The 144,179-nt window shown below is 31.2% G+C and overlaps 15 protein-coding genes across 17 annotated transcripts; 5 read left to right on the forward strand and 10 right to left on the reverse strand.

Annotated features, from left to right (window-relative positions):
* Positions 1–13,129: 13,129 nt before the first annotated feature.
* LOC125839186 (transcription factor bHLH120-like) lies at positions 13,130–15,732 on the reverse strand. The gene is made up of 3 exons (XM_049518158.1): positions 15,340–15,732; positions 14,213–14,554; positions 13,130–13,229 (listed from the first exon to the last, which is right to left on the reverse strand). The coding sequence occupies exons 1-3, from the start codon at positions 15,730–15,732 to the stop codon at positions 13,167–13,169; spliced, it is 798 nt and encodes a 265-aa protein (XP_049374115.1). The 3' UTR covers positions 13,130–13,166.
* Positions 15,733–23,109: 7,377 nt separating this feature from the next.
* LOC125839184 (protein trichome birefringence-like 41) lies at positions 23,110–26,507 on the reverse strand. Its single transcript, XM_049518156.1, has 5 exons — positions 26,137–26,507; positions 25,222–25,393; positions 24,595–24,770; positions 24,068–24,226; positions 23,110–23,476 (listed from the first exon to the last, which is right to left on the reverse strand). The coding sequence occupies exons 1-5, from the start codon at positions 26,433–26,435 to the stop codon at positions 23,131–23,133; spliced, it is 1,152 nt and encodes a 383-aa protein (XP_049374113.1). The 5' UTR covers positions 26,436–26,507; the 3' UTR covers positions 23,110–23,130.
* A 2,185-nt stretch (positions 26,508–28,692) lies between these two features.
* LOC125839185 (protein trichome birefringence-like 41) lies at positions 28,693–33,030 on the reverse strand. The gene is made up of 5 exons (XM_049518157.1): positions 32,680–33,030; positions 31,309–31,480; positions 29,813–29,988; positions 29,546–29,704; positions 28,693–29,010 (listed from the first exon to the last, which is right to left on the reverse strand). Exons 1-5 carry the CDS (start codon positions 32,970–32,972, stop codon positions 28,716–28,718), a joined length of 1,095 nt encoding a protein of 364 aa, XP_049374114.1. The 5' UTR covers positions 32,973–33,030; the 3' UTR covers positions 28,693–28,715.
* A 3,559-nt stretch (positions 33,031–36,589) lies between these two features.
* On the forward strand, positions 36,590–38,799 carry LOC125839226 (seipin-2-like). Its single transcript, XM_049518195.1, has 2 exons — positions 36,590–37,495; positions 38,314–38,799. Exons 1-2 carry the CDS (start codon positions 36,590–36,592, stop codon positions 38,797–38,799), a joined length of 1,392 nt encoding a protein of 463 aa, XP_049374152.1.
* Positions 38,800–53,678: 14,879 nt separating this feature from the next.
* LOC125839227 (NAC domain-containing protein 1-like) lies at positions 53,679–54,712 on the forward strand. The gene is made up of 2 exons (XM_049518196.1): positions 53,679–54,125; positions 54,545–54,712. Exons 1-2 carry the CDS (start codon positions 53,679–53,681, stop codon positions 54,710–54,712), a joined length of 615 nt encoding a protein of 204 aa, XP_049374153.1.
* A 486-nt stretch (positions 54,713–55,198) lies between these two features.
* On the reverse strand, positions 55,199–61,986 carry LOC125839183 (uncharacterized). 2 transcript variants are annotated; one of them, XM_049518154.1, is made up of 8 exons: positions 61,894–61,986; positions 60,953–61,648; positions 59,000–59,239; positions 58,404–58,493; positions 56,379–56,528; positions 56,143–56,267; positions 55,651–55,780; positions 55,199–55,492 (listed from the first exon to the last, which is right to left on the reverse strand). In XM_049518154.1, exons 2-8 carry the CDS (start codon positions 61,637–61,639, stop codon positions 55,367–55,369), a joined length of 1,548 nt encoding a protein of 515 aa, XP_049374111.1. In that variant the 5' UTR covers positions 61,640–61,648; positions 61,894–61,986; the 3' UTR covers positions 55,199–55,366. The 2 variants fall into 2 exon arrangements, with proteins under 2 accessions (XP_049374111.1, XP_049374112.1); XM_049518155.1 differs by lacking the exon at positions 61,894–61,986 and having other exon boundaries at positions 60,953–61,715.
* Positions 61,987–65,651: 3,665 nt separating this feature from the next.
* On the reverse strand, positions 65,652–69,419 carry LOC125839233 (BES1/BZR1 homolog protein 4-like). Its single transcript, XM_049518202.1, has 3 exons — positions 68,953–69,419; positions 66,125–66,852; positions 65,652–65,974 (listed from the first exon to the last, which is right to left on the reverse strand). The coding sequence occupies exons 1-3, from the start codon at positions 69,166–69,168 to the stop codon at positions 65,971–65,973; spliced, it is 948 nt and encodes a 315-aa protein (XP_049374159.1). The 5' UTR covers positions 69,169–69,419; the 3' UTR covers positions 65,652–65,970.
* A 9,357-nt stretch (positions 69,420–78,776) lies between these two features.
* LOC125839234 (gamma-glutamyl hydrolase 2-like) lies at positions 78,777–83,289 on the forward strand. Its single transcript, XM_049518203.1, has 9 exons — positions 78,777–79,177; positions 79,563–79,649; positions 80,099–80,283; positions 80,909–80,969; positions 81,782–81,871; positions 81,985–82,047; positions 82,236–82,324; positions 82,754–82,846; positions 82,940–83,289. The coding sequence occupies exons 1-9, from the start codon at positions 78,830–78,832 to the stop codon at positions 82,995–82,997; spliced, it is 1,074 nt and encodes a 357-aa protein (XP_049374160.1). The 5' UTR covers positions 78,777–78,829; the 3' UTR covers positions 82,998–83,289.
* A 648-nt stretch (positions 83,290–83,937) lies between these two features.
* LOC125839235 (gamma-glutamyl hydrolase 1-like) lies at positions 83,938–87,384 on the forward strand. The gene is made up of 10 exons (XM_049518204.1): positions 83,938–84,240; positions 84,698–84,784; positions 84,977–85,066; positions 85,751–85,845; positions 85,968–86,028; positions 86,211–86,300; positions 86,496–86,558; positions 86,730–86,818; positions 87,041–87,127; positions 87,218–87,384. The coding sequence occupies exons 1-10, from the start codon at positions 83,950–83,952 to the stop codon at positions 87,270–87,272; spliced, it is 1,008 nt and encodes a 335-aa protein (XP_049374161.1). The 5' UTR covers positions 83,938–83,949; the 3' UTR covers positions 87,273–87,384.
* A 153-nt stretch (positions 87,385–87,537) lies between these two features.
* On the reverse strand, positions 87,538–89,596 carry LOC125839236 (uncharacterized). The gene is made up of 4 exons (XM_049518205.1): positions 89,425–89,596; positions 89,217–89,342; positions 88,320–88,439; positions 87,538–87,812 (listed from the first exon to the last, which is right to left on the reverse strand). The coding sequence occupies exons 1-4, from the start codon at positions 89,459–89,461 to the stop codon at positions 87,748–87,750; spliced, it is 348 nt and encodes a 115-aa protein (XP_049374162.1). The 5' UTR covers positions 89,462–89,596; the 3' UTR covers positions 87,538–87,747.
* A 904-nt stretch (positions 89,597–90,500) lies between these two features.
* On the reverse strand, positions 90,501–94,623 carry LOC125839277 (uncharacterized). Of its 2 annotated transcripts, none has more exons than XM_049518255.1 (7): positions 94,278–94,623; positions 93,919–93,987; positions 93,626–93,793; positions 93,337–93,507; positions 92,948–93,157; positions 92,059–92,135; positions 90,501–91,607 (listed from the first exon to the last, which is right to left on the reverse strand). In XM_049518255.1, the coding sequence occupies exons 1-7, from the start codon at positions 94,360–94,362 to the stop codon at positions 90,948–90,950; spliced, it is 1,440 nt and encodes a 479-aa protein (XP_049374212.1). In that variant the 5' UTR covers positions 94,363–94,623; the 3' UTR covers positions 90,501–90,947. The 2 variants fall into 2 exon arrangements, with proteins under 2 accessions (XP_049374212.1, XP_049374211.1); XM_049518254.1 differs by having other exon boundaries at positions 90,501–91,613; positions 94,278–94,600.
* Positions 94,624–101,365: 6,742 nt separating this feature from the next.
* Positions 101,366–106,115, forward strand: LOC125839280 (protein GRAVITROPIC IN THE LIGHT 1-like). Its single transcript, XM_049518257.1, has 2 exons — positions 101,366–101,508; positions 104,278–106,115. The coding sequence occupies exon 2, from the start codon at positions 104,278–104,280 to the stop codon at positions 105,643–105,645; it is 1,368 nt and encodes a 455-aa protein (XP_049374214.1). The 5' UTR covers positions 101,366–101,508; the 3' UTR covers positions 105,646–106,115.
* A 3,504-nt stretch (positions 106,116–109,619) lies between these two features.
* Positions 109,620–110,666, reverse strand: LOC125839228 (uncharacterized). The gene has a single exon (XM_049518197.1). The coding sequence runs from the start codon at positions 110,664–110,666 to the stop codon at positions 109,620–109,622; it is 1,047 nt and encodes a 348-aa protein (XP_049374154.1).
* Positions 110,667–126,754: 16,088 nt separating this feature from the next.
* Positions 126,755–128,084, reverse strand: LOC125839230 (uncharacterized). The gene is made up of 2 exons (XM_049518198.1): positions 127,865–128,084; positions 126,755–126,897 (listed from the first exon to the last, which is right to left on the reverse strand). Exons 1-2 carry the CDS (start codon positions 128,082–128,084, stop codon positions 126,755–126,757), a joined length of 363 nt encoding a protein of 120 aa, XP_049374155.1.
* Positions 128,085–138,718: 10,634 nt separating this feature from the next.
* Positions 138,719–139,590, reverse strand: LOC125839231 (uncharacterized). The gene is made up of 2 exons (XM_049518199.1): positions 138,877–139,590; positions 138,719–138,823 (listed from the first exon to the last, which is right to left on the reverse strand). Exons 1-2 carry the CDS (start codon positions 139,588–139,590, stop codon positions 138,719–138,721), a joined length of 819 nt encoding a protein of 272 aa, XP_049374156.1.
* Between the last annotated feature and the right edge of the window lie 4,589 nt (positions 139,591–144,179).

Raw genomic sequence — 144,179 nt, forward strand, 5'->3', positions numbered from 1 at the left:
AAGAGAAATAATAAGTATTCTTCGTGTTCAATTTACGTACATTGATGAAAAAAATATTTTAATAATAGAATAATTTAAATTTTAAGACTAAGTAGATTAAAATTTAATTAATTACAATACATTTTACTCTATTTACTTAATATTGCTATTTTTTTAATTTCAAATAAGAAGTTAAGAATCGAATCACATGAAAATCAATACATTAATTAGAGAAGTACCTATCATGAAAAGCACAAAAAATATCACAAGTAACACCTTTAGTTATGGGACCCATTTTAATTCAACTTATATTACATTAACACCTTTACTTTTTGCACTAAAATAAATATAAAAAGAAACAAACATGCTTTAAAATGTATAAAATGAAAATAAAATATTTTAATTTGGGAGCGTAAAAATAAAAATTAATAAATAAAAATAGATAAATGAAATGAAATTAAAGTAAACTTAAAGTCTCACTAAATTTTAAAATAAATAGTTTTAAAATTTGGCAAATCAAACATTGAAGAGAAAAATTTGGGTCTATGTCTTGAAGACTAAAGACCAAGTGTTAGGTGTCTTCAAGCAGTTTCAGTTGAAAGAGAAACTGGAAAGAAACTGAAATGTATTCGTACTGATAATGGTGATGAATATTGTGGACCATTTAACGAATACTGCAAGCATCAAGGTATTAGACACCAGAAGACTCCTTAGCTTAATGGTTTGGCTGAGAGGATGAACAAGACCTTGATGGAAAGAGTTAGATGTTTGCTTTCTGAAGCAAAGTTGCCGAACTCATTTTGGGGTGAGGCTTTATTGACCGCTGCACATGTTATTAATATATCTCCTGTTGTTGCCTTGCAAAGTGATGTACCAAATAGTGTTTGGTATGGAAATGATGTTTCCTATGACCATTTGAGAGTATTTGGTTACAAAGTTTTTGTACATGTGCCGAAAGATGAGAGGTCAAAGATAGATGCCAAGACAAGGCAGTGCATGTTCATTGGATATGACCTTGATGAATTTGGTTACAGGCTATATCATCCAACTGAGAAGAAACTCGTGAGAAGCCATGATATTATTTTCATGGAGAATTAAACAATTGAAGATATTGACAAAGCGGAAAACTAGAATCTTCAAGTTTTGATGGCATAGTTCATCTAGATGAAATTCCTCACATAAGTATGCATAATGTTGTTGGGTTTGATGATCATTGTGACGCCCATAATCATGTATCGAATCAACATGTTGATGTTGATAATAACAATGATGTTGTTATTGATGATCCTCCTGCTCATGAAGTTGTGGACCTACTTAGGAGGTCCACAAGACAGCGGGTTCCTTCCTCTCGTTATTCACCCAATGAGTATGTGTTACTTACTGACGGGGGAGAACCTGAATGTTATGAGGAGGCCATTGAAAATTAGCACAAGGATAAATGGATTGAAGCCATATATGCAAGATGAGATGAAGTCTCTACATGAGAACCACACTTATGAGTTGGTAAAATTGCCCAAGGGCATGAGAGTTTTGAAGAACAAGTGGGTGTTCAAAGTTAAAGTTGAAGATCACAACTTGAAGCCCAGGTACAAAGCTAGATTGGTTGTTAAGGGATTTGGTCAAAAGAAGGGTATTGACTTTGATGAAATATTTTCTCCTATTGTGAAAATGTCCTCGATTGTTCAATTCTAGGTTTGGTTGCTAGTCTTAATTTAGAGATTAAGCAGAAGGATGTGAAGACAACTTTCCTTCATAGTGACCTAGAAGAAGAGATTTATATGGAACAATCTGAGGACTTCAAAGTATATGATAAAGAAAATTTTGTGTGCAAACTCAGAAAGAGTCTATATGGCCTAAAGCAAGCTCCTAGACAACGGTACAAGAAATTTTCCTTATTCTTAACGAAATAAAATAGTTAGTTTAATTATATAATAATTAATTAAATTACAAACTAATTGACTCAAAGTTATAACTATAATTAAAACTAAATTAAAATAATAATATTATCAACTAAAATAAAGTAAAACCTTTCGAAATGATTTTCAAATATTTATAAAATATATTAATAATATAACAATGACATTATGATGTTAATGATCCATGTGCGCCGCTTGATGCTGAAAAATGTCGTTGTGGTTTGTAGGTGAGATAATTTCTATTTTTTAAAGCTTTGTCTTGAAGTCTTGATATGCCAAAGGGCTACAAGTTATTTAGCTGTCTTTCATGTATTCTGCCTAACATGGAGGCTGCTCCTAATTTCCATGGATAATTTCGTTATGATGCTGCAACTTCAACAGTTATGACCACTGGCTAGCATCTGTGTCTGAAAGAATTGTAAGGAGGACACTGTTGTGCCGCTATATCTAATCAAGGTTTCTGGGAGAGGCAACTTGATCGACAATTTGACATGTCTCAATAGGTTCTCGTGTATCCAACATTTGCTTGATTATAGAAACTCTAAGTTATGCTTATTGGTACAAGTGGGAGTATCTATTAATACCAAAAGAAAAAGAACTTTCATCAATTGACACAGTGAAATGACATTCACACACATATATATATATATATATAAGCAAATATATCGAGAACCCTTGGTTGTGAATTAACTATTTGTGGTTGGGACGGTATTGATAAATGACCTCAGACACCAACTAAACTGTTATACTCCCAGATAACTTGTGTCTGGCACCAACTAAGCTATTATATGACATCTTCTTCTCTATCTATACAGTCACAATCTGATTTTGGGAACAATTGGAGTAGGCCATACTATGGAGGACATTTCTATGATGGGTACGGGTATGCATTCCCACCACCACACGATCCAGGGATGTATGATGCCGCCTATGAGGCTTATCCAGTGTATGGCACTCACTGGCAACAAGTAAGCTGAAAGTCTGCTGCCAAGTTTCTCTGCTTAAATGGTGAATGTGCTTAATCTATGTGATTCAAGTTGGGAATTTTGACTGGATGCGTTAGTCTCCAAGGGATTCTATTGAACATTTATTTAGAAATGAACTTTTAGACATGAAACTTCTTGGGGTTATGTATGAGCTACATATATATTCTTTGGAGGAGGCAAGGTAAATACTAAATCTAATGGCTTCGTTTTCTTTTCCTCTCTTTACACTTGCTTTTCATTTTTTCAGTTATTCATCGTTACTTTCTCGAATTTGTTTGGTGGTCACTTGGGAACTCTATTACGCTGTAACGGTTTTGGTTTATGCTTGTATCTCGAGCAATTAGAGTTGTTCATTGTTTGACTTCATTTCAGGAAGTACTTCCTCGGGCTCTACATCGATTGGTTTGTAATCCTAAACTATGTTTCTGGTAGGAATTTGTGGTTTCCTGGGAGAATGAACTCTAGATAATTTTCTTGTTGTAATAATTCCGTCTTAAACCTTTGAGGAAGTAAAAACAGAAAATGAATTGGTAGATGAGAAAAAAAATGAAGGGGAAGCTAACGTTGCTTTAATTTTTTTAAGAAATTGAAAGGGAAGCTCTCTCTTTATTTAGTTTCGAAATGAACTTTAAAGTTGGTTGAGCATTTGTTCGATAAGAAATTGTGGTCTGGGCATTGACGTTGATCCTTTCTTTGGAGAATAGAATCTCTTTTTATGTTAAAAGTTCCTATGGGTTGGTGGTGTGTACCTTATCTTGTTTTATTTTCTACTTCGTCCTATTTGATTTTGCTTACCATATTTTTATTTTCTACTTCGTCATCTTTGATTTTGCTTACCATGTTTAATTATAAAGGTAGTGTGACTTTTGATTTATTTGTAGGTTGTGCTTGCGACTTGGCTATTCTCCAAGATAAAATAACCTTCAGTTCTTCTCCTTCAACTTTCAAGAACACTTAGGAACGACCTCTTTCAATGCAATTGCTGTCATCGGCGAGCAACACAAATATAACATTTAATTGATACATAGTTACGCAAGGCTGCAATGTCTCCAACTCCGCCATTTGGACTCAGAAGGACGATTCAATATTGCAGCCCTTACAATATCGATTCAATGCACAAGGTAAGTAGTCTAATCCATTGTCTGTTACATGCTATTTTTAGCATCGTAATTTTACAGCTAATATAATGGTAATTTAGATATTTTGTTCACCTTTAAACATATAGAAACATCTAGGCAACTATGGTCTATCGTGTTCCTTTCTCTTCTACATCTTTCTTGCCCGAGTAGTTCCTCTATGACGGCACTTCAGATTTACTCAGCTTTTCCTTATTTCTACTTTTCGTGCAAAAAATAATAATAATTGATCTTTTCTGAACTCCTTTGCTCTTATCAGTAAAGTGTCTGTTGTTACCTAATTTTAGATTTTAATATCCATTTGATCCGCTGCTTGTTGATGTTTTTTTTTTTCAGGATAATTACTATTTGTTAGATTATATAATGCCCAGTTACCAATAATGGGTTGGCATTTTTTTGTACCTTCATTGTTAGTTTACTGCTTGTATAATTTCTTAAATGCAGTCTTCTATCCTAGCAGTTCACTTGGTTCATGCCACGATGATCAATATGAAAGGACAGTTTTGTTGATGCATTCCTCTTGACTATGAAGAAAAAAATAATTCTTCTTTTTAACAGGAAAATTTGCTGACATATATTTTTTTTTCCGATCTCCTCCCTCAAGCTTTTCACAATCGCTACTATGAGATTTTTCATTTTCTTTCTCTGTCTTCTCTTATTTCTTTACGTATTTGAGTTCTTTTAGCAATTTCCGATTTCATGACTGAATTTCTTTTTGTCATTGTCCTATAGTGACATTCTTATCCTGGAAAAGTAAGTAGAGGAACACATTAGATCGATTGAATTTTTTTTTATCACAATATCCTGGCAAATCAGATTCTTGAGAAAAAAGTATAAATCATTCATACCAAGTAAAAACTATTTGGAAATGTATGGACATTAGTGGCTATATCATTAAGAAGTTCTCTATCTCTTAGGGTATTAAGAAGTCTCTATCTCTTAAGGGTCATTTGGTTAGGAACAAGTTATTATGAGATTAATATATATCTTATATCTCACACCAAACTACTACTAATTTCAGCTGGTGGTTATCTTTTAATTGTATGTGGAGTTATAGATTTATCACTAATTCTTGTTGTATGAGAAAATAATTGGTTTACTTATCTGGTCTTATTTGTATGCTTAGTGTTGACAAAAATTGAGATTTTTTGTCATAACAGATGGAATCAATTATGGAGTATGAGACAATTCCTTTGATGAACACACAGATTAATATTTGCCTATTTAAACCGTCTGTTATTACAAATATTGCAACATGTACTGCTGCTAATTAATCTTAGCATTTTATTAAAAATTTGATGATTGCCTAAATTTTTTCTTTAAATGATCTAATTTCTTGAGGATAGATGTTCTAATTAAACATATTCTTGTTCTTGACAATATCATTTGATAGAAGAATGTTCAGTGTGTGCACCCTATAGGATGATAATCACATGTGCGGGTTGGAGAAAATATCAAATATGTTACTTTATATTAGCTGAACAGTAACCAAATCAAATTGAAATAATATGTATGTAGCTTCTATTTTACAACTCTTTGATATTTATTTTTTTGCTTTCCTCACAGTTCATCCAAAGCTGATTGTTATAACTCTTGGTCATAGAGAATAATTTCATATGTACTTGTAATGGTTTGGAAGATGCACAAACATTAACACGATTTTGGGTTGGGACAAATGAGAGTCATGCTTACATTAAATCAATTGATTTGTCATCTGATAGAAAAGAAAAACGACGTATGGATGGGAATTAAGAACAACATACTATGATACATTCTTTTCGGAAATTGGGGACAATTGAATGCAAAATAGGAACTTTCAATCATGGAGAGCTCAATAAGATCGAGCCCAGGATGATCGATATTTCAAGGAAGATTGAAGAAGATGATTTCATTCATGGAGAGCTCAATTTATTTATTTCGCATATTTACATGAAAATGTCATGTTATGTCAATGTCGACATATGCATTTGATCAAGTATAGTTTCTATTTTACTATGTTTTTTTTTTTGGGGAAAATTAGCTAAATACACAATTTATTTTATCATATTCATTAAAATTTTCTACTATTTTAAAAAATTACACAAATTCTTACTTTACGCGATGTATCGGTCGGATACATCACTTTATGCGATTTATTGGGCGTTGAGTGATGTATTTAAAATTGAGACGCAATATGTCAGGATATTTAGGGATGTAGCTGAAATCGAAGCACAATGTATCAGGACGTTGAAGGATGTATTCGAACTCGGGATGCGATGTATCGAGATATTTTTGGACGAACTTGGATTCCATCGAATTTAAGAATTTTTTATAATTTGAAAAAGAGTAAGATAAGATGTAGTTAACTTCTAACACTATGATTTGTGCAAAATTTTCAAAGAATTTACATCAAATTAAGTACGTTGGGCCGTGCTATCCATCTAGTATGTATATATATTACTCCTATATAGAAATGGGAGTTGATGAGAGTAACACATCACAAACGAATAGTACCAAAACCAGTCTATATGGTACTATAAATTGGTTATTTCTCCCCTCCACAGAAACACGTGGGAACTCCATCGCTCTTCGGGGAAAAATCTGGCAACACGCACGTGTGCTACAAAGTGTACCAAAATAGCTCCGGCCTTTGCTTCACAATTTTACGTAAAAAATGGAAAGTTGGCAAATTCGGTCCCTCGGTGAAATCGCGGCAAGTTCTCTGCTACTAGAATCGGCCACACTTTCTCTCCCCAGAGAAAATCAGTCAAATATTGCAAGCGACGGAAATGGTCTTCGAGTCCCCCATCCTAAATCATTCTAATTTTGACCAATTCCATTTGAAGGTGGAAGTTAGTTTCTGAATTTATCTGAAAATAGTATCTTTATTCTTATTTTTCTTAGAGATCACTGATTTAGACATCTTTATCCATATGAATTTGAGTCTCTTTTTTTCCAATAATATAAAGTCTTTCTTTGATGGATGGTACATAATTGTTCTTTGTCTTTCTTCATGTTTCCTTGTTAATTATGTACAGAAATTTGTTTGTTTGTTCAAACGCCTCTTATGAAACAAAAAGGCACAAGAAAGAATTAAATAAATTTCCTAAACCTTTTTCTTGCATCTAAATTTGTATGAATTTGTATTGAAGTAAACTAGAAAAGTTAAACGGTTTTCTAATCAATATTATCCTATTTTTTATTTGTATAATGTATATTATCATTTTTCGATTGCAGATACCACATGAAGAAAACTAAGAAGTCCAAATGGACAACCATAAAGATGGGTGTTAAGTAAGAAATTCTTTGTTAGAATTTGGAACTGTTTACTCATGCTTCCAAACTGTTTGAATGGTTTATTGTTCTTTCAATAATTGCAGATGCCAGAAAAATGTGTTCCTCTGCCACTACACTGAGCAAATCACCCCATCGTCTTTAGTACTGTGTATACTTCGTGAAATGGTTCAGCCAGTCGTATTCGATGAAAGTCGTATGTACGGCTTGAAAGGAGATCTTTCATATCTTTCGAGATCCAGGGCTACCTCTACCCAACTCTTACCACAGGCTAGATTCGATAAATATCAGAGTGAATCCGATTCTTCGATTCAATTACAACCGCGCGCATGGATGTAGAAAAGTGTGTGAATGGCATACACAAGATAGCTAAGAGAAGGATTTAGGACTGACTGAAAGAACCCATACCTTGAACTGGGGAAAGGAGATAAGAACCCAGTAAATTGTGAAGTACGTGAATCGACTCCCTCTTCGAGTCCAGTTATTCTATTTGTACAGATAGGGTGGAGGGGAACATTTAATTCTTTTTATCTATTAGCTTTCAGTTCTTATCTTTGGTGTATGGTAGAACAATCTGATAGCTCGCAAGGCTCATAACCTTGAGGTCACGGAAACTGCAGTTACTTTTCTATCATCATTTTGTAGTCATATTCCTTTGTACATAACATATTTGATGAAAGTTATGTTCAAATTGTTAGAAGAATGATCCATTAATTCTTAGTAAATATGTTATCAAATTCTGTAACATCCTAAATCAATGGATTACAAGTGCCGCTGAAAGAAACAAAAGGAAAATGACCTCTTCAACTACGATTGACAAAAAAAGGTATGTAGTAGTGACAAAATATGCAACTTCAGGCAAGATTTTGAAAGTAGGATCACCGACACAACTTGGTTAGCCAAATTTCTGTTTACAAAGATTGCTTTTCATGTGTGTTCTTCCCACAATATCCATAATAACCTTTAATGTAGTCATATCCTCAGCTATTCTTTGATTAGTATTATGTAAACTTAAAATTTATTGTCATTTGTGGAAATTGGATTGCTTGAATAGAAAATAACTTCAAAGCTATCTGAGTCCTGAGGTGTAGGATGATAAAATTTGAAGAAGTTTAAAGAAAGGAAAAAAAAAAACCTCGAAGTTATTTTTTATTTCCCTAGGACTCTTGATAAGATAAAGGAATTCCCCTAATGAGAATGGATAGATTGACTCATCGAATAAAAGAACAAAGCTCTTCTTATTTCTAAATATACAATAGAGTTTTATCACAATTTGCACATGCTTATAGTTTGGTCTATGCTCATTTGATGTAGATTTTCAATTGATAAGGTTGCCAAGTAATTTTCCAATTTGTTTCAACTTTATGATTATGATGATATTACTGGAAGCTTGGCTTGAAGCCTTGAACTATTCTTAGACCATATAAGAAGATATATATATATATATATATATATATGAATGGTTAAACACTCATTTGTTCCCTCTTTATCTTTTTTATGTTTCACTTTGGTAAATTTGGTGAGATCAATAATAGATGTCACTAACTCTTTTACTTTTATTTCAAAAAAGACATTTGTTTTAGTTTAGATCTTTTTATTCAATGAGTACAAAACTAATACTAAATGTCAATACCAAGACATCATTTCACAAGTCTGCACCACGACTCTACACTGCTATGAACTTACCTATGTTTTCAACGAGAATATATATATATATATATTTTCCATGGTATATGATCCATGCACTTATGAAGAGGTATTTTACCTCCCAGAGTGTGTGAAAAGTTTCAAACATGGCTTTCATAAGCTAAGTTTTAAGATAATTGTTTTTCTTGAAAAACAAGCTAAGTTTAGGGGGAAAATTACCGAAGGAAAATGAAGAAAATTACTAGAATACACATGTAGAGAAAATGTTTTTTGGAATGTGGTTGATGGAGAAAGTGGTGGCTACAAGAGAGGAGGAGAAAAGAGAGTAAGAAGAATAGGAAAAAAGGAGAACTGAAAGAGAAAAAAGAGATCTTTTTGTGCTAAATATTGTATGCTTGGATCTCTATTGCTTCGTAAGAAATTTTTGCCAATTAGCCATAGCTGAATTTATATTTTCAACTGTTCAGTTCAATTCCTCTGAATATGAAAATGATATATAGTTTCCTAATTATCTCCTTTTTCTCCTACTTTATGCTTGCCATCTGCAGGAAGCAACCCACTTTGCTTGGAATTTTTCACTACTGGAAAGAAAGTATATTCACTATTAGCTGGCATTTGTTCTATTTTTAGGGATTCTTTATTTTATTTTCCTTGGTTTTCGCTGCTTGAAGATGTTATATGTCTTCATTGAGATTTCACATTGACTGATGAGCATAGCGGGAGCAATATTTTCTTATTTGGATGAGAGATGGAAGAGGGGTATAGTGAGAATGCCCCATTCTCTATTGAGGATTTGATGCAGAACGACCCTGTAATGAAAAAGACGCGTATCGTTTGAGTTTAGTTTTCATTTGTTGTTGGTCATTACACTTGCTGGTTTTTAAAGTATTTTTTCAGTTTCATATAAACCGTTGTATGCGGCAGTTACTTGCACAGCTGCAGCTCTGTCACGAGAGTGTATTTTGCACCAAAAAATTATGGGGTCTGCTTTGTTGATTGACAAATATGGAATGCTAAATATCACCGAGTCTAGGTTCGCAAATTACTTCAATCATGTAAAAGAGCATTCTCTGTCAAGTCAAGTTGTCACATTTCGGTAAAGAGCTTCAGAACTTCTACTAAGTGCTCCAGATCATGGAATACATACTGATCTTTGAAGTGCAGGTCGCCTCATGGCTGAAATGTTAGTAGGCAAGTCTATTCTACCTTGTGGTACTAAAGCTTTGACATTTTCTTACCATTTAGTGAACTTAAGTTTGTCCGCAATGATATATGCTCAGATCATTGACATTTAAAATCCCTAATAATGTAAAATATCCATCCATGAATTTGACTTACATTGCAGGAAAAGCTAGATGGACTATGACTGAAAATATTTATTAATGAGAGGTACGTAATATGTATTCTTATATTCATTTTTTGTATAGGCTGTATCATATGTTTCAAGTATTGAGTTTGCTACTATGTTTAAACACTTGTTGATTGTAAATAATAGCGCTCTCTACTTTTTGTGTATTTGATGTGTCCTAATTCGAAAGAGAGAGTTAATATACATACATACATATATATATATGGCCTAAAACACCTTCACCATGTCTTTCATTGTAGGTGTTATGTCCCTTTTGAATTGAAGTTCAAGAAGTGCTTATCATGGACATCATAAGAATCTATATGATCAAGACCAATGTACTGCAGAAATGCTCCAACAGTGACATTCTATGGACTGCTTCAATTGGATGGCGCCTCATCACAGTCCATACGTATTGGCGATTTTAGACAAATAATTGTTTTAGACTGAAAAAGATTTTCATTAAACCATAGAGATATTTAGTTTCTATACTCAAGTTTGTATATGACAAATAACTTTTGTGTATGCTGTTGAAAATAACTGTGTAAAAATAATTATGAGCACGGGTCATGTCCATGTAGTATATATATATATATATATATATTAGACAAAAGTGCTCGTGTTAGCACGGGCCTAATATCTATTATTTCTTTGTTTCAATTTATGTGATATAAATAAAAATAAATGGTTAATTGTTGTAAATTATAGTACTTTTTACGTAATTTTGAAATAATATATGTTACTTTCCTTGTCCCAATATATGTAGCACAAATAGAATTTCAAGAGTCAATATTTTGTTAATAATTGAGATTTATAATACTTTGTATGTAGTTTTCAAATTAAAATAATACATGTTACTTCTTTTGTCTCATTTTATATGACATGGATCGATTAATTTTATGAATTAATCAATTTTTTTTTATAAACAATCAATTTTTTATATGAATTTTACGTTGTCAATTAGCATGATTTGTAGTATTTTTTAACGCAATTTTTAGATATATAAGAAAATTAAAAAATAAGACAAACAAATTAAAATAGAGAAAAAAAGTAGGGAAATGTATATGTAAGTGTGGAACCACACAGGTGAAGCAGGCATGTCGATCGCCACCTGTGTGGTTATCCACACTTTCATATATATATATATATATATTCTTCGATTCATATTCTATGATATTTTTAATTTGGACATACGTCTCAGGTAATTTATAAATTCTATTCTTTAATTATGTAAAAATTCATTTATATATAAGAATAAATTTCAAAGAAAAAAATTAATATCATTATAATTATGTGAAAAATATTTTTTAAAATAACTAAAATAAAGCCATAAATATCATATAATATGAATAATAAGTGATGTCCCTACCCTTGTTTAGGTTTCTGTCCCTTTGTGGACAATTTATTTTTATTTTTTGTCTGAACATGGTACTTCATCTGTTTCAATTTATGTGACTTATTTTTTTTAATCAGTCTAAAAAAAATGATACATTTTTATATTAAGTAACAATTTAACTATAAAATGTCTATTTTACCCTTAATGAAATGATTTACAGCCACACAAATTTCTATCATTCATTTTGGACCACAAGTTTTAAAAGTCTTCATTTTTTTCTTTAACTCCGTGTCGAGTCAAACTACCTCACATAAAATGGGACGGAGGGAGTATTAGGTTTTTGAAAAAAAAAGGTTCGATCTTTCTATGATTATTTTATACTCACTTTGTTCAACAATAGTTGTCCATTATTGATTTGACACAACCGCTTAAGAAACAATAAAGGGAAAAGGGTCTGATATACCCTTCAATTTTGTCGTTTGGAGCTGATATGTCCCTCGTTATGAAAGTGACTCATATATACCCTTACCGTTATACAAACGGCTCACATATACCCCTACCGTTACAAAATGAGCTCACATATACCCTTAATTTAACAGAAGTGAAAAAATAGTTTTAAATCTATGTTTTTGACTTTTAAATTTAAAAAAAAATCATGTAGGGGTATATATGATCCTTCTAGCGAATTTCAAGGTATATTTTAATTTTTTTTATACAAAAAATTATTTTTTGACGTCTTTGATTATCATTTTTTGAGTTTCTTATTCTTATTTTATTTTTTTCTTTCATTCGTTAGTGTAAAGAGAAAATTTTAAAACTAATTTTTTTGTGGCTATATTATAATTTAAAACTATTTTTTTTCAACTATATTGTTATTTAGTTTTTGTATTGAAAAAAAATTGGGTCATCTATAATAAAGTTTACAAGGAAATTAGTGAAACATAAATAAATTTGACCATCAAAATAATAAATTTAAATTATTCGTTGAAACAAAAAAGTCAAAAAAATTATGTGTGAGGAGGACTAAATATACCCATATGGGATTATATATTTTTTAAAATAATAATAATTAAAATATTAAATTAAAATTAATTTTTTCACTTCCATTAGAGGAAAAGGGTATATGTGAGCCATTTGTATAGCAATAGGGGCATATATCTTTCATAATGAGGGGTATATCAGCTCTAAATGATAAAGTTGAGGGGTATATCAGGCCCTTTGACTTTATTAAGTTTAATGTTTTGATAAAAAAAATTAGTATTTAATAGCAAGGATAAAATAGACACAAAAATTAAATTATCTCCTGATTTTCTAAATCAAACAAATATTGTTGGATAACTATTTTTAATATAGTGTACAACTATTATTGGATGAAGGAAGTAACAAGGGACATTGATTAAAACCAAAAAGAGAAACACGAAGGGTGTATTCGATATGAAGATAAATATTTATAAATGATTAAATAGATTTTTTTAATAACGAACAATAACTTAAATGTACATCAAACGAAAAGGATCTAAGCTTAGAAATTCCAAAATATTATGCCTAAAACAAACCCATCAACTTGGATCGTAGTAATGCAAGATCAATATCTCCTCTTGTGTTCACCTACACATAAATAATTTCCAAATATATTAAGATTTCAACACACACATAAAGTCAATCCTAGGATATATTCCATTCTCCTTAATAATATTTCCTCCGATTCAATTTGTTCGCATTATTTTAATTTTACATGGAGTTTTAAAACCGAAAAGATTTTTTAATTTTATAATTTTAAACTAAAGATATGTAAATTAATGTACCAAAATGCATTTTAATTTTATGTTCTTAAACATGTCAACATTGAAATTTAGAATTAAAAGATTGTCAAAAAAGAAGAAAAATAGTAAAAAAAATAAAATATGCTATTTTTTTAATTAGTAATTGAGTTTACCTACTCCATCTCAATTTAGTACTTAAAAGGTAGGACAAACAAATTAAAATGGTTAGTAATTGATTTTAACTGCCCCTCATCTCAATTTAAACTTTTTTATGGAATTCTCCGTATTTTGACTTATAAGACATTTTTGATTGATTTTCAATTTGAAAATCTTAACTGATGAACCAATTTTCTACTAAACACTAGTCAGAAATTAGCGATTTCTTGATAATATTAAGGGATAAGGGTCTGAAAATATCTCAACTTTGGTCGGATTCTGTTGCGACTATTACCTCCTTAGACTATTTAATACCGTATTTTTTACCCCCTGAACTATTTAATAGTGTATTTTAAAGGTATATATGTGCCCACGTGGACACATTACTATTTATAATTTTACATTATTTTTTATGTCCACGTGGGCAAATATATATGTTTAAAATACGGTGTTAAATAGTCTAGGGAGGTAATAGGTCCTCATGAAAGTTTAGTATCGCAACAACAAATTCCACCGAAGTTGGGGTATTTTTCAGACCCTCATCCCTAATATTAACCTCTTTATATATGTGAGAGATGTTATTGGGGTTTCATTACTTTGTTTCTCTTTCGAAAGGAAAAAAAAATGTACACATAGTTGAAAATTGAGTATAGAGAAGATTAAGTAACTAACCTTAGTTTGAATAATGTGAATAAGCCTTTGATTAATTGTGGAGGAAACACAACTAATAACAATAAGTTCTTCTTTCATAAGAACTTTAAGCACTTTTGAAATAGAAAGCCCTCCTTTTATTGAAATTTCCACTCCTTCATTGCATGATTTCACTATTATTTTATCTTCATCATCATCATTTAATTTCATAGAGGAAGAATTTGGTGCCAATTGAGAGCTACAATTAATATTTTTCATTTCTTTCAGTTTTTCTCTTTTACTTTCCAAGTCTTCTATGTCCTTCTTCAAGTCTTTTACATAATCCACTATCTCTTCTAGATGATCAGATATAGATCTCTTTCCCTGGATTATCATTAGAAGAAAATATAATTAGAACTGAACATTTGAAACATGGATAATATAATTATGCATGGGGTTCAATATCGCGTAAACAACAAATTGGGATGGATCAGCTAACTAGCTATGATACTATGAGAAGATATTGATCTTGAGTCTAACTCAATCTCAAAAAATTAGTTTCAGAAAAGAATTGCCTAAAGTCATATAATTAGAACTGGACGTTTGAAATATGAACAATATAACATAGGGGGCCCAATATCGGATAAACAACAAATTAGGATGGATCAGCTGACTAGCTATGATACTGTGAGAAGATATTGACTTTGAGTCTGACTCAATCCAAAAAAATTAGCTTGAGATGAGAATTGCCTAAAATCATATAAGAAAACAAATTACTGACCATACAGTTGGACTCTAACAGTTTCTGACTTGGAACATAAAGATATAACATATTTAACAGTTAACACGAAAGAGATCTTAATCCATTTGGCGCGTATGGTATGACTGAAAATCATCTTTTAGAAAAATATTTTTCATAAAGAATTGATAAAAAAAAATGAATTTAGACCTAAATCGACTTCAAAAACTAGCTGCAATTAAAGGTGTGTATTGCCAACTAGTCAACCCTCTCACATCCCATGTGAGACTCAACAATATTTGATTGTCAAAGAATATTTTCATTCACCAATCAATACAAAAAAAACTTTTTAATTTGGAATTTTTTTTTAATAAAAATATTTTTCTTCGTGTCAAACACTCTAAATGTAAATAAAATGTGTTGTACTTACCATGAGATATTTGGAAGGAATGAGAAGGCGTAAACGTTGATAAAGCTTAGCCATATCGCACCTTCTTTGCCTTTCAACATCTCTTCGCATAACTTTCTTCTCCACCACCATCTCTTTCTCTTTAGGCGGATCTTGAACTTGATCATCAATAATATTAATATTGGTGATTAAAATTGGTTTTTTTTTACTCACATGATTGGTGACAATTGATTTCTTTTTAGGTACATGATGAGTACTTGTAAAAACAAGATTAGAGTTTTGTTTTTGTAATGAAAATGATGAATCTTGATTAATTTGAAGAGTAGTCGGAGGCAGAAGAAGAGGAGGAGGAGTAGAGGAAAGAAAGTTGAATAGTTGATCTAATTGGCCAAAGTCAAATTCGGAATCATCCATTATTTTTTTGTTTTAGCCCAAGATGATTCTGTTTTTTTTTTAAAATTTAGAATACAATGAATTATTCGAGATTTTATAAGAATCTCATAACTATTTAAGCTCTCAATGTCAATGAAAGAAACTTTTTAAATTAAATATAAAACATAGTAATCAGACAATAAAATTATTGAAGATAAAAAGCACAAGTTAAACCGCAAGTGAAATAAGCTAAATTAATTAATCTCACATGATCAATGTGCCATAATTCACTTACTTTTTTCACTTAGATAAATAATAATGGGAATCTAGGCATATCCCAATGATGTTTTTGTCCATATATATTATCCTACTTTTTTATTTGTTAATTTTCAGTCCCTCAACTTATTTGATCTTTCATGTTTAACTTTTAGTTTGTCAGATTTTTGTAAATTTCATCTAAAATTTAGTCCCTTCGGATAATTTAACTTGACTAATATACTAAAACTTTATTTTTCATTTTATTTGTCTTGTTTAGATATCCATTTTTTCAATTCTACCTTTATAATAATTATTAAATAATTATATTTTATAAATTATTAGTAGTTAGATTCAGATAATTTAGTAAAATAAATAATTAACTAATACACTCTTATTCTTATAAAATGAAACATGTTTATGTAGAAAATCGTAAGGTTATAATGTAAAATTTTGTTAGAATTGAACTTATTTGTATATTACTTAATTGTATTGAATTTTACGTCAAGACAATATATCTCAAAAATATAACAACACAACACACAATGATAAATTCTAAAATAAATTCTAATCAAGAGAATCTTATATAAAGAAGTATTAGGTGAAATACGATCATAACACATGTTTGTACCAAATAACTTCAAATTAATGTCACTATAAATCTCACTAGCTAAACTAAATTGAGATGTTTCAACTTTGCAAATTCAAGAAATATCTAATCATTTTGGTCCAATAGATTTACCATTTAATGAATTTGCAACTTAGCTAAATAGAATCAACTATTTTCTAACAGCTTAAATTTTTGTCTTTAATTTTATAATTTAAATGTCTTATTTAATAGATCAATATTTATATTATTTTATATATTATATAGGAATATACGCTCATATCTAGAGAAAATTTAGGGCACTAATTAAATTTTGGATTACTTCTAAGTAGAAGCAAAATCTATTGATCAGGCCACTTGATTTTCTCCAATTTAAAGAGAGCAAAATCATAGAAACTTGAGAAAGACTCCTTCACAATTAATTATTTAATTTGCACAAGTGTCAATTATATTATGCATGTGTGTCCAAGTAAATTTAAACTTTTATTACCCTCCACCACTCCACATTAATTAATTATACGTCCTTTTAAACTTTTTAAGAACCCCTTACAAAAATACTTTGATACGATGATATCATTAATCGAAAGAGTGCCTCTTCAAGTCTTTGTTAGACAAGATATGCCATATAGCTTCATATTACTGAAGATATTAGATATGATACTAAATAAAAAGATATGAAGATTGAGGATTATGGTAGAAAGGGCGTAGATAGCCGAGTATAAATACTTTTTATGTGGGAATATATGGGAGAGATTTCTCTTCTCCGCTTTTCAGTATAAAATACTACTTATTTAGTAACCGCATATTCTATTATTTTTCAATGTATATAACTATTTGTTGCTTTCTTACTTTATCTCTTACTCTTTTACTATAAAGTCTATCAAAAATAACCTCTACATAATCTCACAAAAATAAAAAGATAAGATCAGCATAGATACCTTATGAAATTATTATGTATCATGACCAGTTATAAATCAAGGACAATTTTCTTCCTGTCACGTAAATGGTTTGATTCAAAAGGGGAGAATATAAAGATTTAAAGTTTTGAGGCGTTGACAATAAAATAAGATAAAAATCAATAGCTCACATACTCAGACAAATAAAATAGAGTAAAAAATACAAGGCTTTAAGTCATCTACAATTCATTAAAGTTATTTGCATATTTCATTTAGACATTTTATGTAGGGCTAGTATCTATTGGACACCTAAATTGTTTAAAACGTATGTCTATTAAACACAAAATGTTGATTTGACAGAAAGAGTGTTCTCCACTTTCCTTTCGCGCGTGATGCAATCTGATATCATATTTTATGTTAATTTTCAATAAAAATAATATTTTATTTTTTAGAAAAAGGCCCCCCACCCCTCTTTCAGACGTCTTCTTCACCCTGCATCTTGTATCTATTTCTTCTTTTTTTTTAAATCAACTAATTGGATCTGAAAAGAAAAAGAAAAAATTTCAGGAGTCAATTCCCTAAATGGTCACCCAAGTTTAGGGAATTGCTTTGAAATATCATTTATGTATCATTTAGGATCAAAATATCACTCAACTATCACTATTTTTCTCCAAATATACTTTACACTTCAAAAGCCTCACTCTCTCCCATTGGCATGACATGTAATTAAAGTCATTTTTTTAATAATAGGCTTAATAATTTATCAAACTTATTTAACTAAAATAATGATCTTATTATTTTCTAAAAAAAAATATAAAAATAAAATAAAATATATATATATATATATATATATATTAGTTTATTAAGAAGAAATTGTCATACTTAATAATCTTTTATCATAATTAATTTTTTTAATTTTTTTATGTTGTGAAGAATAATTTTGAGAAGCCACTCGTGGCACACTGACTAGAAATCATCTGCGAGAAGGTCTTCTGGCTCGAGTATTTCTTCTTTGTAATATTTGGAAAATTTAAAACTTACCATAATGTCATCAATTTTGAATAATTATGAGAAAATATATTCAAAAAATATTGATATATAAATCACTTATGAATGTCAACTTACATCAATGAATCATATATTATATAATGGATCAATAATATTGAAGGTCTATTAACTATTAAAAAATAATTAATTGGGTGCTTTGAAATCCATATATCTTACAATATCTTTCTTTGAAAAGAAAATAGAAAGTGCATAATATTTATATTAGAAAATAAAATTTTGATCTTTATTTATCAACATATTAATCTCATATAATATGTATATTATTGAATTAAAATAGGCAATTCAATTAATTATTACTTGTATTTCATGAATTTGGGATGATATAAGAATATATATTGGTGTTTAATTGTATGAGAAGTTAAAATATAATATAATATAGAATAAAAGAAAAAAAAATTAAATTAAAAAAAGTTAAATAATAATTTTCTCTTTCTTACCAACTTTTTTGTCAACCTTACAAATTTATTTGAATATTTTTATGAAAAAAATTGCTTAAATTTTTTGAATAATTTACTTAGGAATTTTAAAAATTACCAAGTAATAATTGTACAAAGAAATTTTTTCATTGAATTTTGTTTGGTAAAAATATATAAAGGAATTAGACTTTTTTTTTTTTTTTAATAATCTTCATAAATTCTCATGTAATTTATATATTTGTTTTGTAGAGACATAAGTTTGATGAATTAAATAGGTCTATTATTTTTTTAAATGATGATTTAATGACATGAAATATCAACTAGAATAGAAGAAGACTTTTGAGCCATTTAGTATTTGTTTTTGGATAAAAAATATGATATTATTCTCTTTCTATTTTTTTCAAAAAATATAATAAAATGGTACGCATGAATTTCAAAGTACTCGATTAATATTATTGTAACCGTTAATTGACCTTTAATATTATTGATTCATTATACAATTTATGATTAATTGATGTAAGTTAGCATTCATGAGTGATTTGTATATCAATATTTTTTTTTGAATGTACATATTTATAAATATTCAAAATTGATGATATTATAGTACGTTGTAAAAACCTATTCTTTATAACATAAAAAAATAAAAAAGTTTAATTATGATAAAAGATTCTTAAGTATGAAAATTTATTCTTAATAAACTAATATTCTTTTAAAAAAATAATACGATCATTATTTTAGTTAAATGAGTTTGAGAATTAAATTAGTCTATTATTTTAAAAAAATTCTTAATGACATGTCATGCCAATTAGGAGAGAGTGAGGCTTTTGAAGTGTCAAGTATATTTGGAGGAAAATAGTGATAGTTGAGTGATATTTTAGTCCTAAATGAAACATAAATGATATTTCAAAGCAATTCCCTCAACTTGGGTGGCCATTTAGGGAATTGACTCGAATTTCAGACATTCGACCAAAAACTTTAGCCGACGTAAACTCCATTTCCGGGCATCTCTAAACAAATATCACCATTCAAATTAAAATGTAAGTCTATTTAATTTACATATAAAAGTTAATATCCGAAAATTCGACAAAATTAATTTGGGTCTTCTTGATTTCTTTTTGCACTCGATTTTCAAAAATGATTATCTGTCAACAAACTGCGTTTCTTCATCACTCTAATATGAATCTCTCTCTATATCTTTCTCTCACGTTGTAGGTATGAAATAATTTTTAAAAAAAGAAAAAACTAAATCTGTAAATAAGTTGTTAGAGATGTAGAGTTTTGTCACTTTTGTGGTTTAGGAAAAGGAATGGTGCAACGAAGAAGATGAAGAAGAAAAGAGGGTGGAGTAGCGTGGGGTAGGGGGCTGGGTGTATTTGAAATAAATTTTTATTTTTTAATTTAAAAATTATTTTTCTATAATTTTTGGGGCCCATTTGTCACATGTCATTTTTTCATTATTTATTTTGTCATGTCAGCGAGAGTGTATTTCACACACTTCACATTTTTTTATTGATTATCGAAAAATGTCTAATAGGAATAAGTTTTGTATAGATAAAAGTGTTCAATAGGTAAGTAATAATTAAGCCAAAATACAATAACTTATTACTCTATGGTAATTGGACCACATGTATGTGTAGCCATTTATGGAAAGACAAAAGTAATAATTAAAACCAAATAGTAATCAACCATGAGGCAAAATGCTCTACGGACAACAACTGACCTACATAACGTAATTCTACGAGTAGAGTTTGAGGAGAGGTAAAATGGAAGGATAAGATACGGGAATATTAGGTAAAACTACTACATAAGGTGAAAAGAAGACTGGTTCTCACCAGTGGCGTAGCCAAAAATTTCACGAAGGGTGTCCAGGAATTAGAAGAGGCTTAAAAAGCTGCTGCTAGTGAGATTTGAATTCACAAACGCTTAAAGATTTGACTCTTTCAAGGCACCTTAAATCACTAGGCTACAATACCTTGTTGTATTAAGGGTGTCCAAAATACGTTATTTAACCACTTTATATATTTTTTTACTTATATATACGGTATAATTTTCTGACAAAGAATGTCCAATTGGACACCCTAAAGACTATGTAGCTATGCCCCTGATTCTGCCCTCTTCTCTATTACGTACTATCCTTCTACTATAATCTTCGAATTCTATATCCTCCCTATTGGCAAGTATAGACAATGTAATTCAATTTTATGGACAAAAGTTATAGTATTAAATATCAATCTGTACTAATTAAATACGATAGCCTTGTCATCAGTAGATTTCCGAATCTAATAACGGGATTTAATTATGGCGTCTAATAATTAAGTTCGCATAAGGATATCATTTTTATTTTTGACGAGAATAAAAAATAAATTCCTTCTGGACCCCATTAAATAATTCTAGATATTAAATGTCATCCTTAAACAGGTTATACTTAAATCTTTAATTTCTTTAATATTTTAATCCAAATAAGGAAATATAAATCAAATAAATGTCAAAAGAAAAGTAAAATAATTTTCTGAATTTACTTGATAATGCGTTGAGTAAACAACAAATATTTTCTTAAGAAACATGCAAAAATAACAAACAATACATGTAAAATGGAGCGGAAAAAAAAATACTATAACTTCCTTTATCCCAATATATATGGCAACATAATTAATTGCATTTAGATCTCAAATGTTCATTTAATTTTTGTATTTATAAAATAAATATTAAAGAAGTGGTATATTGTCAATTTGATTAAGAAGATGTCATATCAAGGCACATTGGTGAGATCATAAACCAATTATGAATATACTAATTCATAGCTTTGGTTAGCCTTTAGGTAATAGGAATTATTAGCACATACATAAAATATCAAATCAAATACATAATTAAAATGTTTGGTTGGAACATCGTACATGATACCTAATCCCTTTAGAAATACATATTAAAATAAATATTTACTTTAAATACAAATATATTTTGAACATTATTTTTATTTTGTTTTCCTAGGATGGTGACTGATGTAACATAACATAAAATTACACTTCCACTTTTGGAGTTTTGTCTGTATTATTACTAACGTGGTAATCCAAATCCAAGAGTCGGAAATATCATAAATAAAAAATATTTGAAAATCATATATGCTTTTATTTATCTAATTAATAATATAATGATATGCTAATCTAATTAAGGTCTATGAGGCTATGAGGCTATGCTAATCGTTCATCTAATTATCATAATTTACTCTTAAAAAAGAAGCCTAATGTATGCTTCCATTAATTAGTTTAGTCGAATTGTCGTAAGTGGCAACATAAATGATTACCAACTAATTACATATAATTCTTATGCTAATCATTCTATAGAGGTAATAATTAACCACTTCATTGTAAAAAAAAAATTACTCTCTTTGATCCAAATATTTTTTATTATTATTATTTTAGTTTTTTTTGGAGCGTGGCATAATTTTTAAGATGGTAATGAATTAAAAAGAAGTTGCAATTTCGGAAGAAAATAATCAATACGTACTTCCTTGAATTTGGAGAAAATTATTTATTTTGGACCATAAATTTTTTTTACAAATTTATTTATTTTGGATGAAAGGGAGTATCAGACATGCCGGGTGTATATTAGTGTCTAGTGAAATATATCACTCAGAAAATTTGTATATAAATAATTACTAGGTAGACAACAAACATTTCATTTAAAACTACCTTGTTCTAAATCAAGAAGTTTATGTACGTACAAATATATATTAAATATTCATTGATTTGTGTAAATATTGTTAAGAACATTTCCATTATTATTTTTACCACTCCACTTGAGTTTCTGTCTCTTTTAACCTCTATCAGACTTTTCTCTTAATTGCTGATTGAAGAAAATATTAGTTTATATCACTTCAAATAGCGAGTAGGATCCTTTTTATCTTATTAATCAGTTAAGTGCGATGCAAACGAGCAAAAAATACGGTGCGCTAATTAGATGTAACCTTTTTCGCGCAATTGTTATTCTCTTGCTTCTTTCTTTCAAGTCGAAGCTTGCTAGACACTAAAGTATTGTGTAAAAGTAAAATAAGACTTGTGTTAAGCAAATAAAATAATCAAACCCAAAAAAAAATAATCTTAAGAATTAAAAATGTATGGCAGCTAGCTATAATCATAATAATTTCAAATAAAACAAAAAAAGAGTATTGGAATATATATTATACACCTTTATATTTTTATCATATAGTATTTGATGATTTGGTTTGTTGATCAAGAAGAAGAGCATAAAAGAGTTGATTCCAAGTATCAGGCACACCAGCAAGACACCAATGACTACAATCATTACCCTTTTTGATCTTTGTGCCATTATTATTATTCATACCATAAATTGAAGGGTGTCCATCTTTTCTTAGTTGAGAAAGTAATGTAATGTCAAGTAATGTCACTGGTTTTGACATATTGCCAATAATTTCTTTCACAATTGTTGTTGCTGCCATTGGTCCACCAGGATACACTGACCCACTAATCGGTTGTGTCTCTCCATTGCAATTGCTACTTGGCTTGCTAGCATTCCATTCTTTCCCACTGATTTAATAAATTTGAATGAGTTAAAATGAGCTGAATTAATAAAATATTTTTCATATCATAATCAAAGTAAGTTAGGTTGTGATGAGTAAAGTCAATATGAGTTAAATAATTAATTGGTCATGACCTAATATGTTCAAGTCTTATTAAATCTTTTTAAAAAAAGTAATGTATAAATCAAATATACAATAATTATAAATTTATAATGGTAGGATCAAAAAGGAAAGTGAGGAATATGCTCTCAGTTCCTACGTATTTATATGTTATCTTTACTAAAAATATATAGTCCTTAATATTTGTCATTACATAAAATCAATGCATAAATGACATTATTCTTTCTCTTTTAATTACCCTTGAGTTATTAGCTTTGAAAATATATATTTGATCAACATAGAAAAATTAAGTAGATCATTAATATTCATTGGTCAAATTAATTAATTAAAAATAGATTATTTCATGTTTATTGATTGAAAATCTGAATTCCAATAAAAACATTAAATAAGGGTAGAATAATAAATTTATTTAATTTTTTAATACACATAAAATTTAAAATATTGACATATAAATAGGAACGGAGGAAGTACATGTTACCTGTAATGTGTAGGAGAGATGCCTTGAAAGAATACTCTAGTTTTGGTAGGATCAATATTTGATTCGACCCAATTGGACCAAGTTTTAAGTCCCTCTTTAAAGGCCACTAAACGATCCATGTCTTTATATATTTGATCTCCTTTTTGTATAAAATCCCATCTGAAATAAATACATAATTTCATCAATTTAATATGTAAAAAAAAAAATGTTTTGGAGTAAATTAGAGACACACTTGGTTAGTGAAGAAAATATGTACAGAAAAGAGAAAACAAATGATATATATATTTCAAAACCTTGCACAAGAATTTAGAGGTACTTGAATTTGAACCTAAAAGGGTCAACTTCGTAATTTTATCATTTTCATTACTACTATTTATACATATTTAATGAAATTCTTTAACACACAGATGAACCCATTGCTAATACATTAGATACGCCCATGGGTGGAACAAAATAGATTGAGTGAATAAATAGACGTGTCATTAACACGCTAAAATTTAAAGATTTTTTAATTAAGAAAAGCTTACGATTGTTGGCTTCCCTTGTGGAGCCACCAATGCCATGTATTGAAAATGAGCATGTCGAATCCTTTCCAAGCGTCGCCGTTTTGGATTGAATCAAGCTTTAGAACTCTCCCTATTTTCTCTTTAACCAAATCTACCAAAAATGCATTCCGTGATAAAATTAAAGAAACATTATGGTCCTGCCACAAATTCACAAATATAATTATAATTATGAACAAATTATTATATGTACATTTTGTATTTGCAAAAACTCAAATATACAATTGAACTTAATAATTAAAATGTGGCTTACGTATAATTAGCTAGGAATTACCGATAAATTCTTGAGCTAATTTTATTTTTTCTTTTAATAAGAGCTGGGATATATATATTCAAGATCAAATATTAATGAAATGGCTCACAGATACTACTCGTAAACATGATGAGAGGAGAGAAGAGTGTTGGTAAGTAGCAAAAAAATTTAGATAATGTCAAGTGACACTAGTTAGACAAGGTGAAATTTCGTTAATGGATAATGACACTTATGGTCCAAATTGGTAACGGTTGGGATATATTCCAAATCAACTATTGACTAATAATATATGCATATTAAATTTGATGACATATTTAAGCAGTTTCGTTAAACTCTACCTGAAAAACAAAATTGGAGACATCTCCTTTTCTTTGGAGTGTGTAATTGAGCTTGGGAAAGGCTGCATGCAACATACATGTGAGTGATTGCCATTGGTTAAGGCTCAATGAATCCCCTATGAACATTATCTTCTTCCCCTTCACCCTCTTCAAAAACTCCAATCCTTCAAATCTGTCCTCAAGAATAAATAAATAAATAAATAAGTAGGATTTTTAATTTAGTCACAAACGAAACTAGAGTTTTTTTAAAAAAAAAAAAAAAAGCCATCACCAATAGAGTGTGAGCCTACGGGTGTGGGGGTCGGGCTAGGTTAGACCCCTACCATGTGATTTATAAATAGAAATAGCTTCAAAAGATTAGAAGGGACACAGACCTTGCCTCTAACAAGCAAAAGAGACTGATTAAACAATCTAAAGGAAAGAAAGTAGCCTATGCAAATTCCTTTCCGGGACTACAACAATTAATTAACTGACAAAAAAGTTACATTTCTCAAATCTTCTTCTAATCGTATGGAGTTGCCATTAATCAAGTTGAAATAATCCTCTTGCCTCCCTACTAGAGTTTTCGCTATAGATTTGACAAAACTCCAATAATTTTTGGTAAAATCCTATATTTGTATAATCAAAAGCATAGTCAGAATATTTTGTTTGTAGATTTAATTTCATGATCCACAAATTCTTTGTTTACTAAGTTCTGGATATAAAATATGTACATATTGAATGAATTTCGTAACACAAATATAGGGTTTGAGTCAAAATTACTGAATTCTGTCGAATCTATAATTATCACTCATGTAGCATATATAACCCCGATACTTTATTCAGGATGTATAAACTCAAAATTCAGGACTGACCGGTTAGTGCAAATAAACCACAATGAGTACTTAATTGCTGATACTAGCTATATAAACTTACTTGGGCAATTCACATGCATTAGGCTTCCATTTGTACTTGAGATAGAGTTTATCAGGTCTTCCATTTCCTTGGCAATTGAATTGTCCTTCAATAAAAGAACAAATGGATGAATTGTAGAATGGATATGAATTATCATAAATCCAATTGCCCTGAAATAAATCGCATGATGAGTTGTTTGATTTTGATCTTCTTGAGTGACTTAAATGTTTCAATAGTACTACAGCACTAGTTGACTCATAATTTAGGCACAAAATAACATAAATTAAACAAATAAAATTGAAATATTGTCTAGTTTCCATCAAGGAAATAAGAAGGAAGAAGAAAAATTAAATTTGAAAAAAGGGAAAAGTTTTTAAAAAATTGAAGGATTAGTTTTGGATCAATATTGGTGATATATATATATTGATAGGACAAGATTTTTTTGGTAGAATTTATAATTATTTTCACTTTATGTAGTGACCTTAGGTAAAGCAGAAATGTTCTTATTATTATTGCTTGATATTTACGATTTGTTTGTAGGAAGTTTCAGCAATTTATAAAATTGATACTTCGAAGCAAAGTTATATATATAGTTTCTTTATTCACATTTGGTTATCAAGTGATATTACATGGCCCTTTATACTTATTTATAATGTCCTTATTCAAGAGGGTGAGTGAGATTGCCTTCTTAATAGGACAGCCATTAGGTTACTAGTTACTACGGATCATGATCCCTATTTGCGCTTTCCATCATTATATGGTGTGGCTAGTTGTGAAATATGCATAACCAACGAGTACTACCCTTTTGCTGATTACGTCCTGTTAGGTGATGATATCCTAATCACCGATAGAGAGGTGGTGCGGCAGTAAAGGATTTTGCTGGATAGGCTTGGTGTTACAATCTCTTAACAAAATTGATAATATCCGAGAACGGAACCCTCGAGTTTGCTAAGAGATTTTGGACCAAGGACATGCTTATTTGCCAATAGTTCTTTTGTTTTAGTTTATGTGATCTTATTTTCTTTTTTAGTATATTTTAAAAAGAATAATTTTAAAAAAAAATTAAAAATAATTTAGCTTAAACATTTCATTTTATCCTTATTAACAAGTTTGTTTAGGCACACAAATAGTCTAAAATGTTTAATATTAAACCACACAAATATTATGACAAACAATATGTGTAAGGACCATAACTTTTAAAAATGTGTCTTTCAGTTTTGAACTCGGTATATAATCAAAGAAGTTGGATAGCTAATATTTCACCTTGTTTGCGTGTATTTATTACAATATTCAACCTTCTCATCCCTTTACCCTATACAAGAACAACATAATACCAATATAATCTTAGAAAAATGGAGTTTGAGAAAGGATAGAAATACACAAATTTTATTACCTCTATTTCGGAGCTAGAGAGATTATTTCTGAAAGAATTCTCGATCATCCCTTACCCTATGTATACTAAAAAGAACAGTGAATGAGATAATGTGCCAAAAAATGAGAAATTCTATGGGGTTGATGATCTTGGACTATTATCCATATGACTTCTAGTCCATTTCCAAAGGTTGCCTCATTAGGAAATTGCCTTAGCAATCATCTTTTTCTTATTAGTACAACTATTTCCTTTCCTATTTTTATAATATATATATACTATATGATATTCATGGTGCAATAAAAGAATGATTGACTTGCACTTAATTCCCCCATTTCAATTTACGTATTTTAGTTCTTAAAAACTAATTTTTGTAATTCATATGATATTTAAGGTGCAACAAATAAAAGAACAATTGTCTTGCAATTAACTTCCTTTGCTTCAATTTACGTGTTTTACTTCTGTTTAAAATCTAATCATTTATAGTTACAAAGTTTTATATTCCAGCGTTTAAGTTGGAAATTTTACACAAATCTCATCGTGTTAAGAACTGATTACATCTTATTCTTATTCTTTTTCAAATTACAAAAATATCTTAAATTTGGTGGAATCCGGATACATTCCAAAACATTCCGATATATCGAGTTTCGATTTCGGTTACATCACTCAACATCCTCATACATCTCGTATGTCTCGATACATGGTGATGTATCCGAGAATAGAAGAGAGAATTGTGTAATTTTTTCAAATGGTAGGAAAATTTAGAAAATATGATAAAAGAAGTTGGATAGTTAAGTAAAATAATGATTATTTCTTTTCGTTTTCGATAGTTTCATATAATCGTTCAAGTGTTTGAAGAATTACATCATCTAACAAGGTACAAAATATATAGGGATAAGGGTCTGAAAAATATCCAATTTTGTCGGATTTGTTGTTGCGATACTAAACTTTCATGACCTATTACCTCCCTAGACTATTTAATACCGTATTTTAAACATATATATTTTTCCACGTGGACATAAAAAATAATGCAAAATTATAAATAGTAATGTGTCCACGTGGGCACATATATACCTTTAAAATATACTATTAAATAGTTCAGGGGGGTAAAAAATATGATATTAAATAGTCTAGGGAGGTAATAGATCCTTATGAAAGTTTAGTATCGCAACAGCAAATCCAACCAAAGTTGGGGTATTTTTCAGACTCTTATTCCAAATATATATGACAATCAAATAACAAGATTATATAATAATTCATTCCAAGTATCAGGAACTCCTGCTAGGCACCAATGACTACAATCCATTCCTTTTCTTCCATTCATTCCATAAATTGAAGGATGTCCATCTTTACGTAATAACGAAAGATTGGTCACATCAAGCAATGTCACTTCCTTTTTAATTGTTCGTAATACATTTTTTTGCACTGTCAATGATGGTGGTAGACCTGCCGGATACGTCGATCCGTTTAGCGGTAGCGTCTGCCCCGAGCACGATTTTATGCCTGGTTGACCCCATTCGGTACCACTGTTATATAACACGAAAGAAAAAAAGAGAGACGAATTTAAAATTTGAATGCCATAGATGGCTTGCATGAGGTTTCAAAGTACTCTGCCTGAATAAGATTCATGAAGTAGAAGTATTGAAATTCGAATTAATAAATGTTCAAACTTCAGTAAAAAATTCTTGAAATTTTTCCATGTTTTGACTAACATTGTTTTTTTTTTCTACAAAATTTCATTTATCCATTAAAAAGTAGCTAAACATCGAATATTTTTGAAATACTGACTAAAGCTTGATTACCTATCTAAAAAATAGTAATTTGCCATTTTTTTCCTATCATTAGCAAATTAAATTGGTGTGTGTTTGTCCCCTTGGGTGTGGCCTAGTGGTCAATAAAGTGGTTGAAAATCTTGAGGTCTCAGTTTCAAAACTCACATGTTGTTGGTGGGAGGTGGCTGATATCCCGTGGGATTAGTCGAGGTATACAAAAGCTAATCCAAATACCACAATCATGGAAAAGAAGATTAAAAAAATTGGTGTGTGTTCTAATTACTCTTACTTGTAATGTGATGGTGAAATTCCTTGAAAAAAGACCAATTGTTTTGAAGGAATAATGTTGGTGTCGATCCACTTAGCCCATGTAAGCAACGCTTTCTCAAAAGCAACCATACGATTCATATCTTTGTAATATTTGCCTCCTACTTTAATATAATCCCATCTACAAAGATTATAAAAAACAAAAAATTGTGAAATCTTGGCAAACTTATTAATAATAATTATAAGCGAATTACTACTACTTATTATGTGAAAAGTTATGTGTACTAACGGTTGAGAAATTCCTCTACGATTCCACCAATGCCAAGTGTTGAAAATGAGCATGTCAATTCCTTTCCATAATTTACCACCTTCAATTGAGTCTAATTTTAATATTCTTCCCTTTTTTTCCATCACAACATCCACTAAATATACACTCCGGTCTAACATCACTTGAACTCCAAAATCCTGAAAAAAGGTGGACTTTTATAAATTTTAGGTTTTGATGTTAACTTAGAGGAAGAATAGAAAGAAAAGAAGTTAAAAAAAACCATGAAAAGGGTGAGCTTGTATAGTATGTGATAGGTTAATTATTAATGTCTCATGTTATCAATTATTTTTTGTATTTTTATCCGGTCTTTGGAATCTATATTTTAAAGACCGACTAATCTGAATTTGTATTTGTCACACCCCAAACCTTGGTGGGGTGGATCGACACTTTATGCCTTAACTTGACAGAGCAGATCATATATCCCTACATGAATTGAATACCATGACATAAATTAAACATGAAACATAGAGAAATTGTGAGGCATAAAGCATAGCTTTCATAAAGAAACTTCTTAGCATAAAAAAATCACACTCCTGGAATAAAACACTTCCTTATTGCTATCAAAGCAGTTATTTTTCGAATCTTAAATTCAAGATTTCTTATTAAAGATGGAGATTATCATAGAAATTTGCATATAATTATTTTATGGGAAATATGCAAAAAGCTAAAACAAATTAATTTTTTTTAAAAAGGAAAGAGTGTCTTCTCTCTAACAGTTTCATTCAATTATTGATACGTTCGTCGTTGAGGTCTTGAATTCGAATATCACCGATAATATTGACAAAATACTTTGACGTATAATTGTCGAGGAAACATAAATGAAATCCGTTGAGATAGTAACAGTTCTAACTTCTAACAAATAATTTAATCCATGAGTGGCTATAACACTAGGCATGTGGTTCATAAATAACAAACTGATAATTTTTTATATATATAAAAATGTAACAATTAGATAAGATATATACGTGAACCAATTGTTCATATGTCACTATAGGAAGACAACCTATATGGGTTACTTAAGTTCATTTTCAGTCAATTTCACATTTGAGGACCCCCCACACTTAAGATAGAGCTAATTGTATGTTTGTATTTAGATAAGATTCACAGTAATTAGTCATGTCTAGACACTGTTGATTAATGAATATTTGATAGTCCAGCCAAATCCTTCACTATCACAAGTGGATTTGTTATTATAAATGTATAGGGACAAATAAGGTGTTAAGTGGACGAATTGGATTAAATTTAGGAAGGACGGAGTTAATAAATTAAGGAAAAACTGCAGTCTAATGTCTTTGGATGATTTTGTTTATAATATGTACCCAGTATATACTAAATATACATAATATATTTTTGATATACATATCTATACATAACATGTACGATCATTTTTTTATTTTTTTTTCTTATTATATGGTGCAAGTGAATATTTAGGGAAAAAAATGAAAAAGGGAATTTACCAAAAAGGTGAAAATAGAGACATCACCAACTCTTGTTGTATTATAATTGGCCTTAGGCTGTGATGTGTAAAGAAGGCATACAAGTGACAGCCACTGATTTCTGCTAAGAGAATCTCCCACAAACATTATGCTTTTTCCTTTGAATTTCTTTAAAAATGCTCCTCCATCAAATCTGTATATAATGTATATAAATATATAGTAATATATATAAAGACAAAAAAGTAACCATCTTTTTGAAGAATCCACTAAGAGTTGTCATCATTTCTTTAGTTAAGTTAGAAATACATGAACTTTTTAACTACCTCTTATAGTGATATTAGATCGTCAACTTTATGTGTTTGGCGAGTGTAGACTTAGCCCAATAAGACACTTAATAAGATGTATAACTTATAGCTAAGTCGTCTATTGAGATACATGTAGAGTATCAATATCAGATTCATTTGAACATGATACTCGATATATAAAACTCTTTGGGAGCGAAAAGAGAAAAGTGAATTAACCAATTACTACAAGGTAAAAGGCAAAGATATTGCATAGTGGTCTTTCAAAATATGATTAACCCGGCCACTTTTCTGGACTAGTCAGGTTTCACTATATTATTAACTCTTTGAAAAATTAATTCTACAGCTCACATGACCTCCATCTTCTTCTCTCTTTAATAAAATAAAAGATTCTCTTTAAACATTTTTTTTTAAGGAAGATTATGAAAACTTATAAGTCTGGGACCAAATTATGACGTTTGATCGATTTTAACTTATAAACACTCACTATAAGAAAAGGGTGAATTACATGGGGATTTTTCTGGGGATTAGTATGAAAATTTGCAGGAAAATAAGTTTCTTGTGAATTTTCATACTAATTCCTAGGAAAATCCCTATATAATTCACACTTTGCTTGTAGTGACTTTATATTTATCATATACTTCGATAAGTTAATTTGACCAACTTAAAAACTTAGCCAAACACATGCTCTTATAAAGTTACTTTCTAAGTCTATCATATTATTAGACTTAATATGGAGGTTCACATATTGCAACACAAAATTATTTATAGTATATAATATCATTATATATAACGTAAATTTACACTAAAATAATTTTAACACATGGAGTAACAAGCATTAGAGATAGAGGGCAATAAAGACTCCTATTATTTTAATTTTTAAGTGTATTACTTTGATTGGACACAGAATTTAAGTAATAAAATGAGATTTTTGAATTTTATGATCTTAAATTACAAATGTATTGTATATTCATTTTTGTGGTCTTAAACTTGTTGGAATTGAGAAACTTACGAAGCATAGAAAGAAACACTATTTGGAACAGATTAAGAAGGAAAGTAAGACAGTTAAATTGAGACAGAAAGCGAGTACCTTGTTAAGGAACAACCATGAGGCTTCCATCTATATTTAAGGTAATCTTTATCTGGACGACCATTCCTCTGGCAATTGAATTCATGTTCAATAAAAGGACAATGAGTTGAATTATAAAGAGGATAATTATTAGTTTCATCCTCGATCCAACTTCCTCTGAATAAATTGCAGTTTTTCTTGTGCGATTGCGCCGCAGTTGTGTGGCGCAGAAGAAGAACTAAAAGACTTATGAGACTACAAATTAATAGTGTGAAAAATGTCCAGCCGCTCCGCAAGCCTATCGCTCTCATCATTATAGCTTTGAAGATTTCAAACTATTTTAGAGAGAAAAACAGAAGAAACAGAAGTTAAAAAGAAATTAAAATAAAAAAGAGGCTACTATTTATATACATTATCCGTGGTATTTTAAAAAAATATGGTGAAATTATTATTTTATTCTTATTAATTGACAGGTTTCAAATATAGAGACTCACTATATTTTTCAAAGATATTAACCCAATATTAATAAATTGAGGATGTAATAGGAAAAAAAATAATCTTCCTTTCTTAATTTATCAAAAATAACAAGTAAAAATAGAAATCAAATTAGAAAATATTTGAAGAGATCAGAAGCACACATACTTGATTTTGAAGAGCACAAGGATCAAAAGAAATTAATTCAATATTTGAGGGACTAAAGTACATATATCTCAAAAGTTTCTATTTTTAGGGAATGTCATCAATTGGGGACCATACTTTAGGAATAAGATGTTTTGGTTTATTTTAATATAAAATATATATTTGGTCAATTATCTAGTGATTGGTATTTATAGAATTAATAATAAGGTACGTCTCCATTATAAAGGAAAGAAATGAGAATTTATATAATCGATTACATTTAGAAAAAGTTTAATCTTAAATTTAATCTCCTATTAACTATACATATATTATGTTGTGTTCAAAGGGGTGATAAAAAACCTCTGTTTCTTCTGTTCACACTCTTTGGACTATAAAATGATTATATCTTTTTGTAAACATGGTACTTTTGAATCCCTAAGACACAGAAAAATGCAAAGAGTGATAAATATTTTTGCCTACGGATAATTATATCAAATCAAATAATTTAATCTCAATGATTAAAACTTTAAAATAAAACTAACATATTAGCACACATCTTTTATTTGTTGGTTTTGTGTAAACACCCATTTTGATTAAATTTTGGTACCCTTAAACTAATCTTTTACCATCTTTGAGACAATAATTTACTAGGAATCGCCATGGGCCAGTTTAGTGGATAAGGCCCATGGTCATGATATTGGGCCTTTTCTGGACTAACTTTTCTAATGGACCCTAAGTTCAGTTAATTTAACAAGTTGAGAAAAAATAATCAAATTCTAATTTATTCAGATTTTTTCCTATTTTTCTTTCTAACAAAGCCGACTTCAAACACGAAATCTCTGACTAAAGAAGAAATTGACATTCCATTCCTTTTACCAATTATTTACATGGCAATGGTTTTTCTGTGACACAACATAAACCATTCTTTTTTGCTTTTATTTTTATATTTTTATCATTAATTATATTGTGTAATATTTTGAATAAAATTTAATGTTAGGTACGGTACATATTCTTGTTCCAGTTGTTGAGGTGGTAATGGATTCCCATGCAGCCATAAAATACAAAAAAGAAGATTGAGATGCGGAGTCACAATTTCTCTGGATATGCGTGCCCATTCCATAAAATGTCTTGACATAATTTGGCCTATATTAAAAATTACAAGTGTTAATACTATTAAATTGAAATGTTTTCATTTGACACTCATATGACCGGAGAGCTCAGTGTACTAAGCATTAATGTTTGCGTGAGATTCAAGTGAGGGTCACATATTTATGGGGTGGGATATAGATATATAACATATATCTTGATGTAAGTATTAGTGAGTTATTCCACGACTCAAACTCATGATTTGTAGATCACATAGAGAAAACTTTATTTTGCTTCAAAGCTCGTCTTCTTAAATTATAACTAGTGTGTAGTATATTTGCAATACACTTAGATTATAAATGTGGCAATTCGTGTGAGATATATTCGAGTTGATTTGTAAAATATAATGTCGTATAGGACACATATTATAATATGTTATAGAAGATATGTGTGTCTACAGTCTACTTGTTCAATTTTATACAAATTTAAGTGTCTAATTGTACATATCTAAAATTAAAGAATATAAATGTCACATTTATATATTATTTTCAAAATCTTATGACGAGATTACTAACTCATTTTTTTTTTCCAATTTAGTTAGTCAATTTTAGCTTTTTAATGTAAGTGATCTGTGTTCTTGTTTCTTTAATTTTTATTTGTTTTTTCCATTTAATTTTGGAATCTTAGATGGAATTAGTTAATCAAGGATATTGATATGTGTGACACACTGCAGCATCAGTTATCCTGAAGCAAAAGTTGAGCTGAGAATCACAGAAATCAGATGACAATTCAACCAATTACTCCTTTTGTCCTGTTTAAATGATCGTTTTTATTCATTTCATATCGGTTAAAAAAACAATAAATACTAAGTCTTTCATTTTTACTTGTTTATTTTAAACTCTGAATGTATTTTAAGAATAAATACTAATATTACTACAATATCTATAATAATTTATGTATAGTCTTAGGCAGAAAAACAATTTGATGATAATAAGTAATTAATGTTAGGATAAAATAAGTGGATTTTTTTATATATGTTAAAACTTAAAAGTGGCAAGAAAATATGAATGAAAGAAGTACTAGATATAGTTTATTAAGTTAACCTTATCTAATAAAAGTAAATTGGCTTATTCTTCTTAAATACTGTGCATTCTTCTTTAATACTTCTTACGTTTCATATTAAGTGATCACTTTTCATTTTACATGGTGCTTAAGAAATTATAAATAAGAAGATAATTTTACTAATTCATCCCTAATTTTTTTTTTCCAAAATTTTATAAATAAATGTGTATACTTAAAAAAAATCAATTGGAAGAGTAATATAAGAAAAAATTAATTATGACAACTATTTATAATATACTGATCAGCTAATGATGAGGAGGGAGTACTATTAAGGAGGTAGCTGGAAACAACAACCAGCTTTAATCCTGAATTTCTAAAATGGTACGCCATCCGTTTAAAAAAAAATGATCTCCTTTCCTTTTTAGTCTGTTTAAAAAAGAATGATCTCTTTCTTTTTTTGGTAATATTTTAATTTCAGCTTTCCACGTGACATGTTTAAAGCCACAAGATTGAAGGGTAATTTAGTACATTTGACATAACTTTAATTTAGGATCACAAAATTCAAAAATCTTCTTTATTTTCTAAAACTCTGTGTCAAATCAAACTAGGTCACTCTTTTTAAAACGGAGGGAGTAATTATTTTGGGATAATATTTTGAGATGAAACTATAGTTAAAACTTAAAATGGGATGGAGGAAGTAATATATACTCACTTTGTTTCAAAAAAGAATGACTCAATTTTTAGTTTGTTTTAAAAAAAAGACCCCTTTCCTTTTTTGGCAACACTTTAATTTCAACTTTTCACGTGTCATGTTTAAGGCCACAAGATTAAAGAGTAGTTTGGTACATTTGACATAACTTTAATTTAGAACCACAAGATTAAAAAGTTTTTTTTTTCTTAAACTCCATTCCAAGTCAAACTAGGTCATTCTTTTTTAAACGGATGGAGTATTTTTTTTTACTGTGCTATTGGCTAATGCAATGAGCAAATAATCTACCAATGTGAACCCTCCAATTGTTTAGCATTCCAAGAAAAAAAAATTCCTTATAAAATAGGCCTCTTGCTTTCATTAACTATTTTCACAGGGAAGTCCTCTTTGTCACCTATCTTCTTCTTCCTTTTTCCCACTATCCAATTCTTGAATTAATCTTTTTCAATCACATCCATGGATGAACAACCAATAATTGTTGAAAATGTTGTTGGCAGACATGATAGTGGTAAATTTCTTGAATATGATTGCAAAAAATCACCAAATTATGTCACAAATTTGGTGAAATATTCTTTGTTACTTGGAGCTGAAAAAGTCTTATTGGGCCGAAAAACTCAAGAAGCATTTTCAAGCTCTAGCTTAAGTTCATGGACCGATGAGGTGACCGCTTGCGAAAAAAGGAGAAGCAAAGGAAAATCAGTCCTTCTCGATGACAAATTAGCATGTGGAACGTCTAGGAACTTTGGTATCGAGACAAGTAAAGAGCATTTTAATTCGTTCGATTTCACTTCATTTTTAGCAATAACAATGCTCAAACTTTTCGGAATTCAAATGAATATCCTAGTAAAACTTTTCACATTTCCAATTTTCTTGATGAACTTTTGGATAATGGTATTGACATTACCATTTAACACACTAACCTATGCCAAAAACAATTTTAAAAAGCAACTAATTAATCTTGGTACAAAATCTTGGTCAAAAATGATGTCTTTTGTATTCAACCAAATTAAGGCCCAAAAATCTTTGTTAAAGTTGTCAGTAAGGTTTTGTTGGGCTTTGTTTTGGGCTGCTTATGTTTGTTTTCTGCTAGTTGGGCTTTTGGTAATGGGCTTTGTAGTAAGTGGGCTTACTTTGAGACGTTTATTGGAAGAACCAATTGAGACTACAAAGGCCTTGAATTTTGATTATACAAAAACAAGCCCAGTTGCTTTTGCACCTTTTGCATCTAATGGGCTTTCTAATCCATTGATTTCAAAGCCCAAAATTGAAGACAGGCCCATACCATATAATCACAAGTTGCAGCTTACTGTTTCATTAGCCATGCCAGAATCTGAGTACAACAGGAAGCTTGGGATTTTCCAGGTATTTTTTTAAGTTAATTAATTTTGGGATATTTTCGAGTTAATCTCACGTATGGTCATTGATCTTTATCAACTAATAGTAAAGTCCCGAAATGTATCAACTATAATAGTAAAAGTCTCAAAATGAATCGTACCTACCCATGTTGTTTAGACTCAAGTACGAGTACCTGATTCACTGTGTGGATCTAAAGGCAGGATTCTTAATCACATAACCTTTAGGATTCGTGGTTATGGACTGATACATCTACTAGGATACGATCAATTATCTCTTTGCGAATGTCCAAAAGTTTATAGCGACATTAGATCCAATAATAATTAACTAATGATGATAAAGACTTTAGTGTCCCTTATTTATTGTCGCTACACGTAGTTTTATTGTAGTGACCATAACAATAGAATTACTAGATTTTACTTACTATAATGACAGGACTAGAGACCTACATTTTTAAGTAACTTTTTTTTTTTTGGTTAAAGAAAAGGATATTTATATATATATATATATTAACAACTCCATTTCAATGAATAAAGTTTTTGTGATTTTAATATTACAATGGATAACCTTTAATAACTTTAATGAGACAAAATGAAATCATGATTGCACTATTATAACGAGTACGTAATGTACAATAACTAAATAAATACTTGTTTGATATTATAGAAGAAACTAATATCTCCATAATTAAATCATGTCATAATTAATATCAGCATAACTCTAACCAGCTATCAAACGACCCTAAAGTTTACTAAAAATTCATGAAACTAATCCTTATTTTTGCATAATTAGATCTTTTTTGTACTAATAACTTCTGTACTTAAAAGGTAAGGGTGGACTGTTTATCATCAAATGGCAAAGTAACAGCAACTTCAAGCTATCCAAGCATGTTGAAATTCAAATCACAACCAATTCGATTAGTCGAAACAGCAATCAAATCAATTCCACTTGTTACTGGATTTCAATCAGAAGTACAAAATCTTAAACTTGTTATAAATGATTTCACAGAAGGTTTTGAGCCAACAGCATGTTTTAAAGTTGTTATTGAAAAAAGAGCAGAGTATCAACCAGAAGGTGCTGGTATACCAGAAATTTATTCAGCAACATTACATGTGGAAACAGAGTTGCCACAAATTAAAAAAATCATATGGATTTGGAGAAGAACTGTTTTTGTGTGGATTGGGATTTTCGCCTTTCTGAGTCAACTGAGTTTTTCTTTGATATTTTGTCGAACCTTGATTTTACCTGGAAGAAGGATTATGAGTGTTCTTGGAAATAAAAAAAATGTCCAAAAGAACAAAATTTCATGGTAGGACATTGATCTTAGTATAAGATACAATAATTTATTGTTCAAGAATGCATTTAGTATCATTGTTGACTCTCTTTGTAGTATTTCTTGTTGTCAAGTTTGAATGAATAAATGGAAGTGTTATATTTTATGGATGTGTTTGGTATGAAACATTTCTCTAAAAGTTTTGTCGGTTTTTAGTTTTATTTTTATTTTTCGGTAAGTAAACAAATAATATTATTTCAAAGCATTTGTATATATCTTATAATCTCAAAAGGTTAGTCAATTTTTATGAAAGTCGAAATTTTGTTTTACATTAATAAAATCATTTAATTTAAGGCGTTAGAATTAATTAGATTACTCAATTAAATTTATACTAAAAAAATTTGACAAAGAAAATAAATATTTATTTTATCTCAGGTTAACATAGGCCAACAAATAAACAAAACTGAAAGAAAATTCATTAAGATATTTTCACGGACAAGCTTGATGTGTGAAACAAATATTATGATATTACGAGCAAGACTTATGAAATAATATTATCTTTGTGAATAATTCATAAAGAATAATTAGCTTATGATATTACAAAAAAATAATGATCATAATTTTGAGATTTTTATACTTGATATTCAGATAGCAATGGAGATAAAGAGCACGCGAGAGTTTATTCAAATCCCGTTTTGAATTTCTTTTGTGAATATACAATACCACTTTTTTCATGCAATATCATACTGAAACTAAGACATGTTTGATATGATCACTTCCAATTTTACATGAAATAGAGCATTTGTTGGGCACTAATTTTCAACTAAATCGTTTTTACAAAATCAACAAGAATATATGAAAGTGGCTTTGACTTGACAAAAAATAATGTTTATATCAAAAAAGGGACGATTCAATAAAATGAATGAGCTCAAGTTAAGGTTTTTAAAATGAAATCTTACGCTTATTTAATAATTTTTTATTTATATTTTATACTCCTAACTTCTTAAAATGATAGTTAATTACAATTTGATAATTAATTATTTTTTTTCAATTGATAGACGTATAACATTTTTTGTATATTTAAAATACATGAATGAACATATATAAATTGATGTACACTGCATTACACCACAAATGTTTAGGTAACTTGTTATTGATATAATTTTGAAAACATTTTCAGCTAAGTCAGTTATTACACAAATTTATCAAAATTATCCTAGAAGTATTTAAAAATTGAAATAAGATATTCACCTAATTGAATATTCCAAATAGAGTATCATTTTTTATTTGTGTAATTACAAAAATAGGTCTAAATCAATATTATAGTAGTGATTGTTACGCTTTAGAAAATATTCAACGTTAAAACATGTCATTTTACATTTAATTATTTGATAATCTAATTAATTTGAGTTTGAAATGTCTAAGATAACACCTCAAAGAATTGAAGACAATTTTAAACCAATGTAGTGATTAATTTTAAATTGAAATAAATTAGACAAATTAAGAAGTACAAAGTAACAACACATTTAATTGTCTACAATTTTTAATTATTAATAAAATCAATTACGCTTTTAGAAAATAGTAAATTTTGAAAATATGTGTATAAGAATTGCTAAAAAGGTTGACAACAAGCTATTAAGGAAGTTTCAATTAGTATTAAAAATATATATATTAAAGTGCAGATACCCTGTGCTATATCAATTTAGTTCCAGTCTTTCCAGCAAGCGATTACAGAGTTGCATCCCTACTCACCTAGTCTATACATATCACTCTCTCCAGAAGGTTGATCGCCTATCCTAGATCTACTACTCTAATGAGCAATGGCTTTAGGGTTGAACCGCCCAATATTCAAACTGCTTTAAATAATGCACTAGTATACGTGCCCGCACGTTACACGGTTAGTTGATATATATATAATGTAACCTTAGTACAAAATATTACCTAATACCTGTCAAACAGTGAAATATGATGGGGAAAAAAATGTAACAGATGAAAATATCTTATTTAAACAACGTACAAAAATAATAGCAGGCAAACAATTAATTAGAAAGAAAAGAGGGTGAAGAAATAATTATTGCAAAAAATCAGTATTACAGAGATACTCTTGCAATAAACTTCTTATTAATGTCATCACTACTATAGTGTAATAATTGAAAGTCTAAAATATCAAAATATATTATGGGTAAAGTTTATATAAACATCTTAAATTTCAAATTGACCAATAAAATTAATATATAAAAGCACAATGATTAACTAATATGTTAGTATATGTGTCCACGCGATGCGCGGATAATATTAAAACTATTAATGAAACGTACTCACCTTCATTCCAATAATCAAATCTATATGAATAGATCGACAACAAATCATGTAAGTATCAAATAATTTTTTTGTTTCACGTTTTTATTTTCATTAAATTGTTCACGATTTTAAAATTAAATTGTCATATTTATTTTTATTGATTTATTAATAATTTGCACGATTGAAATAAAAATAATTGAGCGTACATGCAACCTCCTTAAATAAGAATCAATTGAAATTCAATTTTATCTTCAATTCAAATTTTAGAAGATCAATATGTAACTTCCAATTCAAATTCAAAAATTAAAAAAATAACACTTAACACTAATTTAATTAACTAATTTTAAGCAAATATTATCCTATCTAAATAGTTTTTAAAATAAAATTTATTTTTTATAGTTTCAATTTACAACTATAAAAATTATTTCAAACAAAATATTTTTGTTTAGTTAAATTTACCCATACACGTAAATTAATTTTAATAAACATAAATTAGGAACTTTAACCTAAATTTAAATACCAATTGAACTAATAAATCACATAAAATGGATCATTTTAATATTTACTTTAAAAATGAATAGAAAAGGGCTAGATTATAATAGAAAATAGCATATGAACGAACTAATTATCATAGTAGTAATTTATATACTTAAAATATTGAAAGATGACATACATGATTCACTGGTATGAAATTATTCATAATTCATCCATTTCTCTATCATCAGTTTCTTTTTCTTCCTCGTCGCATTGGAGAGGTGGTGATCCCTTCAAATTTCAATCATAAAAAATAATTGTAGACCAAACAATTTAGATAGAGGGCATATATAAACATACAATAAATTAATATATTAACTCTTTCTTTTATGATCTTAGTGAGTACAATTATATTTTTGTTTGGATGTTATTTTTTCTTAACACATGTCTGAAATCCTATTTTTGAAGAGATGATTTTAAGAAGGTATGAATGATGAAGTTAAGAATTGTATTTTTTTTCAAAGACGTTCTTATAAAATTTAGATTATTATTAAAGATAAGGTTAGTTATTTTTTGAATTTTAAATTTTAAATTAATTTGTTAGGTAGTTGATTTTGTGCATTTTTCAAGGATCCTCGTTTTATCTTCCTCTTTTTTTTCTTTTTTTTTGGATTGACAGTTGTTTTCTTTCTACTTTTTAAGCTATTTTTATTAATAAGTATATACTATTAGAAATTGGTTATTTTTAAGTTTATTGTATTTTTTTTGTTATTTTTTTCATTTGAATATTTTACTCTAAATATTTGGATTTTGAGTGAGAAAGTAGTACGTAGTGGAGTCATATTAATGTCTAGTTTTGGTTTGTTTTTCAATTGCTTCTTTATTATTTTTAAAATAATTAATAAACTTCAATCAATAGAGATAAGTATTCTAATTATGATAAAAATCAGAGTCCAAAATAACATAAACTTTAGCCACATGCACAATTAGTTATCTTTTAAAAAATAAAAAAATAAAAAAGAGTTATATTGACTATGGTAACTATCTTTAAAAATATTATGTTAAATAGTATATGTAGTTTTTTTTTATAAAAAAAAACGTTTTTAAATTTAACTGATTTGTAATTTGTAATTTAATTTTTTAGTTTTTAATTTTTTTAATTTTCATTTTTTAATTAAATAATTGAAAATTTTTGTGGTTCTGACATGTGGTACTTTTACTTCTCCTATTATATATAAATATATATATAGAAGATTATTAAAGATGAATTTTTCATAAATAATGAAGGTCTGATTATTATTATTAAATCACACGTCAGGACTCCTATTAACAATTAAGCATCATAAATATTTGATACTCCATAAAATACGCATGCCAATTAAATTTAAACCTTGCAAAAATATTTTTAAAATAATTAAAACGTAATTATAGAAGATTAAAAAAATAAAATCTATGCATATCAGAAGGATATAAGGATATATTATATGACTTAAACATCACTAATGACCACACTTTTATTTTTGCAATCAACTATAAAATCCAAAATAATAGATGATGACTTAAAATAATGTTATACATAAGCGAAAAAAATACATAAATCATCTAAAGAACTGAACAAAATTTGAATAAAATTTGAAGGAAAACACCTGAAAATAAGACTGACAGCGGAATGGATACATCAGGGTATAGTAATTTCGGTAGGCTTTTGGAGAAGAAGTGGGTGGGGTTGGTTTAGAAAAAGTGGGATAGTTTATTTATAGGATAATTGTAATGCAGTAAGAAGTCATTCATTATAAGAAGTTAATAAACCGTTGATAAGAAGTTGTCATCAATTTGAAATTCAAAAATCATCAATCAGATAAGGATTAGGATCAATTCAACTTAAAAAATAAAAAAATAAAAAAAATGTAGTTTTGTATATTTTAAATATTTTCAAATTTTTTTGGGGAATTTTACATTGAAAATTGATACTGGAAAAATAATTTTATGTGTGACTGTCATTTGAAACATTTCTGAAAAAATATTAATATTATTATTATTATTATTAGTTAATTTTGTAAGTTTTATTATTATTTTTAGATTTTATAATTATTTTAAATTTGAAATTATTTCTTTAAATTATCCACTAATTGAATTGTTCCTTAAAATTATCCACTGACTAACATGGAACAGTTTTTTTTTTTTAAAAATAATTTAAAATTAATAATCACACTCATGTTTTGCAATGTTTATTTTTTGTTTTTCAGTTTTAGATAGTTAAAAATTTTAGTTATTATCTTATATAAATTTTGAAAATTATAAAATGATTATATCACGTTGATTTTAAGTAATTCTTTAATAAATAAATTTAATATTTTAATTTCGAATTTAAGATAATTACAAATAGTTGGTTTTATTATTTAATCCTATTACATGTAATTAATAATTTTCATTATTTAAAAATCCTATTTTTTGTGGTGCTGACATGTGTCGTTCTAACTCTAATTATTTATATGTGTCTATATTTATTTATTTAATTATTAAGTATTTAAAATTATTTAAAATACTGAAAATTTGTGGTGTTGACATGTGTCATTTTTTCTTCTCCTTTTATATATAGATAGATTATTTAAGTCAAAAGCTCCTATACTTTGTGCCCAAAATTATTACTCTACAAGATCCACACACCACACTCCAAGAAAAAATATCTTATCCTCGCTAATCGCTTATGTATTCAATTTTTCTATTTGTAGATTATATTCATATTAATTTAGATCTAGAATTACTAAGTATTTAATATATGTAAATGCATGGGTATACCGTATACCTCATAAAATATTCCAACTATGGGTAAAGCCAATGTAGGTTAAGAAAATATTGACTAACGAATAAGATGATTTTGTTTGGTACGTACACATATTCCATCTTATTCTTATATTTTATGAAGGATATATAGACTAAAATTAAAATATTAGTAATCCCAACAAGATCTTTTATTAACTAAAAGTTATCCTGAAACAATGACAATGAAAATTGAGCTGAGAATCACATATGCCAATGTAATTAATTACTGCTTAGGTCTTATTTTAATTGTCGTTTTAATTATTTTAAATCTAGTAAAAATATAATAAATATACAATATAATTTGTTAAGTTAATCTATTTTTTTTCAACAACATATTGCTCTATTTTCGCTTAAATATTGTGCATTCTTCTTTAATACTAACAATAGCCAACTTCAAGCTTGAATTCCTAAAGTAATAATTATTTTAGGATATTCTTTTTTAAGATAAAGCAACTAGGAAAATGGAACATTTCAATTGCAAAAAATCAAACCAAATTAATTATGTCACAAATTTGGTGTATATTTTGCTTGATGGGGCTGAAAAGGTTTTAATTACATTTTTGGGATTCTCCTAGTCCTTTTCAAATTATAACACAAACACAAAATTAAGTTACCTAAACCAAACAAGTCTAAAAATAATTCATATTTCCTAATCCAAACACATAAAAAATTATCAAATACATCCAAGCTTACGTCAAATATTCTAAAAAAAACAAAACATTATCCCTTCCGAACTGTCTTTCAGCATACTCTACCAAATGATTTATGGATTTGATTAATAATTTTTCTTTGATATTTTGTCGGACTCTGATTTTTAGCAAAGAGAAGGATTATTATTGTTTTTGAAAATATAAAAAGTGGCCAAAAGAATAAAATATCATATGATAAAAAAATCAGAATTTATGTTGAAAAAATGTATTTTTAGAATCTTAATTTTTTTAGGATTATTGTTGTTGCATCTCCTTATATTACTGAAATGGCCGAGAATAGGAAGGAAATGCAATTACCATTGGCAATTCTAATTTCTAGCTCTTGCATTCCCGGTTATCTTAATTAGTTCATGTGACTTGTCGTTTAGTTGGAAACAAGTTATCCCAGGATTACTTATCCTAAGGTTAGCTATTCTGAGATAACTTATCCCACCATGTATATGAGATAACTTATCCATCACTATGATGTAAACTCTGAATCTCGATAATTGAAGTAGACCTTGTCAATCTTGGTCGGATACCCTCTTTGGACACACGTGTCTACAGAATAAAGCCAAAACTCATACTTCGAGAGCTTGACATACAACTTAATCTCTTCCCTCAGTCTCTGAAACACAATCCTCAAGTGTCAATCATGATCTTCCTCGGTTCTGGTGTCATCAATGAAGACTATCACAAAAGAATACTTGTGTCATCAATGAGTATGTAGCAACTCCCTTGTTTCAGGATACATTGTTGAGGATGTTGAGTGAGTGTGTTGGAAAACTATTCTCAAGGTGGTGGTGCGTCGGATACACCAGACGAGAGTAGGGGCTCAAACCCCAGAAAAGAAGAAAACAAACACACTTCTAATTCGCCCCTTCGTTCTTATTTATAATAAGAAGAAATGCATACTAGAAAGGAAAAACATTATTCCTTGTTAAACTCAACTACTAATTCTTTCCTATTTAGACGTCAACTTACAAAAAATGAAAACATACCAAATTCCCCGTTTTGGAAAACTCTGGTGGCGGTTTTAAAGAGACTTCTTATGCTTAACTTTTTGGGTAAGTCTTTGTAAGACTAAAACTTCAATTTCCCTTTGATCAATTGCGGACAAGTAACATCACGTTCATTTTTGAAGCATGACAAATTGTACCAGAGCCAGTTTCTCCATCACCACTTGACCCAAAAAAACAAACAAACAAACAAACACACTTCTAATTCGTCCCTTCCTAAAATAAATAGTATTGACTATCGTTCTTATTTATAATTAGGAAAATACCTACTAGAAACGAAAAACATTATCCTGGTTAAATTCAAATAATATTAAAAAAGCACTACTATATATATAAGATTCACAAACGAATGTTTATATTAAAAAAGGGACGACTCAATAAAATGAAAGAGCTAAAGTCAAAATTTTACAATGAAATCTTTTGCCTATTTAATAATTTTTTATTTATATTTTATACTCCTAGCTTCTTAAAATGATAGTTAATTATAATTTGATGATTTTTTTTAATTGATAAACGTATAACATTTTGTATATTTTATAATACATGAATAAACATATATAAATTGATGTACACTGCATTACACCACAAATGTTTAGGTAACTTGTTATTGATTATAGTTTTGAAAACATTTTCAACTAAGTCAGTTATTACACAAAATATCAAAATTATCCTCGAAGTATTTAAAAATTGAAATAAGATTTCACCTAATTGAATATGTCAAATAAAGTATTATTTTTTATTTGTATAATCACAAAAATAGGTCTAAATCAATGTTATAGTAGTGATGGTTATGCTTTAGAAAATATTCAACGTTAAAACATGTCATTGTACATTTAATTATTCGATAATCTAATTAATTTGATATTGAAATGTCTAAGATGACACCTCAAAGAATTGAAGACAATTTTACAAAATCAATGTTAAAACGTAATTAATTTCAAATTGAAATAAATTAAACAAATTAAGAAGTAGAAAGTAACAACAAATTTAATTGTCTACAACTTTTGTGTACAACTTTTAATTATTAATAAAATCAATTACTCTTTTAGAAAACAGTAAATTTTGAAATATATATTTTTTTTTCTAGCTCCTGCATGGGGGCATTTTAACCCTGAGGGGTAGCTCAGCTGGTAAAGGCCTGGGACAAAGTCCTTCAGGTCGCCGGTTCGAGCCCCAGCAGGGCCACTGGAGGCATTACAAACCGGCCGCGTCTCCAGGGCCCCGTGGAACTAACCGTGGTGGACCCACCTTGAAACAACGGGACCCGGTGGGTACAGCTAGTCGGGTTCGCAAAGCGATGCCCGGAAACCACGGTTTAAAAAAAAAAAAAAAAAACAGTAAATTTTTAAAATATGTGTATAAGAATTACTAAAAAAGTTGACAACTAACTATTAAGGAAATTTCAATTAGTATTTAAAATATATATACTAAAGTGCAAATACCTTGTACTCTATCAATCTAGTCCCAGTCTTTCCAGCAAGCGACTACAGAGTTGCATTCCTATTCACCTAATCTATGCATATCACTCTCTCCAGGAGATTGTCCGCCTATCTAGATCTACTACTCTAATGAGCAATGATTTTAGGTTTGAGCTGCCGAATATTCAAATTGATTTAAATAATGCATTATTTAAGTCAAAAGCTCCTACTTTGTCCCCAAAATTATTACTCTACAAGATCCACACACCACACTCCAAGAAAAAATAGAAAAAATATGTTATCCTCGCTCATCGTTAATGTATTCAAATTTTTTATTTGTAGATTATAATCATATTAATTTAGATCTAGACTAAGTATTTAATATACGTAAATGCATGGTTATACCTCATAAAATATTCCAAATATGGGTAAAGCCAATGTAGGTTAAGGGAATATTAACTATTGATGCGGATCAGGTTTATGGATCTATGCGGAGCGGAGTGAGGCAGATTGAAAATAAAAAAAATTGTTATGCGACGAGGGAGAATAATATTTTTTTTTAGATTAAGCTCAACCCTCTCGGCCCCTGCTGCCACCCCGCACCGTCCCATTACCACCCCTACGGTTGAATAAGATGATTTTGTCTGGTACGTACACATTCCATCTTAATCTTATATTTTATGAAGGATATACAGACTAAAATTAAAATATTAGTAATCCCAAAACATTTTGGATTAACTAAAACTTATCCCGAAACAATGACAATGAAAATTGAGCGGAGAATCACATATGACAATGCAACCAATTACTGCTTAGTCCTATTTTAATTATCGTTTTAGGTTATTTTAAATCTATTAAAAATATAATAAATATAAAGTGTACTTTATTAAGTTAATCTAAATTTTTTTCAATAACATATTGCTCTATTTTCGCTTAAATATTGTGCATTCTTCTTTAATACTAACAATAGCCAACTTCAAGCTTGAATTCCTAAAGTAATTATTATTTTAGGATCTTTTTTAAGATAAAGCAACTAGGAAATTAAAACATAGAGAGTATTATATTTTATTGTGCTATTGGCTGGTTATTTTTTTTTTATTTCAATTGCAAAAAGCACAAAAAATCACACCAAATTGTGTCACAAATTTGGTGTATATTTTACTTGATGGGGTTGAAAAGATTTTAATTTTTGGGATTCTCCTAGTCCTCTTCAAATTATAACATAAACACAAATACCTAAACCAAACAAGTCTAAAAATAATTAATTTTTCCTAATCCTAACACATCAAAAATTACCAAATACATCCAAGCTTACGTCAAGTATATATATAAAAAACATTATCCCTTCCTGAACTGTCTTTCAACATACTCTACCAAATGATTTATGGATTTGGATAAGATTTTTTTTTTTTTGATATTTTATCGGACTTAGCAGGGAGAGGGATTATAATTGTTTTTGAAATAATAAAAAAGTCCCAAAAGAATAAAATATGATGATAAAATTCAGAATTCATATGTTCAAAGAAATGTATTTTTAGAATCTTTATTTTATTATGATTATTGTTGTTGCATCTCCTTATGTAAACGTTCTTATATAAGGAGTTTGTATATTATGGATAATGATTGAATGCAATAACATTATCCAAAAATGTGTGCATACGTTCTTTTTTGTGACGCTAATCTTTACTTTGTGGTCCAAATATGAGGAACCCATTTTTTTAGTAATAAATAATAGAATTATTATAAGTTTCATTTAAAAAATTATATGATATTTTTTAATTTATTTTGCCTTACTTTTTTTGTTTGTTTTGAAACATTAAAGAATATTTCTTTGTTTTTTATTATATTTTAAATTTGACTTTCCACGTGATATCTTTAAGATCACAAGATTAAAAGATATTTTGGTATATATACATATACATATATATAATTTAGTTTAAGATGATAAGTTTGTACTATTTATAGAAATCTTTTTTCATATAAAAGAGAGAAATAACTTCCATAAAAATAAGAAGAATAGACTTTGAGAGCTCTGGCTAGTTGCCGTCTAATATTATATCTCCGGTATAATTATAAAATTTAGGGATATTTACAAAGAATTTTAATTTCCTCTAAAAATTATATTAGTGGTAATTAAGCAAAGATTATTTTTGATGTAAAAATCCGACATGTATCTATTTATATTTTTAAAGAATTCGAACATTATAGCTCGTGAGTACTATTCATTCATTTTACACAATGTGTTGTTAGTCAAAGGTTTCAGTTACTTAACGAAATCATTCTTTTGCTCAAATAGGTTGATAGAAAATATACAAGTTAATTATGGGCAAAATACATTATTATAATGTGCATAATGTTTGATATCTATAACACTTACCTCTTCAAATACCAAATATCACAGAACTCGAAATAAAATTGCATTAGAGGATTGCAACGTTAATAATGAAGTTTGTTAATAGATGTAGGCACTGTACCATTAATACTGAAGTCTGTTACAAGATACTACGTCTTCATCTTCTTAATTAGTACTGTATCATATGAACATTCTGCATTCTCTTTTACTTGGAAGATTTGTGAACTTTACTTTTAGTTGACAACAAAATTCATTCTGGATTCAGTAAGTAGTAGCAAGGAGAATATATTTCAACTAAAACTTTATTATTTCTTGGGTATTTCTCACAAAATATAGCTAAAGACTTAACAAATTAGCTTCAAGTTTCCCCCTTTAATTTAGATCAGATTTTATCTTTGAAAATATATTTGCTTCCAAAAACATGATATTTGGGAGTCAAAACTCAAGTATATTAGTCATTTTAGGAGGTTCTAATCTCAAATACAATAACAATATAACATAACAATAACAGAAGCAAAGTATTACTGAAATCCTCGAGAATAGGAAGGAAATGCAATTATCATAGGCAATTCTAGCTCTTGCACTCCTGATTGTCTTGATAAATTCATGTCCACATACTAATATGTATGTATTTTTTGCTTTTCTTTGTGTAACTTAAAAGAAGGGAACAATTACAGGGAAATAGATTACACATAAAAAAAAGGCACAAAATACTTGCACAATCATGAACAAAGTTAGCTCGATAAGTTTTTCTTGAATTCACCCCATTTTTCCCTCGCTTACAAGTACAAGTTTGACCCTTGGATAATCTACCTATGCACACAGCTTGAACGTGAGGATATTAATATTCAAAAGATTTGAACTGAAATCTGCACACTTACCTCAACATCAGAATATAACATTCCACCTAACCTAATAGACTACAACAACGGCAGCCAACAAAACCTCTTGTTCGGAAGTCTAATGAATGTATTGAAAGCTCACACTTTGTCGAGTCAATCTGGTTAATAGGGATGCAATAGTGGAGAAACTCTAATGACCTGCTAGCCCCACAAAACGGTAACTGAAGTAGGTCTCATCTAGTCTCTAACTGCCTCAATCTTGGTTGGATCCACTCGAATATCCTCTTTGGATACCAGAGTGTCCAAGAAATGCTATAAAATCAAGTCAAAATTCGCACTTTGAGAACATGACATACAACTTCTCTCCCCTCAGTCTCTAGAGCACAATCTCAAGTGTGTATCATAGTCCTCCTCAGTCCTGGTGTCATCAATGAAGACTTATCACAAATGAATACTTGTGCCATCCTCTCAGTCTCTAGAGCACAATCTCAAGTGTGTATCATAGTCCTCCTCAGTCCTGGTGTCATCAATGACTTATCACAAATGAATACTTGTGCCATCAATGAGTATGTAGCAACTCTCTTGTTTCAGGACGCTGAGTGTGTTGGAAAACTTTTCTCAAGGTAGTGGTGTGGCGGCTACACCACATGGTTCTCAAACAAGAGTAGGGGCTCAAATCCCATAGCAGCGTCAGGCTCGAATTATTCAGCCACCAGCGGATCCCCGCATCATCGTTCGAAGTACATATTGCTCCTGAGATAGTCCCAACAACGGACGATCTCCACACCGATAGGCGATAGTCCGTCCATATTTTCTCTTGAATTCACTAGTAAGTCGTCTTCACAGCTTCTCAATTGCCCGCCGCTTGACCAAAAAAAAAAAAAACAACACACTTTTAATTCGTTTCTAAAATAAATAGTACTTATTGACTATCTTCTTATTTATAATAGGAAATACATAGTAGAATTTTAACTACAAATTCTTTCCTATTTAAACGTCAACTTACAAAAAATTGAAAACATACCAAATTCTACACAAATTTGGTTTTTTTCTTTTAACACTTTAATTGAAGGGCTTTTCCTACCATAATTACTATATTCGATTTTCCTATTTCCTCTACAATTATAATATTTACCTTTTCCCATTCCTACCCCAACACGGATTCCCAGATTCCCAAGATTTATAGACTTAACTTAAAAAATTAATAAAATCCCAACAACATTTTGGATAGACTATAAGTTATCCTGAAATATGCAGTCTAATAAGCTAGAAAATGACTTCCTTCTTTTGTTTCAAATGCTATTTAAATTATGAAATCTTGCACCCTTTTATTCTTACGCAATCAACTGGTTGTCTTTCTGTCCAAAAACTATAGTAATACTAATTAAAACTAATCGACATAAAAAGTGCCTTTAGTATCAAAATTCAAAAGCACGTAGAGTAGCCAGGCCATCAAGGTCAAGTTTGACACAAGTATGGAATCTCTGGATTCTAGATAGTTTTGAGTTTTGGGTCTTTTCCCCTTTCTACGTGGATAAATAAAAATCCAAGGTTTTGGATCCCTTCCTACGTGGTTTTTACTGTTCACACACACCGAAAAGGTATTTCACGTTAAATTTGATGTCTCGTTTGTTGATTTATTTTGCTTGCTCTTGTTGATTTGTTTGCTTCCCCAAACAGTATTTTTCTTGCATTAGTTTATCTTCTCTTGATTCAAATAGAAAGCAAAGTTTGGACTTGAGTTTTCTTCCGCTATTACCTATAGTACACATTGTCTTTTCCAAGCAGATAACAGCTCCAGTGTAAGGGGTAATTAATTTCAAGCATTGACTACTGACATTGCTCGTTAGCTCGTGAATATCCATTCATTTTACACAACGTACTTGAATTTCACTCTATGTTCGCTTAAGCGTTTGCGATGATCGATCTAACTTCGCGGAAGCGAGACTTGAGAGGGTTTTGACCTGCAATTTCGAGGTTTTACACCATTTTTTCCCCGTTTTGGAAAACCTTTGGTGGCAGTTTTAAAGATATTCTTATGCTAAACTTTTTGGATAAGTCTTTGTAAGTTTCCTTTTGATCAATTGCGGACAAGTAACATCACGTCCATTATTTTTGAAGCATGACAAATTTTCAGAGCCAGATTAATTCATATCAATCGTCCGTTCATATTTTCTCTTTAATTCACTAGTAAGATTTCTTTTCGCAAAAATGATCTTCTCAGTTTCTCCATTGCCGACCCAAAAACAAACTTCTAATTTGTCCCTTCCTAAAATAAATAGTTTTGACTATCGTTCTTATTTATAATTAGGAAAATACCTACTAGAAACTAAAAACATTATTCCTAGTTAAATTGAACAACAAATTCTTTTCTATTTGACATAATGCATAAACATGACCCTTAACTTAAACCTTTAACTTTTGGTGTGCACAAGTAGACACTTACACTTGTATAAAATTGAGCAAATGGACACATTTGTCCTATATGGTACCCTACATGGCAATTTTATGTCCTACATGGTGTCCTACGTGTATTGTGTCATGTAGGACACTTGTGTCTACTTGTTCAATTTTATACAAGTTTAAGTGCCTACTTGTGCACATTCAAAGTTGGAGGCCGGTCATAGTTATCAACTGACATTAACTTAAGGGTCATGTTTATGCATTATGTCTTCTTATTTTAACATGAACTTAAAAAATGAAAAACATACAAAATTCTACCCAAATTTGTTTTTTTTTTCCACCGCTTTGAATAGAAGGGCTTTCCTACAATAAATATAATTACTTTATTCGATTTCCCTATTCCTCTAAAATTATAGTATAATACCAACACAATATTAACTTACCTAATTAAACAAAACAAAGGTTTAAATATATTTTTCTATTCCTAATCCAATACAAATTACCAGATTCCTCTATCTTACGTAAAAAGTCTATATATATACAGACAAACCTCGTACTTATACGGTTATACCAAACATTTTGCTCATACCTCATACCATGGCATACGACGAACGAAAAATTAGTTCGTATTCAGTGTATACAGAGGGATTTCGATTCCATCCAACAGATAGAGAATTGATGAAATACCTCTTACATTACGTAATAAATAAACCGTTGCCTACATTAGTTCCAATTGAACAAGAAGATCTTTATTCAAAAGATCCATGGGTATTTTTTGATGGTAGAAAAGAGAAGACGATGTATTTTTTTACGGAGTTGAAGAAAAAAAAGAAAGAAAATACGAGATATGTTCGAAGTGTTGGAAGTGGTTCATGGAAATCACAAGACAAAGGCAAAGCTGTAATTAGTGAACGAGGTTCGATATTGGGATACAAAAGAAGTTTAAGGTATCAATGGAAAGCGTCAGAACACGATGGACAATGGCTCATGAAAGAATATTCAATATCGGATGAAGTTAAAAAACAATTACGTAAACGAGTACGTGTAAGTTCACCATAATTCATAATTCTTGAGGTTTTTTATTTCAAAAAAAAAATATTGGTATTATCATTCGATATTCGATACCGGAGATAGGGGCTCAAGCAAGTTTATCCGGAACCCCTATGTTGGTATGTATAGATTTTCTATTTCTTTGTCCGCGTCTTTAGTTTTTAATATGTTGATAATTCGGGTTTGATCTCGAGAAATGTGTCACCCGTCAATGAATAGTGTGTGATCCAAATTTAATTGGACCTGTGAATAAATTTAGCTAGGTCGCTTCTCTTATGTATGGATCGGTTTTTTTATTGGCCTTTTAGATTTTGTTTGTTCTACTTGAAATAAAGTTTTCTAGTAGATATAGTTTTTTTTTTTTGGTTCATTTTTGGTGCATAGTATATTAATTCCAATTTTTTTTTTTGCAGGACTATAACAAAGAAAATTACGTACTTTGCCGAGTGAAAAGAAAGAAAGGGGAAGACGATCCAATTGAACAAAAAGAGACAATTGAAACTGAAGAGCTCAATTCTATTATTGATGATCCTCTTAATGGCGTATTAAAGCCTATAGCAACATTGAATCTGACTCTCTAAGCTTGTAACATCATTGAATCGGACTCTCTACGATTCTTAGATGGACTACTCTCCACCATTTTAGATAGCTTTTAGTATTAGTTTTCAATAAATATATCAATTCATTGTAACATTGTAAATGAATACTAATTCATTCCCATTGTTTATAGTGGAGATACATCATTTATAATAAAGATACACCGTTTTTTATTTTTTTGTTTGAACATTCAATGTAACTGAAACTGAAACACGTTTTATATAGTCACTTCCTCTCTGCCGGCCAAGCTCTTTCGAAAAGCATATATTATTTAGCCGATGGTTTATCCAGAATAAGATGGGATGGAATTGGAAAAGGAGTCGTCCAAAAACCAGTCAATTTGGAAAAAAAGGGATACATAATTTACCACAGCTTCCCTCCTGCACAACATCGGTATGACGAGCTCAAGACTTCTAAGAGAGGAAATGGATACAAAAATTAGAAGATCAGCCCCAAAAATACGCTTATATTTGTGATTAAAGAGCTAACTTCCCCCTTTCTACCATTAAAGCAAAATAACCCCAGTAAAGAGACCAGTAGATGAACTATACATGTGACAGTCCTTTGTCATACATAGGCTATTTACAGATGATTGCAGTACTATGTGGTTTTTGGGTAGGGGAAATTTCTTAAGTGTATTAAAACTCGATGCCACTGTTCAACTGAATGGAGAAGGAAGGCCTGCCAGTGTTGCCAAGAGGGGTTTCCACCTTAACAACCACCCCTGAGCTCCCAACATTTCCATTCCACTTTGACCGCCCAAGCTGCATTTGCACGAGAAAAAGGTATATATCATAATAAAGTACAAAAAGAAAGAAGCAGGAACATGGGTGGAGGGGCAAATAAAAACAATAAGAGTTAGTGCCCGGCAAAGTGGAACTCCCAAGAAAAAAAGGGAGGGAGAAGTTCAGGAATGACTTACAGCTAACGATGCAAACGCAGAAGAGTGTGTTGCAAGTGCACAGCCACAGATGATATTTAATCCCTCCTTTAGAGAATGTGTGATGTCTGCCTGCAAACCGGGACTGCTCCCACCAACTGTCGGGCATACACTAATAGTGTATGAGAAAAGAAAATGATTAGAAGGCGACTGATAAACTTGTTACAACATTAAAGAAGGAAGAGATGAACGATACTTATCAAGCTATAAGTGACTGTACATGTAAGCAGAATGCAAGTGCAACGAACATAATTACCACATCACAGAGAAAACCAGGAAAAGGCTATGACAATTGAAGATTTCAGCCTCACATGAAAATATAGAAAACTTCTAACCAAAAAACTCCACAATTGTGGCGCAAACCTCTCCATATTTGCTAATGCCACTGCACCATCAGATGTTGATGGCAACACCATAAAACAGCAGAAAGCAGAAAAATTCAGTGTTAAATAAATATGAAGCAGCTAGTATTACCTTATTTGAATGGTTGGCCTATACATGAGGCCAGATCTCTTCCAAGCCAATGCCTGGGTAACCCCAAAACTAAATGATTTGTCGGGCCAATGCATCATCGGTGTAATGCATGTTCCCCATTTATTCTGCATATAATAAGTGAAAATATTGTTCTTAAATAAAACACCAGATAAAGTGGGAACAGGTACAGAAATCATCGAATGTCAAATACTTCCTCACATTAAACATCACCTCACCTTGCAAGAGAAACTGAACTTGAGATCCCCCGGGTATTGACCCTGGGCTTGAAGCAAACCTCCACATAGAGGTAAAAAGGCACTGGTGGACAATCCCTCCCCAGATACGTACGTTATTTGACCATTTGGAAACTGCAAGTCCATAAACGACTGCAAAATAAAGAGGTTCAATAAGTTGCTAAGAAAGAAAATACATTTTGAGTAATTAAGCTTACAAATCCAGAAAAACAACAGTGTAGAAAAGCATCTGAGATCAAATCCTTGTGAACCAAGTCTGCTACCTAAGTGGAAAATGGTCACACACCCAACTAAGTTTCAAAACTGGAAAGAAACGATTACCAGGTTGTCCACAAAAAGCATCTAGATTCTCTGCACGAGAGAAGTTATCGTGCTCCCTTAAAATACTGTTCTTGCTTGTGTATAAACTTAGCATGATCACCAACAAACAAGTTAATGAAGATGAATACTTCAACACCACATCCTGAATAAAGTATTAGGTTTGCACGTCACCTCTAATCACTGGGTCTCTATTCTAGCATGTGCTAAATGTAAAGCAGCGTTGGGAATTTCACTCTAGGAAATTACTGAGGCGAAGAAAGTATCATGAGACAAATAACTGTTTTCTCCAGGCCTTCAAAAATTTAGGACATCATATATGGCTGAGAGATCTATCAAAAACAGCCTCTCTACCCCCACAATGTAGGGGTAAGGTCTGCGTACACAGTAACCTCCCAGACTCCAATTGTTTTTGTTGTTGAAATGTGGCTGAGGGTATGTAGTTAGTGATAAAAAATTTAGATCAAATCAAGGCAACTCAATAGATGTGTTGAAGGATTCACAAATGGACATATAAATTGCGCTGCTGCATTTCTGAATTGATTGATGAACACCAATCTTCTTCCTTCTCCTATAATGAGCAATCTATACTATAAGGGCTCGTTTGGTGTGAGGGATTAAAAATAACAGTGATGGGACAAGGAAATAGTGATGGGATTAAAAAAATTATGTTGTTTGGTTGCCATGTTTGGGATAACTTATCCCACCATTTATATCATAGTGGTGGGATAAGTTATCCCATATACATGGTGGATAAGTTATCCCAGGATAGCTAACCCAGGATAACTTATCTCGGCTAACTTGTTTCCAACCAAATGACCCCTAATAGTATAATGGCATAAGAGATGCAAAAAGAAGTTCTCAACTAGTTACGGCCTAGACCTGGAGACATTGGAGAAGTGGAATGTCTAGGCGAATTGCATACTTATTATAGAGAACCATATATTGCCGCAGGTTCTCTACTTTGTATATATCAGTGGTATACCAGGACTTCCTGCCTATCAATGAACTATTACTTTATTGGTAAGAAAAGCACCCTCAGGTCTGAAGAATGTGGAGTATGACTATTTAGTAAATAAAAATCTAATGCAATAATACGGTTTTTCAACAGCACCTGCCGGATTCTTTTTTTTTTTTTTTTTTTGGGGGGGATTCAAGCAGCAAAACTCGCGCACAACAAACAAATCAATTACATAGGTAAGAAGAGAGAGCACACCATCTCATTACCTTCACCAGAGCCCGCAAACATGACAAAACAAATAAGAGGTACAACCTCATCCAACAAAATCATGGGTCACTAGACTGTGAACAATACAGACATAACAGGAGAGTGCCGCAATAATCATCACCTCAACAATATGTGAACTAGAAACTAAGGCAAAAATTTCAATGATGCACAAATAGGGAAGAGTGACTGAGAGCACGCTGACTAAACCAAAGCTTCAGACCCAGGTTAAGAACTAAGCTTTTCAGGTCTTTCTGGAAAAATTAAAGACTTAATAGAGCGTGGCAGCCAGGGGAATGTTACCAGCTATGTCCTCAGCTAGCATACAGTCACAGAAAGTAACTCTCCAATAAAGAGAAGTGTCATGCGCAAACATGATAAAAAAATTAAGAACGGGAGCAACCAAAACTCCACAAAACTAGCAGAAATACGAGTAGTGTACATGAATATAGAACTCCACTTACACAGGCCAAAGGATTAAGACAGATCATCGACATAAGAAGCCACCTTCGATGTTTCGACCACACAGCTGGACAAAGCGAATGCATCCCACGCTGTCCATTGATCAAAAGAGACAAGTAAATTAACGTAATTATTATACACACAACAAATGTAAAAAATGAGTCATTTTGGTATGCAAGGTTTCTGAAATCATTCAGTCAATAAAGTAATAATTTCTTGACTAAATTTGGTACACAGGAACAATCTCAATCAAGCAGGCTTGGTATTAAAAATGAGTTCATGGCATCTCATCTCCAGCAGAGAAGATAAACCATGTGAAAATTAGAGATATTATATTCACATCGGTACCCTGCTTCAAGACTGCCAATCACTTGAGACAAATCTGATTCAACAATTACACGTACCACAAGCTAAACTATCATGAATAGAGAGACTAGAGTCTGTACATCAGAACATACTACAATGCAACCAGTACCAGTATGCTCCCCCACCCCCCCCCCCACCCCCACACACACCCAAACCAGTGCCCAGAAGGCCAAAAGTACTGGAAGACTTTTCAATACAAGCAAACAATGTCCTAAAGTTACAGTTTGCATACCTTCCTGTCATAGCCATACCAAAGAAGGTGTTGCTTAGACAAGTGAACTGGCAGAAGTAGTGTTGAATCACGGACAAAAAGTACTGGTCCAAGTTGAACAAGGAACAGGGAAGAATTTTCATTTCCTGATGTGGAACTACCCTGTGATGCCTCTACTCTCCATAAATCTCCTCTAGCAGCCACAGAACTTTCTACATTCCTGGTCCTACTTTCATATGTTGACGAAAAATTGATTGTACCCTGCATTCGGAGATCAAGAAAGTAAGATCTCAAAACAAACTCACAACAGAGGAACATAAATCACGACTTATTTCCCACCTCTAGTCAACCCACACAAGTTTAGAACAGGTACACTCCCACAACTGTAACCACAGCCCCAATTTATTAAATGGGAATTGGCAGGGATCAAGAGAAACGTTTACTTTACACATGCATGATACATGAAATGACATGAACACGCAGTCACTTGGTGATATATTTGTTATTTTTTCCATCTACAGAAGCAAATTGACATTTAAATGTGGAACATCCTAGCCAAGATCTAAAAACAAGGAGCACTCAGCATATCAGAATATAATTGGAAGGTAGTTGCTAGTTTAGCTTTGGATCAGCTGTGGCTGAATGCCAACAATGATGAATACTTTACTGAAAAACTGGTAACAATAAGAAACACACAAAGAAGCTCTAATGCTACACGTGTCCCGCATAATATAAAAAAAACAAGGAAAATCTAGGGCTGTCACCGGCTAAAAATGAAGTACTCATTTCTCATATGTGAAACCAGTTTTTTCCATACTACAGTTATCTACATACTGCTCTAGTTTTTTCCAAGGACCGAGAAATCTGTCTGGAGCCAGCTTTTTGGGCCAACCACAGCCTTTGAAACAGCGGGACAATGGCTTGCCCCTTCACCCTTCCCCAATTAAATACCAGAGTTAGTTCGCTTGGCGTAGGGCTCGGACCTATGACCAAAGACACAAGACCCTCACGCTTTTTCAATTGAGCTTAAACACCAGGGACACTACACAATTTAGGATTTGAATTTTAGTTTTATTTGATTTAGATAACTTCATCATTCTTGTTTCCTAGTCAAATCAGCATTTATTTATATCACTTTTTTTTCCTTTTAAATGTTTCTTGATTTACAAGGATTCCTTGTTTGATTCGGATTAGAGTTCTTTTGCCACCTATTGTAAACAGAATGCTTGGTAACTATTCAACTTGTTATTCTCCAAAATATGTTGCCTTCAGCTTCACATTTTTCTAAAGGAACTTTCAGGGTTTGGCTTTAGGTCCCCTCAAAGGATTTTCCCTCGGTTTTCCTCTGAGAAGCTAGGAGAACACTTCAACAGATCTCCTGCCCACATATTCACTAATAGAACTTAACCCACACATTTGAAGGGGACCACTATCACTACTTATTATAGGGTTAACACCCTATGATGGAAAGAAAGCTAACTATGCATCGGAAAGCAAGCCTTTGACATCACTATAGGTCAATTCCTACACCTCTACCACTACCTTGAGTCCTTGATCAATTAGTGCGGCATTCTAAACCAGTAGACTGTAGGCGCATGTCATATTTGCTAATGCTTACAGACGGAGAACAAGCTTTGGAAATATCCATATATCACATCATTGCAGCTTAAGTATCTTCCAAGTGCAAAATCTAAATTATACTTACTAAGGCGTGAATCCAACAACAAACTTACGGAAATCTTCATTTTATAAAACTGCACCTTAAGTATTCTATAAAACAAGCATCAACCAAATGTTTGTAACATGCTAAGCAAGGAATCATATCCGCGACTGAAAACATATAAGTTCCTCCTCCATCCCTGTACTGTTGTTTGGTCATCTTTTCTTGTGTCAAAAATATGAGTGAAAATATTAAGAAATTATAGATGTGACTTGACAAGAACATAATCCTTTCAATTTTCACTAAAATTTTACCTGTGATCTGCCGAAGTGTTTAAATGCCTTCAAATTAACACCAAGAAACTCCTCTTCACTTGGTTTATCTTCAGCTGAATCCTTTTCAGCATACCCATATCCCCTAAATCTTTCTGCCAACAACCCCAAATCCTCCTGCAGGGTAACACTCAGATCAGCTCTTTGGCTATCTGTCCCAGCCATCAAAGACAATCCTAAATTTTCATCTTGCCGAAAAGGCACCGGCAACTTCCTGAAAAACTGGTGAACCATTCCATTCAAGCAAGCCCCAAAGTCTGCTCCAGCCTGCCCTATCCTGTGTCCAATTTCAAAAATTGATGAAACCCCTGGAATTGCAGAGCTATCCACAGCTATCCCAAAATCCCTCGGAATAAAACTTTGACCCGGCAACTCTACATCAAAAAGCTTAGAAGCTTGCCCTATTCTGTTCCCCATATCAAAAATTGCTGAAACCCCTGCAATAGCAGATTTATCCACAGCTATACCAAAATCTCTCGGAATAAAACTTTCAGCTAACAACTCTACATCAAAAGGCCTGGAATTTTGAGAATAAGGCCATGGAAACGACGGAGGAGTAATATGAGACTGAATCAAACCAGTAACTCCTTGAGCAAGCTTATCCGCTAAATCCTGCCCATGTCTTTGCACCTCTTCCCATGCTTCAAATGATCTCTCCACAGACATCATTTTCCAAAACTTCACCAAAATCACCCCTAAATTCCTTTACAATATTGAAAATATCCCTTAAATTCCAATCTAAAACAAAACAGCATCAAACCATACTACTACAACAAGCATCGATTACAACTTAAACAATCTCGCTGATTATCACCAAATCCATAACTTAGATTCCATACGTAATAGTCTATCTCAAGTTTAACAAACTAAAATCCAAGTTCATAATCACATAAACTATCAAATAGAAGTTTCCAGAAATATACCAGGATCAGAGAAGCTTCTCAACAGCTCAAATTGAACCGTTTCCGACGGCGCCGGTGCTCAAAAACAGTGAATTACCTTATCAGAATCCACAAAACAGAGTAATTACTCCTTCAAAAACCTCTAATTGAAGTTGTTAGGGATTGTAAGAAACCATGAAAAAGTATGAAATAGATTTTATTTTCTTCTATTTGAAGAGAGAAAAAAGACAAAAGGAAGTGGGGAAGATTTTTGTGTGTTTTGATGGGAAATATAGGGTGCGTAATGCGCACAGCCTTTCTCAGTTAACGCTACGTAAGCAGCGATAACTTCTGGTGGTTCTGAAGATAAAAATTTGTTTTCAAATTGGGCCGAATGGGGCCCATTGTGTCAACATCAAGGCCTTCTATAATTTTTTATTGGGCCCGTAAGGCATCTCCAACCCAATCCTCTATTTTACTTTTTAAATATAGAGTTTTCTATTTTTTCAGACAACCAACTCTAATCCAAATTTCTATTTTACTCTGTAAAAAAAAAAAAAATCTCTCTCCTCAATATTATATTATTATTTCTATTTCATTCTTATTTTCTTATTTCATAATATAAATTATTTTTATTTTTTTCCCAAATAATTACTTTATATAATTTTTAATGTGATATGAAATTATATTTTATTCGAAATTTTAAATAACATAAATTGCAAGAAAATATAATATAATACATAAATTAGGGAACAAATTCAAATAAAAGTGACATACAATTACATAAAAACTCAATTTTCAAAATTATTACGTTGCTCCCATAAATGATCTACTAATGCATTACGGAGTTCAAAATGAGCATTTTTGTCCTTAATTTTTTTATGTCTAGCTAAAAATTGTTCAAATTGGAGATTTTTCATCTACCGCCATTTCTATAGTTGGAGTTGGAGTTGGATCCTCTACGGCATCTTGAATTGGTGCATTGAGATCACATTCATCCTCAATTATCATGTTGTGCAGTATAATACATGTAGTCATTATATCATATAGCACTTCCTTTCTCCAAAAACGTGACGGTCCTACAATAATTACAAAACGTGATTGCAAAAAGTTTGAGGACAAGGCTCTACTTTGCAATCATCGAAGTCAAAGACAAAACTAAAATTTTAATGAAAAATTTAGAAACTATTGGTGATCCAAATGTTCGTGATTACCTGCAACAAGAACAACAACGAATACTTGAAAAAAGAAATCGACAATCACAACCGCAGTCACAACCACAATCGCAACAATTCTCGGAATCATATCCTAATTTTTTTCCGAATAGTGTTAAATCTGGAAACGACCTACCGGATTTCTAAATTATTGTTGTGATGAATTAATTATTATGTCATGTATTGTATTTTATCTTGTATTTAAATTATAATGTTATGTATTATATTGTATTGTTATCTTGTATTTAAATTATTATGTTATGTATTGTATTGTTATCTTGTATTTAATTATCATATCATGTATTGTATTTTTAAATTAATTTTTTTCATCTTGCCATTTTAATTTTGCGTATTCTTTATAAAGAAAATTAATAATAAAATAAAATTTTATTATTCACGAAAATTAGAAACAAAAAAATACTATTAATTTGAAATTAAAATAGTATATATTAAATAATATTTTTTAAAAATATTATATTACATTTTAAAAAAAATTATGAATATTAGATATTTAATTAATGGAATTATATGTAAAATAATATGTTAATTAGAAAGTAATAGAAATAATAATAATAAAATAATGAAAAAGTGAAACAGAGAGTGTGAATAGTAGTTCTCCAAATTTGGAGAACTACTATTCAACTCTCTAAATTTGAAGAATAGAGGGTGATTTGGAGGTGGATTGGAGTACCCATTCTCTATTTTACTCTCCAAATATAGAGAATGGAGAGTAAAATAGAGATGGGCTGGAGATGGTCTAAGTCAAAATCTGTAGATTGGTGATTTTAATCCTTTATAAATAGGAAAAATTACTTAAATACACAACACTTCTTTACCTATTCTCAATATTTCCCTACTATTTTACTAAAATACAAAAATCCCTTATTTTTCCCCAATTCAACTTAACCGGATACTTTATTAGTTTAAGTATCCGCCCGTTATTAATTAAAGTATCCGCGCTGCTATATTATGCATCCGCCCATTAATTAAATATTTGTGCTGCTAACAATTTAATAATTTAAGTATCCGTCCGTTATTAATTAAAGTATCTGTGCTGCTATATTAAATATCCACACTGCTATATTATGTATCCGAAAAACACTAAAAAAAAGGATTTTTGATAATTAATGAAAGAGTAGGAAAAGGAAGTAATTTCTTTCTTATACTATGTCATTTGCTTAATTTTTACTAAATAGATACGGCATGTGTTAATTATTAATTTTCTTTGGAGGAAAAACATATTTTTTTTCGTGGAAACAAAAAAGTATTAAGTGTTTATACTAAATAAATAAATATTAATATATGCGTATATGGGTTGTTAGTGCCTTTTATTGAATCACTTAATTATAGTGTATTTATATCATATGATGCTGACACTTGATGTGAGTAAGTACTTATCCGGAGAAATAGTGATAATAGTAGTTAATTTTATACGGCTTGAGATGAAGGGTCAATAAATTGATAATAACTCAAATTAAAATTTATCATTTAGTTTATAATGAACTGTATAACTCTAAATTTATTTTTTAAAAGGATTTAAAACTAAGATTTAATTTAAGCAATTTTGAAGTGTTTGGTAAAGTTAAAAAGTGCTTATAAGCACTTATTTTAAAGCCCAAATAACAAAAATAAGTCAAAAGTCATAAATCAGAAATCCTAACTTATGATTTTTGGCTTATAACTTTATAAGTCATAAGCCAAAAGTCAATCCAAACAAGCCCTTAGTGCCCATTTGGATTGACTTATTTTAGGTGTTTTTAAGCCAAAATAATTTTTAAGCAGTTTTGAAGTGTTTGGATAAAGTTAAAAAGTGCTTATAAGCACTTATTTTAAAACCAAAATAACAAAAATAAGCCAAAAGTTATACGTTAGAAATCCTAACTTATGGCTTTTGGCTTATAAATCATAAGCCCAAAATCAATCTAAACAGGCCAAAGTTTATTTTGTGCATGAAGTTTATAGCACGTTTTGAATTTGGATTTGAATTTCTTGAGAAAAATCTTCAAAATTTGCAAACTTCAGAAAGATATTTTGAAGACCAAAAAGTGGGGCCTCCGTGTTTTCCCGATATGCTATCATTGACCACAGATCATATTTATTTTTCCCACAATAATCCCAAAAATGCACAGTTTTTACTTCAACATGATTTTTTCGATCAGGAATGCATTAAATATTTACCTAAAGTGGAACTCAGGTTAGTCTCAAGACGTTGGTCTCTAACTTAAAAGGTAAATGATTGAACTCGAAGAGTTTCTAATCGTACTAATTAATAAATTGTACATCCAACAATTAAAACAACTATGGATCAATGACAAATTCAGAGCTCATAAACTTTATATCTCGACTCTGACTCCGCTTCTCCCTCTAATTCTATCATCACAAAAATTGAACATATCAATACACCATCTTTGACCTGAGTGAAGGTTGCTCTCTTTGAATATCTTAAATACTACCAAATAGTTTTGGACCCATTCTTACAGTGTTTCTACTTTCTTGTAATTGGTGTAGTCAAGCAGACATCAAAGGTAAGGTTTCTCAACTTCCTCTTCATAGATTTTTTCTAATCTGTTCAAGTATAACAAAATATAGTTTTAAAGATAGACATAACCAACTTCTTGCAGTAGTTATATGCCTTTTTTGCTCAAGTTCAAACTAACATTCAAATAATGTGGAGTAATTGAATTCTGCAACTTACATTTTGGTACAAATTTTTAAAGTTCACATTACTGTTCTTCCATTATATAGCAACTGAATTGGAAGATGGGAAGGGGTGGATGCTATAATAACAACATGAACTCCAGTGAAAAAGCCTAAAAACTTTTGGTTCATTTTAACACAACCCCGTTGGCTATCGCACCTTGACATCAGTAGGAGCCAATTCTGCTTGCTTGCACACTTCCAAGTTTTATCTGCAAATTGTATTGTATATAAGAAACAAATCAAAGAGTAAGATAGATAAAATGAACAAAAGGATTTGATTAACATATGGTGGTGTAAGTAGTTAATGTTTTGTAAACGGTCATATGTAGTTATCTTTTAGGCGACCTGAATGAATATACCTTGTCTTTGAACTCCCAAGAGTAAGCTCAAGATCATCTGGAACACAATCCTCATGGATCCTTTCTCCTTCCCACGGCTTCACCATCCCTGCAATGTTGCTTCCGAATGCAAACTCATCAGAGATCATCACTTCAGCCATGGGAACATCAGCATTATGATCCAATCCTGCAGCAATAGCAGGTGAACATGTACCACTCTGCCCAGGAGTGCACATTCGAGATCCACCACGCGATAGACCGTCCATTTTGAACCCAAACGGATTTGGCGAAACAAGACTATATGTTGGAGAAGGTGGTCCACTTATTCCAGCAAAACATTCTGCATTAATGAAGTTCTGACGACCAGGGCTAGCTGGTGTAGATGATGGAAGGTAAGGGTATCGAAATCCTGCCCAGCCAGCATCTGTTTTAATCCGAGGGGTTCGGGCAGTTGGTGAGCTAAAAGGAGGGGTAACTGGAGCACTAATGGAGCCAGTATGGATGTGAAAGCTAGGGAGTTTGGAGGAGGAAGCTGATGAGGATCCAGAAGACAGGTTTTTAAGCCACGGGATGAGGGATTTTCCGTCCATGTTCAGGTTTGCTGCGTATGAGGACGAAGCTGGACTAGGAAAGGAAGAGGAAGCAGGGCTTGGGTTGTTGGAAGTGAAAGGGCTTGGCTGGTAAGATGAACATGGACTTAATGATGTTGAACCACCCAAAAAGTCCAATCTCTCCACTGGTTTACATCCCTGCAAATGTTCAATAAAGATTTCAAGAAAACTTATGAGGTGTTGCAATAGCCATTTTCATACTATATATGCACTAACATCTTTGTTATGAAAAAGGGAACAATTCAACTTTGTCCATTCAAATTGTCCTGCCAATCTCAGATTTCTTGTGAATAACAGCCTTATAGTAATATATTTCTGCTGCTTTAAAGTTCTTCATATTAATGCAGGTACTTTTGCTCTAAAACAATTATTATATGATGCAAGACAACATCCTTGAGTTCAGACTCTTTTAACAAAATAAGGACCCCAATTATATTCTTCTAGATCAGTTCAACCAAATGGTAGGAGTTAAAGATAACATCTCGCATCGTACCTTGAGACTTGAGAGAAGATAAATAATAATGTCTCCGTTTCAATTTGTTTGCTACTGTTTCAAAACAAAGATGTTTTTTTCTTTTTTGGCAACTCTTTAATTTCAAATTTTAATGTGACATGTTAAAACCAAGGAATTAAAAGATATTCTATACATTCTACATATTAACAAGATTCAAAAAAAAAATCTTTACTTTCTTAAACTTTGTGCGAAATCAAATCTAGACAATCAAATTTGAAACGGGGGGGGGGGTATATAATACTACTGACTTGATATCCTTAGTGCTGGTTACTGCTTGGTAGGCTACAGACTGTCTCAAAGATAGATACAAAATCATTACTAACATGAAATGAAATTGTCTAAACCACCAAAGGTAAATACTCCTCCATCTTTAATCAAGGGTAGCAAATTCGAATCCTGAAAAACGAGTTGTCTATAGTAGGAAGTGTTTCACCCAAAAATGGGACTTCCAAAGGAATTCAGATTAGTCAAACCCCAAATAAAATACCAGACATAATCACCCGAAGATTTTTTCTCCTTTTTTGCGTTTACATGTCAAGTCTACCTTCCTCACACAAAAGAATCATTTTTATCTAAAACTCCCCATAATGAGTTCAATATCAGGTGAATATTTGGCAAGTAAATTAATTAGCCCCCTACCTAGGTCTCATTTTAGTTGATGCATTTCACTGATTACAAGGAAAGGCACATGTAATAAGACAAGGCACCTAAGCAATAGTAAAAGAAACAGTATAGGCAAAGCCCCTATAAAGAAATGTTGAACACCCCTTAGATCACTCCCTAAATAATGTATCTATCTAATAAAGAACCTTTCATCAAAACAGCAAGAAGCTGAAAAAAGTGCTTTTTTTTCAACATTTAAGCAAGGTGAAAAACTCAACCCCCCACCTTCTCACTCAAAAGTTATCAAAAAAATGCTAATTTGGCCCACAAGAAAAGCAGAAAAGAAGAAACATAAGCCATTACAATTCTCCTACATTGTTAAAGACCCACCCCTAATTCAAGGCAGACATGTGAATACCAAAAGGTCTAGTGAAATTATTGCAGGGGTATTATTGTCTTTCTAAATATCAAAATCACTTTTTCAGGTGAGAACAGAGTTAACTGGGGAATCTTTGCAAATTTCCAACTCAGGGTGTGTCAATAAAGCAAAAGGCAAAATCGGACAAAGTTACCTTATACTTGTTATTAATTTGATAAAAGTTAGTTACAATTACTAATGAAATAACTGAAATGTCCGCAAATTGATCAGCGCAGAGAAGAAAAGGAATTGTTCAACCGATATCTGTTTAATCTAACGTAGCCAGATGATTAAAGCAAAAGGAAAAAAGAAGAATCCAAATCTTATAATGACGCAAGTATTATAACAGCAATCTCAACAAACGCCTGCTAGTGCAGATAAGCTTTGCAGTACGTAGTACACACTGCGGTACTGCTACTTTAATTTGCATAAAACGATCCATTAACCAAAGCTACTTGTACTCTTGCTACACAAAATTGCAACCACCTAACGTACAACATGAGACTGGTTCTGACGAAGGATATTTTGAATACAGACCTATCATTGAACCAACAACTTTTTTCGTAAAAGAAAAAAAAAATTATTATTCTCTTCAGTAAAATTTCATATCACAACTATTGATAGTTGTGATGAGAAATTTGCGAAAAAATGAATTTAATCTGACAATGGACTGCAACAAATTAAATGCTTCTAGGGAATTTACCTTGCGGTAGGTGGTGCCGTCGGGCTCAACTGTCCAGCCGGCTTCATTGCAGAGGGCTTTTAGTACTTCATTATTATCGCAGTGTTTAGGAAGTTGATAGTTACCGTACATCCTTAATCCGGCGAATATTTTAGCAGCAATGGCTCTTCGCCGTCGTTCTCTCCTCTTGTTATTCTCCCGCTCCTTCCACGTCGGCATCCTTGTTCCCGACGTCATGTTAATCGATGCGATTAGCAAAACGACGCCGTTGAATGCTCAAACTGCATGAACGTATACACAACCCAGAAACAGGGGAAACTCTGAGAAGTGGAACAAACAAATGGGCAATAAATGTTGAATCTATGAATGATGAAACGCAATCGAAAAGGAATAATTGAGAAGAGAAATGGTTGAAAATTGATGAAAGAGTGTTGGATGATTGAAGCACTGAAAATGGGAATAGTGATGAGTCCCCCACTTTAATACGAGGAAAAGGAAAAAGAAGAAGCAGGGGATTTCATGACGTTCAGAGGTAACTGAGTAATTGACCATAATACCCCCTTGGCAAAACAAAAAAGTGAAAAACAATACTACTATGGGAAAATAATATATAAATCTTAGTTTATTACCTTCCAACAAAATAAAGCTATTGCTAATTTATTTTGAAAATAAAATTATTATTTTAACTAGTATTTGACCATAAATTTTGAATTCATCTTTGAATATTAATGTTTGATCATAGATTTTTTAATCAGATTTTAAAAATTTACCTTCAAATGTAAGTTTGACTATAATTTTTTATCAAATTTTTAAAAATAACCTTCAAAGATTAGTTTGACTATTGTTTTTTTTAAAATCAAATTTTACCTTCAAATATTAGTTTGACTGTGGAATTTTGTTCAAATTTTAAAAAATTACCTTCAAATATTAGTTGGACTATAAAGATTTGAATCAAAATTTTAAAAATTTACCTTTAAATATAATAGATTTCTTATCAGATTTTAAAAATTTACCTTCAAATATTAGTTTGACCGTAAATGTTTGAATCAAAATTTAAAATTTTATCTTCAAATATTAGCTTGACTATAGAATTTTGATCAAATTTTAAAAAATTACCTTCCAATAAATTAAAATATAGTTGACTATACATTTTTAATCAAATTTTAAAAATTTACCTTCAAATATAAGTTTGATTATGGATTTTTGTAACAAAATTTAAAAAGTTACCTTTCAATATTAGTTTGACTATAGATTTTTTATTAAATTCTAACATATTAATTTGACTATAGATCTTTGAATTAAATTTTTAAAAATTGACCTTCAAATATTAGTAGGATCACACCATAAGTGCAATTATTAGAAAGTTCTTGTAGTTGAAAAATAAAGTTGATTCCAAGAAACATAGGAATATCCCATATATTTGAGGAAAATGATAACATCATTGAGAATACATACCATGATTCACCAAAAAATCTTTAAGGGGGGAAATAAAAGGTGGAAAAATGTAAAATATTTTATGCCCAATATGTCCATATTGTTTACTCTCACTTTTTTTTTTTGTTTGATTTGATTTGTTATTCATAAAAAGTCGTTTGATTAGGAACAAGTTATTTTAAGATAATTAATTTTGGGATAAGTTATCTTAGAATAAGTTATTCCAGTGTGTATATGAGATAATTTGTCTCATCACTGTGACAAAAATGGTGGGATAACTAATTCAATAACTACTTAATACCTCCAATCAAACACGAGATAAACTAATCTTACATTTTATTTTGAAATTATTATACTTTATATCTCGCATAAAACGAGCCTATGATGTATTTAAAAATGGTGAACTACAAAGAGACCTCTTCTAGTTACATTAAATAGATATTTTCTTCAAGTTTGAAGGGTAGAACATTCTATCACTCTCCGTCTATTTAATGTTTCATTAAATGAATCTATCTTATTAAGTATTATCAAAACGATTAAAAGCAATAATGTAGTTTTTTATTTATTTCATTGTACTATTCCTGAAATTACAAGATTAATTAATGTCATTTATGTACGGAGTATTAGTGATAGACATGTTTTCTAGTAGTATTTCTTAAAGGGAAAAGGATCTGAAAAATATTTTAATTTTGACCGAAATTGTTGTTACGATATCAAATTTTATGGAGGACCTTTTATCCCATGCACTATTTAATTGTGTATTTTAAAGGTATATATGTGTCCACGTGGACACGTTACTATTTATAATTATGCAATATTTATGATATCCACGTGGGCACCATATATACCTTTAAAATACACAATTAAATAGTGCAAGGGGGTAAAAGGTCATTTCCAAAGTTTGATATCGTTACAATAATTTCGATCAAAGTTTGAATATATTTCAGACTTTTTTCCCTTTCTTAAATTAATTAAGACTATTGAATTTTCCTAAATTAGAATTAAAGTTTACGTAATTAGGCCGAATTTTCATCACTATCTTATACAAGAAGTTGTTTTGTTTAATAGAGGAAAAGACTAAAAAGGTTTAGCAATGCTATTTAAATTTATCCGGAGAAGAAATTTATGTTTTTGGAAATATAATTTTAGATAATTAAATTTTCATCATGTTTGTATCCTTCGTTTAAAAAGGTTGTACACTAGTTCACCTCTCTTCAGATGTGTTTGATAGAGATTTTATCAACATTCAACAAATATTTACAATCTTCAATAAAAACTCAAAAAGAAAAAACATTGTATGTCTTAAAAAATAAAATAAAAATCAATTTTCTCAATATATATCCCAAATTAATAGATTAGTGTGAACCTATTCATACGATTATGCTTTTATTAAACAAAAAAAAACCGTTTTATGAATGATCCCGACTTTCCTTTATATAAGTAGAAACACAAACACATTAATGCAAAAAATGGGGTTAAAAAAGAAAATCAAATAGGAGGAATATTTCACACGTGACAGAGTTCGGCGCACGTGCTAGATGAATTTAGATAATAATAATAATAATAATAATAATAAAGATTTCCAACAATAATTAGCGATGGTAAGTGGCCCCTAACAAGGCTGGGGTCACAGCACGCGAGAGGAGTCGATGAGTTCTGCAACTTTCACGTGATCCCCTTGTGATAAAAGTACCATATCATATACACCTCAATAGTCAACAAAATACAAATATTATTTGCCCCTTTTTCTATACTTTTTCTCATCACTTCACTCACTATAAATAAACAAATATAGTGATCCCAAAGAAAAAGCAATGCAAGAAAGACACAAATTGTGTGCTCTTCTAATAAAACTTAGTAGTGGTATCAGGTTGAGATTATTCCACCTTTAATAAAAAATCTTGTGTTTGAGCTTTGAATATAAAGAAAATTCTCTTGAAAGCGACACTCCCAATTGGGTCCTAAAGTGTATGATTCAAACTTAGTTAAGGTTTCAATATGAGCTTGAGACACTGAGTACAAAATAGGGAGAAAAAAAAGTAATACTATACTTTTTTTGTTAAGGAAATTTAAGTTATCTATACATGATATTTATTCACATTTATCGTGTATATTATAGGATAAAAGTAACTTTTAATTTTTTGTATATAAACAGTTGAATCTGCTTGACATAAAAAAGAAAGCTTCTAGATATAGTAATATACTAATTTTTATTTTGAATTCTTTTAAGTAGTATTTATGATTTTGCCACTAAGAAGAATAATATAAAAACCAACATTCTAGTTAGCTGTAAGACTAAAAATTGGGGCCATTGAGCTCTGCTCTGATGTTGGACCAAGGAGGAGGGTAGGGGCCCGGCATAGGCAGAGCCATATTCGGCGTTGGGTGATTTGATGCATATTCTCTTTCAGAAAATGTTGTAATGTATGAAACCTAAACGATAGTTATTATGAATGTATATTTAATTTTGTATAATTCTTCATCAAATTTTTTTACTCCATCACCGAATGTATGAAGCATATAATCGAGGACAGTGGCGGTGCCAGTATGTTGGTTACTACTTCACCAAATAACATTGGTTCAGTTCTGAATTTATAGTAAAAAAGTTATAAAATATTAATAAACTATTAAAAGAATTAGAATTCTGAACTCATAAACTTTAAATACAAATTTCGCCTGTCAGTGGAACGGTAAAGATATGACACATGGGTCTAACTCAACCCCAAAAACTAGATCATGAGATGAGGTTTGTCCAAATCCATATAAAGAGACCAATTTTCCGTCTCTCTATCGATGTGGGACTTCTTAACACTCCCCACACGCCCAGACCTCAACTGGAGCGTGAACACTTCTAAATGGGGATACAACATCAATGGACATTAAATTGGAGTGAGCCTGATTCTGATATCATGTAAAGATATGATACATAGACGTAACTCAACTCGAAAAGTTAACTCATAAGAAGATGTTTGTTCAAATCCATTTAAGGAACAACCCCGATGTGGGACTTCTATGAATTCATGAGTAACAAAAAAAAAAAAGAGAAGTGGGCTGTCATTGCAGATGATCTGCCTGCCACCAACAAGGCAAAGCAATTTAATTTGGTTTTGTTTTGAAAATAAGTTTGCTGAATAACCAATATTACACACTAAATGATGATAACATAGCCCCATGTAATCATACACATCAGGAAAATGCCAAGACGAAAAAGCTTGAGCCAACATCAAATAAAACATAGTATCACAAAGTCATATTTGTTGGGTGGAGTACATTACTTTCCACACAACCCAATAATTCTAATTTAGTTATTAACACATTATTATGTCAATAACCATAAATTTAGAATTCAGAAATTAATTTAATTTTGTCTCTTAGCCAATGAAGGGCCTATTCGATTGCATAAGAATTTTGTTACTTCTCCTGATATTTACAAATGAATCAATATGGATAGATAAAATTAATTAATTAATTTTAAACACTTTATTTAATTTAAAACAATAAAAATAAGTTAAATGTTATAAATTAAGATTCCTATCTTGATTTATCCTAAAGTCATAAGCTATAAATCCATTCAAACAGATTCTTAATAGTCTCATTTTATGCTAAGGGAAGTGCTAATGTCCATAAAATTAAAAAAACTATAATATTTTTTTTATTTAAAAATAAACTGATCTTTTTTTTCTATTTTTTAGTTAAAAGATATTAAAATTAAAAGAATAAAAATGTTTTAAAAGGTAAAATAACATAGATAAAATATCATTCTGGCCAATTTTATTTTTTTGCTTATGCTAATATAGGCTCATGATTGGAATTTGCAACAATGTGTATTGCCATATTAACAACTTGAATAATGACACCATCAAATAGTAAAGCATTGGAAATTGAATTGAAATGAAATCTTCCTTTCTTAGTTAAAATAGAAAGATAACTAATTAATACATTTTGTATCACATATTATTATTATTATTATTATTATTTGAATAAACTAAATCCACACCTGAAATTTTTCATAAGATGGAAAAAGGCAATTGGTCAAAGTGTAAAAGGCAAAGCAAACCCCATCAATGTCTTTATGTCCATCATGACACCTTAGTGGTCTCCACTTTCCCTTTCAATCATTCATTACTTTTTCATAGATCATTTATCATCACCCTTTGTGTGGGGTTTCTTGCACTCTCACAATTCAATCATACACTACTATCTTTTCTTCATTTCTCACCTAGTGATGTTCTCCACTATCATCTTCAATCAATCATATACTATTTTTTTCATCAAAATGGTAAATAAAAGTGAAAAAAAAGGTAAATCAAAAAGTGCATTTCAAAGTTCAAACTAAACATCACATGTATATACTCAAGAGAGGGCTGATATACACATCAATGAATATTGTAAAGAGGCAATTTGTTGGGGTTGGCTTTCTTTATTAATGATCCAATATACTTCAAATAAGTTGTAAATTTAGAGCCTTGAATATGAAAAAAAATCAAGTTTGGAGAGTCATCTTCAGAAATAGGTTCTAAAGTGTGCAAATTTAGATTAATTGAGTTTCAATACAAATAACAAACTCGGAATGAAAAGAAGAGACAAAGGGTAGTAAAAACAATAATTTTCATAGATAAATTCCACGCGAGTTGAATGATTCACATTTTCATGGGTAGATTCGGTACTACCTAAAAGATGGATTAGTTAGTTTTGCTTAATTAGGAAATATAGCAGCATTTTAGTTTTAAATATAGCAAAATACACTCTATTCGTTCACATAAATAAGTGTATTGTCCATGCATTTTACAGTATCTTTGTAGTGAAATATATTCCGCACACTTAATAAGTCTATTCACGTATATATAATATTAATATCTAATTGTATCATTGTGGATAATAAGTCTATCCGTGAGTTATTTGCTATCGTTATAGATTCCTTTTTCTACCACTAGTCCACTAGACCAACAATATACTCTACTAATTGTTTCCAAAATCTTTTTGATTATATATTTACCACATTTGGATATAAGATCAATCTACATAAAAGTTATTGAATTTTCGAAAACTTGTATCCACCCCCACTCCGCAGTATATGGCTTTAAGTTTGATGCCTAAAATAACACATAAAAAATCATTGTACGTAGAGTCATTTCATGTTTACATAATTTTCTAGGGTCAGAAGATAGGATTAGTAAATTGAATGACAATGTCCCTTCAGCAACTGGTTGACAGAAAGCTTCCAATTCATACAAGGTGGTACCACCAACTGGGAAGGCACTGACTCCAATGTATACAAAACAGCTGATAATTATAAATAAAATTTTATTTTTACTTGTACATTTTAATATATTAGGAAAAATACAATTTCTTTTTTCATATTTTTTTGATTTTCCATCCGGTGTTCCGAGCACATATTGGAGCTCCGACTAAATCCAGATCGCGCATGGGCTCATTTGGGGATGACGCTCCCAACAGGATTTTCTCCATACCGAGGGCTCAAACCGAGACCTCTAGTTAAACGTGAAGCAATCCCACCACTGTACCGCAATCTCTGTTGGTCTTTTTTCATATTTTACTTTAATATCAACCATTCATTATATTCCTCAATACTAATATTTCCCATTTTTTTATTATCATTATACACAAATTTCTAAAACTATTATTATAAAATATATATTTAATTTATAATTATCTAAGAAGAGTGTGAAGTGGACAAGCAAAACCGGACGAAGGAGTTATAAATTCACTAACTTGCATGTCTCTTTAATTTTAAGGCACAGTTGCCCATGCCTTGATGTAAACACATGACATATCAGTAAATTGAAATTTGAGAATGCAAATTGAAAAATTTAGGAAATGTATAGTAAAAACGCTGAGGAGAACATACGCCGAATTCCCAATTAAATTAGTAGGTGTTTGACTATAGATTTCAAATATTTTTTATTTTATTTGAAATTTTTAAAGTTGTGATTGGTTATAATTTTTTACAAATAATATTAATATTGCTCATGCTTGAATGTACTTAAATACAACTTTAAAAGAGAAAAATAAATTGCAAAACAAGCTACTTTCCGAATTTGAAATTCAACTTCAAGTTGAATTAAGAACTTTCATGTCCCAACAATATTTTCAAGGGGTGGAGCCATATAGGATCAGGGGCGGCTCAACATATGTGAAGGCCTAAAGCGAAATTTTTATTAGAGGCCTAAAATCTTAACATGCCTCAAAAACCTAAACAAACATCATATTTATTTATTTAAAATTTACTTTTCTTATATATTTTAGATGCAAATTATTTACTTAATATTTTTTTTATCAATGATTTCTTCAAATATTTATTTTTTCAATTATTAGATTAACATAAAAATTTCATCAATTCAACGTTGAAAAACATTTTCACTAATATAATTATTCTTCACTTGGGTTTTACCTAATCCTATAAAACAAGGTTTTAGGTTTTTGCATGTTTTTTCACAGCAGCCTAATGAGCCATTGGCTATTGCACGTGGTTGCATGGTAGCCCTTTTAATAGACTTCTTTCATGGGCTTCGACCCGGGCCTTCACTTCAACCATCTTCTTCTTGTATCTTATTTCTTGTTGGAAAAATTGTATGAAATAACAAGTAAAAATTAGGCAAATGACATAGTATAAGAAAGAAATTACTTCCTTTCCCTACTCTTACATTAATTACCAAAAATCCCTTTTTTTAGTATTTTTCGGATACATAATATAGCAATGTGGATACATAATATAGCAGCGCGGATACTTAAATTATTAAGTTGTTAGCAGCACGGATACTTAATTAACGGGCGGATGCATAATATAGCAGCGCAGATACTTTAATTAATAACGGGCGGATACTTAAATTATTAAGTTGTTAGCAACACAAATACTTAATTAACGGACGGATGCATAATATAGCAGCGTGGATACTTTAATTAATAACGGGCGGATACTTAAACTAATAAAGTATCCGGTTAAGTTGAATTGGGGGAAAATAAGGGATTTTTGTATTTTAGTAAAAGAGTAGGGAAATATTGAGAATAGGTAAAGAAGTGTTGTGTATTTAAGTAATTTTTCCAAATAACAAACTATTAATTCAAATTAAATGTTATAGCCATAGTTTATTTTATTTGTAATTCGCAGCAAACATTCCATTTTTTTGCCATCTGGTTCAGTATACAATTAGTCATTTTCGATGTACAATTACCCATTCGATATACAAATGTATAAAATGCATTTGTGTTTGTATAAAGCGAGAGAAAAATGTATATACAAATACAAATACAAGTACATATATTTTCGTCCTATACACTTATAATTATACTTATACAGATCTTATTAGACAAATTACTATGTATAAATGATTTTATACAAAAATGAACAATTTGTATAAAATTGGATGTATCTAGTGAATTATATAAATCAAAAGCTCCATAGCAAACATAAAATTTGCTATGGAGTGCAAACTATAGCTATAACATACAAATATGATTTTTATGTTTGCTATATGTGAAAGTTGTTTATTCTTATTTCGTTTTTTGTTCAAATCTTCTATTTCATTTCAAAATAAAAAAATGAAATAAGACAAAATAAAACGGGTTAAAATTCTCGTTGAACTATACAAAATTTTATAACTTTCTCCTCCATTAGTAGTTGAAATCACTTGTACTTATGCCATTATCGAAAGATGTTAAATAAGTCTTAATTTGCTTGATGGCCGAATGATAAATTTTAATCCTTGTAAAATTAGATAAATTGTAGCATAGGAAGCCGTCGCGTGTTCCTCACGTGACAAAATTTACTAATCCACTTTTGGGAAAGTTCTAGCCTCTCAAATAACTAAAAATATTTACAATAAGATATATTTCTCTAAGTTGCTAGTGGTTATTTTAGTTAGATTGTTATTTTTTAGAATGTTATTTGTGTCTTATGTTGTAGTTTGAGAGTTACGTACCAATGTCGAAGTGAATTATTCCTAAACTTGTTGAGTTATTGGTGTAAATTAGTGTTCGCTATGTGATATATTAATATTTTGTTTTTTCATTTGGTATCAACTTATTTGATATTTATATTAGATTTTTATTTATTTGAATTTGTGCAGTGTAGGACACGTTTGAAAGAAATTACTTATTAATTTATTTTTCATATTTTAAACTCGAAATTGCTTTGAATTAAGAGAGAAATAACACCATCAATTGTACTAGTATGTGATATTTTGGTGAAAAAATACCATTAGTTCTTTTTCTTTTTGGTTTCCCACCCGGTGTTCAATGCCTGGCTAAATTCGCAGGCTTCGACTAAATCCAAACCACGCTCTACAGAGTCCATTCAAGGGTGACGCTCCCAACCAAATTTTCTCTATACTCAAGGCTCGAGTTCGAGACCTCTAATTAAAGATGAAACATTCTCACTAGTGCACCACAACTTAGATTAGCATCATCTCTTTATTAGTCACTAATAAAAAAATATATATATTTGATGATTGAAGTGAATTTTCAAAAACAATACCAGCATAGCAAAACAAATCAAATGGGGAACTACCTTTTGATTTTATTTCTCCTTTTTGTCCATGGGATTATTACTGCACAAAGTCAACTCTCTGTTTCTGATCAGATTCTTCCGCCGAGCTGTCCGGCGCCGGATCCTACACTTAATTACCGGCCGATCATCGGAATCGTGAGTCATCCCGGCGATGGCGCCACCGGCCGACTCAGCAACGCCACTAATGTCTCTTACATTGCAGCTTCCTACGTTAAATTTGCTGAAATGGCCGGTGCTAGAGTCATTCCCCTCATATACACAGAGCCTCCCGAAGTTCTCAATCAAGTATTTAAAAATCAATCTTCCTTTGCTAAAATATGATTATTGTTTATCTCGGATTTAAGCTCCAGTTTGGCTGTAGATTTAGATAATAGTAGATTGAAATTTGGTCAATTTTTGAAAATTCATCTACAAAAAATTGCCCAAACCTGTTTTTGGGTAAAATTTGACTTCCATTCACAAAGCTTCAAACTTTTTCCTAGTAGAATGAATGTCTAAACACAACTTCAAAAACTCATTTTCTTGCAAGTTTCAACTAAATCTATGGCCAAATGCTAGCTAATTGAATCAGTCAGTCAGTACTCAGAGCTTAAGGGAGGTTTCTCAAATCGTCACCAAGATATTTAAGCATGGATTGATTGGCATTTGTTAATTGAATTTGTTTTTGCAGAAGCTTAATCTAGTAAATGGCATTATCTTCACGGGAGGGTGGGCCAAAGATGGTCTATATTTTGATGTTATTAAAGGAATTTTCCAGGTGATTATCTTCTTTGCTTACAGACCCTTTTTCAGTTTGAAACGCCTCATCTTTTAAAGGGTCTTTTTATTGTTTAGGGATAGCAAAGATGTTGTGAGTCTGGGAGGGTAGAGATGCTGTTTTCGATAGAGGAAAAATAGTTCAAAATAGTCTAGAAAAAGGAGTAATAAAAGTACACTCAAGAAACAATAGATAACAACAAAAATTGAAGGACAAAAGAAACTATAGGAGCAATACTACAACTACTAGTATAGATGGATAACATGACAACACACTGCTACCTTCTAGCCTTCTACCCTAATTCGCGTCCTCCGGAACCTCTTATCTAAGGTCATGTCCTTGGTAAGATGAAACTGTGTCATGTCCTTGGTAAGCTGAAACAACATAGCAAAGATGTTTATTGATGAAAATTGTTGTGACAATTTTAAATGCTTACTTGATACTTGCAGAAAGTTTTGGAGAAGAACGATGCTGGTGAACACTTTCCTTTACTTGCAATCTGCTTGGGGTATGAACTTTTAACAATGATCATCACCAATGACAACAATATTCTTGAGGAATTCAGTGCAGTGAGCCAAGCATCTACAGTACAGTTTGTGGAAAATGTAAATATTGACGGAACAGTATTTGGAAGGTATATTCTTATTCTACTCGTTTATGTATTCGCCTTCTTTTTGTTCCATCTCTTTCAATTTTCTCCTTTCGTCTTCCTTCTCCATTTTTATTTCTCTTAGGAAAAATGTCAGATTACCTTATATTAAGGTTCTTAAAAGGTAACTATAAATGATTGTTCATAGTGGTAAATTTAAGTGTACATTGATAGAAAAACAGTAAATAGACTAAGCCTGATCTGTTTAGAAAATTGTAAGGCTCCGAGATATTTTTCCTGTATCATAGTTGGTAATTATGGATCTCTCCGTTCAAGAAATCATAATAAGCACATGAATGGAGAGCCTAATATTATTTGGAATACTCAAGAACAAAGCCTGGCCTTTTATGTGATTTGTAAGAAGCGTCACTTTATTCTCTTTCCCTTGCTATGTGTAAAATGAGTTTGATTTTGCTAATGATGATGGCATAGCGGAGAAGGATTGTCCACTATATATTGCCTTCCTGCACTTTTAAAAAGCCTATTGAGCATTTGACCTTATAGCATGCTCAACTCTATATTGAATGAGCACTAACAGGTTGTGAATGGGTCAGATTTCTGTGATAATTCTTGTTTGCTGATGTACAACTTGCTATCAACTTCTATGCAGATTTCCCCCTGTGTTGCTAAAGAAGATGAGTATAGATTGCCTTGTGATGCAAAATCATCATGTAAGTTTCAAAAAATAGATTTTTTCTTGTCCTTGTGTAGCACTTTTGTTTTCTAGCTTAATTGTGATCATTACAAGGTTTACAACACGTTTTTTTTGTCCGGTGGAGATTGAAGTTGCTCATTGGTAACTCTTGAAGAATGTCCTAAATCTTTTAGGATACTACATCTAGTAAGGCTGTATATCAGTTTTGGGTTTTAAAAATTTCATCATCCAACATTCGAGTGTGGTCTCTGAGTTACTGCCTACAGTTCTGTTTCAGCTTGTTTCGACAAGGTGTTCATATTTATCCTTGAATATTTGCATCGTTCATAAACTGTCAACAAGAGATCAGTCCGTAGTATGTCCCTGTGAACATGTAATACAAGAGAGACAACTCCTTCAGATGAATGATTCATGTTAATCTTATACTCCCTCCGTTCACTATTACTTATTACGTTTGAATTTGGCACACCCATTAAGAAAACAATTATTGATATGACTATTTACCACACTACCCCTATTAATTGATCTTTATTATTAGGTCTTGAAAAATGATTTAGGGAATAAGTAATTAATGTTAAGGGTAAAACATGAAAACAATAATTGTCTTTTCTTGATATATTAAAAGTGATAAGTAAAAGAAAAATCTATCTTTGGTATAGTGGACAAGTAAAGGTGAACAGAGGGAGTACAATAATACATTTTAAGCAGGCTAGATATTGCACTTGTCTTTCAGTCTCATCTTATTTGTGTTTGCTTTCGGCCTTACTAGCACGTTAAATATGCTGTTATGCTGCTGATTAATTGCATGTTTCTTTATTAATGCAACAGTTTGGTATATCACCAGAAAGATTTCAAGCGAATAAAGATTTGAGTAGCTTTTTCAGGGTATTGACAACTAGTACAGATGAAAACAACAAGGTACATGTTGAATTTAAACACCTTTCTTCATTGGGATATTTCTGCTGATGTTTCCAATTGGTATGAAATCTAGTCGAGATTCTAGTTGAACTACACTGTTTTGATTAATTCAGGTCTATGTCTCCACTATTCAAGCAACACGCTATCCTATAGCTGCTTTCCAATGGCACCCAGAGGTATCATCTTTGGCTTACGACTTCGGATTTTCATTTCTATCTTGAACATACAGTGATTTAATAGTCGTTAGATATAACAATGTGAGATACGACTGTTTTCCTTGAACAGAATAGCTCATATTAATGCTAGCACATGACTTCTTATTCTGAGCTGAAACTCCTAATTTGAACATTTTTATTGCTTATAGAAAAATGTTTTCGAATGGGGTTCATCAAGGATTCCACATTCTGAAGATGCGATTCAAGTCACTACACATGTTGCCAACTATTTTATAAGGTATACTCTTTTTGCTTTTCCGTCCAAGGAGGGTTCAGAGGTGCAAAATGAAATATCCAATAGAACTGACAGATCAAAAATATTGAATAAAACTGACGCTTTTGTAATTTGTAATTTTAGGTTGAGTGCATCCGTTTTGGCTCTAGATTCATTTATACGTTAGATTTGCAGGCTACGTTTTGTTTTGGATATAAGAATATACTTTCACAAGTAGAAGTGAAATAATTGAGTTGAACTCTTATTCCCCGGGCATGCTTTTCACAAATTGTTCACTCTTCAATTGAAACTGTTTTACTTTTCATTAGTATATACTTCACGTTAACATCTTACATCTAGTCGGCAAAGTGCTTAATCTCTTACCTCATCATTGTTTTTATTATGGTGTTGTGCTTCTAGTTTTGTGTTTTATTTCGTTATTTTGTATTGCAGTGAAGCTAGAAAATCATCTAACAAGCCAGTGGCGCGGGAAGTGCTTGATAGTCTCATATACAATTACAATCCCACTTATGGTGGGAAGGCAGGGTAATTCACACAACAATTTCATGTTGGTTGAAAATTAGGCATTGATTTTCAGAAACTTCATTCTTCTTCTTTTTTTTGTTTCTTGTTCTGTAGGAAGGGTTATGACGAGGTTTATCTCTTCACTCCGCATTCTTCCTCGAGCTCCATGTAGAGAAAAAAACACCAGTTTAGTTGAGCAATAACAACTGCACAATCTAATTGATGCATATGAAGTTCTACTCGAGAGTTAATGTTAGTGTGTGATGTAAACCGCGTTGCAACTGGCGTTCAATCTCCGGATACAGTTCTCACAACCAAATGGGGAGGGAGGTAAAACTAGTTGTATCATATTTGTTAGAGGTGGATCCAAGATTTTAAGCTTATCAGTTCTGGACCACAAGCCTTTTATCTTAATGGAGATTATGTATTATTTATGCATATTAAGAAACATTTTAAAACATAAATAAAGTGTCTTGCCAAAGTTATTTTAGATATTATGCATGAAATTAAACAGAGAAATGACCAAAATAGTCCTTATACTGTATGAGGTTTGGACTATTTTAGTCCTTGATATGTATGCGTTAACAGAAATGGTCCTTGACGTATGCAAAAAATGGATTGTTTTGACGTAAACATCTAATGTGAGTAAATTTTTAAGCCTGTAAACACTATGAGTGTGACAGGTAACTAGTAGCATGAGCCATCATGAGGTGTGAGTACGAGTGGTGACTGCAGCTTCCTTTGTATGGGCATATTATCACTTTCAATTATTACAAGTACCATGCATGACTCTAAAGCTCGTTTGATAGGAGGGATAAATGATAACTAATTTTAGAATGTGCTTATCTCATATTTGATTGTAATTTGATTATGCACAAATCTAATAAATAATTCTTAACATCCATATGACTATAAAATGTTTGAGACTTGTGATCTTTTTATGTAGGTTATTAAAACATGTTATTTAGAGTAAAATGAGAAGTTCAATTTAAATTATTTCTCTTTGAAATGGACTAATAACTAAGGAAATGTTATGTAATATGAGTAGTAGTTCTTCTATAAAAGCTCAACAAGAGCACCACAATCACTACACACTCTCATCATCTTCTAATTTTTTTAAGAAAATGTCTAACTACTTCCTCATTTCCCTTCTCACTACCTCTCTCTTCCTTGTGGTTACCGCCATTGAGTCGGGGGAACTGTTTGTCCCCGCCGGCTGCCCTTTGCCCGACCATAACCTTAATTACCGGCCAGTCATCGGGATTATCAGTCATCCCGGTGACGGAGACTCCGGTCGAATAAATAATTCAACCGGAGTGTCCTACATTGCTGCTTCGTATGTGAAGCTAGTTGAATCAGGGGGTGCTAGGGTCATTCCACTTCTCTTTGATGATTCTCCTCAACTTCTCGATCAAGTGTGCACTTAATTTTCCTCTTTTTTAAAATTTGAATTCTTATTTAAAAGCTTTTACGTAAAATCCATAAGAATTTATTTGTACTCGATGTTTATACCATATTAATGATATTACAACATAGTACATGTCTTTGTATGGAGTAATTTTTTTTTAAATCATCTAGAAAACATGAAATTAGCTACAGAATTTATTAGTAATCTCTAGCTAATCTGTTGCGAAATAGCTCCTAGCTAATTGGATTGTTCATAATCCATCACTAATCCATATCTAAATAGAATTAGCATTGAAGTTTTGTTGTTTAGCTATTAAATTTTGTTAGTCGCTAATTTCTTGTTTTCTTGTGTTATCACATTTATTACTTACTCATAACAAAATACATATTGATTTGGTGTAATTGTGTAAACACATATGCAAGTTTTTTAACAATCTTTATTACTAACATGGATTTAATTTGCAGAAACTTAATCTAGTAAATGGAGTGATCTTCCCAGGAGGCTGGGCTAAGAAAGGACACTATTTTGAGACTATCAAAGCAATTTTTAGGGTAACTATTTACGGACTTAAGTTATATACATTATCAATATAGGACGTTTTACACTATCATTGTAATTGAACATGTTATAAACATATACAAATAAGTTATCATTGACCATGTTATCAACTAAATGCTCGTAATATATAATATTTGTCTGGTTTTAATTTTTCTACATATATTTTCATTTGGTGATACTTGCAGAAAGTTTTGGAGAAGAATGATGCCGGAGAACATTTCCCTCTCCTTGTCATCAACCATGGATTTGAGCTTTTGATGATGATTGTATCCAAGGTTATTCATGAATACACATACCGTTATCAGAAATTTTGTTAAGGATATTCCTGATTTAATATATATGTAAAAATACTGATCACTGTTCCTTATCATGGTGTACATTGGTCACAATATAAACTTTTCAAACATAATAAGTAACAGATTTTGTTACATCTTTTTATTAGGGCTTTTTTTTAAGTATTGAGTAGTTTATATAGAACGGGAGCCTTAGTGTAACTGGTAAAGTTATTGACATGCAATTAAAAGGTCAAATGCAGAGTAAGGTTGTGTATAATAGACCCTTGTCGTCCGAGCCCAGAGGCGGACCCACCTTTACTAGTGGGGTGCACTTGTACTTGTTAATTTCGGGAAAAAATCATGTATATATATATGTATATTTATCTTGAGAAACTGTCAGAAACTAGGATATAATTAACAATGCATCCATGAAAAGCATAGGAGTGTTCCCGTGCCTTGGTACAAGGAAGAGGAACTACTCGCAAGACTAGAGTTCAAATCCAGCTAGGGTGCTAAATTCATTAGCTTAGAGATCATATTTGGTGCACCCTAAGTTTTCAAATCTTGAGTTCGCCTCTGTTCGAGCTTTCCCTGGACCTCTCCATAACGGAAGCTTTAGTTCACCGGACTGCTCAGTAGGTCTAATATTTTGCTGTTTCCAATTTATTTTTTCCTTTGTAACAGGACAACAACATTCTTGAGAAATTCAGTGTATCAAATCAGGCAACCAAACTCCATTTTGTGGAAACTGTAAATATTGAAGATACAGTATTTGGGAGGTATTAAAGATCATCACTAGTTATTAATCACCAAACTAATTACAAGACTAATATTAATGACCAATTTGATTAATAACAATGCATTTTGATTCTTGTTTATTTGGCTAATATGTTTTATGCAGGTTCCCACCTACATTAATAAAGAAGTTGAGTAAAGAATGCCTTGTGCTACAAAGTCATAAGGTGAGTCCTTGAAAATTATGTTTGCACATCCCTAGCAATGAATTTTATATTGATAATTCTGGTGTTCGGGTTATCTTGCACGCATCTCAATTACTTTTACGAAATACCTGCTACCTCTCACCAGCACAGGTAACAAGAAAATTAAATATTTTGATTTTCTTTTTGTTCCCCTCATGCAACAGTATGGTTTATCACCAGAAAAATTTCAAGCAAATGATGATCTATCTAGCTTTTTCATTATGTTGACTACTAGCACAGACACACGCAACAAGGTACATTAATCTATTTTCTTACTCCAATTTTTTTATACATATTGAGTACAAGGGTTTATCGGAAATAGTCTCTCTACATCTGAGGTAGGGGTAAGTCTGTGTACACTCTACCCTTGTCAAATCTCACTTTGTGAGATTATACTGGATGTGTTGTTGTTACGATGAGTGATCTAATTTTCTTAATCAATGAATCAGGTCTATGTCTCTACTCTTAAAGCAGAGAACTATCCCATAACTGCTTTACAGTGGCACCCAGAGGTACAATGATGATTTGTTCTCTTATTCTATTAGTACAAGTTAAGTTGTTAAGAAGGGTAATATAATATCCTCACTTTAAACGTTTCTCGTGAGGATTCATATAGCCGACTCAACGTATTTAATTTTCTTTCTTGTTGAATTCATTTGGTTTAATTGTTCTCATTACTGCAGAAAAGTGCTTTTGAATGGGGATCATCAGCAATTCCACATACTGAAGATGCAGTTCAAGTGACTCAACTTGTTGCCAACTATTTTGTCAGGTACATCACTTCTTCATCCTCAAGTAAAGAATGATAATGCTAAAAAAAATAGTATGCTACATGGGCGACTCAATAGAATGGGTGACCTAAAGTCAAAATTGAAACAAGTGATAATTGGAGTATGAAACTCTAGTTTAACAATTACTGATTTTATTTGTATTTTCATTTATTCAACGATTGTACTTATGGTTGAAAGCTTTCACTTCTAATGTATTAATGCAGTGAAGCAAGAAAGTCTTCTAATAAAGCTCAAAAAGTACTTGACAATCTCATCTACAATTACAATCCCACTTATAGTGGAAAGACTGGGTAAGTAATTCTGCATTTTTTACATTTCTAGTAAGCAATCACTTCAATTTTTTTCAGTAATTTGATGTAGTTATGTTTTTTGTCTTGCAGGAAAGGTTACGATGAGGTTTACGTTTTCAACAGTCCTGCTGTGAACTCTGTTTAGATGCAGAGGAAATGCATATGATCTTACTAAGAGTATTAGAATAACTGTGATGGTATGATTAGGTAATTGAAGAGACATTTCGAGTTGTAATTGAAACTATTCATGCTTCAAGTAATCTGCAGTTTCATTTCGAAAAAAACTACTAGTTTATATGTACTAATAGAATGAAATGCACATAACAAAAAGTTTGGAATTGACATCCAATTTCTCACAATTATTCCAGTCTCAACTCCTAATATACCTAGCAAATCAACAATAACTTATCGATCAAGTGTAATTCAGCAAGTAAGATCTGAAAAGACTGATGTATACACAGACCTTACCTTGTGAATATTTTCTAGCAAATGTTGGGACGATAAATGAAAAAAGAAGAAGGGATAATTATAGCTTCGCCACTTTTTTAAACTTGAAAAAGGGGTTATGTGTAGAGACAACATATCCACCAAAGGAATTTCTATTTCTTCATGTAATTTTGTCAACCAAATCTTATCATATTTGTTGGCTCACTCAAAACGTACTTTGGTAGTTCATATTTGGTACCTGCAACAAATCATGTTAAATTTCTATTAGTAAAATAACATTTTTTTTAATGAATATAATCTGCGTGATCAAATAAATACGTTAAAAATATAATAGTTTTTTTTTAATGTTTAGGATGGGTGTAAAATATACACTTGAGCAATTTTAGTGCTCACTCTTGGAGACATGACGATTAGTGGCGGAGACAAAAAATTTATTAAGGAATGTCAAAATATGAAAAAATAGATGCACATAAAAAATAAGAATCAACATATAGCATATATATACACAATAATACTAACATATTTGATGGAATCGCAAAAGTAAGAATGAGTAGGGTTATGACTAATTAATGTGTATGCAGACCTGACCTCTACCCGGAGAGATAGAGAGGTTGTTTCCAATAGACTTTCAACTCAAGTAAAAACGATTTGAAACATATAACATATATATGCATAAAACTAAAATTTTAACCTTACTAAATAACGTAATTTTAAGGCGAAATACATGTTTTATTTTTACAAGTACCTGATTCATCGTAGCAAATAGTCATGTCAGTGTTTTGGGCAATAATTCCAGCACTGTCCACAATTGCTTGAGCTAGTTCTAGATCTGCTTCTGCAGCAGCCCGAAGCGCATCCCAGATTTCTGTTACAGAGTTAATAAACAATTGTCTATAAACTCGTGTCTTATCTGCTTTCGTATCATGTTGAATTGTATGATCATCACATATAGTCAATAAAAAAAAACTTTTATATTGGTTAGGTGTTAGGGGTGGGCGTGGGAGTGGAGGTTTGAGATGATTATTGTATAATTTACCTAAATCACGTAGTGTTAAGAGTTAATTACATTATTTCTCTATTTTTTAACAAATTATAAGTCTCTTAAAATTTATGGATTTCGAATACATAGCCGAGGGATGTATCCAAGAAGGGAGGGACGTATTCGAGAGGAGAGAAATGTTTCAGAGAGGGGATAGGAACCGGATACAAAGGAGAGGGATATATCCGAGAAGTGAGGGATGTATCGAGAGGGGAGAGATGTATCCGAGAGGGATAGAGATGTATCCGAGAGAGGATTTTTGAATTTTTTTAAATTATAGGGAATTTTAAAGATTATGATAAATTAAAATTTGTATTTGGATAATTTTTCCATGATTATATTTGATCCAAAGATTTATTTTGCATTGAACCTATTATACTTAGTATATAATTATGGATTCAAACCTATGATTTTGTTATAATTTTAATGAATTATTACACATAAATTTATCTTTCGTGTTGAAAGTTCTAGATTCAGATCCAAAGATATATATCGTTTATTGAGGATACAATCAATCAAAACAACGTACGTGAATAAAAGTGTGCTCTCGAACACAACTTAATTAAAAAAATTTTAATGAGATGATTAGAGAATTATTTGTACCTTTCTTGCCACCGTAGTGTGGAGCAGTGTCCCAAAACTCTTCCTTCAGTTGCATCAATTGACTTCTTGTTATTGGTTGTGGATGTTTCCATGGTTTTGGCTTTCTTATTATTTTTTTCCCTGTCCCTATAATTCAAAATTAAATCATATCATTCAATTTATTTAAAGAAAAAACTGTAATATTAAATCAAGAAATTAAAATACTAACTGTTGGGCTTGACATGAGATGATCCACAAGAACCCATAGTGTTTCTTTTTTAGCATACAAATTCCCTATAGTTACACACATAAACCATAGTGGCATATAACTTTTCAAAAATTGTTAAAGAGTTGAAATATTCCTAAAACTGGCAAATGAGATGTAAGGAAATAATGAGGTTGAAATACTATATTACTATAACTATGGATAATAACATTAAAGAGGAAAGTTATATCGGTAGGTGGCTTTGAATTGCTTTCTCGTGATTACACCGTTTTATGCCACTAGATATTAAATTTTCACCATGGAAGATAATTAAAAATGTGATCAACATAAAAAAAGAAAAGATGGAACTTGTTATCACTTTTATATCTCATATACATTTTCACTTTAATTTTTAAAAGTTTTGGTTTGATGTAAAACGTCCCATTTTTGTGCATTTTAAAAAGAAAATTAGTCTACATGATAGATATACTATGGTTTAGTCAAATATCCTTTAAAAATCAGTATCTCTATCTTCACTAGGTAGCCAGATAGGGATAAGTCTGTGTATATCCTATCTTCCCAAAACCTCACCTTGTGGGATTACACTGAACATATTGTTATTGATAGATATTCTATGGTAGAAATATTACTAGAATTATACCAGGTTACCGTGCGGGAGTGGTAACTAGTAAGTAATCAATCATTCTTAATTAGAGGTCTCAAATTCAAAGCTTTTCATTAAGGAGCGGTTTGCCCCAAAATGAAACTTCTTGGCACTAACACGAATTAGTCAGATTCCAAAATAGGTACCCATACGAAACATCAAAACAAATATTACTCCATTATTATTCGATAATTTGTTTTTGTGATTCACAAATAGACCTGTCATCCATCATTGTAGAAGTGATAAAAATATCATACTGGACGTTGACTGGTAAGAGTTCAACTTTTGACTATTTTTAGCAGTGATTATCACGTTAAAACTGTCCTTGCTTTTAATTTTCATTTCAGTCCAACTTTCAACAATCTCACTTTTTGCAAGAAAAAAAAAAGCTCTTTTTCCAGCATCATTTATACAACTGCAAAATACATAAAAATGATGAGACAGAATTCTATTCAATTACTGAGAGATAAGTTCATACAACATACACAAAAGTCTTATGTAATAATAATACTAACACACTTTCTTGTGAGTCGATCGTCGTTTCGCCTGCTGGCTTCATTAAGGGGATAGGAAAGAGGATTCTCCACAAGTTAGAACCAAAACTGTTTTGATCATCAAGAATATCACGGCTGTCATCTTTCAAACCTCAGATTTCACATGAATGTCTCATCCTTTTCCTATTACTTTCACTCCCCGGCAAGACGTACGCCACTACTTTAAGATTTTTTCCTTCCTCCAGAAAAGAGTAAAGGAAAATCTGTGAAATTACTCAATACAGCACATATGACTTGACTTGCTTCCATTAATATTAGAGTTACAACTTACATGACAAAAAGTTTTGACCCTCCCTGCTTATAAAACTAAGTCATTAGTGAGGCTAGAGTCATGTGTACCGGGGGAAAGAGTCTCCATACTTGTTCCTCATGCTGTAATGGGCAAACTTTGGATCCTCATAGTTTACTGCTTTCGTTTGATCAGCAGGTTTTGTCTCTACTCCTGCTGCTCCAACACTTGAATCATGTCGCCGATGCTTGGGTCTTTCCTTCTGGCTTTTAGACCTCACGTGCACGTATGAAGGAACCTCACCTGAGGCTCCATAGTATTCTGCATACTCATGTCGTCTGGAAGACCTGTGCTTGGTTGACAAGTTAGGGTCTTTTGTACTATTGGATCTAATCTTGGTGGGCTTGCCCTCGGGTACTACTTTATCACCGACAGCTGGGACATGTCTGATCTCGGAAGCAGCTGCTGGAGCCCTCTGCTTTTGAACTAACGGGGGCTCAACTTCATCTTCAGGCATGATCAGTGAATCTTTCAATGGAGTTAGTCCAGGTCTAATGAAGCTCTTGTGTCTAAACCGCAAAGGAACGGCATAGCCAAAAAGGGAACCCAAACCCTCTATTGCAAGCTTGGCCAAATCCCAGAGAAGCTGTCCAAATGATGGCCAGCCTGCTTCTTGTTCGTCTTTCACAGTTTCAACAACAGGGGTCGGCTTCTCCTTCAATAAAGAAGGTTCCTGTTGCTCCACTTCCACACGTACTTGCTGCAACTATACACGATTAGCAAATAGCATGATACCAAGCACATGCCTGTCTTTTCATATAAAGCATGAAAATTTTAACAATATGACTTTTGAAGCCATACAAATCTTGTATGCAATTCCTCAAGGATAAACAACTCATTCATAAGTGAATGTCCTGACAAATGGGGTACTAGAAGAAATGTGTCGCACGAGGAACTCCTATTTATATGCCAAGATGTAGACTGAACTGACATAGTAATATCTTTAGGCAATCACTGATATTCCTCAAATGTACATCCTCCATTTAATTTAAAAAATAATAGAGATTTAAGTTGATCTTCGAGGGAGTTCCAGCGTTTCATTGGTAGGCAAGAACATGAAAATCAATAAGAACTGGACTGAGAGATGGATGCTAGAAAAATAATCACAACCTGTAATGCAAGAAAGAAGACCATGGATCAGAATCACCTACCGTCTTGGAGCCAAATCCTTGCTGGAGCATGCACGCAGCATATCCTATTATAATAGCACCAATAACCATGAGAACATCTGCCACAAGTATAAGATGAAGTTAGAGAGAACCAAAGCGAACCATGCCAGGCTGAAGCAACTAGTGGTAAACATCTAAAATTACACAAACAGAACAACCTAATATAGTAAATATTCTGTATATCCATTCATTAATTAGCAGTTCCGAATTTGGGCGTGAGACTAGCTATGGTTTCTCTTCTTTCTAAGTCATTTTCACATCTTCATCTGAGAGTGAGTACTAGGTGTTAATACGTTTTTACTTGGATCTAGCAAGATATGCTTTATAGAGCAGGGAAAAAGTTGGACACAAACAAGTGCAAGTATAGATCAAATTTTTTTTTGACAGCTGAGAAATCCCTGAGGGCCTTCCAATCCCGAATATGGGTCTAAGTTCTCGGATTTCAGTAACAAACTCAACTCAATATGTAACTTTAACAGAATAAAAGAGCCCAAAACTTGTCTTTACTCAAGAAGAAATGCATTGCATCATCATTGATTTTCTCATACCAAGTTGAACTTCAATTCACTCTGCTAAATTCTAAACATTTAGCCTTGAAAGAAATGCTAGCCAAAATGAGATTTCATGTAGATTTACAACTCCAAATGTAAGAGTCGGAACATATTTCGTTGCTGAAAGAGAAAATGGTAAGCACACCACGTACCCAACTGATTTCAAAGTCAGTACATGGATATACCTAGTCAGCAAATGATAGAGCTAAAGCATTGTTCATATCACATATCTATCAAGAATACTTAACACTTCTAGATAGCAGATACTATTGATGGTAATTGAAGATCAAAGAAGTCAGCTAGTCTTAAAGGATTCAAACCTATAGTTGACACTGAGCTGTACTGGTAGTCACAATCCTCCTGACTGAGAGAAATTTGCCTAAGAGCAGCATTACCTCGATCAACAACGAGTAATGAACAAGTTGGACGAACATATATTACATCGAAGTCGCTTGAAAACTGTGCATCTTCACTTGGCCCATCCCTGTATCCTGGAACATTAGACTTTCCTCCAGCAATTGTTGTCACACCTGAAAATAAGAAAGACGAAGATCTTTACTTGATAGACAAGATCTTTCAATCATTTTCCTTTTACTTCCATACAGTAACTTCACCCTAATTTTTTCATGAGACATAAAAGTAACCCAATGAAAATTAATTAGAATGTTATGTCTCAAAACAAAGGCGAGATGTCAAGCATAACAACCACCTGCTTCTCCAATCTTCCTAATAGCCAGATTTGAGGTATCAGCAACATAAATGTTTCCTTTGTCGTCCATGGCAGCTCCTTTTGGATTTTTGAAACGAGCATCACTTGGCTTCCCGTCCACATGGCCAGTGTGACCTTGAAATGAACCAGCAACTAATCTTGCTCTACTATCTGCACAGTCAGCAATCTTAATAAGCAAAAGACACATAAATCAAAAGTAAACCACGGATCTCCATTCGTCCACAAGACAGACATTCTCAACCATTTTCCAACCCAAAAAGAAGCTTACATTGAGATAACGGGGGAGTAATTCGAACGATTTTACTATTAATAGCATCAACAGCAAAGAGTTCACCATCCTCTGAGACGCGTATCTTATATGGCACAACACCAAGTTCATTTCCTTCTACAACAGTCTCAACTAAGTAGCCTTCTTCGAAATGAAGAAAATTTCCATCTGTAACAACATAACACACAACAGTCAAATTTCCAATGCTAGTATTCAGTCACTTTTGCTCAAATCCAAATTTCCAATGTCAAATGTAAAACCAAACATAAGGAAACAAAAACAAAAAAGTTAACCTGATTGAGGAGTTTTAGAGGTAGACCTAGACCATTTGAGTATAGAATTCAAGTGCTTAATCAAAGGCCCTGAGTTGCAAAACAAAACAAAAAATCAGTCAAATTCTCAAAATCAATTGAAAAAACCCGGAGAAATCTTAATAGCTCAGTTGATTGACTTCCTCAACTTTCACATTGTTCGCGAGGATTCGATTCCCGTAATCCCCTCACCCATTATCCTTTCCCCTTCCCCTACCCTCAATTTTTATGAAAATTTAAAATTTAAAATTAAAGCATGCCTATATCATACAGAAATCATCTCAATCAACATCAACCAAAAAAAAAAACAAATCAAATTAAATCAGAAAAATGGGTCTTACCAGCAGGAGCAGCAGCATGAACCTGAAATTGAAGATAAGCAATAAAAAAAGCTATCAAACTGAAAAATAAAAAGGAATTTCTCATAGCTATTTCTCCCCAGTACAAAAAAATCCCAAAAAGAGCACAAAGATCAGAACAAACAGTGAATTTTTTTTAATTTTTTTTTTTTTGGATCTCTGAAAATGCAGAAGAAAGTAAAGCTAAATGCTGTATGTTACAGATGAAAAAAAATAATCACATTGATTCTGCTAAGCAAAAAAAAAAAAAAAAGCTTAAGCTAAGTTCAGTACTGTTCAGTTGTAAGTAGTACTTTGAAGCTTTTGAACAATTTTTTGGAGGAATTATGACGAATGAGGTTAAATATTTATTTTATTTTATTTATTTATTTACTTTAATTTAGTTTCAGTGGCTTTAAAAAATCCACTTTTTATTTTTTTTATTTTTTTAAGAAAGTGCATTTATCGAGAATAATGGAAAAGAATCGGTGGTAAAGCGTATTTTTTTTCACTAAAAAAAAAGTACTTTTGTTTATGAAAATGGAATAATAATATTGGAAATATTTATGCTAGTTGCATAGCTAGAAGTTGTAGATACACGCGCCTGACTTTAGTGTTGATGAGGCCCAATACTAATATGGGCCTATAAATTAAGGGCCTTTACATTGGGCCACTTAGCTGTGTAGCTTTCGACCATCCTCCATTGAATTTGTATAATGATCAAATACCAAATGTTGAGAATTTGCTTCTGAAGAAGGTAGTAGAACTAGTAAATAAAACCTATTGGGACCGACATGGGTTATGGTGCAGTAGTGAGATTATTTTATCCTTAACCAAAGGTCACATGTTCGAGCTCTAGTTATGGAGAAAATCATTGGGAGCGTCGCCCCTGAATGGCCTGCAGTGCGCGATTCAGATTTAGTTCGAACACCGGATGAGAAACAAAAAAAAATCTATTAGGTGCTTTATTCCAAAGTAAGGTTATTCAATTTTGTCGTATCGAGAAATGGGGCGAGACACTTTTTAAGCCCTAAGAATATTTTCAGGGGTAACTCCATATTTTGACAAGAATCTCTCTTACTAAGTTGGATCTGACTAGACTGATATTGTCACGCGTCTCGACTTGTTCAATGCTCCACGTTATACTCATATTTTGACCAATACACGACTTATGAAACTAATTAAAGTGTGCCTAAACTGACTCAGATAAGGTTTTTTACTTTTTATTTAAAAAATGACGTTTCACCCAAGTATAACTTGTTCGACACATCAACGTGTTGGCAAGATGGATGGATACGTCTGATTACTTCCCGTTTAATTAGGGCATGCAAATGTAGGTTTCTCGTCTATCTTTGCCCCACAGACATTACATCTTTAATCAATTCCTTGGACATTAATCGCTAATTTCAATTCCTTGGACATAAATCACTCATTTAATGATCATAAAAGAATGTGATGCAACAGATGGAGTTGTTTCTTTCTTAACTAAAAGTCTTGAGATCGAGCCCTGGGTATGAAAACATACCTTCGTAGGAAGTGTTTTCCTTAGAATGAGGTCCTATGCAACGAGAGTCCAAAATAATCGGGATCCAATATGAGTAACGGACATCGATGGAAAACCCAAAAAAAAAACAAGAAAAAACACTAATTTAATGATGAAAGAATTACTCACCAACTAATCAAATCATGACATTTATATAGTTTGGACCGTATTTGATTGAGAAAATGACCAAAAGCCCCTCTAACCTATTGTCGGATTCTCAACTACACACTCATACTTTACGGGGGGATCCTATCACCCCCTTAAACTGTTTAAAAATGAAATTATTACCTCCCCAATTGCTTAACTGGCAAAGTGAGTGGGACTTTTGCCCATTTTCTCTATTTGATTAATTTAACCACACGTATTATTTTGAATTTGACAATCTTCATTTCAAGATGAGAGAAACATTGCCCTTGACCTTTGCTCATCAAATTAAGATGGAGTAGATTTAAAATTCAAAGTTTATAAGCATGAATTTAGAATTTATAATATGCTGTGAAGTTTTTATATATATATGCGCTTCATAAATTTCTAAACATGCATATATAAAATTCAAATTAAAATTATTAAATTCGGCTAAATTCGTACATCTCATACTTGCTCCACTAGGCTTTCGACCACATTGCCAAAATTATTTGAACATTATATGCCTCTAGTAGAAAGAATAAAAATTGAATATAAAGTTATGTAAAAGTCCAATTGATATAATGTCAAATTGGCAATGCTTATAATATAGTTAACTTTATTAATTGGTTAAACAATATCCGTTCCAAGAGTTGCTTCAAGTAATCATATATCTTTGCTAATAATTAATTTAACTTTTCAGACACTTCAAACAACAAATACATTATTGTGGTGTTTATTGATTATAACCAATGTCCTCATTGAATGTTACAACACCTGCGAAACCTTATTATAACTAATTAATTATTAATTAACCCTTGCAAGTTGCAATTAGCAAGTGTACAATCCATTTCGTGACAAATTATGAGAAGAGGATATCACTTAATTTAATCAATGAAAGGAATAATTAAGGATTAAGAATTAATTAGGTGTCTGACTTATGCCTTTCCCTTTTTATTTAAATAAGAAGAAACAACCCAAAATAACTTACTGGTTGTTTTTATTAATTCAAGAGAATCCAAAATAAAGATGGAACGTGACATAATTAATCTAGTCTCTTTAGATAAAAAGGAGACGAACATTATTGACAAAATTGTCATATTTAAAGTTACTCATTAGTTTATTTTTATTTGTCTATACATTTTTATCGAATTCTCATTGAAAAATCTCACGTTCGGAGAGGTAAAGTGTTTCTTAACAAAAGCAACTCTGTACCTAGAGGTTAAACTCGAGACCTCTGGTTAAGGATAAAGAAGTACTTACCACTCCACTAATGCTAATTAACGTCAATTAATATGAGTATTATGATAAAATTCTCATATTAATTATTATTTTTAAAGAGACGTGCAAAGATCAAAACGAGCAGATCATAGGAATTATATAATAAAAAACCACCACAATTTTTTGTGGAATAACATAAATTTCTCTACTTTTAATCAAAAGTCTTAAATCAATCTTTGAAAATAGAATTATTTTTAGTGTTTTCCTCTTAAGAAGTCTTACGTGACACAAATTCAACCTATTTGAGTCAAGTGATACTGAATATCAAATAATTTATTAAATATATATAAGATAGAAGAACAAATAATCAAATAATAATTCATGATTGTTTGGCAATTTACGGGAAATAGTTTCATTTTTGGAAGGTAAAACAATCTATTACCAGTAAGTAATAAAATAATTGTTTAATTCTGATTTATGAATAGGATAGGCTGAAGCAAGAAGCACGCGTAAGCAACCTGGCTTTTAGCTATTGGTTATTATTGTGTATTTTAAAGTAACTTTAGAATATCTGTTGAAATAGTTTGTGAACAAAAAGTGAAATTCCATATTATTATATATATATATATATATAAAAGTATAAAAAATGGACAAGAAATAAACGCTTAATTTTAAAAAGAAACCGATCACAGTGAAAGTAAGATTGATTTCATGATTTCATCGATTAAATGAAAACAATTAGGTCGAATAAGTCCTAGGCTGCTTATGAATCTTCGTGTACTGTTTTATTCAATATTTGTTCGATTACTTTTTTATTTGCAAATGCAATATATACATTAGGTTTGGTAAATACATTACTTTTTTATTTGCAAATCGACAAATAACTATTTTTTTTCCATGGGTAAAACAATAGAAAAAGACATTACTCTCTTGATTGGAAAAAAATGACATGTTAAGGAGGCAAATTAAATGGAGAAAAAAATGATAGATAGCAACAGGTAAAAGTAGGACCAATATTTCAAAGTAAATTACAGCATCCATAAATGTTCATAATTGATTGATGAAATTTACAAGAAAAATGTCACCATCATCACCAAGATATGAAAACTACACAAGCTTAAAGATTAGATTTTCTTTGAAAATTTCTTCACAATATTAAAGAATCTTAATTTTGTAGGTTTTTCTTGAACAAAATGACAACGAAAACGAGAATTGCATAATTATATAAAGAATATATAATTAAGTGACTACGACAATAAAATTATATTCTGATACGACAAAAGCAACAAATGACCAATCATTTGTTTTCGAAAGAAATTGAAGAATTTCTTAAGAATCCAAAAAAATATTTAGAGAAATGAAAGGTATATATGTACAACAAAAGTATCTCTCATTGATTATAAAGATTTCCCTTTTTATTTCGTAAAGAATAATCATTTATTATGTTATAAAAGTTAGAAAAAGAAAATTCATTTGAGCATGTGAGAAATAAAATTGAAAGCTAAAGAGAAAAATTTGTCTTCCCTCCATGCAAATGTCACTATCGTCACAAGATATGAGAACTACACAATGTTAAAGATTATATTTTTCTTTGAAAATTTCTTCACAACATTAAATAATCTTAAACTCTAGGTTTTCTTGAACAATATGACAACGAAAATGAGGATTGTATAATGGAAATATATTAAAGTGATTACGACAACAAAATTAAATTATAATACGACAAAAGCGATAGATAAATTAATTATCTGTTTAAAAAAAATCAAAGAATAATTCAAATACTTTTTTTAGAGAAATGAAAACGAAAGTGTCTCTCATTGATTAGAAAGATCTTTCTTTTTATTTTGTAATGACTCACCCTTATTGTGCTTGTAAAAGCTAGTAATAATAATATCTTTGCGTATGTGATAAATGAAATTGGAAGTAAAAATAATGCATGCACACAAAATATACGTGTTTGCGTCTTAATGCCATATATATAATGGTCATCAAGTTAGAATCATCATTATTGTTGGAATGTAACGCTCTATTTATTTATTCATACTATTTATTAAAAAAGAACGTAAAAGCCTAACTTTAAGACAAAATGATTTTTAAGAAAATCACAAATAAGTAGATTTTTCATAAACTAAAAATAGGTGTTTAGTTAGATGTGAAGAAAAAGATAGGAACAAAATACAAGTGCATAGTTTGTTTGAGATTCTCATCTTCTTTGGACAATGTCATTGCCTTATTGGGATTCGATTTTAGCTTAAGACATCATAGTTTCTCTTACTCCCTCCATTATTTTTACTGATTCATCATATTATTTTTGGAAGTCTAATATACTCTTTTCGTTCAATAATAGTTGTTCAGTATGATATTTTAAAATGTCCAACAATACTTGTCCACTAAAGTTAATATATATTTTTCACACTTACTTCCTTTTTTTCCCTTTATCATTAATTATATTCATTATTCTATTATATTTATTATATATTCAAAAGATGATACAGTAAAATTATCCTTCTATTTACAACTTCTTAAAAAGTGTGCAAAGTCAATAGTTGACAAATATTACTCCTATTAGATATAGGGAGTAATATTTATCCAAGTTTATAAAATACCCTCTCTGTCTTCTTTTAGTTGTTAATTATGATTTCTTTTCTTAAAGTCAAACCATAAGAACTTTGACTAACATTTTTCAATGTATTTTTTTATCATATTGATATGCAAAAAATTGTAATTTATAATACTTTTCGTATAGTTTTGTTATATCTAATTTTTTTAGTTTAAAATATCAAATTAATGTAATCTAATTTAACTTTGAAAATTAATCAAATTGACTTTCGAAAAACGTAACATGACAATTGAAATGAGACTGAGGGAGTAATAAATAATAAATCATTTTTATATCTATTTACCTTTATTATTAAATACTATACAATTTTCAAAATTTTAGATGATTTATATTTAATAAGGGTGATTTGGTAAAATATTCCTATACTTTACCACTTCTTAATTCATATGTCAAGTCAACAGTGAACAATTATTGTTGCATAGATGAAATATTTATTTATTTTTAATTATAATTATGATTAAATGATACTGTATAAGTTATTATTTAGTTTGGACTATTATGGTTGAATTAATTGATTTGATATAAATACGAGATAAAACGGGTAAGTATTCTCTTTATTTTTAATTGTCATGTTACGTTTTTGGGGATTCAATTTAACTAATTTTCAAAGAACTTTAAAACTATACAAAATGTATTGTAAATTGCATATTTTTTTCCATATAAATATTAAAAAAATATATATTTTGACATATTAATCAAAATTCATATAGTTTGACTCTAACAATGACTCAAAATAAATTAGGACAAGTATAAATAAAAGAAAATAATATTTAACTTTTTTTCTTTTATTTTAAATATTTCATAAACCTCCCCCTTATGTTCCTCCTGAAGAAATACACCTGTGTGAATAATGCGGTGCGTCAGTAGTAAATATCCAATTACTAAATCACCCTTCATCCAGCTAAGCTCCTATCCATACAAACCCACGTAAAATTACCCTCACACTTCGGACAATTCCGTCATTTAATTCGTCCATAAATTGACCCAACCAGAAAAATCTGAGTATTTTATTTAAATTCCCAATGCCTTACTAGTTGTCCAACACTTCCCCATTTTCCATGGTCCTTTTCGTCTTTTTCCTCTCACCCTCTTTCTCTCCACAATTTCTCACTTATTAACTCTCTACTATTTCTTCTCCCTCGAGCTCCGATTTTTTCTCTGTTCCCTAAAACGCCCACTAATTTTGCATATCCATAAACAGTAAAAAGGACAATCATCATCAAATAGCCGTTGAAGATTCTCAATCATCACTCTTATCGCTCAATGCCAGCTTTCTACTGCAACTGAAATTTCCTTAAGGTATCATTTTTTGGATTTTTTTTCGTATATATATGCTATTTTTTTTGGTTTAAAACTTTTTTTTCCCGATTTTTTGGTTCATCGTTTTTGGTATACAGAGAGAAAGAGGTTGTTAATGAGTGGTGTTTTTCTGCTTCATTGAGATTCGTACACGAAGCCTGAATTTTCTTCATTTTTTGAATCCTTGATTTTGGTATACAGAGAGAAGAGTGGATGATTATACTGATTTTGTGCTTCATTGAGATTCGTGCACGAAATCTGAATTTTCTCAAGTTTTATTGATGTTTGTATCGTTGATTTTGGTTTACAGAGAGAAAGAGGTTGTTTATGAATGGAGGATTATGGTGTTTTTGTTGTGCTCCATTGAGATTCGGGCAGGAGGCGTGAATATTCTCCATTTTTTTTTCTGAAGGTTTCGCCCAAAAAAGGTGAGTAGCTTTGAATTTTTTTTTTCCTGTGAGATTAATGTATACAAAAAATGAATGGTGATATGATTAATTTATTAGTGCTAGTGTATATTTTATTCTGCACTCGCGTGTAGAGAATCAGTAGTTATTTGTGTGCCTTGTAATGAGGGAGCACGTTTAGGTCTTATTGTTGTGTTTGTTTCACTGTATGCGACCTCACAGTAGTTTATCCTGTGATTCTCTCCACTATTGTTTGTGATCACGTGACTTGTTGCTGGGATGTTTTAGCACCTGAAAGTGGTGTCACGTGACCTGCTGCTACTGTGGGTAAACATTTTCTGGAAAATTAGCTTTTGAAAGTTTTGTCCGTTGGATTATATTGGGCACGATTATCGAGATGGCAAAGCAAGTCCAACGGGCATTTATGTGCCTTTGGATGGTGTGTGTAATCAGAGTTCTGAAAGATCATCAGGGCCCATGTGATTTTTTGCAGAATGCTGAGTGACGTGTGATGAAATTACTATAACAGTGTTGTAATGTGTCTCAATTTGTTTGTGCTGTTTTAACTTTGGCATAGAGTTTACGAAAATAAAAAAAACGCTTTTTTTTATTATCGTGGTGTCTTATCTTTCACCCATCTCAATTAATTCAATGCGGCATCTGCCACATCTCACTTGTAACAGTCACCAGCTAACTTTATCCACTAAGGACAAATGGAAAGAACCACCTAATGTTTTTTTTGTTTCTGTTGAGTTTCCAATTTTGAGATTTGGGGTTCTAAACCACATCAACCACTAGATCACACCCTTGGGTGCACATATGCTTAATCGTTTTGGTCGTAAACATGCCACAAAAATATGCTTTTGTTGTTGTGCTCTTAAACATGCCCACGAAAAATGTTCTTTCTTTATTACTACTACATGGGTCCGTAACTGTACTGTGATGTGCTATGAACATGGACCCTGTACCTGTTCATGCGTGGTGACACGTCTAAAGTTGCAGAAGTTTGGAGGGATATTCAGTACTTTTTTTTTTTTTAGAGTAATTGGACTATTAACTAATCTAGTACAAGCATTATTGGCTCTGAGTCTTTTTACTTGGTAGGTGTTGGTCAAAGAGTTTTTTGAAATAGATTTTTTTTTTTTTGAAATAGAGGTGTTGGTCAAAGAGTTTTAAAATTGGAAAATTTGTGTGTTGATTTTACTTTGGTGTGAATGGTGTGACCACAAAGTCTTGCGTGAATCATGGTTTAAATGTGCCATGGGGGTGGGGGATGCGTGGGGTGATCATTATCCCATTCTTTTTGGTTCACAACTGTCTGAGATGGCTTATTTGAGTTAGAAAATCCACTTGGGGTAGATCCTTTCCCACTTAAGGCAATCTCATTCTCGCGCGAAATCTAAAATCTCTGATTAAGAATGGATTATGGTTAAGAGCATGTCTAGATAGGCTTGTAGTTTTTCTAATGTATGACATTTTGGCTTAAAATAAGTGCTTAAAATCGCTTTCTCGTTTCACCTTGACGCTAACAAAAATGTTTATTATTTTAGCTTAAAACATATAAATAAGTCCATTCCAAAAAGCTCCTAAAGCTACCATAGGGTTCAGCCAAATTTAGTAGCTTTATTCCAAAACTCAGTATTTTTATCAAAAATTCTACTAAATATTTGCATTAAGTAAACTAAGAACCCAAGTACTAATCCTCTTTCGATTTCAATTTGTTTGTCCTATTTTGATTTGACATGAAGTCTAGGAAGTACTCGATATGGCAATCCTAGAATTTAGATCTCATAAAGTTCAAATTTTGGCTTCATTGGTTTGCAGTTGTTGTTTTTATTTTTTCATGTTCTCCATCCCCAAGATTTTGGCTATTCTTAGTGGGCCTTGCCTAATCCCAATAAGGTCGGCAATCTTTGCTGTTCCCATAAAGATCTTTAACATGTATTATCTGTTAATGAGGTCGTTTTCAAATGATTCTGTCCAAAGATTTACTTTTTAAGAGTATTCAAGAGGGGCAGGGGGTGGGGGACTGAAAATTTAGAAATATAGATTGCCAAGTATTGGAGTACTATTGCTTGGGGACTTAAAGAGTATGGGATTTCATCCCTATGGCAAAACTGCATTAATTCGTTAGTTGGTAGCGTTTTTATTCTATGATTTGTTGTCATCTTGCACATTGATGTGGGAAATTGGCGAATAAAGGCTATTGATTGGGAAATTTATACTATTCTTTAAGTTAGGCAGAGGCTGATGAGTTTATTAATAGTTTTGGGTCAAATCATGCCGTTTCTACATTATTGAATAGTATATTAATATTGCACTGCAGAAGATCTTTATGTTCTCAGCTAACCATTTTTATATCCATGTCTTCAAGTTGCTATCTTGTATCTTTTTGTTCTAGTATTATATAAAAATGCATTCTTGAACTTGTAATGTAGATGTGCCTTTAGTTTTTCTTCTATCTCTCTGTTCACATTTCTCTTTTTCTTCCAATTAACTCTACTTTTTGAACTTGCAAAAGGGAGATTGAGAGGCCACAGGGCAATACTCAAGTAGAGAACAAAAAGAAATTCCAATTGCCTTTAACTAACCTCGATTCAAGAGTTAAAGTGTGTTGCTTTTTTTCTTTAGCTGTAACATGCTATTCATTTGGTAGATAGTCGTCGTTGCCATCATTTCATTCCTTTTTCTCTCTTTAAATGACACTATTATTGGCATTAGCTGAAATGATTATGTAGCTCCAACCTAATATGGTATAATATCAACTTCACAACCTCATATTTGCTTCAGATGGATTCAGTTAATCGGTCTGCTGTGACCCCGAGTAAGAGCAAATTGGCTCGTACGTTTGCTAAGGTTTTGCACATCCGATCTCTAACAGGAGGAAACCAGAAGCCAAAATTCAGTGAACGTGTTAAGGATGATGTCGTAAAGAAGGATTTAGTGAAGAGTGAGTTACTCAATAAAACACAGTTTAAGTCCTTCGATGATGAAGATGAAAAGCATCAGAAAGCAGCTGCAGAAGCTTTTCTTGCGAAGCTGTTTGCGAATATCTCAGCGGTTAAAGCGGCATATGCCCAATTGCAGTTTGCTCAGTCTCCATATGACCCTGATGGAATTCAATCTGCTGATGACTTGGTGGTGGCCGAACTGAAGAACTTGTCTGAATTGAAACAGTGCTTTGTAAAGAAGCAGTTTGATGAGTATTCCCCAGAGAAAACTCACCTTTTGGCCGAAATTCAGGAACAGAAAAGTATTTTGAAGACGTATGATATCATGGGAAAGAAGCTGGATTCACAGCTCAAACTCAAGGAATCAGAACTTATGTTTCTTCGAGAGAAACTAGTTGAGGCTAATCATGAAAACAAGCTGCTTGAGAAAAGATTGAATGCCAGCGGGCCTGTGTCTCCTTTGGACAATCTTCACTTTTCAAGCTTGAACCCCAGCCATTTTATCATGTTCCATCGGCAGACAATTAGGTCTATTCGAAGCTTTGTTAGGTTGTTGAGCAAGGAGCTGGTAGATGCTGGGTGGAAGTTAGATGCTGCAGCCAGTTCCATCGAACCCGGTATAGAGTTCTCGAAAGCAAATGACATATGTTACGCCTTTGAGTCATTCGTTAGCCGAGAGATGTTTGATGGTTTCAATTATCCAACCTTTTCCATCTCAACCGAGCCTCTGCCCGAGCAAAAGAAGAGGCAAAAGTTGTTTTACGACAGATTCACCGAGCTAAGATCCATGAAGCCTGCTGATTACTTAGCCTGGAAACCCAAATCAACATTCTCAAGATTCTGTCGTGCCAAGTACCTGAAACTAATCCATCCCAAGATGGAAGACTCCATTTTCGGCAACCTGGATCAAAGAAACATACTCAATTCAGGTGAGTATCCCGAGTCAACTTTCTTCTCCGCATACAGCGATATGGCTAAGCGCATCTGGTTACTACACTGTCTAGCTTTCTCCTTCGATCCCATAGCTTCAATCTTCCAATTGAGTAAAGGTAATCGATTTTCAGACGTTTACATGGAGAGTCTGAATGAAGAAGCGTTCATATCATGGGACGGATCACCAGAAACCGAACCCCGTGTTGGCTTCACGGTGGTTCCCGGTTTCAAGATAGGTAAAACTGTCATTCAGTGTCAAGTTTACCTGTGTTGAACCCCCCATAGATGGTAAATCCAAAAGCAGCATCAGATTCTTTCCTTTACAAATGGACCCACAACACAACTCATCAACGATAACATTGTTTTTTTAAATGTTGTGAAATGGGAACAAAGAGACCAGAATGATGGAGGAATTTAGAAGGGGGGCATGGCATGGCTGGCTGGCTTTTCAATAAAAGCGGAAAGCGCGTTGATGAATTTTTGTGTCTTGTGGAAACTTGGAATAGTGTTTATCAAACATTGTCTTTGTTTTTTTCTATGTTTTGTTTAGTTGGAAAATGTTTACTATTACTAGTAGTAGTAGTTGTAGTAGTACTAGTAATGCTATTTTAAAGTAGAAAAAATCATATTCCTCCAATTTTGTTAATATTAGGAGAGGAGTGGTGGAAGAATCTTAGCTGTGTACATTATTTTATTAATATGATTCGGCTAATATTTTATTGATAATAATGTTTGTTTGTGTGTGTGCATTTTGGAGTGTTGCTTCTACACTTTGGTGGGTGAAAACCTTTTTAACCAAAGAAGGTTTTTTCATATCTCCTCCCAGAGTTTTGGTTTCGAGTCTTAGATATGGAATTTTATTAGGGTAAAATAGTGTTTTGCAGGACTAGAATTGAAAATAGCCTTAAGTTGCTTGAAACCTGCACCACCTACCCGAGCAACAATTGTGCTCACCGGGTAAATCCGAAAAAGGGGAATTGAACTCTATGTGATTAACTCTCTTGTAAGAGCGGTCGGCAGTTAACCGACTGATCTGACACAACAAGTACGGTTAAGGTTTGTGTATACTATATTCTACTCAAACTCTATTTTATTATTGTTGTTTTTGTAGTTTTAATGTAATGCAAATATCGAATATCGAGTATGAGAAAAAAAGACGACTTTTTGTGGATTGAAGACGAATAAAGGTTGAGGTCATAGTTCACACCGTCCATTTTCTTAGTCAAAAAGAGCGGACGATTCCATTCTAGTAGCAAATTCATCCTTTACTAGTTTTGCTACGCCTTTTTTGGGACTTATATAGATCTGAATTTAATTATTAATATTCACAAAATAGTTTATTAGAAAAGTATATATCTAAGTTATAATTTGAGTGGTGAACTGATCCTATCAACTAAAGATAGCAAATGGGTGAGTTGAATATAAGTTATTCAAATATTGGATCTGGGTAAAAAAAAAAAAAAAAGGTAATATAGTGAATATTCTAACAATTTTTTTGATTTTTTTTGAGAGTGTTTTGTCGTGCTAGGTCACCGCAGCTCAATAAGCACGAAATTTTACCTAAATTACATCCAAATCATCTTAAGTTTAGTGTTCAACCTCTAAATATTATTTTCACGCCTTGAAGTAGTTTGTTTTTCTAAATTTTAAGAAGGGAAAAGGGTCAAAAATACCCCTCAACTTTGTTTTATTGGTTGACTAAACCCTTACCGTTAAAACGAAGTTAGTTTTACCCCTGCCGTCTACAAACTCATCATATGTACCCTCCAAATTAACGATTTGCCCCAAATCAATCTCAAATTCTCAATTTCGACCCGAATTACCCATTTGAAACTCATTTAGAATGAAATTCTTTTCTAATCTGATCCGACCCATATAAAACCCACCACCATTATAAACAAAATTTAATTTAATTTTCAATTTTCTCAATCTTGTTGAGTCCACCAAAACTAAAAAGAATGGATTTCTCCCTTGTCATTGAATTTGTTGTAGTGTTACTCATTCTGTAAATATTTTCAAAGCCATTGTTAAAAGCTTCTAAGGGTACTAGTTTTTGAATTGGAGCCTGAAACTTGAAGAACCAACCATGGAAACTTCATAGCCATTAATGGAGCTTGGAGCTTGAGTTTGAATTTCGGATTTTACAAGCGAGTTCCAACTTCGAAAAATCAATAATTTCAACTTCTTCCCCAAAATACCCAAATCGAAAACATCACACCCATTTCTTCACACTGAAATCACATATCTGAATTTGTGTAATTAGATAATTCCCACCCAAAATTGCAGCAGCATGAACTTTTTAGTTTCTTTCTTCTTGTTGTTTTCTGGTGGAATTCGACCGCCTAGTACTGCCTTTTCGCCGTCGTGTGCGGCGGATTTGAAGAACTAGTGAATATATCTATACAAGTGACTTTTGGGGAAGAAGGTTATTGGATTATTTCAATAGCAATATTGTTCTTATTTTTGTGTATGAACATAAGGCTGGCATGTCTTCTTCCTCTGCTTTTGCTCCTAACATTGCTTCTTAAAAGCTCATTAATGGCTGAAAATTTATTTGTTCATTAGGAATTGAAATGGGTTTTGGTGAATTCATTACTTTTTTTTTATACATTTGGTATGTAAGATCAGATTAAATGGGTTATGGGTCGGATTTAATTGATAATTTGTTTTTAAAGGGATAATTCGGGTCGAAGTTGAGAATTTGGAATTGATTTGGGGAAACCGTTAGTTTGGAGGGTACAAATGATGAGTTTGTAGACGGCAGGGGTAAAACTAACTTCATTTTAACGGTAAGGGTTTAGTCAACCAATAAAATAAAATTGAGGGATATTTTTGACCTTTTCCCTTTTAAGAATGATCACTGAATTTATCAAAGCATTAATCAATTTATTTATTCAATAAAAAAATTAAAATGTGATGCAATATAAGCATACATAATGGATGAACAAAAGATAATATAGAAATATTTACGACTACAAAATAACAAAAATATGGTCATGTGCTATAAACAATATTGGGCCAAATGACATGCCTGGAGGTTATTCCACTTTTGTGTATTATTGAGTTAAGAGTCTGACTCTCCTCATCTCCCTTCAAATCTCATGTGACGTGTTCCCGTAAATTCGAATGATGAAGACACCCTGTGTGTGTTTTGTGTGGAGAGAAATATTTTTCATCGAAAAACAAGCTCTTTAAAAACAAGAAAAATGACATATCGGATGAAACTAAAACTAAAAATATTTTCTTTGTTAGTTGTCAAACTAAAAATAAAATGAAATAATCCACTTATTTTCTATGGAATTTTTTTTTTCTTCATAAGAATATCGTTTTTTATTTTATTGGGATAAGAGTTTGAAAAATACCTCAATTTTGATCGAATTTGTTGTTGCGATACTAAACTTTCATGAGGACCTATTACCTCCCTAGACTATTTAATACAGTATTTTTTACCCCATGAACTATTTAATAGTGTATTTTAAAGGTATATATGTGCCCACATGGACACATTACTGTTTATAATTTTGCATTATTTTTTATGTCCACGTGGACAAATATATATGTTTAAAATACGATATTAAATAGTCTAGGAAGGTATTAGGTCTTCATGAAAATTTAGTATCGCAACAACAAATTCGACCAAAAATATTTTTCAATCCCTTATCCCTATTTTATTGTAGGAAAGTCTTATTTGGTCGTCCCAATTTTTATATCTAACTTTTTTCCTTGATAATGACACCATGCATGAGATCCAAAGATCTGTTCAAAGCCAATATCAATATTACAATCTTCGTATCAATCTATGTGACATCATTTAATTACAAATAGATCTAAGTTATGTGGTGATAAAAATTTTCATTAAAAGTATATACAACTAAAATTTTGTTGTTAAATTATTTTTAATTATAACCTTTTTTTTTTGATAAAAAAGGAAAATATGCCACGTGGCATTTCAGATTATTCTTTTTATTCAACCCTCGAAGAAATCAATAATCATTCTTCAATTTTTCTCTAACAATCTTGAAGCAATGAGATATAATTTAACTAAGCCAAAACGATAATTGCCAGGTTATATGTATACTACTACATACATCATTCAGTTAAACAATTGGAATATTTAGTCCATGCACTGTAAAATAGATAGAATAACATAAGATAAAGAAGTCTCATTAATTTTATTAATGAGTATATAAGTCCCTTAAAAGACTCAAATAATATATTGTACTTAGTTATATTGCATCCCACTACAAATCAGAATTCACCTAATCCCATTCCAGGACCAGGTGGGCTAGAATGGCCGGCTCCAGGACTAGGGCCAGGATTCAAGTTGCCATAAACATGGCCCATTCCAGGATCAGGTGGGATAGAATGACCGGCTCCAGGACTAGGGCCAGGATTCAATTTGCCATAAACATGGCCCATTCCAGGACCAGGTGGGCCAGAATGGCCTGCTCCAGGACTAGGGCCAGGATTCAACTTGCCAAAAGCGTGGCCCATTCCAGGACCAGGTGGGCCAGAATGGCCGGCTCCAGGACTAGGGCCAGGATTCAACTTGCCAAAAGTGTGGCCCATTCCAGCAGAATGGCCTGTTCCAGGACTAGGGCCAGGATTCAACTTGCCATAAGCATGGCCTATTCCAGGACCAGGTGGGCTAGAATGGCCGGCTCCAGGACTAGGGCCAGGATTCAACTTGCCATAAGTGTGGCCTATTCCAGGACCAGGTGGGCCAGAATGGCCGGCTCCAGGACTAGGGCCAGGATTTAAGTTGCCATAAATGTGGCCGATTCCAGGACCAGGTGGGCCAGAATGGCCGGCTCCAGGACTAGGGCCAGGATTCAAGTTACCATAAACGTGGTCCATTCTAGTACCAGGTGGGCCAGAATGGCCGGCTTCAGGGCCAGGATTCAACTTGCCAAAAGTGTGGCCCATTCTAGGACCAAGTGGGCCAGAATGGCCGTCTCCAGGACTAGGGCCAGGATTCAAGCTTCCATAAACATGACCCATTCCAGGACCAGGTGGGTTAGAATGGCCGGCTCCAGCACTAGGGCCAGGATTCAAGTTGCCATAAACATGGTCCATTCCAAGACCAGGTGGGCCAGAATGGCCGGCTCCAGGACTAGGGCCAGGATTCAAGTTGCCATAAACATGACCTTCTTTGCATGGAGCAGAAGAAGCCAGGTTAGTGACCTTCTTCTTATCCATGTTGTTCAATTGTCTTCTTGCTTCAAAACATGGAGCAACACAAACTAACATAGTAACCAAAGCAATCAAAAGCATAATTATTGCAAAACGAGCCATCACTGATCAGAGAGTGATGTCTAGTTAAATATTGGGAGCAAAAAGGAGAAAAAAAGAAGTAATGTAAGTTTATTAAGAAAAGACATGTTATTTATAGACAATAAAAGACAAAATGTTTAAGAAATCTAGACTATAGTTCATTAATTAGTAATAATTGAAATTTTAGGAAAAAGAAGAGTTTAGCTTTGGGTAATTGTGTAGGTACAAATGAACTAAACTAGAGAGTACTAAGTCGCCGGTGTTTGCTGTTCCCATTGCTTATTGGACCTCTTGCTCTACGTACAATATTATGGTTGTATGGATAGTGAATATATGTTCACTTCATTTAATTTTATTTATTAGTGGGGTTCATGTTTACCCGTTGTAAAAAATAATTTATTTTGTCATATTAGATAGTTTTTAATAATAAAATTAGTTGAGTGATTTTTTTAATACAAAACATAAATCCAAACACCCTGAATTATATGAAAATTGAAGTTGTAGCGAAAGTAATTAATCTCCACTCCAAACCAAGCAATTAAAATTATCTTATAAATCACATGCAAAATTACATTAAATATTCAATTATGAAACACATGAAAAATACAAATTCACTGTATATGATTTATATACATGTTCCTTTAATGACCAATGTGCATTTTCTAAACCCTCTTCGTTTTTCTCTAAATTTAATTTTTAGTTTTTCGAGATTCAATATTTATATTAGAATTGAATTAAATTACTTTGAATTTATGTTGTGTAAATTTGTTCAAGAGAAAATATTATTTAATAGGATTTTTCGTTGTTGTCACGATTTGAATGTGAAATCTCTAATAAAGTTTTTGCACAAATTGTCGCTATTATTTTGAAGTGATATTTCATTTTTATTCTGTAATTAAATGGTTTTTAATTTTTGCTCTCGCTACTTATTTAATTAAAAAAATTGAGAACTGAAGTGACTTTATCTAGCCAGAATCAATTTGCTTGGTTTAAGAGCCTATCTGAATTGACTTAAAAGTTGATCAAATCTATTTTTAAGTTTTTTTTAGCTTTTGAAATGTTTGACAATAGTTAAAATAATTTAAAATAAGTTTAAAATGACTTTTAAAAGTTATTATTTTTTACTTAAAAGTCATTAAAGTTTGACTTTTTATTTTTTGACTTAAAAACTATTTTTTTGTCATTCCAAACGGGCTCTAAGTGTTGAGAACTTTTACCTCACTGACATAATTTTGTTGGAATTTTTCAGATTCAAGAACAAAGTGAATGAACATATATTCATCATAATCCACACAACCATAAAAAAACGTATTTGGCTAGATAAATTTATGTCATATAAACCAAAATGTCTTTAATCCTATGAATTTAAACATGTCATGTGATGAAAGTAAAATATTGTAAAAACTTTAATCTAAACCATAAGATTGAAAAGACATTTATTTTCTTAAATTTCATGGCAAGTCATCCAAGTGAATTGAACATAATTAATTTTTTTAGAGACAAACTTAATTAGTTAAACAAATAACCTTATGTTATTACAATAAAAAAATATACACTAATACTCTAATCAAATTCCAAAAAAAATTAAAAATGAGTGTAGAACTTCTATTTTGTTTCGTTTTTAATGCTTTTTCTATGAAAATCTGTGAAATCCTTAAATTTTTGGAATATAATACATAACTTTTTTCGCTGGAAATGATAATTGTAGAGCAGGAAATTCCATATGATACTCTTATGGGATTTATGTTTACATGGTATAAAAATAATTTATTTTGCCATGTTAGTTTATTTTTAATGACAAATTTAGTTTGTTGATTTTGTTGATACAAATATATAAGTTGAGTGATTTTATTGATTTAAAACAAAATTTAGTGACATCGCTATATAAATTCTCAAAATTGAGTAACCTTTTGAAATATTAACTTGAGATTTACTCCACCAATCTTGAAGCACTTGAGATAAATAACTAAGTCAAATCAATGATTCATGACATATTATATGTATACTATTCCTCCATTCACTTTTAATTGTCATATTACGTTTTTCGAAAGTCAATTTAATTAATTTTTAAAGTTAATTTTAATAACATTAATTTGATATTTTAACCAAAAACTTTGATATTAAAAAACTATTGCCACAACAAATTCAATTATTAACGACAAATGACTTCGTTACTTATAAATCATATTTTGTCACTAAAGATCTTGTGTGACGAATTTTTTTTTGTCATTCACTCGTCACTAAACGTGTGTCACTAAAAGTATACTAAGACGATTTAGTAGTTCGTCGCTAAAAAAACTATATTAACTACAAAAGGAAAAATCGCTCCGAAATGTATAAACATTTATGACGAATTTATTTGTCACAAAAAATAAATTTTTTTTTTGTAGTTAATAGATTGATTTTGTCACTAAAAAAGTTATTAACACCGAATAAAGTATATCATCGCTAATTATTTTGTTCAATCAATGACGATACCAATTGTTTCTAAAGTAATATGTCTTTCGTGGTTAAACAAATGTATTTTCGTCACAAACAAATGCTTTTATTAATTTTCTTTTTGGTTGACAAGGGAAACCCGTAGCTGCTACCCTTTTGGTGCACACAGGGTAAAACTCTCGCTCGTATGCAATAGCTCGCAAATCACATAGGAAAGGTAACCCACACTAGGCAAACCCGATACAACGAGCTCGACCCAGAAGGCAAACCCCTTGCTTTCGTTGGCAAGAGATTTCGAACTTGAGACCTCCAACATGAAGTATAACAATAAATAGAAGAGTATAATTGATATGTTTTTTTATTGTACAATAATAAGAAAGTAGAAAAAATTGAGAAAAAAAGATAAATAGAATCCTTGGCCAAAGAGAGGTGCAATTTCGTTTTTCTAACATATTGCTTATAATATTTGAATTTTTAAGCACAACAATACTAATAGCTATGAAAAATGTACCATCGATAATATATCTTTCAATCATAGCAAAATTTTAGAATATTGAAATCAAAACAATACATTGCATTAATGAATTTTTAAAATATTGAAAACATTCAAAATTTATACTAATAGGACTATCTCTCTTAATTAATCTTTAATTTCGACATAATTAAGTCTCCTTCTTCATTTTGATGAACTTGTACTAAATTGATGTGAACATCTCTTTATAATGACCTCTTCCAGAACTCGGGATTGACCTCAATGGAGGATTACCACCATGGCCCATTCCAGGACTATGAAAGGATTTAAACTTGCGATCAACATTGCTAGTTTCAAGACTAGGAATTGTTATAACATGATGTTTTTTCAATTGTTTTCTTGCTTCAAAACATGGTGCAAGACAAACTAACATGAAAACCAAAGCAACCAAAAACATTGTTGCAAAACGAGCCATTGATAATTGTTAAAATATAGAAGTAATGGAATGAAGAGAAGTGTGAGTTTATTAAGAAAAAAAAAAAGTTATTTATAGGCAACAAATTATAGATGAAAATGTTTAAGGGATGTATCTAGAAGTGTAATGCTCAAATTAGGTCAATAGTAATAAATGAAATTGTAAGAAAATAGAAGTGTCTTGGAAAGTGTGTAGGTACACATGAAAACGTCAATTTGTCTTGGAAATTGCTTGTTTTACTACTACCTCCATTTCAAATGAATTGAATTGTCGAGACATTTTTTATTTTTCAAATTAACTTAATTGTTTAATTTTCTAGATAACTTTTAAAATGTTCTTCTAATTTTACGCTTCATTAGTTAGTATTGAAATTAGTTATTTATTAATATTTAATTATTTTAATCATAAAATTAACAATAATTAATAAAGGTAAAAAAAAAAGTTATATCTAATTTATGTCTTAATCTTCTTTTCTTAAAAGATGTGAAACACCTCAACAATTCAATTAATTTGAAATAGAGAAAGTATTAAAGTAGAGAATTTGGTCGTGCTGTTATGAAAAATATATATATTAAAAACATTAAATATTATACGAGAAAGAAAAAATCATTTATAGAAATAAAAAAATGCAAAAATCACAATACAAATATTTTTATAGAATTAGAACTTATGTGAATTACATTTTTAATATAAAATATTTTTCAAAATTAAAAGGCTAATTTATTAAGAATTTTTTTTAATATTTTTTAATGTTAATATATAAATCGAATAAACATATTTAAGGACTTCTTTTTTTTCTTTTTTTTAAATTAAATTATAAATGTATTGTCTGATGAATCTTCTTTCAATAAACAAAAAGTGCTGAAACTAAAAATAGGAGGAAAAAGATATAAGTATTTATATTTTATTTCTTCTTTTCTTCCATTGTCCTTGTTTTTTCTCTTAGTTTTCATCATCGTCTAAATAAATATTTTTCCTCTTCGTTTTCATTATCATCTAAATAAATCTTTATTGCTAATTTTCTTGTATATCTTATATTATTCTTTTGGTAACTCTTTAAAAGTAGATAAAGTGAACAAATTATAAGAAAATGTGAATGGTTCTTCACCATACGAAATACTTAAGAACTGCGTATTTCAATATTTAATATGCATTTCTTTTAGGAAAAATTGTATAAATTAGCAAATTATTAATTCAAATTAAATGTTATAACCACAATTTGATTTAATTGTAACCCGTAGCAAACAATTGTCATTCGCCTCTCTCCCTAGATTTCTCGCTTGTCACTCTCATTTCTCGCTCGCCAGTCTCTCCCTCGCCTCTCTCACTTTATACAAACACAAATGTATAAAATTCGTTTGTATTTGTATAAAGTGAGAGAAAATTGTACATACAAATACATATATTTTCGTCCTATACACTTATAATTATACAAATACAGATTTTCCCCTGCCCAGTTCTCTTTTGCCTTTCAATCTTTCTCGTTTTATACAAACACGAATTATACAAATTACAATGTATAATTTGTGTTGTATAAAGCGAGAGAGAGATATTTGATAGACAAACATTTTATTTCGATTCAATTGTATACAATTTCAAATTTTATGCAGATATACAAACACATAAAATTGAATTGAGGGGCTACCAACGATTTATACAAACGAGAGGCTGCCAACGATTTATACAAATGAGAGGCTATCAATGATTTATACAAATGAGAGTCTGACATCGATTTATACGTCTGAAGCTCCATAGCAATCATATAGTTTGCTATGGAGCGCAATTATACAAACTATAGTTATAACATACAAATATGATTTTTATATTTGTTAAACCTAAAATTTACTCTTTCTTTTAAGCCATTAGCAGTAATATTCAAACGTATGTTAGCTTAGTTAGATGTGTTATGTCAAAGTTAAAAAAAACTAATTTGAGCCTAAATGAAAATGTAATTTACTACAATTAATTTTTTTAATAAGAACCTGAATTCAAAAAATATATATCTCGAACATATGAAAAAATAAGTAAAAAGAGGAAAATAACAACACATTTTTGTAAAAACCTTAGTCACAAATAGAAAGATGAAAAAAATTACATAGTCAATGCACGTATTTTTGAATTTTTATCTGGCTCCCATTTTATCCACATCGAAGAGTCTTTTCATGGAGTCAAACTAAAGTATAAATCTTATACTACAACAATAATATAGAATATCACTATTTTAAATATGAATAAAAATAATAATCTTGAGTAGAGATATTATGGAACAAAAAATTTGAATTTATATAGACAAAATTGAAGAACTATCATAAGGTATCTTAAATTTTGAAATTAAATAGTTGGGAATTGTAAATATGAAAATTTTAAAAAAATGGTTAATAATATTAATTAAATTTGAAGTTCAATATGTATAAGTAATGGAGGTAAAAATTCTAAAATAAATAAAAGAAGGAAAAAATAAAATAATGAAGACAAAAAAAAAAACTAATGAACTATTCAATGTTTGTTGAGTGTTTAATTTTTATTAGAAAAGCGAGTAAATCAATTTCAACTTTCTTGTATTACTCCATTGTGCTTAACAAAATTGAAAGAGGAAAAAAAATACAACAAAAAAAAGAGACAAATATCTTGAAAGATTGAAGTAGTAAATTTTGAGACTTTTAATTTTTTATAATACAGAATAATAATGAGTGCAAATAATTTTTGAGACATTTAAGTATAACAATAAATAGAAGAGTACAATTTATTTATTGTACAATAATAAGTAAGTAGAAAAATATGAAAAATTATCAAAAAAATTGAGGAAAAATATAAATAGAATCCTTGGTCAAAGAGAGGTGCAACTTTGTTTTTCAAACATATAGTGTAACGACCTGATTTCCGTCGTTATAGAAAAGCCAAATGGAGAAAAAATTGGGGTCATAAAACTTTTTCGTAGTAATTGGATTTTCCCAAACTAGTCTAGATTTGGACGAAATCGGAGTCATTCAAGTGTAGGGAAATCTGGTAACAATCGGGTGAACCATTTATGATTTTTATTACATGAGTAGTTAGATAACTCGTTAAGGAATCCGTACGACTTTACGAAATTGAATTCAGGCGAGTAGAACTCCCGAAATCGATCTTAGTGTAAAAGGTATTTACTGGAGTGTCGTGGGTTAGAGGTGTGTTGTGAAATGAGAATTTTTAAATTCTTGAAATAACTCTCTGTCTCAAGAATGCCGCTTTGGCGCTGGGTTTTGCCGCTTTGGCGGGGTGGTGGCCGTTGTGGCGGGTCCGACGCGAATTCAAGTTGTTAATAAACCTCTAAACGACCTTATTATGCACTTTTCCACTTTTAGAGCTAAAGAACGACCCCCCATGCGACTCCTACTCATTTTTTACCATTCTTGAGGCTAAATGTAAGGTTTTAACTCCCCAAAATCCATTTTTTGATCCGTAGAACGTAATCTAGTGGGTCATTATCGATGGGGGAGGGTTTTGACCTAGAAATTATGGTGGAAAAAGCCCTAAATTGGGGAGTAGAATTTTGGGTTTGGTCTAGGGTTATTGGGTTTGTTATAATCCGGATAATTAGACCTTTGATTCTTGATCCTTGCATATAAATTATTGTTTGTAGACCTAGAACAAGCGGAAAGAATCTGGAAATAAAAGATTCAAGTGCCTTAGGGGATTCAAGCTTGATTTTGAGGTAAGTGTGGTTGTGATTCTATGATTGTGTGATGTATGTTTGTTCTTGCTTCATTATGATACATGTATATATATGTCGCATTATTGATCACACTTGTTGTAAATAAGGATAATTGAATAATTGTATGTCATGAATTACCTCTTGTTGTATGATTGTGAGAATATACATTGTGATTATGGTTTGTTGAATGAGCGGGTGTCACGATCCGACACACTAACTTGGATCGGATTGCCACGTTCCGACATACATATGGGATCTGCTGCCACGTTCCGGCATAACTAACTTGGATCGAATTGCCACGTTCCGACATAAATATGGGATCGAATTGCCACGTTCCGGCATGCTAACTATTTGGGTTTGGGTTCCATGAGAGGACCATTGAATTGGGTTTCGTGAGAGGACCATTGAATTGTGTTGTGTATCTACTTGTGATGAGTTCGTTCATATCTAATGATGATTGATATTGGAAGACGGTATATTGCGCTAAATTGATATAACTATGATATGTGAGAATCGTGAAGTTATTCATTATTCATATATGTTGATGATATTGTATATGTTCGATATGTGCATGTAATTATATTGTTGTATTGACTAATGTATGTTACACTTAGTGGGATAGCCGCGTGATCCTACCAGTACACGGTGGTTATGTACTAATACTGCACTTGCTCTTTCTTTGTTGAGTACGTGGCATCTTCAGGTGTCTATTGATAGACCTCAGCTAGGTGACTATGAACGTGATCTGATTCAATGGTGAGCCAGTTCTTTCAGACTGCCATGGATCTTCCTCGTTTAAGTCCACTCTTTTCGGACTCAGACTTTTGTTTTAGGTGTTGTTTAGTTTCGGGGTTGTACCCCTTGTTCTTAGACTTATCGTTAGTAGTGTTTTGGTACGTTGACTTTCAGGTTTTAGAGGTTATTCTTCTGCATTTGTTTAGTTATTGTTGAACTTATGTTAGAGTTTAAGGAAACTTTATTGTCTTTCCTTATTAATTGACTTATATGCCTTAGTTTTTAGATTATTTGCTTGGTTTGGGTTGTAGTAGTGGTTCTCACACCGGAGTGTTAGTGTGGGTGCCAATCACGATGGTCTGGGTCGTGACATATAACTTATAATATATGTATTTTTAAGCACAACAATATCTAATAGCTATGAGAAATGTACCATAGATAATATATCCTTCAACCATACCAAAATTTTAAAATATTGAAATCAAAACAATACATTGCATTATTGATTTTTTAAAATATTGGAAACATAAAAACTTTAAACTAATATGACCATCTCTCTTGATGAATCTTTAATTTCAACAAAATTAAGATTACTTCTTCATTTTAATGAACTTGTAGTAAACTGATGTGAACATCTCTTGATTATGACCTCTTTCAGAACTAGGGGATGACCTCAAAGGCGGATTACCACCATGGCCCATTCCAGGACTATGAAACGATTTAAACTTGCGATCAACATTGCTAGTTTCAAGACTAGGAATTGTTATAACATGCTGTTTTTTCAATTGTTTTCTTGCTTCAAGACATGGTGCAACACAAACTACCAAAACCAAAACAACCAAAAGCATTGTTGCAAAACGAGCCATTGATAATTGTTAAAATATAGAAGTAATGGAATGAAGAGATGTGTGAGTTTATGAAGAAAAAAATAAGTTATTTATAGGCAACAAATTAGAGATGAAAATGTTTTCAGGAATGTATCTAGAAGTGTAACGCTCAAATTAGGTCAATAGTAATAAATGCAATTGTAAGAAAATAGAATTGGCATGGAAAGTGTGTAGGTACACATGAAAACGTCAATTTGTCTTGGGAATTGCTTGTTTTACAATTACCTCTATTTAAAATTAATTGAATTGTTGAGCCATTTTTCATTTTTCAAATTAACTTAATTGTTTAATTTTCTAGACTACTTTTAAAATGTTCTTCTAATTTTACGCTTCATTAGTTAGTATTGAAATTAGTTATTTATTAATATTTAATTATTTTAATAGGTCAGGTTATTACTATGACGTAGGTATTAAGATTTAGCATGGTTCTCGATCGCCACTGGTTCACAACCAGTTAGCTTCCATATTTAATTATATTATTTTATTATCATATTATAAGGTAAGTGGTTATATATTGCCATAGGTAAGTAAATATTATTTGAATACAGTTAAAATTATGATAATTGGAGGAATTAAGACTCACCTTAGGCTTGAACTTTAGGAAAAAATAACCATATATTTGGATGAGTTTTTGAGTCTAGGTTAGACATAAAGTAATATGGATGTCTACAAACGTGCCTACTTACGAATTATGCATACTTGATAGATTGGAAACGTTATGAGACATTGAGGAAAAGAAAAACATTGGAGAAGTAGCTTGCTTGACTTCGGCTCTTCGGTGGAGGTAAGTTATGGTTTATCCTATGTGATAGATAGACTCTTAATAGTGATTGATAGTCATTGAGTGATATTGTGAATTTTTCTATGTACTTGGTTGTTGTAATTTGGATAATATATATGTTGTTGTGATTGGTTTGTAATCCCAAGACCACAAAATCCATAATCTTGAACTTGTTGGTTTGTACTTTGGATAATATATATGGTTGGATTGGGTGCCACGAGCCGGCACGGTATTATTGGATCGGCTGTTACGTTTCAACACGATATTATTAGATCGAGTGTCACGTTCCGATACGGTATTATTGGATCGGGTGCCACATTTCGGCACGATATTATTGAATCAGGTGACATGTTCTGGCACGGTAACATCAAAGGAAAATATATTGAAATAACTTAAAGTACTCAATCTCAAAGAAACCATTTCCCAAATAAGCATGGTGTGGAGGCATGAGTCCTCATGTGTGATCTTGATATTGTTGATTGATTATGTACTTACTTTAGTGTTGTTGTCATTGGTTCATGTTGTTGTTGTTTGCCACCTGCTAAGTGTCATAGTTGATTTTATACTATTACTCACTACGTATTAGTTTCTATTTTGAGTTGGCCGATGATATCTACTCAGTATATGTTCCCATGTACTGTCCCCTACTTGTGTTTTCTCATTTTCTTTTATGGAGTGCATCAAGTGTACCATCCACTTCGACTCTCCCTCAACTTTAGCCAGTCTCCAGCTCATCAGATTTCAGGGTGAGCTACTCCTTTTACCTTGTGCTGGATTCTCTCGGTTATGGCATGATGTCCTTAAATTTTTGACGTAGTGTCACGGCCCAAACCGTCGTGATTGACACTCACACTAACCCTCTGGTGGGAGAACCATTAATACTAATCAGCTAACCCTAAAACTAAGCATTTATAGATACAGAAACAGATTTAAATGCAGAAATAAAGTGGAGTTCCCATAAACTCCGGAAGACTAAAAAATCGATACTAAAACATTGCGGAAAATACCCCTAAAATCTCAAAGTCATGTACCAAAACATCTAAAGTTCAACAATCTAAGAAGAGAGTACAACCCCAACTAACATATGAATTAATTAAATAGTCTAAGTTCGAAGGAATGGACTAAACAAGAAAGAGAACTCCATGGCAGCCTGAAAAACTGGCTCACCCTTGAAATTCGATCTCGATCACTACTTTCCTAGCTGAGGTCTATCAGTACCCGCATGAAGATGCCTTGTACTAAAAAGAAAGCGCAAGTGTAGTATCAATGCACAATCAGAGTGTATTGGTAGGATCACGCGACTATCCCAGTAAACACAACATATACCAATAATCACAACAAGATAAACATGACATGCACAGAATGTAAACACATATACCATTATCAATCCTGACTAACTTACCATTCCACATTCTCTTTAACAAGTAATTATGATAATTCAATGGTTGGGACGTGGTACCCGATCCTAATTAGTGTGCCAAATGTGACACCTGATCCCCTATATGCACCGGAACGTGGCACCCGATCCAAGTTAGTGTGTCAAAACGTGACACCCGATCCATTCAATACAACCACAATCACAATTACACTCATATGTACCTTCTCAAAATCATACAATCAAGTGTCGAATCATGACATACATTTAATCATTCATTCTCATTTCATTAGGTTTGATCATAATGCTTCATTCACGTACATACATGCATCACAATGAAGTAATCACCAACATATATCACGCAAACAAGAAATCAAACAATCACCTACCTTGAAATCAAGCTTGAATCCTCTTAAGGCACTTGAATCTTCCCTTTTCGAATTATTTCCGCTTGTTCGTGGTCTAAAAACAACAATTTAATACAAGGATAAAAAAATGAGGCCTAATTACTCGGATTACAATCAACATTATCAACCCAAGGCCAAACCCATGATCCTAAGGTGTAGTTAGGGATTTTTTCCACCATCAATTCCAGTCTACAAATATTTCCCCAACAATAATTGCCCAAGAATCTAAGTTATAGGGTTCAAAATATGGATTAGGGGAGTCAAATTCTTACCTTTAGACTTTAGTGCTAGAAGAGGTGGAAAGTTGTTAAGAACTTACCCTCATTCATCCCTTAGCTCTCAAGAACGAAAATTGCAGAATAATAACATTTTTGTGGTATATTTCAGACTTAAGTCGCGACTGGCCCGCTACGCCGTACCTCGTACCGCCACAGCTGCCCCGCCCTGGCGGGTTGAATACCGTTCTGGCGGCTTGCGCGTAGACAGAACGTCAAAATTAGAGTCTGAAACCCCCATTTCACAACAAACATTCAATTCATGAGAATCAGAAACTACCCGTTCACGCTAAGGTTAATTAACGTCTTAGCTATCTACTCATGTGATCAAAATCATAATTAGATCTCTCATTCCTTACCAGATTTCTCTAGACCAGGCTGACTCCGATCGATTTTGTCCAAATCTGGACTAGGCCAGGAATTCTCAAGTTACTACGAAAAGTTTTCCTGCCCAAAAATTTTCTCCATTGGTTTTTCTATAACGACGGGAGCAGATCGTTACACATAGACTATCCTACTTATTTATTTTGATGTCTTTAATACTCTTAGACTTGTTGTTTTGAGAATAGATGCCCTTATGTGATGACTTTCAGGTTTTGAGGATAATATGTCCTGACTCTAGAGATTTCTTTTACTGAAACGTTAATACGTTTTGGGCTTCCACATTTTGCTTATTTTCGTAAGTTGAACAATTGATATAAGTTGGGGTTGAATTCGTTGGGTTTCCCACTTAGGATGTTAAGTGTGGGTGCCACTCATGACTCGTTTTGGGTTGTGAAATAAATACTGAGACTTTAATTTTTTGTAATAAAAATTAATATTGAGTGCAAATAATTTTTGAGCCATTTAAGTATAATAATAAATAGAAGAGTATAATTGATATATTTATTTATTGTACAATAATAAGTAAGAAGAAAATATGAAAAATAGTCAAAAAACTGAGGAAAAAGATAAATAGAATCCTAGGCCAAAGAGAGGTGCAACTTCATTTTTCTAACATATAGCTTATAATATATGGATTTTTAAGCACAACAATATCTAATAGTTATGAGAAATGTACCATAGATAATATATCTTTCAACCATGGCAAAATTTTAGAATATTGAAATCAAAGCGATACATTGCATTATTGAATTTTTAAAATATTGGAAACATTGAAACTTTAATTTCAACAAAATTAAGTTTCCTACTTCATTTTGATGAAATTGTACTAAACTAATGTGAACATCTCTTGATTATGACCTCTTTCAGAACTCGGGGATGACCTCAAAGGAGGATTACCACCATGGCCCATTCCAGGACTATGAAACGATTTAAACTTGCGATCAACATTGCTAGTTTCAAGATTAGTAATTGTTATAACATGATGTTTTTTCAATTGTTTTCTTGCTTCAAGACATGGTGCAACACAAACTAACATGAAAACCAAAACAACCCAAAGCATTGTTGCAAAACGAGCCATTGATAATTGTTAAAATATAGAAGTAATGGAATGATGAGAAGTGTGAAGTTATGAAGAAAAAAATATGTTATTTATAGGCAACAAATTAGAGATGAAAATGTTTTCAGGAATGTATCTAGAAGTGTAACGCTCAAATTAGGTCAATAGTAATAAATGCAATTGTAAGAAAATAGAAGTGGCATGGAAGGTGTGTAGGTACACATGAAAACGTCAATTTGTCTTGGGAATTGCTTGTTTTACTACCACCTCCATTTCAAATTAATTTCAAATTAATTGAATTGTTGAGACATTTTTCATTTTTCAAATTAACTTAATTGTTTAATTTTTTAGACTACTTTTAGAATGTTCTTCTAATTTTACGCTTCATTAGTTAGTATTGGAATTAGTTATTTATTTATATTTAATTATTTTAATAGGTCAGGTTATTACTTATGGGGTGTATTACGAGTTAGCATGGTTATCGATCGCCACTGGTTCATAACCAGTTAGCTTCCATATTTAATTATATTATTTTATTATCATATTATAAGGTAAGTGGTGATATATTGCCTTAGGTATATTATATTATTTGAATACAGTTAAATTTATGATAATTGGAGGAATTGAGACTCACCTTAGGCCTGAACTTTAGGAAAAAATATCCATATATTTGGATGAGCTTTTGAGTCTAGGCTAGACATAAAGTAATATGGGTCTTTAAAAACGTGCTTACTTACGAATTATGTATACTTGATAGATTGGAAACGTTATGAGACTTTGAGGAAAAGAAAAACATTGGAGAAGTAGCTTGCTTGACTTCGGCTCTTCAGTGGAGGTAAGTTATGGTTTATTCTATGTGATAGATAGACTCTTAATAGTGATTGATAGTCATTGAGTGATATTGTGAATTTTTCTATGTACTTGGTTGTTGTGGTTTGGATAATATATACGTTGTTGTGATTGGTTTGTAATCCCAAGATCACAAAATCCATAATCTTGAACTTGTTCTATTAAAGTGATGCCTTGAATAAATAAGGTTTAATGAAATATTTTTAAGGAAGTGGAAAGAGATGATAAAGAATGAAAAATGAATTAAATATATGGTTGGATTGGATGCCACGAGCCGGTACGGTATTATTGGATCGGGTGTCACGTTCTGACACGGTATTATTAGATCGTGTGTCACGTTTGGACACGTTATTATTGGATTGAGTGTCAAGTTTCGGCACGGTATTATTGAATCGGGTGACATGTTCTAGCACGATAACATCAAAGAAAAATATATCGAGATAACTTAAAGTACTCAATCTCAAAGAAACCTTTTCCCAAATAAGCATGGTGTGGAGGCATGAGTCCTCATGTGTGATCTTGATATTGTTGATTTGATTATGTACTTACTTTAGTGATGTTGTCACCGGTTCATGTTGTTGTTGTTTGTCACCTGCTAAGTGTCATAGTTGATTTTACACTATTACTCACTACATATTAGTTTATATTTTGAGTTGGCCGATGATATCTATTCAGTACATGTTCCCATGTTCTGTCCCCTACTTGTATTTTCTCGTTTTCTTTTATGGAGTGCATCAAGTGTACCATCGACTTCGACTCTCCCTCAACTTTAGCCAGTCTCCAGCTCATCAGATTTCAGGGAGAGCTACTCCTTTTACCTTGTGCTGGATTCTCTCGGTCATGGCATGATGTCCTTAAATTTTTGACGTAGTGTCACGGCCCAAACCCTCGTGATTAACACTCACACTAACCCTCCGGTGGGAGAACCATTAATACTAATAAGCTAACCCTAAAACTAAACATTTATAGATCCAGAAAAAGATTTAAATGCAGAAATAAAGTGGAGTTCCCATAAACTCTGGAAGTCTAACAATTCGTTACTAACACATTGCGGAAAACACCCTTAGAATCTGAAAGCCATGTACCAAAACATCTAAATTTCAACAATCTAAGAAGAGAGTACAACTCCAATTAATATATGAATTAATTAAATAGTCAAAGTCCGAAGGAATGGACTAAACAAGAAAGAGAACTCCATGGCAGCCTGAAAAATTAGCTCACCCTTGAAATCCGATCTCGATCACTACTCTCTTAGCTGAGGTCTATCAGTACCCGCTTGAAGATGCCTTGTACTAAAAAAGAAAGCGCAAGTGCAATATCAGTGCACAATCAGAGTGTACTGGTAGGATCACGTGGCTATCCCAGTAAGCACAACATATACTAATAATCACAACAAGATAAACATGACATGCACATAATGTAAACACATATACCATTATCAATTATGACCAACTTACCATTCCACATTCTCTTTAACAAGTAGTTACGACAATTCAATGGTCCTTTTCATAGAATTCATACCCAAACGGTTAATGTACCGAGACGTGGTACCCGATCCTAATTAGTGTGCCGGATGTGACACTCGATCCCCTATATGCACCGGAACGTGGCATCCGATCCAAGTCAGTTTGTCAAAACGTGACACCCGATCCATTTAATACAACCACAATCACAATTACACTCATATGTACCTTCTCAAAATCATATAATCTAGTGTTGAATCATGACATACATTTAATCATTCATTCTAATTTCATTAGGTTTGATCATAATGTTTCATTCACATACATACATGCATCACAATGAAGTAATCACCAACATATATCACGCAAACAAGAAATCAAACCATCACCTACCTCGAAACCAAGCTTGAATCCTCTTAAAACACTTGAATCTTCCCTTTCCGGATTATTGCCACTTGTTCGTGGTCTAAAAACAACAATTTAATACAAGGATCAATAAACGGAGCTTATTACCTAGATTACAATCAACATTATCAACCCTAGGCCAAACCCATGAACCTAAGGTGCAGTTAGGGAGTTTTTCCACCATCAATTTCAGTATAAAAACCCTCCCCCAACAATAATTACCCAAGAATCTAAGTTATACGGATCATAATACGGATTAGGGGAGTATAATCCTTACCTTTAGACTTTAGTGCTAGAAGAGGTGGAAAACTGTCAAGAACGTACCCTCGTTCACCCCTTAGCTCTCAAGAACGAAAATTGCAGAATAATAACATTTTTTAGGGTTTATTTCTGACTTAAGTCGCGATTGGCCCGCTACGTTGGTCCCCGTCCTGCCACAGCGGCCTTGCCATGGCGGTTTGAATACTGTTTTGGCGGCTTGCGCATAGACAGAACGTCGGAATTAGAGTCCCAAACCCCCATTTCACAACACACATTCAACTCATGAGAATCAGAAACTACCAGTTCACGATAAGGTTAGTTAACGTCTTAGCTATCTACTCAGGTGATCAAAATCATAATTAGATCTCTCATTCCTTACTAAATTTCTCTAGACCATGCTGACTCCGATTGATTTTGTCCAAATCTGGACTAGCCTAGGAATTCTCAAGTTACTCTGAAAAGTTTTCCGGCCCAAAAATTTTCCCCGTTGATTTTTTTATAACGACGGGAGCAGGTCGTTACACATAGACTATCCTACTTATTTATTTTGGTGTCTTTAATACTATTAGACTTGTTGTTTTGAGAATAGATGTCCTTATGTGGTGACTTTCAGGTTTTGAGCATAATATGTACTGACTCTAGAGATTTCTTTTATTGAAACGTTAATAAGTTTTGAGCTTCCACATTTTGTTTATTTTTGTAAGTTGAACAATTGATATAAGTTGGAGTTGAATTCGTTGGTTTTCCCATTTAGGATGTTAAGTGTGGGTGCCACTCATGACTCGTTTTGGGTTGTGAAATAAATACTGAGACTTTATTTTTTTGTAATAAAAATTACTATTGAGTGCAAATAATTTTTGAGCCATTTAAGTATAATAATAAATAGAAGAGTATAATTGATATATTTATTTATTGTACAATAATAAGTAAGAAGAAAAATATGAAAAATAGTCAAAAAACTGAGGAAAAAGATAAATAGAATCCTAGGCCAAAGAGAGGTGCAACTTCATTTTTCTAACATATATCTTATAATATATGGATTTTTAAGCACAACAATATCTAATAGTTATGAGAAATGTACCATAGATAATATATCTTTCAACCATGGCAAAATTTTAGAATATTGAAATCAAAGCGATACATTGCATTATTGAATTTTTAAAATATTGGAAACATTGAAACTTTAATTTCAACAAAATTAAGTTTCCTACTTCATTTTGATGAAATTGTACTAAACTGATGTGAACATCTCTTGATTATGACCTCTTTCAGAACTCGGGGATGACCTCAAAGGAGGATTACCACCATGGCCCATTCCAGGACTATGAAACGATTTAAACTTGCGATCAACATTGCTAGTTTCAAGATTAGTAATTGTTATAACATGATGTTTTTTCAATTGTTTTCTTGCTTCAAGACATGGTGCAACACAAACTAACATGAAAACCAAAACAACCCAAAGCATTGTTGCAAAACGAGCCATTGATAATTGTTAAAATATAGAAGTAATGGAATGATGAGAAGTGTGAAGTTATGAAGAAAAAAATATGTTATTTATAGGCAACAAATTAGAGATGAAAATGTTTTCAGGAATGTATCTAGAAGTGTAACGCTCAAATTAGGTCAATAGTAATAAATGCAATTGTAAGAAAATAGAAGTGGCATGGAAGGTGTGTAGGTACACATGAAAACGTCAATTTGTCTGGGGAATTGCTTGTTTTACTACCACCTCCATTTCAAATTAATTGAATTGTTGAGACATTTTTCATTTTTCAAATTAGCTTAATTGTTTAATTTTTTAGACTACTTTTAAAATGTTCTTCTAATTTTACGCTTAATTAGTTAGTATTGGAATTAATTATTTATTTATATTTAATTATTTTAATAGGTCAGGTTATTACTTATGGCGTAGGTATTAAGAGTTAGCATGGTTCTCGATCGCCACTGGTTCATAACCAGTTAGCTTCCATATTTAATTATATTATTTTATTATCATATTAGGTAAGTGGTGATATATTACCTTAGGTATATTATATTATTTGAATACAGTTAAATTTATGATAATTGGAGGAATTGAGACTCACCTTAGGCTTGAACTTTAGGAAAAAATATCCATATATTTGGATGAGCTTTTGAGTCTAGGCTAGACATAAAGTAATATGGGTGTCTAAAAACGTGCTTTCTTACGAATTATGTATACTTGATAGATTGGAAACGTTATGAGACTTTGAGGAAAAGAAAAACATTGGAGAAGTAGCTTGCTTGACTTCGGCTCTTCGGTGGAGGTAAGTTATGGTTTATCCTATGTGATAGATAGACTCTTAATAGTGATTGATAGTCATTGAGTGATATTGTGACTTTTTCTATGTTCTTGGTTGTCGTGGTTTGGATAATATATATGTTGTTGTGATTGGTTTGTAATCCGAAGATCACAAAATTCATAATCTTGAACTTGTTCTATTAAAGTGATGCCTTGAATAAATAAGGTTTGATGAAATATTGTTAAGGAAGTGGAAAAAGATGATAAAGAATGAAAAGTGAAATAACTATATAGTTGGATTGGGTGCCACGATCCGGCACGGTATTATTGTTATTGGGTGTCACGTTCTGACACGGTATTATTAGATCGGGTGTCACGTTCGAACACGGTATTATTGGATCGGGTGTCACGTTTCGACACGGTATTATTGAATCGGGTGACATGTTCTGGCACGGTAACATCAAAGGAAAATATATTGAAATAACTTAAAGTACTCAATCTCAAAGAAACCATTTCCCAAATAAGCATGGTGTGGAGGCATGAGTCCTCATGTGTGATCTTGATATTCTTAATTTGATTATGTACTTACTTTAGTGATGTTGTCACTGGTAAGTGTCATAGTTGATTTTATACTATTACTCACTACATATTAGTTTCTATTTTGAGTTGGCCGATGATATCTACTCAGTACAGATGATATCTACTCAGTACATGTTCCCATGTACTGTCCCCTACTTGTGTTTTCTCGTTTTCTTTTATGGAGTGCGGCAAGTGTACCATCTACTTCGACTCTCCCTTAGCTTTAGCCAGTCTCCAGCTCATCATATTTCAGGGTGAGATACTCCTTTTACCTTGTGCTGGATTCTCTCGGTCATGGCATGATGTCCTTAAATTTCTGACATAATGTCACGACCCAGACCGTTGTGATTGACACTCATACTAACCCTCCGGTGGGAGAACCATTAATACTAATCAGCTAACCCCAAAACTAAACATTTATAGATACAGAAACAAATTTAAATGCAGAAATAAAGTGGAGTTCCCATAAACTCCGGAAGTCTAACAATTCGATACTAAAACATTGCGGAAAACACCCCAAGAATCTGAAAGTCATGTACCAAAACATTTAAAGTTCAACAATCTAAGAAGAGAGTACAACCCCAACTAACATATGAATTAATTAAATAGTCTAAGTCCGAAGGAATGGACTAAACAAGGAAGAGAACTCCATGGCAGCCTGAAAAATTGGCTCACCCTTGAAATCCGGTCACAGATTAGGGGAGTAAAATCCTTATCTTTAGACTTTAGTGCTTGAAGAGGTGGAAAACAGTCAAGAACTTGGCCTGGTTCGTCCCTTAGCTCTCAAGAATGAAAATTGTAGAATAATAACGTTTTTGGGATTTATTTCCCACTTAAGTCGCGACTGGCCCGCTACGCCGGACCCTGTCCCGCCACAACGTCCCCGCCCTGGCGGATTGCGCGGAGAGAACGTTGGAATTAGAGTTCTAAACCCCCATTTCACAACACACCTTCAACCCATGAGAATCAGAAACTACCTGTTCACGCTAAGGTCAATTTGGGAGTTCTACTCGCCCGAATTCGATTCTATAAAGTCGTACGGGTTCCTTAACGTCTTAGATATCTACTTATGTGATCAAAATCATAATTAAATCTCTCATTACCATATTTCTCTAGACCACGCTGACTCCAATTTCGTCCAAATCTAGACTAGGCTAGAAATTCTCAAGTTACTACGAAAAGTTTTCGAGCCAAAAAATTTTCCCCGTTGGTTTTTCTATAACGACGGGAGCATGTCGTTACACATAGACTATCCTACTTATTTATTTTGGTGTCTTTAATACTCTTAGACTTGTTATTTTGAGAATAGACGTCCTTATGTGATGACTTTCAGGTTTTGAGGATAATATGTACTGACTCTAGAGATTTCTTTTATTGAAACTTTAATAAGTTTTGAGCTTCCACATTTTGTTTGTTTTTGTAAGTTGAACAATTGATATAAGTTGGGGTTGAATTCGTTGATTTTCCCACTTAGGATGTTAAGTGTGGGTGCCACTCATGACTCATTTTGGGTCGTGAAATAAATACTGAGACTTTAGTTTTTTGTAATAAAAATTAATAATGAGTGCAAATAATTTTTGAGCCATTTAAGTATAATAATAAATAGAAGAGTATAATTGATATATTTATTTATTGTACAATAATAAGTAAGTAGAAAAATATGAAAAATAGTCAAAAAACTGAGGAAAAAGATAAATAGAATCCTTGGCCAAAGAGAGGTGCAACTTCGTTTTTCTAACATATAGCTTATAATATATGGTTTTTTAAGCACAACAATATCTAATAGCTATGAGAAATGTACCATAGATAATATATCTTTCAACCATAGCCAAATTTTAGAATATTGAAATTAAAACAATACATTGTATTAATGAAGTTTTAAAATATTGGAAACATTCAAACTTTAAACTAATATGACCATCTCTATAGATGAATCTTTAATTTCAACATAATTAAGTTTCCTTCTTTATTTTAATGAACTTGTAATAAACTGATGTGAACATCTCTTTATAATGACTTCTTCCTGAACTCAGGGATGACCTCAAAGGAGGATTACCACCATGGCCCATTCCAGGACTATGGAACGATTTCAACTTGCGATCAACATTGCTAGTTTCAAGTCTAGGGATTGTTATAACATGATATTTTTTCAATTGTTTTCGTGCTTCAAAACATGGTGCAAGACAGACTAACTATACACCTCCGTCCAATAATAGCCAAAGCATTAATTATACTCATTTCCTTATTAATTGTTAAAATATACATCCTCCGTTCAATAATAGTTGTCCACTATACTATTGGGATGTCCAACAATACTTGTTCACTTTATAAAATCAATGGATAATTTTACACTTAGTTCCTAATTTACCCTTATCATTAATTATACTCATTTTCTTATTACATTTTTCAAGATATTCTATTTATTATATTCAAATGGTGATATGGTAAAATTACCCTTTTATTTATAATTTTATTGGGAATATGCCAAATTAATAATGGACAACTATTTTGGACAGAAGAATATAAGAAATGAAATGAAGAGAAGTGTGAGATTATTAAGAAAATAATAAGGTATTTATAGGCAACAATTTATAGATCAAAATGTTTAAGAGATGTATCTAGAAGTGTAACGCTCAAATTAGGTCAATAGTAATAATTGAAATGGTAAGAAAATAGAAGTGTCTTGGAAATTGTGTAGGTACACATAAAAATGTCAATTGTCCTGGGAATTGCTTGTTTAAAGTCCAATTGTGTAGGTACACACAAAAATGTCAATTTGTCCTGGGAATTGCTTGTTTTACTTTAAACTAGAGAATTTGGCATCGCTTCATGTTTTTATGAAAAATATATATATTTAAAAAATTAAACATGATACAAGAAATAAAAAATCAACTATAGAAATAAGAAAATGATAAAATCACAATACAAATATTTTGTAGAACTAGAGCAATTATATTTTTATTAACAAATATTTTTCAAAATTAAAAGGATAATTTATTCAGGATTTTTTTATATATTATAATGTTAATAGATATAATTCGACTAAACATATTTAAGGACTTTATTTTTTTCTCATTTTTATTAATTGATAAATGTATTGTCTGATGAATCTTCCTTTTAGTAAAAAATAGTAATGAAACTAAAAAATAGGAGGAAAAAGATATAAGTATTTCTATTTCATTTCTTTTTTTTTATATTCAATTCTTTCATTGTCCTTGTTTTCTCTTATTTTTCTTCATCGTCTAAATAAATATTTTTCTCTTATTTTTCATCATCATCTAAATAAATCTCTATTGCTAATTTTGTGTATATATCTTATACTATTATTTTGGTAATTATTTAAAAGTAGACGAAATGAACAAATTATAAGAAAATGTGAATGGTTCTTCACCATAAGAAACACTTAAGAACAACGTATTTCAATATTTAATATGCATTTTTTTTTACCATTAGTAGTAAAATTTAAATTTATGTTGTCTTAGTTAGATGTGTTCTGAAAAGTTACAAATAACTAATTTGAGCCTAAATGACAATGTAATTTACCATAATTAAAAAAAGTTATAAGAACCTAAATTCAAAATAAAATAAAATATCGAACATATGAAAAAAAAGTAAGTAAAAAGAGAAAAATTACAATACATTTTTGTAAAGTCCTTAGTCACAAAAAGAAAGATGAAAAAAATTTACATAATCAATGAACATATTTTTGAACTTTTATTCGGCTCCCATTTTATCCACATCTAAGAGCCTTTTCATGGAGTCAAAATAAAATATAAATATGATACTACAACAATAATATAGAATATCACTATTTTAAATATGAAATAAAAATAATAATCTTGAGTAGAAATATTCTGAAACAAAAAATATGAATTTATATAGACAAAATTGAAGTAATATCATAAGGTATCTTAAATTTTGAAATTATATAGTTGGGGGTTATGAATATGAAAATTTAAAGAAAATGAGTTAATTATTAATTAAAGTTGAAGGCCAATACGTATAGTTTATGGAGGTAATTTTTTTAAATAAATAAAAGAAGGAAAAAATAAAATAATGAAGAGAAAAAAAAATTTATGAACTATTCAATGTTTGTTGGGTGTTTAAATTTATTAGGAAAGCAAGCAAATCAACTTCATCTTAACAAAATTGAAAGAGGAAAAAAAATACAAGCAATATCTTGAAAGGTTGAAGTAGTAAATATTGAGACTTTTTTTTTTTTTGTAATTAAGGATAATAATGAGCATATAATTTTTGAGACATTTAAGTATAACAATATATAGAAGAGTAGTAATTGATATATTTATTTTTTGTACAATAATAAGTAAGTAGAAAAATATGTTTGTCAAAAATTTGAGGGAAAGAATAAATAGGATCCTTGGCCAAAGAGAGGAACAACTTCACTTTTCTAACATATAGTTTATAATATATAGATTTTTAAGCACAACAATATCCAATAGCTATGAAAAATGTACCGTAGACAATATATCTTTCAACCATAGCAAAATTTTAGAATTTTGAAATAAAAACAATACATTACATTAAGGAATTTTTAATATATTGGAAACATTCAAACTTTATACTAATATGACCATCTCTCTTGATGAATCTTTAATTTCAACATAATTAAGCTTCCTTCTTCACTTTGATGAACTTGTACTAAACTAATGTGAACATCTCCTCGTAATGAATTTTTGAAGAATATATCTTTGATCTTCATCAAAGTGAAGGACATATCATGTCACTATCTTTTCTATGATTTCTTATGGAAAAGATGAAGGATAAAATTTATAAAAAAGAGAGAAAAAAAACTATGCTAATAGAAAAAAATGAAAAATAAATATTCAACATCTGCATGGATGATTGTTATTAATAGATTTGATAAGAAAGGAGTTCAAAAGGCATGTTATTTAAGTAGAAAAATTATAAATAGATGGAGGTTTTTTTGTAACTCATCAGATATAATTAGAATAGTAAATATGATTGAATTTCTTATTGGGAAAAATTGTATAAAATAGCAAACTATTAATTCAAATTAAATGTTATAACCACGGTTTCATTTAATTCTAATCCGTAGCAAACACTTTTCCATTCGCCTCTCTCCCCAGAAATCTCACTCGCCACTCTCCCTCGCCTCTCTCACTTTATACAAACACAAATGTATAAATTGTGTTTGTGTTTGTATAAACCGAGAGAAAACTATATATACAAATACAAATACATATCTCTTCGTTCTATACACTTATAATTATACAATACAGATCTTCCTCTGCCTAGTTCTCTTTTGCCTTTCACTCTTTCTTGTTTTATACAAACACAAATTTATACAAAATACAATATATAATTTGTGTTTGTATAAAGCGAGAGAGATTTGATATACAAATACAATTGTTTTAACTCGATTCAATTGCATGTGAATTCAAGTTTTATGCAGATATACAAACACAAAGACCATATGCATATACAAACACAATTTTCATAGACACAGACGCCTTATTTATACAAATCGATGTGATTTATACAAATTAGATGCCAACGATTTTATACAAATCAAAGATGTCTGCGATTTTTAAAAAGATCTGATGTTTCATAGCAAACAATGTTTGCTATGGAGTGCAAATAGCAAAACTGTAGCTATAGAGCGTTAATATGATTTTTATGTTTGCTAAACCTAAAACTTACTCTTTCTTATTTAATAAAGAAAATATTTTATGAAAAAAATTAAGAAAAAATCTTTAAAAAAATCTCAAAAAATAAGTCTGAATGGAAGCCACAGAGAAGTGTCACATCACATCATCTATGTTTCTCCTTTACATTATATATAGATTGAGAAAAATGTCATAAATAGTTTCTTATCTAACTCCGCCCAATAATATTTATTCAATTTATAAAATTGATGAATAATTAATTATATTGTGTTTATTTAACCTTTGTCATTAAATACTATTCATTTTTTAAAAATATTTTGATGATTTATATTTAATAAGGTTGATTTGCTAAAATTACTGCTATTATTTACTACTTCTTAGTCCCCGTGTCAAAACGGGGGGGGGGGGGGGGAGGGGGGTAGAAATACGTCCAAAATGAAACCTTAAATATAAACTTGTTGGATTTAGTTCTTTAAATATTTAAAAAATTATCAAGTTTGGTCTTTATTCATTTTTTTTATACTTAGGCTTATATTATTAAAAAATTCACCCGTTTGTGAATTTAAATATTTTAATTCTTTTTTTCAGTTTCTTAATTGAATATTTAATGTAATTTTGAGTGTGATATAGGTAGAATTTCTCCCACATATATAAGATAATTTTAATTGCTTGGTTTGAAGCACAGATTAATTACTTTCACTACAACTTCAAATTTAATATGACACCTTCCTGTGAATTTAGGTGATTAGGATAGAAAACAATTTCTATCAGATTTTTTTTAAAAAAATAAAAAACTTTTCTTGAATTGTTAAAAATTAAAATTTTGTTGTTAATATTGTTTTAAATAATAAAAAGATCAATTTTACTGATTAAAAAAACAAATGCTCCACTTAGCATTTCAGATTATCCTTAACTAAGTCAAATAAATTATTAGCATTTTATATGTATACTACTACTTACAACGTTTAATTAGTTGAGACTTTTGGAATATTTAGTCATTGCCAAAAATTCTCTTATAATATAAGAGGGAGTTTATGATGGGACATTGTGATGTCCAATCATAAACTCCTTATATAATATATAATATATAATATAAGAAATCATTTTTTCTACTATATAATATATATTTATTTTTCTACATAAGGGAGTTTATATAATATATAATAATATAATATAATAAATCATTTACAAATGACTTAAAATATTTCATATTTAAAGGATATATAATAAAATAGGTTCACTCTCAAAATTCTATCCGGGTCACATATATTGGGACAGAAAAAATAACATATATCATTTTAAAATTACCAAAAAAGTATTATAAATAATAATAATTAACAACTTAAAATATCTTAAAGACATTTTAAAAGGGTTAATTTTGTAATTGTAATTCTACTATTATATAAGAGAGAGTTTATCATGGGACATTCTATGTGTCCCATCATAAACTCCCTATATAATATATAATATAATAAATCATTTTTTCTACTATATAATATATATAATATATATTTATTTTTCTACTATATAATAAAAGGGAGTTTATATAATATATAATATCATAATAAAACCCCTTTTATTATATAGTAGAAATAAATATAAAATATATACATAAATATATATATATAATATAATATATAATAATATAATATAATAAATCATTTACAACTGACTTAAAATATTTAATATTTAAAAGATATATAATAAAATAGGTTGACTCTCAAAATTCTATCTGGGTCACATATATTGGGACAGAAAAAATAACATATATCATTTCAAAATTACCAAAAAAGTATTATAAATAATAATAATTAACAACTTAAAATATCTGAAAGACATTTTAAAAGGGTTAATTTTGTAAGTTTATCCATATCACATAAATTAGGACAAAGTGACCAGTAATGTAAGTTATTTGAAAGTTACATAAAAATATTATAAATCACAATAATTAATAACTTAGAACATTTTTTTAAAAATGCAAATTTCGATGACTCTTCAAATTTCATTTGTGTCACATAAATTGAGACAACAAAAATAACATATATTGCGTCCATTTTAATTTATTTGTCTTAATTTTTTTTTATATTTAAAAATTGCGTAAAAATACTATAAATCATGATAATTGACAACATAAAATATTTCAAAAATAAATACATATAAAAAAAATTGATTAATTCTTGAAATTAATCTATCGTTAAAAATTATGTATAAAATACAATAAATCGTGATTTTGACCACTTAAAATATTTATTAAAAAACAGAAAAAATTAATTGACTGATTGTTAAAATTAATCTATCAATATCACATAAAATGAGACAAAAGTAGTAATATGTATTGTTTAATGTGAAATTATTGAAAACTACATAAAATGTATTATAAATGTTAACAATTAACAACATTTGATTGAATCTTGAAATTTTATCAATGCTACATACATTGAGACAAGTGGAGTAATATATATTAAGTATTTAAAAATTACGTACAGCCATATTGCTTTCTGTAGGCTTCGAATTATCGTGGTCATTTTTTAGGCTGATACAAGTTTTGTACTTTTTTTTTTAATATTATAAATCGCAATAATTATTAATTTAAAATATTTTTAAAAATATATTTAAAATTTTGTTGGTTTCGGGAATTTTATTTATACTATATAAAATGGGACAAAGGAAGCAACATATATAATTTACAAATGACTTAAAAAACATTAAAAATTACAATAATTACCAATTTAAAATATTTAAAAGCTATATAATAAAATAGGTTCACTCTCAGAATTCTTTCAGGCTCACATATATTAGGACAGAAAAAATAACACATATCATTTTAAAATTACCAAAAAAGTATTATAAATAATAATAATTAACAACTTAAAATATCTGAAAGATATTTTAAAAGGGTTAATTTTGTAATTTTATCCATATCACATAAATTAGAACAAAGTGACCAGTAATGCTGGTTATTTGAAAGTTACATCAAAATATTATAAATCACAATAATTAATAACTTAAAACATTTTTAAAAAAAAAATTAAAATTTGGATGACTCTCCAAATTTTATTTGTGTGACATAAATTGAGACAACAAAAATAACATATATTGGGTCCATTTTAATTTATTTGTCTTATTTTTTTTTGGGTTTTTTATATTTAAAAAATGCGTAAAAATATTATAAATCATGATAATTGACAACATAAAATATGTTTTGAAAAAAAATACAAAAAATTTCACTCATTCTTTAAGTGAATCTATCGTAAAAATACTATAAATCATGATAATTGACAACATAAAATATTTCAAAAATGTTGTATGTGGATAGTCTTATTGTGCATTGAATAGCGTCAAATAAAGTACAAGTTTGTGATAAAAAAACTTATTCCTTTATCCACGCAAACAATCGCTTCAAAATCTCCGTTATTAGCCCCAAAACATACTATTTATATTATTGGGCCCGTGCCCGTGCATAGCACGGGCAACATTACCTAGTAATAACTAGAAGTACATGTTGATCAAAATATATCCTTAATTCATAAATGGTCATATATGTCCATGAACATACTGTCACATAATATTGTACTTAAAATATTGCAACCTACCGCAAAATCAAAAGTTGCACATTTACTAATTGAACGATCATTGACCAATATCATGACTCGAGACTGACATAAACCTACGATCAACATGGCCCATTTCAGGACCAGGTGGGCCAGAATGGTCGGCACCAAGACTAGGGCCAGGCTTCAAGTTGCCATAAACATGGCTCATTCCAGGAACAGGTGGGCCAGAATGACCGGCTCCAGGACTAGGGCAAGATTCAAGTTGCCATAAACATGGCCCATTCCAGGACCAGGTGGGCCAGAATGGCCGGCTCCAGGACTAGGGCTAGGATTCAAGTTACCATAAACATGGCCAATTCCAGGACCAGGTGGGCTGGAATGACCAGCTCCAGGACTAGGGTCAGGATTCAAGTTGCCATAAACATGGCTCATTGTAGGACCAGGTGGGCCAGAATGGCCAGCTCCAGGAATAGGGCCAGGATTTAAGTTGTCATAAACATGACTCATTCCAGGAACAGGTGGGCCAGAATGGCCGGCTCCTGGATTAGGGCCAGGATTCAAGTTGACATAAATGTGGCCCATTCCAGGATCAGGTGGGCTAGAATGGCCGGCTCCAGGACTAGGGTCGGGATTCAAGTTGCCATAAACATGGCCCGTTCCGGGACCAGGTGGGCCAGAATGGCTGGCCCCAGGCCTAGGACCAGGATTTAAGTTACCATAAACATGACCCATTCCAAGACCAGGTGGGCCAGAATGGCCGGCTCCAGGACTAGGGCCAGGATTCAAGTTACCATAAACATGACCTTCTTTGCATGGGGCCGAAGAAGCCAGGTTAGTTACCTTCTTATCCATGTTGTTCAATTGTCTTCTTGCTTCAAAACATGGTGCAACACAAACTAACATAGTAACCAAAGCAATCAAAAGCATAAATATTGCAAAACGAGCCATTACTAATTGGAGAGTGATGTCTAATTAAATATTGGGAGCAAAAAGGAGAAAAATAAATAAATGAAATGAAGTAATGTAAGTTAATTAAGCAAAAATATGTTATTTATAGACAACAAAAAACAACCGTTTAAGAAATCTAGACTATAGGTCATTAATTAGTAATAATTGAAATTTTAAGAAAAAGAAGAGTTTTGCTTTGTGCATCCTATGAAGTGTCTTGGTAATTGGGTAGGAACAGAAGAACTAAACTAGAGAGTAATTAATAAGCAGTCGGCGTTTGCTGTTCCCATTATATAAACTTGCTTATTGGCCCTCTTGCTCTACGTACAATATTATGGTTGTGTGTAGAGCTGTCAAAATAGGTCAGCCTACCCTACCCTACCCTACCCAATCATTGCGGGCCAAAGAATTTGATGGACTGGGGCGGGGCGGCCCTTCATTTCAAAGGGCTGTAAAATGGCCAACCCGGCCCAACCCCAGAAGGCTCAAAGGCTGGGGCGGGCTGGCTCTTTTTTTTTTTTATGTCAAATCAATGTCATAAACAGTAACATTGTTTCAATAATTCTAAATAAAATCTAGCAATAAATATTTACAGAAAAAAATAATAATATCTGAAAAACAAACTAGTAAACTAAAGAACACTTATGATTAAAACTTTAGTTAACAATATATAATTACTTAAAGTATTTTTTAAAATGTAATCAAGAAACTAATTAATTGTTCAAGCCCTAAAACATTCTATTACATATAATATAAATAGTGTTTATTATCCAAGTCTTATATTCAAAACTAAATAATAAAGAAATTCATGAGGTAAGCTCCTTAGAAAAACTCCACGAACACTTGTTTAGGTTTTCTAGTTTTTTATTCTTATTTTTTTAATATTTATTTTAATTAAAATTAAATAATTTGTGTTATGTTGTAATTTGACTGTATTTTAGAAAAATCACTTTTTGAAATGTTCTAAGTATAAAACAATTTGAGAAAAATACTTAGAAAGAGTCGCCACTTAATTTTTTTTTAGAAATTAAGAAAACTTATAATTTTCAAAGATTTAAACAGAAAAAATCATTTGAAAATACCAAAGGGGGTTCGGGGTTCAATTTACACTTCGAGAAGGGTTTAAGCATTCGAAGTGCCCGCTAACATGCGGTTGACCTGCGACTTGACTAAATATATTTGACTATTTTTTAGGAAAATAACGATTTAACATAAGAAGAATAACTTACAATTTTGGTTAACTTAAAACAAAGTTAAATAAATGACACATTTTATTTTATTTTATTTTTAGAGAAAAGGGATCCAAAATGAAATATTTTACTTGAGACGCAAGTGAATAGAATTTTATTAAAAAAACTAGATTAATTAGGACTTACTTGACTCATTTTCTAAAATAATAATTTGATCCAAATTGATTAATTTAAGCATGAAACCATTTTAATTAATTGAAGAATTAAAGTTTCGACTAACCTTTTCGAGGAAAATGACTAATTAGAAAGAGAACATTTTTTAGTTCATTTGAGAAAAATACTTTTAACTTAAAATCACTTTAAAATAAAAATGTGATCGAGTGAAGCGGCTTTAAAACATATATTTTTTAAGAACAAAGATTTAACTTAATTAAAATACAAAATTCGACCAATATTTAATTAATAAAATAAATGACCTTAACACAAAAAAAAATAAATTCAAAGCAAATCAACACAAAGAAAGTAACTCGTCTTTTGGGGAATCTAATTAAGTTAATTAAAAAAATATAAAGTTAGAGTTAAACAACAAACGATAAATAATCACAATTAAATAATTAAAGAGTAAGGGAGAAATTGAATTTGGGCCCTTTTGGGCCAAATTCGCTGAAAATTTTGGCCTTTAAACCAATCCCGTTTTTGTATACACAGGCTGTATATTAGTGTATATCGGATGTATATAGCCCATTTATTCACTTTCCGAGACCTGTACGTCAACTCCAAAGACTTGTCCTTCGATTTTTCAAGATTGATTGACTCGGTAAATAACTTTTGGGCCTCCGTGGCCCGGTTCGAAATGAGAAGGAGATGGATTTGAGTCCAACTTGGACTCCAACGAGAGAGTGAGCATGTGTAAAAGAGAGAAAAGAAAAGAATAAGTAGACATCTTATACAAGTAATTATGTCTAAATAACAATATGCTTTGCTATTAGACAAGATAGACATCCATAATTCCCAACATATTAACAAACAAGTAAATGAGAACTCTTGATTTGAAATGGACACAAAACTTATCTTCATTTAAACTAAAGAAAAGACTAATGGAGAACTCTAAGGTATCATGTTATGATATACAAATAGAGATAACAGTTGCATATAATGGGAAAAAAAAAAAACTAAAGAAGATTGGTGAAAAAATTTCCAAAGAAGAGTATAGTTAAAACAATGTATCGACACAATTTAATGAGATAAAATTCATCCAGAACAATGGGACAGAATTAGAAGGCTGCTGTTGTCAAACCAAAAGTTTCAACGAAATAAGTATCTAAAGGAAACTATAGTCCAGATTATGAAAGAAAGCTAAAATCAAACCGAGTCATTTCATGCTCAAATTATAAGTCGAAAGCTTCCACAACATATAAAGAAATGAGGTTTACAAACTTTTGAATTCAACTTAGTCACATTTTAATTGAACTGAACGAAATTGATTAACATAGATACGGTATTCACTTAATAGCACGGGTTAAAGGAAAAGGGAGGATGAAAGATCATTGCCATATAGAACAGTTTAGAAAAAAAAAAAGCAATAACACAAAGCCACTATTTTATGCACATTAATCACGACAAATAAAGTGTGGGGGAGCAGCGAGGAAACTAGTTAAATAGAGGAAATGATACTTTTGTCAAATACGAAACAACAATCTTCCCAAAAGGGCAGAAATCTCAACCAAAAGAATAATTCGAGTTCACCCTACATTTAAATTGGAGAGCTTTTTCATATCAACAAGTTCTAAGTCTAAATTATTTCAATAGAGTGGAAATTGTAGCCTACTATATTCAACAACCAAGCCAATACATTATATTAAGACGGAAGTTGGAGGCATAAGAATATTAACAAAATAATTGGCTACAAACAGAGAAAGCTATACTTGAATAGTAAATCAGATTTTTTGCTTTAACTTTACTCAAAATACTTAAAGTGATCACATAAGAGACCAATATGCTATCACACATATGTTAGAAGCACTAAACCATTAATCCCAAAACCATACTAAGCATAAAATCAATCTAAGATGGCATAACGAGTAGTTGAAATTCAAATGGATATGAAAGGAAAACTTTGGACAGCCTACAAGCTTAAGAAAATAACAAACCACAAGAGTATATGCAGAAACCAGAAACAAGATTAACTCTTAAGTTGAATACATGCACACTTTCGAATTAAAACTAAGAAGATTCACAGATTTAGAACTCATTTCGAAGCAACACCCACTGAAATAGACTCGAAACTATGCCTAGACAAGCTACCAGCAACTTAGAACTTGAACCAATGTCGACTATGAAGAAGCGCAAACATGGACACCATCATGTCAAAGAAGAAATACTAAAAAAAAAAACAACTCTATAAACAGTAGCTTTATACAGAGAAATCGCACCAATGCACTTGACATTTCTTAGATGCATAAACACGAATTCAGACGCCTATCATCGAACAAATACGAGGGGTAAACCCAAGATAAACAATAATCTTTATGGATGATTCAAACGAGTAACCGGAACATAATCTAATAAGCTAAGTAGATTTGTGACTATACTAACAAAAGAAATAGAGGAACATTGTTCTAGATAATACTCGTAAACCAAATTCTAACCTATAGAGACATAAAACAAAACTAAGAACACATAAACAAAACACATAGAAGAACGACGAATTAGCAAAGCTAAGAAAGAATTTACCTCTTTTCGGGCAGTGAACTGAGACAAGACGAGCTGCGAACAGAGACTCTTCCACCGCGAAATTTTAATACTAACAGCAAATCAATAAATTTAGAACCAGCTACGAACAGAAGTTTTCTCGAAACCTAGGATCTAGGGAATCGTTTGAATTTTCTTTTTGTGTAAGACGACTATTGTTTCAGAACTAAGCTCTCAAAAACCGTCCCCTAATCACTGAGAGTAAGAGGGTTATTTATAGGGAAAGATCCGCTGGAAAATTCAAACAGAGATTTGAATTTCTACTGCTCTTGCGAAGCAACAGTGAAGGCTGTTGTGCAGGCCTGCGATTTCCGTGAAAAGGGGGGAAAAAGAGACGCGAGGGTGATGGATTAGGTTGCTAGGGTTATGGGTTTGCAGACGGGCGACGAGATTTTCGGATTTGTTGGATTTTTTACAGAGGGATGGGCACTCTGTTCTTAGCTTCTAAAGAAGAACAAGATGTGTACAGGGAGTCGTTTTGCTACTGTTATGCGTGTGGTATTGTTATTGTACGTAATGGTTTCTTTTTTCTTTTTTTTTTGGTTGAAATTTGGAAATTTGGAAAGGTGGGCTGCTAGTGGAATTGGGCCGGTTGAAGGGTAATGGAAAGAGGCCCAAATTTGATTTCTTAAAGGTTTTAAAGGAGGT

This window comes from Solanum verrucosum, unplaced genomic scaffold (assembly GCF_900185275.1).
Source record: "Solanum verrucosum unplaced genomic scaffold, falcon-dt-bn FXZP01000170.1, whole genome shotgun sequence".
NCBI classification, from domain to species: Eukaryota; Viridiplantae; Streptophyta; class Magnoliopsida; order Solanales; family Solanaceae; genus Solanum; species Solanum verrucosum.

Coding starts and splice junctions, on each gene's coding strand:
- LOC125839186 (XM_049518158.1), bottom strand. CDS start 15,732: ATGGATGATTCCGAATTTGACTTTGGCCAATTAGATCAACTATTCAAC. Junction 14,555..15,339: donor TTCCTTCCAAATATCTCATG/GTAAGTACAACA, acceptor ATGATAATCCAG/GGAAAGAGATCTATATCTGA. Junction 13,230..14,212: donor TTCACATTATTCAAACTAAG/GTTAGTTACTTA, acceptor ATTTATGTGTAG/GTGAACACAAGAGGAGATAT.
- LOC125839184 (XM_049518156.1), bottom strand. CDS start 26,435: ATGGAAACTAGACAATATTTCAATTTTATTTGTTTAATTTATGTTATT. Junction 25,394..26,136: donor AATGCATGTGAATTGCCCAA/GTAAGTTTATAT, acceptor TCTTGAGGACAG/ATTTGAAGGATTGGAGTTTT. Junction 24,771..25,221: donor TCTCCAATTTTGTTTTTCAG/GTAGAGTTTAAC, acceptor AATTTGTGGCAG/GACCATAATGTTTCTTTAAT.
- LOC125839185 (XM_049518157.1), bottom strand. CDS start 32,972: ATGATGAGAGCGATAGGCTTGCGGAGCGGCTGGACATTTTTCACACTA. Junction 29,989..31,308: donor TCTCTATTTTCACCTTTTTG/GTAAATTCCCTT, acceptor ACCTTTTTTCAG/GATTTTGGAGTTCAAGTGAT. Junction 29,705..29,812: donor CGTAGAGGAATTTCTCAACC/GTTAGTACACAT, acceptor TAATCTTTGTAG/ATGGGATTATATTAAAGTAG.
- LOC125839226 (XM_049518195.1), top strand. CDS start 36,590: ATGGATGAACAACCAATAATTGTTGAAAATGTTGTTGGCAGACATGAT. Junction 37,496..38,313: donor GGAAGCTTGGGATTTTCCAG/GTATTTTTTTAA, acceptor TGTACTTAAAAG/GTAAGGGTGGACTGTTTATC.
- LOC125839227 (XM_049518196.1), top strand. CDS start 53,679: ATGGCATACGACGAACGAAAAATTAGTTCGTATTCAGTGTATACAGAG. Junction 54,126..54,544: donor AATTACGTAAACGAGTACGT/GTAAGTTCACCA, acceptor TTTTTTTTGCAG/GACTATAACAAAGAAAATTA.
- LOC125839183 (XM_049518154.1), bottom strand. CDS start 61,639: ATGATGTCTGTGGAGAGATCATTTGAAGCATGGGAAGAGGTGCAAAGA. Junction 56,529..58,403: donor GTCTTAATCCTTTGGCCTGT/GTAAGTGGAGTT, acceptor TTTATTTTGCAG/TCGTTTATGGACTTGCAGTT. Junction 55,493..55,650: donor CTGCGTTTGCATCGTTAGCT/GTAAGTCATTCC, acceptor GTGCAAATGCAG/CTTGGGCGGTCAAAGTGGAA.
- LOC125839233 (XM_049518202.1), bottom strand. CDS start 69,168: ATGACGTCGGGAACAAGGATGCCGACGTGGAAGGAGCGGGAGAATAAC. Junction 66,853..68,952: donor ACGGCACCACCTACCGCAAG/GTAAATTCCCTA, acceptor GAACATTTGCAG/GGATGTAAACCAGTGGAGAG.
- LOC125839234 (XM_049518203.1), top strand. CDS start 78,830: ATGATTGAAGTGAATTTTCAAAAACAATACCAGCATAGCAAAACAAAT. Junction 79,650..80,098: donor TTATTAAAGGAATTTTCCAG/GTGATTATCTTC, acceptor TGATACTTGCAG/AAAGTTTTGGAGAAGAACGA. Junction 80,284..80,908: donor GACGGAACAGTATTTGGAAG/GTATATTCTTAT, acceptor ACTTCTATGCAG/ATTTCCCCCTGTGTTGCTAA.
- LOC125839235 (XM_049518204.1), top strand. CDS start 83,950: ATGTCTAACTACTTCCTCATTTCCCTTCTCACTACCTCTCTCTTCCTT. Junction 85,846..85,967: donor GAAGATACAGTATTTGGGAG/GTATTAAAGATC, acceptor TGTTTTATGCAG/GTTCCCACCTACATTAATAA. Junction 86,029..86,210: donor TTGTGCTACAAAGTCATAAG/GTGAGTCCTTGA, acceptor CTCATGCAACAG/TATGGTTTATCACCAGAAAA.
- LOC125839236 (XM_049518205.1), bottom strand. CDS start 89,461: ATGGGTTCTTGTGGATCATCTCATGTCAAGCCCAACA. Junction 88,440..89,216: donor ACACTACGGTGGCAAGAAAG/GTACAAATAATT, acceptor ACTCTGTAACAG/AAATCTGGGATGCGCTTCGG. Junction 87,813..88,319: donor TATTTGCTACGATGAATCAG/GTACTTGTAAAA, acceptor GATTTGTTGCAG/GTACCAAATATGAACTACCA.
- LOC125839277 (XM_049518254.1), bottom strand. CDS start 94,362: ATGAGAAATTCCTTTTTATTTTTCAGTTTGATAGCTTTTTTTATTGCT. Junction 93,988..94,277: donor TCATGCTGCTGCTCCTGCTG/GTAAGACCCATT, acceptor TTTGCAACTCAG/GGCCTTTGATTAAGCACTTG. Junction 93,158..93,336: donor TAGGAAGATTGGAGAAGCAG/GTGGTTGTTATG, acceptor TCTTATTTTCAG/GTGTGACAACAATTGCTGGA.
- LOC125839280 (XM_049518257.1), top strand. CDS start 104,278: ATGGATTCAGTTAATCGGTCTGCTGTGACCCCGAGTAAGAGCAAATTG.
- LOC125839228 (XM_049518197.1), bottom strand. CDS start 110,666: ATGGCTCGTTTTGCAATAATTATGCTTTTGATTGCTTTGGTTACTATG.
- LOC125839230 (XM_049518198.1), bottom strand. CDS start 128,084: ATGGCTCGTTTTGCAACAATGCTTTGGGTTGTTTTGGTTTTCATGTTA. Junction 126,898..127,864: donor ATCCCCGAGTTCTGAAAGAG/GTCATAATCAAG, acceptor GTGAACTGGTAG/TTTCTGATTCTCATGAGTTG.
- LOC125839231 (XM_049518199.1), bottom strand. CDS start 139,590: ATGGCTCGTTTTGCAATATTTATGCTTTTGATTGCTTTGGTTACTATG. Junction 138,824..138,876: donor TTGCCCTAGTCCTGGAGCCG/GTCATTCTGGCC, acceptor GGCAACTTGAAG/CCTGGCCCTAGTCTTGGTGC.